The sequence below is a fragment of the Tyto alba genome, unplaced genomic scaffold, assembly GCF_018691265.1.
Source record: "Tyto alba isolate M040663 unplaced genomic scaffold, T.alba_DEE_v4.0 Super-Scaffold_38, whole genome shotgun sequence".
NCBI classification, from domain to species: Eukaryota; Metazoa; Chordata; class Aves; order Strigiformes; family Tytonidae; genus Tyto; species Tyto alba.
In genome coordinates, this window is record NW_024881313.1 from 40,877,614 (window position 1) to 41,002,284 (window position 124,671).

General features: G+C 48.1%; 2 protein-coding genes across 3 annotated transcripts in view; both read right to left on the bottom strand.

Annotated features, from left to right (window-relative positions):
* CSPG5 (chondroitin sulfate proteoglycan 5) overlaps positions 1-7,311 on the bottom strand; it is an 8,044-nt gene extending 733 nt beyond the window's left edge. The window contains 6 exon segments of the mRNA XM_042802165.1: positions 1,648-1,720; positions 3,209-3,397; positions 5,734-5,921; positions 5,923-6,234; positions 6,236-6,727; positions 6,729-7,311. Coding sequence (XP_042658099.1) covers positions 1,648-1,720; positions 3,209-3,397; positions 5,734-5,921; positions 5,923-6,234; positions 6,236-6,727; positions 6,729-7,196 — 1,722 coding nt within the window. The 5' untranslated portion in view covers positions 7,197-7,311.
* A 10,542-nt stretch (positions 7,312-17,853) lies between these two features.
* On the bottom strand, positions 17,854-113,066 carry SMARCC1 (SWI/SNF related, matrix associated, actin dependent regulator of chromatin subfamily c member 1). 2 transcript variants are annotated; one of them, XM_042801677.1, is made up of 28 exons: positions 112,859-113,066; positions 105,126-105,245; positions 98,818-98,903; positions 95,103-95,184; positions 93,843-93,935; positions 90,214-90,283; positions 87,862-87,931; positions 86,084-86,159; positions 84,037-84,162; positions 83,217-83,335; positions 81,787-81,911; positions 80,923-80,982; positions 80,215-80,252; positions 77,535-77,656; positions 74,101-74,172; positions 68,895-69,008; positions 68,084-68,237; positions 67,662-67,775; positions 65,138-65,197; positions 58,731-58,989; positions 57,909-58,070; positions 48,356-48,411; positions 46,503-46,617; positions 45,461-45,612; positions 40,019-40,153; positions 35,964-36,222; positions 21,452-21,628; positions 17,854-19,849 (listed from the first exon to the last, which is right to left on the bottom strand). In XM_042801677.1, the coding sequence occupies exons 1-28, from the start codon at positions 113,060-113,062 to the stop codon at positions 19,764-19,766; spliced, it is 3,306 nt and encodes a 1,101-aa protein (XP_042657611.1). In that variant the 5' UTR covers positions 113,063-113,066; the 3' UTR covers positions 17,854-19,763. The 2 variants fall into 2 exon arrangements, with proteins under 2 accessions (XP_042657611.1, XP_042657610.1); XM_042801676.1 differs by having other exon boundaries at positions 45,461-45,615.
* Between the last annotated feature and the right edge of the window lie 11,605 nt (positions 113,067-124,671).

Here is a 124,671-nt window from a genome sequence, read left to right on the forward strand (position 1 = left end):
CTTCACGGCGTGGGGGGGGCTGAGAGGGTCTGACCCCCCTGCAGTGACCTGGGGGCCGTTCCCCACCACGGCTTCCCTACCTCGGGGTGCCTCCAGCACCCAAAACCGCTCACCAGCAGCGCCCGAGAGCCGGCCACGGGACCCATCCCACCCCCCTCCCTCCTCCAGCTGTGCCCCCCCCCCCCCCCCCAATTTCTCTTCCCGTTTCCAGCCCGCCTCATCAGCCCCACGCCAATTAGCAACTCCCTTGCGCTTGGCAGGAGGCCCGAGGGTTGGATTTATTGCGGTTCGTTAGCGTACAGCCGGCCCCGGGGATGCCTCTTCCCCACGTCCCGTCCCCCCCACGGCTACCGGGAGCATCTTCCCCCACGGCTGGGCTGCACCCCAAATTTGTCCCGCGCCCACGGGGAGAGTGGGGGTGTCCCCCCCCCCCCCCCCCAAGCCCCGGCACCGGGGCCAAGCTCTGGCTGCGTTGGGTAACGTCTGCGCCCGGATGGTCCCAGCGTCGCTGTCGGTGCTGGCCGGGCAGGATGAGCCCTGGCATGGGGGGGGGGGTTGGGGGGGGGGGGCTGCGGGGCACCCCCTGGATCCGTGGCGGGGACGGCAGCCGGCGAGCGGCGGAGGGACGGGGAAAGCCCAAGGGCCGGTGTCACAGCCGCGCTCGTGCAAGGACGGGAAAAACCTCCATCTCCTGGGCTCGTGCCACCAGCTCCCCGGCAAACCCCGCGGGATGGGCACCGAGCCGAGGGGCTGCACCGCGTGTCCCCAAAAACCCCTTCCCCAGGGCGGGGGGGGGGGGGGTGTGGGGTGTGGACCCCACTGTCCCCCTCCGCATCCTCGGCGCGCTGCGTCCCGGGCACCACGTGCCGGTGTAGGACCGAGTTCGCCGCATCCCGGAGGGGACGAGGGATGGCTCAGACCCCTCCCGGCGAGACCAAATTCATCCCCAGGTTCGTCCGTCCTCTCCGTCACCGGGAGCCTCCTGCCAGGGCGGCCGGGCCGAGCGGCAGCAAACGCTGCGGCTGCTACCGGCGGTCGAAAAACGGGGCAAAAAAAACCCATTTCTGGGCCGAGGGCAAAGGCTAGAGGGCCCCACGCTGCTCGTCCGCCGGCTCGCGCTCGGCAAAGCCCTTCGCTTCTCTCTGTTTCGGTTGCAAAAGACACGAGGTTGGAAGAGCAGGCCCCGTGGGGCGGGGGGGATGCGGGCGGCAGCATCCCGGGGGGGGTGGGGGGGGTGGGATTTCATCCTCCAGCATCACCCGGGGGTCCTGCCCCAGCGATGCCGCAGCTGGGGAACATCGTCTGCCAGCACCACGTCGTGCCCCTCCCTGAAAATTCCGGCACCCACACGCGGAGCCAAAGCCATCGGGCAACTCTGGATGGTGCCACGCGGGCAGAAAGGGACGGGGCGGGGGGGGGGGTGGCACTGACCCCTCCCTGCCTGACCTGGGTTTGGGTAGTCGGGGCAGGATACGGCACCCGACAGCGAGGGGCCGGAGCGGTGGCCGTGGAGGGATGGGGACCACGGGAAGGGGGGGACAGACGAGGTGTTAGAGGACAGAGGGACAAGGGTGGGACAGCAAGCGGGGGGGGGGGGTGAGGTGTGTGTGTGTGTAGGGGGGGGACGGTGCAGAAAAACCTCCTTACGTTTGGGTGGGAGCCCTCGGCGATGGTGGAGAGGGAGAAGTTGTCGTTGTGCAGCTCGGACGGGGTGCGGTATCTGCCGGGGGGAGAAGAGAGCGCGGCGGTGAGAATGGGGGGAGGCTGCCGTGCACCCCCCCCACAGCGTGTCGGGGTGAGCCCGATGTTGGGGGGGGGTGTGTGTGTGTAAATGCTCCCAGCGCTGGGGGTCTGGAGGTTAAGTAGCACCAGGGATGGAGGTTTGGGGCTAAATGCCCCCAGATCTGGCATTTTTGGGGGGGGGGGGGGGGTAACTGCCCCCAGCTCTGGGGTTTGGGGCTATGTGTCCCCAGGGATGGAGGTTTGGGGCTAAATGCCCCCAGATCTGGCATTTTGGGGGGGATAAATGCCCCCAGCTCTGGGGTTTGGGGCTATGTGCCCCCAGGGATGGAGGTTTGGGGCTAAATGCACCCAGATCTGGCATTTTTTTGGGGGGGGGGGGGGTAACTGCCCCCAGCTCTGGGGTTTGGGGCTATGTGTCCCCAGGGATGGAGGTTTGGGGCTAAATGCCCCCAGATCTAGCATTTTGGGGGGGATAAATGCCCCCAGCTCTGGGGTTTGGGGCTATGTGCCCCCAGGGATGGAGGTTTGGGGCTAAATGCCCCCAGATCTGGCATTTTTTGGGGGGGGGGAGGGGTAACTGCCCCCAGCTCTGGGGTTTGGGGCTATGTGCCCCCAGGGATGGAGGTTTGGGGCTAAATGCACCCAGATCTGGCATTTTTTTGGGGGGGGGGGGTAACTGCCCCCAGCTCTGGGGTTTGGGGCTATGTGTCCCCAGGGATGGAGGTTTGGGGCTAAATGCCCCCAGATCTGGCATTTTGGGGGGGCTAAATACCCCCAGCTCTGGGGTTCGGGGCTACGTGTCCCCGGGGATGGAGGTTTGGGGCTAAATGCCCCCCGATCAGGTAAGGTGCAGGCAGGGGGGCGGCGGGGGCAGCCCAGGGCAGGCAGGAGCCGCGGGCTCCCAGCGCCCGAGAGGGAGACCCGTGGGCTGGCACTGAGCTCTGCTGCTAATTACACTTGGCACTGCTAAACACTAATTAAGAGCTCGTTAGGGACCGGGGCTGGGAGGGCTTTCTCCTCCCCTGCTCCAAGGAGGTGGGCAGCAATTGCTGGGGTGGGGTTGACCCCAACTTTCGCCTGTGTTGCGCCCCCCCCCCCAAGCCCTGTCCCCAGGGACACAGTGGGGACAGACAATCTCCGGTGGCCCCTGGGCAACGTGGCGAGCGCAGTCACTGGCCCCAGCTCCCAGTGCAGCAGATTAACGGGTGCCAGTCGGGAGCAGCTTTAAAGGATTAACCGCGGAGCAGGAGCCACAAGCCACGTCCCTGGAGTTGGGGGGTGGGTGGCACCCACCCCCAGGAGCTTTCCCACCCACCGTCACCTTGTCCCCATCAGCGCAGGAGGGTCCTGGTGCCGCTGCACGGGGACGGGACCACATCCACCGCAGGGAGCCGAGACCACCGGCCGGCCTGGAGCGGTTTGGGGACATTTTGAGGGGTGCCAGCCCCGTCCCGCTGCCACTCACTTGGTCTTGCGCAGTTTGCTGTTCTCCGTCTTGAGCAGGTAGAGCTTCTTGGCGAAGAAGACGGTGAGCATGAAGAGCAGCAGCACCACGAGGGCGGCCGAGCCCACGGCCACGCACATCACCTGGAAGTCGGTGACGATGGCCTCGCAGCGCGTGCCCTTGTGCCACGTGTAGTCCTGCGTGTTGCACCTGCAAGGGGAGGCGGTTAGGGGGACGCCCCCACCCCCCCGCCCCAAAAACACGTCCCCGTCCCACAGAGCATCCTCGGGGGACACCGCCATCCGTGATCAGGGAGATTACAGGGGATGAGATTAAAGAGTCCCCCGGGGCCACCCTGGGAGGGGTGACACCCCACCCCACCCCCCACTCAAACGCTGCAGCCACATGAGCTGGGTGACAGCGGGGGGGGACGCTGGGAGTGGGGTTGGGGTCCCCCCGGGCGATGCTCACCCCCCCTGCACCCCACACTCCTGGCTCCTGGCCCCAGCGGTGATGGGGAGCGGGGTAGGGGTTGGGGGACACACACACACACCCCCACCCACCCGTGTCCCCCCCCCCCCTTCCCCGTGCGGGAGGGCACGACGACGTGTGCTGAGCCGTACGGCACAGCCGGGCTCAGCCCTCCCCAGGCACAATCTGCCGGGGCCGATTAGCGCGGAGGCCCCGGAGCCTCGGCTCGGCGGCCCTGACCTAATTCCTGGGCAGCCGCTGCTCAGGGGGGGCAGGGAAAGCCCCTCTGTGCCCCGGCGGGGTGGGGCTGGGGGGGCAAAGGCACCTGGCTGGGGTGCACAGGGGGTGGGGAGACTGGGAATGGGGTGAACAGCGGATGGGGAGACTGGGAATGGGGTGAACAGGGGATGGAGGGACTGGGGATGAGGTGCAAGAGGATAGAGGGACTGGGAATGGGGTGCAGGATGGAGGGACTGGGATCCAAGAGGATAGAGGGACTGGGAACGGGGTGCACAGGGGATGGAGGGACTGGGAATGGGGTGCAGGAGGATGGGGAGACTGGGAATGGGGTGCACAGGGGATGGAGGGACTGGGAATGGGGTGCAGGAGGATGGGGAGACTGGGAATGGGGTGCACAGGGGATGGAGGGACTGGGAACGGGGTGCACAGGGGATGGAGAGCCCAGAGATGTGGTGCATGGAGATGGAGAGCCTGGGAGTGGGGTACAGGAGGCTGAAGAGCCCAGAAAGGGGGTGCATGAGGACGGCAAAGCCCAGAGATGGGGTGCATGGAGATGGAGAGCCCAGGGATGGGGTGCACAAAGGGTGGAGAGCCTGGAAATGGGGTGCGGGAGGATGGACAGCACAGGAATGGGGTGTGTGGAGATGGAGATCCCAGGATGGGGTGCACAAGAGATGGAGAACCTGGGAGTGGGGTGCAGGGGAGATGGAGGGCCCGGGAACAGGGTGCACGAGGAAGACAAGCCCAGAGATGGGGTGCATGGAGATGGAGAACCCAGGGTTGGGGTGTATGGAAATAGAGAGCCCACGGGTGGGGTGCACAGGGATGGATAGGCTGGGAATGGGGTGCACGAGGAGGGTGAGAGCCTGGGAGTGGGGTGAAGGAGGATGGAGAGCCCAGGATGGAGTGCGTGGGGATGAAGAGCCTGGGAATGGGGTGCAGGGGTGATGGAGAGCCTGGGAACGGGGTGCAGGAGTGATGGGGGGCAGGAGGATGGAGAGCCTGGGAACGGGGTGTAGGGGGATGGAGAGCCTGGGAATGGGGTGCAGGGGTGATGGAGAGCCTGGGAATGGGGTGCAGGAGTGATGGGGGGCAGGAGGATGGAGAGCTTGGGAACGGGGTGTAGGGGGATGGAGAGCCTGGGAATGGGGTGCAGGGATGATGGAGAGCCTGGGAACGGGGTGCAGGGGGATGGAGAGCCTGGGAATGGGGTGCAGGAGTGATGGGGGGCAGGAGGATGGAGAGCCTGGGAACGGGGTGCAGGGGGATAGAGAGCCTGGGAATGGGGTGCAGGGGTGATGGAGAGATGAGGGATGGGGTGCAAGAGGGATGGAGAGCCTGGGAATGGGGTGCAGGAGGATGGAGAGCTTGGGAATGGGGTGCAGGGGTGATGGAGAGCCTGGGAATGGGGTGCAGGGGTGATGGGGGGCAGGAGGATGGAGAGCCTGGGAACGGGGTGCAGGGGGATAGAGAGCCTGGGAATGGGGTGCAGGGGTGATGGAGAGATGAGGGATGGGGTGCAAGAGGGATGGAGAGCCTGGGAATGGGGTGCAGGAGGATGGAGAGCCTGGGAACGGGGTGCAGGGGGATGGAGAGCCTGGGAATGGGGTGCAGGGGTGATGGAGAGATGAGGGATGGGGTGCAAGAGGGATGGAGAGCCTGGGAATGGGGTGCAGGGGTGATGGAGAGCCTGGGAACGGGGTGCAGGGGTGATGGAGAGCCCAGGGATGGGGTGCAGGAGGGATGGTGAGCCTGGGAACGGGGAACAGGGGGATGGAGAGCCCCCCCACCCCCCCCCCCATCTCCCCACAGGACCCGGGGTCCCCGTCCCTTACCGGCAGAAGGCCCCGTGGCTCTCCACCAGGTAGCACTGGCCGCCGTTGTGGCAGTAGCTGGGGACGAGGTCGCAGACGGAGCGGCAGGAGCTGTTGTGCCGCACGTAACCGCTCCGGCACTCGGTGCCGTTTTCCGGGGGGCCCCGCTCCCCCGGCCGCGGCCGCGCCGTGGGGCTGCCCCCCGCCACGCCGGAGGGCTGCGCCAGGGCCGTGTCGCGGCGGCCGGTGGGTCGGGGGTCCCGTGGCACTGGCTGGGCACCGGGCACGGCCGAAAGCGGGTGGCCGGTAGCTGTTCTCGTCCTCCAGCCCATCTTCCTCCTCTTCCTCCTCCTCCTCCTCCTCCTCCTCCTCCTCCAGCTCGTCCTCCTCGTCGCCGTCGGCGTAGAAGGAGGTGGTGGGGTAGAAATCGGCTTCGTCGAAAGGCGTGAAGTCGTCGTAGAGCTCGTGGAGGGCCCACGGCGTGGCCGCCCCCTCCGGCTCCCGCCGCCGCGCCGAGCCGGCCGCCCCCCCGGCCACCCCCGGGGAACCCCCCCAGTCCCTCTCCCCCCTCAAACAGGTCGTAATAGTCAACATCGATGATCTCCGAGGCCGTCCGGTCGGCCGGCGGCTCGGCCGGGCCCGAGGCAGCGGTGACGGGCTCCTCCGCCTCCAGCCAGGTCAGATCCGTCCGGCCGTGAGCCCCCTGCGCCGGGGCCGGGCTGGATGCGGCCACCCAGAGCTCCGGGGGGCGCCCCGAGTCCCCCCCGGCGCCGGGCACGGGGCTGGGGTCACCCGGCACGGGGGTCCGCGGCGCGGCCGAGCCCCCGGCCGCCAGCAGCAGGTCAGCTTCGGCCGAGGGGGTGGCGAGCTGCCGGCCCGGGGGGCTCGCCGGGGCGGCCGTGAGCCCCCCCAAAACCCCCGGCTTGGCCAGGGAGGTTTGCGTGGGCCGCTCGCCGCTCCCCGGCTCCTCGGGGCTACCGAGTGCCACCGCCCCCCCCTCCCCGGGCCAGGTCACCGCTGCCTGGCCGCGTCCCCCCCCCCGCCGAGGCGGTTTTGGGGGGCAGAGCGCTGGCGTCGCCCTCCCCGGTGCACCCCGTGCACCCCTCCGCCAGCGCCGCCGGGTCCGTGGTGCCAGCCGTGACCCCCCCGGGGGGCTCTAACTGGGGTCCCGCCGGGGGCTGGCCGCCCCCCGCCGCCCCCCCGGGGCTGGTGCTGTTGCTGGGCCCCCCCGGGGGGTCTCTGCTCGCCGGGTCCCACCGCGGGGGGCTGCTCTCCAGGGAGCCCTCCCAGCCTCTCCCCTCGGCCTCGCTGGCGTTTTGGGGGGGCCACTCGGATGCTGGAGGGGGACAAGGAGAGAAAGACGTGTCAGAGGTGCCCCCCCACACCCCAGGGAGGCTGCGGTGGCTTGGGGGGGGGGGGGGGGGGGCGGTCCCGGTGGGTCCCCGCCTGCTCGACCTCACATCCACAGCACCATGATGAGCCATTGCGGGGGGGCGGGGGGGCTGCACCCCGAGTCTTTTACAGCCTCTCCCGGGGACCCAGCTCTCTGGGTCCCCCCCGCACCCACGTCAGAGCCCATCATCACCCCCCCCAACCACAACACAGCCCCCCCCACGCCAAACTGCCCCCAACCCAGGGCCCCCAGTTGCCCTGCAAGGGCAACTGGCCTCTCCTGCCCCTGCAAAGGGACCCACCCTCCCCCAAAGGGATCCAGCCCCTCCTGCAAGGGGATCCACCCTCCCCCAAGGGGATCCACACACACACACCCCCAACAAGGGGATCCAGCCCTCCTGCGGTTCCTGCAACTGCACCCCAACCACATAATGGGATCCAGCCCTCCCCACAACGGGATCCAGCTGCCTGCAAGGGGATCCAGCCCCTGCAACAGGATCCAGCCCCCCCGCCATGGAATCCAGCCCCCTTACGAAGGGATCCAGCCCCCCTCTGGTTCCTGCATATCCATCCCATATACACAAGAGGATGCAGCCCTCCCCACAACGGGATCCACCCTCCTGTGAGGGGATCCAGCCCTACTCGGGCTCCTGCAAGTGCACTTGATAATCACACAACTGGATCCAGTCTCTGCAAACGGATCCAGCCCCTGCAACAGAATCCAGCCCCCTACAAGGGTATCCGGCCCCCTTAGAAAGGGATCCAGCCCCCCCCTGCAATGGAATCCAGCCCCCTTACAAGGGGATCCAGCCCTCTCTGGTTCCTGCAAGCGCAGCCCATAATCACAAGGGGATCCAGCCCCTGGCAAGTGGATCCAGCCCTCCTCTGGCTCCTGTAGATGCTCCCCATACACACAACGGGATCCAGCACCGCACCCTAAGGGATCCAGCCCCCCCCCGGCAAGGGGACCCAGCCCCCCCGGCAAGGGGATCCAGCCCCCCCGGCAAGGGGACCCAGCCCTCCTCATGCTACTGCAGATGCACCCCATACCTAAAGGGGATCCAGCCCCTCTGCAACAGGAACAACACACCCCCCCCCGCCCCTGCAAAGGCATCCAGCCCCCGGCGAGGGGATCCAGCCCCCGGCGAGGGGATCCAGCCCCCGGCGAAGGGATCCAGCCCCCCAGTGAGGGGATCCAGCCCCCGGCGAAGGGATCCACCCCCCGGCGAGGGGATCCAGCCCCCCAGTGAGGGGATCCAGCCCCCGGCGAGGGGATCCAGCCCCCGGCGAAGGGATCCAGCCCCCGGTGAGGGGATCCAGCCCCCGGCGAAGGGATCCAGCCCCCGGCGAGGGGATCCAGCCCCCCAGTGAGGGGATCCAGCCCCCGGCGAGGGGATCCAGCCCTCCTCTGGCTCCTGCCGCTGCATCCCATACGCAAAAGGGGATCCAGCACACCCCCCCACCCCCCCACCCCCAAAAAGCATCCAGCCCCCGGCAAGAGGATCCAGCCCCCCCCCCCCCCCCCGCAAGAAGACGCAGCCCCCCGCAACGGGATCCCCCCCCCATATCCCCGGTGCCTGCAGAGGAATGCAGCCCCCCCCCCCCCGCGGCGGGGATCCGCCCCCCCCCCCCCCCCTCCTACAGGTGATGCCCCCCCCGCCGTGTCCGTGTGTCCGTCCGTCCCCGGTACGTACCGAGGGCCCCGAGCGCCAGCAGCAGGGCCAGGGCCGGGGCGGAGCGGGGCCGGGCGGCCGCGGGGGCCATGGCGGCATGGAGGGACCCGCGGCTCCGCCACCGGGGCCGGCAGCGGCAGCGGCTCCGCCCGCGCCCCGCGTACCCCCGCACCGCCCCGCCGGGGGGGGCCGGGGGGGGCGGGGGGGGGGGGCCGGGCCGGGGGCGGGCGGCACCCACCGGCTCCGCCCGCGGGGATGGGGAGGCCGCGGGCGGCACCGGGGCGCGGGGTGGGGACCCCCCCCCCCCCGCCGACAACGGCATCATCGGGGGGGGGACACACACACCCGCCCCCCAAACAGCACCGGGATGCGGCGGCGGGACCCCGCCAGACACCGGCAGCATCGGGACAACTCCCCCCCCCCCCCCCAAACAGCATCAGGACGTGGCGGCGGGACCCCCCCCCCCCAGTACATCGGCATCACTGGGGGGAGACCTTCCCCCCCCCCCCAAACAGCATCAGGACGTGGCGGCGGGACCCCCCCCCCCAATACATCGGCATCACTGGGGGGAGACCTTCCCCCCCCCAAAACAGCACTGGGGTGCGGCGGCGGGACCCCGCCAGACACCGGCAGCATCGGGACAACCCCCCCCCCCCCCCCCAAACAGCATCAGGACGTGGCGGCGGGACCCCCCCCAATACATCGGCATCACTGGGGGGAGACCTTCCCCCCCCCAAAACAGCACTGGGGTGCGGCGGCGGGACCCCGCCAGACACCGGCAGCATCGGGACAACCCCCCCCCCCCCCCAAACAGCATCAGGACGTGGCGGCGGGACCCCCCCCCCCAGTACATCGGCATCACTGGGGGGAGACCTCCCCCCCCCCCCCAAAACGGCACTGGGGTGCGGCGGCGGGACCACCTCCCCCTCTGATAGCGGCATCATCGGGGGGACACCACCCCCCCAAAACAGAACCGGGACGTGGAGACGGGACCCCCCCAGACACCGGCATCATGGGGGGGGGACACTGCCCCCCAGAAACAGCACCGGGAAGTGGAGATGGGGGACCCCCCCCCCCCATACACCGGCATCCCCGGGGACACACCCCTCCGCCCCCCCCCGCAAAACAGCACCAGGACGTGGCGACGGGACCCCCCCCCCACACACACCGGCATCATCAGAGGACACACACCCCCCACCCCCCCAGACAGCACGGGGGGACCCAGCCCAGCTCCCCCCCACACCCCCAAAATGCTACTGCATGGGGGGGGGGGGGGGGGCGCAACCCCGCACCGGGACCCTCCTCCCCCACCCCCAGCACTGGGATCCTTCACTGACCCCCCCAAACTGCTCCGGCACAGGGATTATCCTCACACCAGGATCACCCTGCACCCCCCACCCCTCATGGACCCCCCCCACCCCCAAAATCTGCTGCTGCATGGGGGGAGCACCCCTGCACTGCGCCACCCCCCCCCCCCAGCACCCTCATTGACTCCCCCCCCAAAACGGCTTCTGCAATCAGCACCAGGACCCCCCCCAGCATCATCAGCTGGTGGGGGGGGGGCCCCCCACCCTGAACCCCTGAGCCCCCACTCATGCCCAGCCCTTGGGGGGGGGGCGCTGGGAGCACCCCCCTGGCAGTGAAGGGGGGGCAGAACACCAAAATCCCGGGGTGAAGCCACCGCGCCGGGGCCCCCGTGGGGCCGGGGCACTGGGCAGGGCCCCCCCCCGCGAACACCCCAGGGCCAGTCAGCCCCCCCCCCGAGTGGGCACCGCGGCGCTGGCTCCCAGCACCAAACTGGCCCGGGTGTCGCTGGCTGCCACCACGGTCACCATCACCCGTGACCAGTTCGGGTGGGCGCCAGGAACTGGGATCTGTCTGACAGAGTGGGGGTGCGGGCGGGGGGGGTGAGAAGGGGGGGTGAGAAGTGGGGGTGTGGGCAGGGGGGGTGTGGGCAGGGGGTGAGGCCGAGCTGACGCGGCGGCTGGACGGAGCAGGGAAAAACAGGGAGAGGAAACGTGACCGGCCTTGAACGGGCGGCAGGGCGAGGGCAGAGGGACGGCGGGCAGGAACGAGCGGGAACGGGTGGGAACGGGCGGGAACGGGCAGGAATGGGCAGAAATGGGCATAAACGGGCATAAACGGGCAGGAACGAACGGGCAGGAACGGGCAAAAATGGGCAGGAACGGGCAGGAACGGGCAGAAATGGGCAGAAACGGGCAGGAACGGGCGGGAACAGGCGGGAACGGGCAGGAACAGGCAAAAATGGGCAGGAATGGGCAGGAATGGGCGGGAATGGGCGGGAACGGGTAGAAACGGGCAGAAATGGGCAGAAACGGGCAGGAACAGGCAGAAACGGGCAGAAAAGGGCAGGAACGGGCAGAAACAGGTGGGAATGGCCAGAAACGGGCAGAAATGGGCAGGAACGGGCAGAAAAGGGCAGGAATGGGCAGAAAAGGGCAGGAATGGGCAGAAACGGGTGGGAACGGGCGGGAGTAGGAAGGAGGGAGCAGGACCAGGCAGGAGGGGACAGGAACGGGCAGCAGCCCCACGGCATTCTGAGCACACAGGCACCCACCGGGGACCCAGGCGTGCGCGGGGCCGTGGGTGGGCAGAGAGAGACCCCCCCACCCCCCCCCTCCCCGGGAATCCCCCAGGGACCCCCCTGGCCTCAGGCCGGGGGTCCCCTCTGCCCCCCAGCAGCCGCCCTGCCTGGCCGGGGTCCCCGCGGGAACAAGCCCGGCTCTGTCCCCGCTCAAAGCGGGATTGAAGGGGCTGCACCTGCTTAATATTCCCCGCGCTTCCGCCCCCGGCTGCGTTTCCAAGGGGACCCGGGCGAGGGGCCCCCGGCGTGGCTGGGGGGGGACCCACGGCCGAGATGAGGGTCGGGAAGAGGCATGGGGACCCCCCCCGCGGGGCTCAGGGCTGGGGGACCCTCAGCCGGGTCCCCGCCATCGCGGGAAGATGGGCGGGATGCTGGGGATGGTGCTGGGGAAGGTGCACGGGGAGATGGAGTCCTGCCAGGGCAGCAGCACCCATCCTGCACCCCCAGCCCCTCCCCAGCACCCCCAGACAGGGCAGCAGCACCCATCCTGCACCCCCAGCCCCTCCCCAGCACCCCTACACAGGGCAGCAGCACCCATCCTGCACCCACAGCCCCTCCCCAGCACCCCTACACAGGGCAGCAGCACCCATCCTGCACCCACAGCCCCTCCCCAGCGCCCCTAGACAGGGCAGCAGCACCCATCCTGCACCCACAGCCCCTCCGGACAGGGCAGCAGCACCCATCCTGCACCCACAGCCCTGCCCCAGCACCCCTACACAGGGCAGCAGCACCCATCCTGCACCCACAGCCCCTCCCCAGCACCCCCAGACAGGGCAGCAGCACCCATCCTGCACCCCCAGCCCCTCCCCAGCACCCCTACACAGGGCAGCAGCACCCATCCTGCACCCACAGCCCCTCCCCAGCACCCCTACACAGGGCAGCAGCACCCATCCTGCACCCACAGCCCCTCCCCAGCGCCCCTAGACAGGGCAGCAGCACCCATCCTGCACCCACAGCCCCTCCGGACAGGGCAGCAGCACCCATCCTGCACCCACAGCCCTGCCCCAGCACCCCTACACAGGGCAGCAGCACCCATCCTGCACCCACAGCCCCTCCGGACAGGGCAGCAGCACCCATCCTGCACCCACAGCCCCTCCCCAGCATCCCTACACAGGGCAGCAGCACCCATCCTGCACCCACAGCCCCTCTGAACAGGGCAGCAGCACCCATCCTGCACCCCCAGCCCCTCCCCAGCACCGGGGCAGGGTGCTGGGTGCTGGCAGGCAGCAGCAATGGCTCAGCGCGTTTTGCTCCACCACGGCGCGTAAATCGAGGACCCGCCAAGGCGGCCGAGCCCAGCCCGGGTGTCGGAGCCATTTGGGAGTCTGCTCCCACCGCGACTCCTACAAACCTGCCTCGGGTTTGTCTTCGTTGTGGAGGCAGAAACAGCAGCAGAGGGTTTGGGTGGGGAGGCGGCAGGACGGACAGACAGACAGACAGACGGACAGATGGACAGAAGCGGCGACGGCTCTCGGGTCTCGCAGAAGGAATCGAGCGGCAGCTCCCTCGGGCAGAACCGGCTGCTGCCGCCGGGAAACTATTTTCCTGAGGGATTTACTCAAAATATTGAAGGCAAATTAAAAGAGTATGAAATGCAGCCACATTGGCAATCGGGGTGAGCTCCGTCCGTCTGTCTGGTCACACGCAGCTGGGGAGGGATCTCACCCCGAATCCCTTCTCCGCCCGGTTCAGTGCCGGGAGCTGAGCTCGCCCCTGGGTCCCGCTCTGCCCTGGGGTCCCCCAAAACCCACGGGAGCGGCTTTGCTCATCCCCCCCCCCTCCTCTGCCCCCACGCTGCTTCGCGCTCCTGCCGGTGCCCGGGTTTGGCTGCGGGTGCCGTGGGGAGCACGCGGCTCAGCCCCACACCCCGGCTCATCCCGGCTGTGGGGCAGCCCCACACCGGCACCTTCCTCCCTCCCCGAGAGCGGCCGGGGGTCACTCCGCTCTGGCACCCGCCGGGGTGCAGGGGGGAGGTTGGGCAGTGTCCTCCCGGGGACAGACGGACAGGCTGGAGGGAGGCACGCCGGGCTCCTGCCCATTATCTGAGCGCAGGGGGGATCGCTCCGGGCTGCACCCAGACCCCCAGGACAAGGGTGGGAGGGGTGGAGGGTGCAGGATGGGCCGGGGCTGGTATTTCTCCACCAGCTTTTGTTTCCCCCCATTGTCTCTCCCTGAGCTGCCTGCCTGCCATCATCCTCCCTCCTCACCCAGGCACCAGAGATGCTCAAACCACCTCCTTTTCCAATTGTTTTTTTTTGTTTTTTTTTTTTTTTTTTTTCCTGAATTTAACAAGCATTGGAAAAGTGTAAAGAAAACACAACTTCAGAAAATGCTGAATTAAGCAGACAGGGTTGAGGTCGGTATTTTCTGCCTTGGCTTGGTCACCACCCGCCTTGGACACGTGAGCTCATCCCTCTCTCAAGGCATCGACAGCGAGTCCGAGCCCAGGGTTAAGCTCAGCCCAGCCAGGCAGGGTTTTAGGGTGACGGGGGCCGGTGGCACGTGGGGCGCAGCTCCGAGGTGACGAGCCCTGATGGGACACGGGCAGCTGGAGGAAGCCGGCGCCTGCTTGAGCTGCAAGACTTAAAAACCCAACCTCCAGCCTCCTCCGTGCTCCCCCGGGCCCCTCTCCCCTGCTGCCTCTCCGCCTCCAAAACCCACAAAAACATCCAAACCCCTTCTGCAGGGAGTAAATTCACCCACCACGTATCAGTCGCGCACCAAACCGCTCCTGACACCGAGCTGATCTGAAAATTGCCCTAATTCAAAGTCCTTGAAACGGGAGCTAAGTTTAGGATTGCGTGAGCAGCTCGGGGAAGGATGCTGCCAGCAGCGGGTAAAGACACACGGAGCCGCCACCTCTGCGCGCCCCGCGGTGCTGGAGCCCTCCAGGTCCTCTCTACCTCTGGCCAGAGGGATAAGCAAGCTGGTATCTTCCCCAAAACCCCTCCCCAGCCCACCCGGGGAGTCGGTGCTTCTGGCACCAGGGTTCGGTGTCGCGGAGGCAGAGCCGGGCTCGGGGAAGAGGCGAGAGACCCCGGCTGGTGCTCAAACCGCAGCGGCTGTTTTCGAGCCACGCTCCCCTACGGCTGCAGAGGGAAAAGGCGGGAGAGGTTTCGTACTCACACGCTACAGCTCCGAGCTGCAAAGACCAAGGCAAAAAAAACCTGAGTAAAATGGGCCCGAGCTGCTCTGGGGAGAAGCCAGCAGAGAGCCGCGTCCCCAGGACTGAGCAGCGTCCCCAGGGCTGAGCACAGCACCTGCCAGTTGGGTTCAACACTGCTGCAGTCTGCAAGGAACGGCAAATAAAACTGTCACAGACCGGGGTAAGTCAGCTGGGAGCACTAACACCTTCCCCACGTCTCCTTCCAAGCTCCAGAAACAGGTTTAATACTTGCAGTTTTGCAGAGAGGGCACTGAACGCCCTTCAGAACCGCTCCTTATCTTCAAGGTTTTGCTGCTATTGCAGCTGGAAACCAGGATGAACCGAAGCAGCTATTTCACAGTTAAGGACAAGGAGCAAAGGCACCGCTTCACCCCACGGAAAATGAAGGAAAAAAGCTCGGGAGGGCAGAAGAGCTGAACCCCGGCGGTGGTCACGGGGTGGTGAACACACACCTTATCCCTCTCGCGACAGGTCACGGGTATTTCGTGATTTTCAAGACTCGTTTCACCTGGAAGAGGTGAAAGTCACAGCAAGCAGCTCCGCGCGGAGCATCCTCCGAGGGCAGAGCCCGGTCTCCCCTTCAGCGGTCCCCGGCGCTGGGAGGGAACGTGGGATTTCCCTGGAAGGGATCCCGCAGGGATCCGGGGGCTCTTCCAACAGCCCACGGGCAAGAGCGCAGCGAGGAGACGTCCCTGGGGGGTCCCCAGGGGGATTTGGGCTGAACCCGCGTTGGGGAAGGTGCCGGTCAAGGTTTGGTTGGGCAGATCGCCCGCTGCTCCCGCACGCCCGGCCCCGGGCACCGCTGGGCCAGCTCAGCAACGGGTGGGCAACCCCGGCCCTGGTGACCACCAGCAGCATCGTGTTTCTAGCCCAGCACCAGAAACCCGGGAGCATGCTAGAAACGCTGCCGGTTTCGCCGGACAGCGGGTTGGTTTTAATCACGCTTCAACTCGGAACGCCAGGAAACGAGGAATTTGGGGGGGAAGGGGGGGTGTGGAAAAAAAAAAAGAAAAATTTCCAATCCTCAGCCCTAGGTTTCCCGTTGAAGCCTCCAGGAGACACCCCACTGCCCGAGAGCTCCCGAGAAGGGTCCCGGCCCCGTGACCCCCGGCAGCGGCGGGAGGGTTCGATGAAAAGGGCAATTCCCAGGGGGGCAGGACCCGGGGCCGGGCGGGAGACGGCGCAGACAAAGGGCGAGTCTGTTCCTGGAGAGCCCGGCACAGCCAGCCCTGCGCTCGGCACCCCGACCCCGCCGCACATCGCTCCCTGCCGGGATTTTGGCGGGGGGGGGATTCATCCATGGGATGGGTGCCGGGGCCTGGCGACACCCACCGGGGTTTATCCCCAGTGGCCTGGTTGCTGTAAAACCTGTGGAGCCTGAGAAGGAGTTTTAAAATCCTTCACTTTAAAGTTTCACGTGAGAAAGGCACGGGAATTGAAATAACGGTGTCAGAGGACAACGTGCGCTCGCGTACTTGGACGCCCCAAAGTCTTGAGGTGTCCTTATGTGCATTTTTGGCTTGGAGTCAGCCAGGGGAAGGAATTAAAAAAAAAAAAAAAAAAAAAAAATCAGCTTTTTAGGAACCACATGGTGGAGCTGGTATTGCCAGACAAGACACAGCCGCAATGGGGAATTTTAGGATATTATTAGGAAGTGGAGACAAGTGCAGGCAGGGGGTGTGAACGTCTGTTCCCGTTCCTGGTCCGCTGCCCCAACGCTTCTCCTGCCAGCAAAGCAACAGCGCTAAGAAAAGAATCCTGCACACCAGATCTGCTCGCCCCGGCAGTATCAGATTATTCAGATGAAGATGCAAACCCCTCCCAGCAGTGTGTTTTAGGAGGGAGAACAGATTTTTTTTTCTGGATGGGGCAGAAGGGCTCAGCCCCGAGCAGGTCAGCTTCCATTTACCCCAATGACATCTCGGGCTCCATGACCCCACTGCCCTTGCGGAGTCGACACTGAGCCAGTTTAGAAGAGCTGCAGTTTAGAGCCCTGGCCTAAACCTGCCCTTAAGCTTAGCGCATTTGTATCACAAAGCTGCAAACAGGAATGAATTTGCTCCCGCTAGCCCCACGGCCCAGCGGCCCCAGACACCCCCGGCCTTCGGTACCGGCCCCCACCCCATCACTAGGCCCAGCTGTGGGGTCAAAAGCGGGGTCCCAGAGAGCATCTAAACCCCCACTCCACTTCTAATTACGGCCAAGACGACAGCCTCGCCCCAGCCATCTTCTGTGACTGCAAAGCTTTAAAGACCCATAAATGAGACAAAAAAAAAAAAAAGTTTCAAAAATCGACATATGATCTACCTTGTTCTCTGCGTTCCTTGGGAAGACGAGGGGAGGAGGAAGGACAATCGCTGGCCGTGCTGGAGGATGAGGAGGGTGCAAGAGCAAGGGACGAGCCTCCCCGAAGGCATCTGGAGCGCGAAGGCACGAGGAGCTCCCGGCCCCAAGCAGGAGCGGCACGAGGGAACCGGCCAAGGCAGCACCCGGCCCAGAGCCCGGCCCTGGGGGCCTCCCACGCCAGCCCAGGAATCCCCAAACCGGGGAGGGAGCTTTTTTTGGGGGGGGGGGGGTGTGTGTCCTGGCCCTGGGGGCTCATCTCCAGCCCTGGGCTTCTCCTCCCTCCTCCAGCTGCAGGGCCTGGGGCTGCGGGCACTACACCCCCCGGCGCACAAGCGCCAGGAGGACGCTTCCCCAGGGGCAAAGGCTCTTGGTGAAGTAGCCGGAGCAGTTAGAACATAATCCCGACCGAATTCCTGGTTTCGGTTTAATCAAAAAGGCAAATTATCCTGGCAGCCTCCGGAGCCCTGCAGGAGAGGACAAAAGATCAGAGCAGGCGGCTGAATTAAACGATTAGCAGCCAAGCCGGTACGGGGATAGAGGAACGGTGGGACCCTGCGAGGTCAGCTTTGTGCCCTCTTTGAAAATCCGGCCCTTCAGAGCACTTCTTCCAAGGGCGTGATTCAACTGGGAACAGGAGCCCGAGCTAGCGCCGCGAGACGGCGGGAAAGCAGGACTCGGACAGAAATAACCCCCTCGGGCCTCGAATGCTGTTTCACTTTGTCCACAACCGTTCGGCTTTCCGGGTCTGACACGGCGTCCGGCGAAGCGGCGGATCGGGCCTGCGCTTACCTGCGCCGCTCCGGTGCCTCCCACCCGGCTGGGTAACGGGCTCAGCCTTTGCATTCACCCCACCGTAATTAAGAAGCAGCCCTAAAATAGACCCGTATCACATTAACAATTCTCGGCTCATCCACAGCACACAGGGAGGGAAAGGAGACTCCAGACAAACTGGCACAAGCTTTGTACAAAAAAAACGCATTTTTTTTGTTTTATTTCACAAAATTGGGTGGCTGTGTTGCAGGAATAAAACCGGCCCTATACATAGGATCAGATGAAAAAGTCAGCACGTGTATTATTTATACAGAAACACAACAGTGTCAAGAATTCAGGTACTCTGCAGGATTATCACTAGTACAGTAAAAAATAGTCTCCATCTGGATCCTTTATATTTGAAGTTGATCACGCTAAAAACAACCTGAGGTTATTCTAAACTGGACTATGGTCTGAACCAGAAAATCCCATGCTCGCCCCAAAGACCCTGGAGGGAAAAGGGAACAGTGGGGATGAATTTCCTTTGCGGGAGGTGGCAGGCAGGCAGGCACTGGGGGTTCTGAGAGCCCGACGGCCGCGAGCGCCGTCCCTGCGCACGGGAGGGAACGCGGCCGCAGCCCGAGCGCGCGGCGGAGGCGCGGGCAGCCCAAAGTGGTTACTCCACACTCATGTACTCCCAGGACCCGGGGAGTTCGACCGTGAACATCAACGAGTCAATCACCTGAGTGCTCTTCAAAGCAAAAAAAAAAATTTTTTTTTTTTCTTTTTTTAAAGTGGTACAAACTCTTCCGGAGGTTTCAGATTATTTGGGAGATCTCCCTCTGGTCAAGCCTCAGAGCCCCGCCTCGCGCTCGGTCGCTGAGAGCCACCCTTTGAAGAAGCAAAACCATCTTCAGACCCTCGGCGAGGAGCCAGGGAAAGGGCAGAGCACCCCAACCACAGTCGCCAAAGGATTTTTTTTTGCAGCCCCCCCCCGAGGAGCGGGCCAGCGGTTCTGGCAGCGCCGAGGTCTGGCTCCGCGAGCGGGAGGGGATGGGTGAGCTGTCCCGGGGACGCGCAGCACGGCCGCTGACCCTGCCCACCCCGGCTGGCCGCAGGAGGTAGTTCTGGCATTGGCATCCCAGCCATCCCAACCCAATCCCATAGCTAACACTTCTTCGCTATCTACTTTTTTTTTTTTTTTTTTTTTTTTTTTTTTTTTAACTCTCTCTTCTCCTCATTTGAAAAAGTAAAAAGGATATGCTCCAAAAAGAGGGACTAAAAATCATGGTTTTATTCCTCAGTTGGCTACTGTACCAAACTACTCGGAGGGAAGGCTCAACTACCACCTTCAAAGGCAAAAGGAAGTTAAAAACTGGAGCAAGAAAACTCCTACCATTGAGTGGTTTTATTCCAATTGATTCACTCCTGGCTTCATTCGCACTGGATCAGTATTTTCTTTAATAAGTTAGCGAGGCAGCCCCGGGACTATCTGTGTGGGATGAATACAGCTGGCACTCCTGCACCTTCTGTGCTACAGCGCGCCCTTATTTTCCTTCTCTGCTCAAAACACTGGTTTGGCATCCGACCGTGATGCTTTGCCCTGCCTGGAGAACCCAAAACATTAAATCACGGGTGGAGTGGGCATGTGCTACATCCCAAAGCTCAGCTAATGCCTCCACTTCAAAAGCTTGGGTGTTTTTTTGTTTGTTTGTTTTTCTTTTTTTTTTTTTCTTTTTTTTTTTTTTTTTTTACACTCTCTTCAGGAGAACCCAAAGCTCAAAACACCAAGATGAACGAAACCAGAGTCGAGCGCGCTCTGAAAGGCAAGCAGGCCAAAGCGCGAAGGACTTCCCACCAGCAACACGGAGGCACCACTGGCATCTCTGACCTAAAGCTTTCCCCGAGGAATGCCAAGTACTGCCAGGTCACGAGTGGTGGGGAGAGGAGGGGGGGGAAAAAATACCCCACGCTGTGTATATGTGTATGGATATGCACGCACACACAACCGGGGCGGAGCGACGGGAGGTGGAAACCTCCCAAGGGAACAGAAGGTAACTGAGGAATTCATTTTTGGTCACCACGGTGTTGCTGTAGAAGTTCCTTCTTCCTTGGCTGCTTAGGGAGCGGCTGGGGCCGGGGGGGCTCCTGCCGGAGGGGGGGTCACCCCTTCTGCTGGCGGAGGCGGCTGTGCGGGAGGGGGATCTGCAAAAAAAAAAAAAAAAAAAACCAAAAAAACCGGTGGAGAAACAGTGAGCAGGACACCAGGAAGGGCTGAACGCGGAGAAGGAAGGCAAGGCTCAGATGTCCAGACGCCCACGGGACCGGCCCGCAGAGGCGGCCGCGGGTTCCCCCTCTCAGGCTTCAGGTGAAGCTCCGCTGCACGTGTTGCCCTGCTCTCCCCCCACTACGCGCTGTGCGGACTCTGTCAGAGAGGGGAAAACTCCCCTGTTCTTCACAGCAGCTGGCAAAGTTCACGTCGAGCAACTTTCAGAGCAGGAATTAGCATTTCTCATCTCCCAGCTCTGGGCTCCGGCCTTTAGATTATGGCTCTTTTCTACTTAAAATAGCTGGAACAATGGACTTTACATAAACAGAGCCTGCACTTCAGCTCTGAACAGTGTATGTAGGTTAAAGTAGAGGAATCCACAGATGCAGCAAGTAGGAGGAAAGAAATGAAGGATACAAAAGGCCAGCTTTCAGGCACCGAGAGATGTTAATGGAACACGACTGACTTGTTTAGTAGGGGAGGGGAAAAAAAAAAAAAGAAATTAAGAGAAGGGAAGAGAGCAAGCAGGAATATAGCCTGACATAAGATATTCCCAGAGGTAGAGACTCAGAAAAAGGGAAGGAAAACTAAGGGAAGCTAGAGCACCAGACGAATAAAGAGCAAATGTCTGAACTAAAATAGCATCAGAATGGAGTAGTTCATGCTCACGCTGGTTAACACCGATGAGTCAGTACTCCCCAGCAACTCCCTTCAGCTGAAGCCAAAATGGGATGGCTTTTCCCAATTATTTTTTCCAGAGAGATCCTACAAACAATCACAATTCCTGCCTCGCTGGTGCTAGCTGCGCCAAATAACATTTCTGGGGTTACGGCTGCAGCGCTGAAGCAGACCAGCAGCTTGTCCCAGGCTGCAAGTTACACTGAGGAATTTACTGAGGAATTCACGCCAGAGCAGCCTGCACCAGCCCGGCCAGCTTTTCTTTTGCTTTCTGGGTTTGGCCACAGTCTCACGCTCGTTCAAGTAACACCCACACAGGGGCTACTGATTTCAGCCAGTTTTATATATTTTTTTTTTTTTTTGGCTGGCATAAATCAACTTCATTTTCAGAGGTATAGGTATTTATGCCATGTAAGGAACATTCCTGATATACCTTTTGCTTCTGCCTAATTAGGACTTCCTCTTTTTAATTTCACAGTGCTAATTTTTCTGTAAGGTACTGAAATGGATTGTATTCTGACCCCCACTATTTAAAGATTTAGCTGTAAGTTAATTCCTGAACCTCTACTGCGCATTCTTCCAGGCTACGTCAGGAGAGGTTTTTGATGATGACCCCAGAGACTCAGTGTCATGGTGAATAAAATAAGGGATGTTATAAATAAAATAAAGGAGAATGGAGGATGTTTGGATGCCTAGGGGGGAGACAAGCACTTAAAGCTTCGCGCACACCTCTGGCACTAGCCTTTGACTGCCAGCACGCACAGATCCTATTTTTCCTGCAGCAGATAAAGGGGTTTCCACTACAAGCCCTTTATCACACCAGGTTTATTTGGAGCGTTTTCTGCTGGAGATCCACTTACACATGCCATTTGGAGCTGCCAGAGGAACGCGAGGTCCAATGAGATTTCCTGACATGGGCGACATGCCGGGCGGGGGGGCACCGCTGCCGGCTGGGTGGATGTTGGCTGACACACTTGGCATCATCCGGCCCGGCAAGGGCTGTCCCGGTATCATCGACCCGGGCCCCGGCATCTGACCTGCGAGAGATTGGGAGACTCGTGTGAAACAAGGAAGGCATCAGAAGGACAAAACCAGAGTCTAGTTGTTTTCCAAGCAGTGAGAAAAAAAACAAAACAAGTCTTGTGTATGCACGAGAGCCAACTCCAAACATGCTCCAAGCACCGAAGGAAATGCCTTTTTACCCCCCCAGCCAACACAGTCCCTTCAGGAAGAGCCACGGGGGCACTTGTCATCTCTCAAAAACATCAGCCCAAGAAGGTCACACTCACAGTCAAACAGCGAACCCCGACCGAAAAGGCATTTGACAGCCATCTAAACGAAGGCGCAGGAAACAAACTGCACTAGAATAATGAGGCAACCAAGTAAGAGCACTTGATGAAGGAGAACAGCCACACAGCCTGATGGATTAATTTAACGGGAGAACTGGAATCACACAGTTAAAAATTGCACTGTACGGACGCTTCTACTATTAAGCCCCCTATTCTGACGTGAGGGAGGGTTCCAGTAAGGCTTCCTTACCTATCAGCTCTGTAAGAGGCCTTTATTTTTCAGCTATATAAAGGAACTGCTGGACTCGCCCAGCTTCAGACACCTACAACTTGCTGACCGATGCTTTAAAATCTCATTTGAAGAGATTATTTTGCATAATCCAGTTACATTTACTTTTACACACTTACATAAAGGTACAGCATTTTAGTTAGAAAAGCAGCTATTAGGCATGGATTGCAAAGGCTTCCTTCCCATGGGCTCATTCCGCCCCAAACCCCAGGCAATTATGTGAAACAAAGTGTGATGACAGAACCCTCGAACCAAAAAAAGGCTCTGAACATACTTAAAAAGCATCACAGCCACACCGGCGGTTAAAGCCAAGAAAGGGGGAGCTCTGGATTTGGGACCGAGTCAATACCTCGGCACAAACACTATTTATTAACTCTTACTTGTGCTCACCTTCGCAACAAGAGCTTTGAGCAGTGTTTTATTGGTCTCTGTTACTTCTGTTTTCCAGGATGCCAGGAAATTGCGCTGGCTCACCAGCTGCTGCCTGAAACGGGCAGGTTCCAGCTCTTCACGAGCATCCTCAGGCAGAGGTGGGACCACACGGGCCCACCAGCAAGTCAGCACAGCCTGGACGGGAGACGGCGCAGCAAACGGTGGGCTGGCCTGCGCCTGGATGCTTGGGAATTTATGACCCAAAAGAATAATGATCTGCACTTTAAAATAACCCTGGTGACCAGAAGCAAACCCTGCTCTTTGAGAGCGGTGGCTGCTCAGTGCCTGAGGGCTGCGTCTCACCCTCTCGCAGCGGTGAAGTCCACCAGCCACCTCAAATCCTTCCCCTCCAGCGCCCTTCTGCAGGAAGCTTGAGGGGCTCGCTGGAGAGCACTCCCCCCGGCTGAGCAATCGTGAAAAAAGAGGAAACACAAGTCCAGGGGGTTCCTCCACCTCCCCGAAGTTTGGTGCCTTCGCTAACCACACACGTCCGCCCTGCTCAGCCACGTCCCCCCAGAAGATGCTCGTCTTTGGTATCTCAAGCACTTGGCAGCTCATCTAGCTCTCACTGCTGGTCTCTGCCTGTAGTTCCAGGGGACTTTAAGCCAATAACCTGCTCTTTGAGAAAGACAGGCTGTCCTTGCCGAAAGGCAAGGCAGGACGACGGTATGAGGGAGGACTTGCTTCCGAAACTGGAGCCACTAGCAGTGCCAGCACAAAAGACTCCAACCCACCACGGCCCACTGGCTTCCTACAGCCCTGGAGATCTGTGGCTGAGGTGCTGAACCGCCTGAAATTCACGGCGACTCTGAAGCATCAAACCATGAAACCGTAACACAGGAGCTCCTGGTCACGCAAGCAAGAGGTCCACGTGCCAGCCTGCCGCCGCTCCACCACGGGAGCAAGACTAGCACACCTGCAAGCAGCTGATACGAAGCTCCACAGAAACCATCAGATTCCTCAAATGTTTACAAAGGAAAGAAGAACTCTGAAAATTTAGCCCTGGCCGCACTCCGTCGCTGATCAGCAGCCTGCAGCGCCTGTCGTGGCATTTCCATCGCTGTGTATTAAAGAGCAGCAGCCAACCAGAAAAGCTGTGTACGGTTGAGCCTTTAATCCCTTCTTTTGTCCCCACTGCTAACGCAGTATTTTCTGCTTTGGTGATGGTGAATAGGTGGTTTTGAAGAAGCCCTGTGGAATCCTTACGCCTCCGCTCAACGGCCTAAAGAAAAGGTGGAACGGTTCCTAAAACTGCGTGGCAAGCCTTTGTGGGTAACTCGAGGTGACCGAGTCCTGTAAGACAAGAGCTCCGGTGACCGGTTTCCCTCTCGCAGACGAGGTGCTCCTCAGTGGGCCTTCCCCTCACGAGTGGGAGGACCGAAGTGTTATCTCTGTCACAGAATAACTTGGGTTGGAAGGGATGTCAGGAGGTCTCTGGTCCAGGCTCCTCTCAAAGCAGGGTCAGCTCTGAGGTCACACTGGGCTGCTCAAGGCTTTGTCAAGACTTGCCTGCTCTCCACAAGCGCCAGGAACGGAGACTGCACCACCTCCCTGTACAACCTGTGTCAGTCCTTGACCTCTTTTTGACTGGAAATCGAAACCTCTCATGTTCCAGCCCGTGTCTCTCACTTTCTCTTACAGAAAAGCCCGTCTCTGTCTTCTTGATGACCTCCTCCAGGTACAGTTGCTGGCAGGTCCCTCCAAAGCCGTCTCTCCGGGCTCAACAGGCGCAGTGCTCCCCATGGGGAAAGTGCTCAGGCCCTTGGACCACCTTGGGCAGCCCTCTGCTGAACTCACTCCGGTTTAACTGGTGCCTTTCTTGTACTGGGGGGCTCCAATCCTCCAGATCTGGTCTAACAACTGCCGAGCAGTGGACAACCACATCCCTCAACCTGCTGCCCGTGGCTCCCGTTCGTACAGCCTGGGACGCTGCCGGTCTCCACCGACTCACGCTGGGCTCGCTGCCCACCAGGACCCCCGGGGGGCCGTTTCTGCAGAGCTGCTGCTCAGGGTTAGCCCCCCCCCCAGGTACAGGATTTTGCATTTGCCCTTGCTGAATTTCACAAGGCTTCTGCCAGCCCGTCCCTCCAGCCCGCCTCAGCCCTCCTGAACGGCAGCCCTGCCCTCCAGCGTATCGACCGACAATGCGCAGGTAACAGAAGGTTTAAGCAGACGTGGCACGAATGTCCTGCTGCTGGCATCCGTGCACCTGCTCTGGTGCAGCTCACTCCGAGATGAGGAGCGGGCAGGGAGGGCATGGCAGGCAACATGAGAACACTGTCACCGAAAGCAACAGCCCGGCGCGGGCTGAGGCTTAAAGACACCGTAAGCGATTATCTCGAGAAGTGGGTCGGGAGCCACAGGATCGGCGCTGTTGAGAGACAAAACGCTGCTAGGTGTGCAAACTGCAGGCTCTCTGTGTGCTAGGTGTGCAAACTGGAGGCTCTCTGTGTGCTAGGTGTGCACAGAGCCCATCTGCAGGCTCTCTGTGTGCTAGGTGTGCAAAGAGCCCATCTGCAGGCTCTCTGTGTGCTAGGTGTGCACAGAGCCCATCTGCAGGCTCTCTGTGTGCTAGGTGTGTAAACTGCAGGCTCTCTGTGTGCTAGGTGTGCAAACTGCAGGCTCTCTGTGTGCTAGGTGTGCAAACTGCAGGCTGTGTGCTAGGTGTGCAAACTGCAGGCTCTCTGTGTGCTAGGTGTGCAAACTGCAGGCTCTCTGTGTGCTAGGTGTGCACAGAGCCCATCTGCAGGCTCTCTGTGTGCTAGGTGTGCACAGAGCCCATCTGCAGGCTCTCTGTAATCGGTCCTGTGCTAGTGCTGAGCTTCCAGGAAACTGCAGAAAACCAGCTGGGGGGTATTCACGATCTCAGCCCAAACAGATCAGCCGGCTGGAATATGCAGCTGCACAAGGGCAGCTGGTCAAGCTCCAGGAATTAGGATTCGCCCTGATTTGCAGGAGACAGATGTGGGAACTTCTCAGGTGCCCAATGGTACGTGATGACCCGTGGCAGTAGCGTCACAGCAGCTTGAATTCCAGTTGCTGGAAGCTCTGGGTGAAATACTAAACAAACAAACATGAAAAAAAAAAAAAAAAAAAAAATCCTGTATCGCCAGCAATCTCACGTCGACACAGAAGAACAGGGGATTTATCTGGCCACTTCCCCAACTGATACCCTGTTCTCTTCACTCACGAAGTGTGCTGACAACTTCAACTCAAAGTAGTTAGTTTCCAGGAAAAATTTAATATTCTTCTGCTCCATTTACCTGTGCAAGAAGTCCTCCAAGAGCAGCTTGCACCTTCAGCCTCTGCTTTTGCAAATACAGTGTATTCCTGAGAGCCCAGACCACTGCAGGTTGGTTTTCTTTCGTAGGCAAAGGGGGAATCTGAGCCTCTGCCGTACTGTACTGGCAGGCTGCATATTCCTGCTTCGTCTGAAGTATTCCAGTGCACTCAAAATCATATTTAATAGAGAAGCGGACTCGGTGTAGTGACTCAGGCTTACAACTAATGCCCATCAGAGTACTCGAGAGAAAGTCTGTACGGGGGAAGGGATGATGGCTTACTACACGGCTAAGATCATAAGAGGTATGGGAAAAGCAAACAGGAAGCCTTCATTGCCTTGAAAACAGAATTAAAGGTGGCCCCTGCAATTCTTACGCTGCAGGTTTAAAAACCTGCTTTCACAGGACTCAGTTTCACCGTGGAACTCGCGAATGCAGATTTGCAGAGGGTGAGGGTCAACTGGTGGCTGTGAACACACCAGCTGTCGTGGTTTGGGCCTGGTTGGCAGCCAACCACCATGCAGCCGCTCTCTCCCCCTTCTCTTCGGGCAATGAGAAGGGACAGAGAGCCAGGCTTGGGGTTCAAGATAGGACTGGGATGGGGAAAAATCCCCCTTTATGGTCATGAGCAAAAGGCAGACTCGTTAGGGGAAGAAAAAAAGAACATACATTTATTACAGACACTAACAACACATAACAGAGTAGGACAGTGAGAAGCATTGCCACATCTTGAGAACACCTTCCCCCCACCCCTCCCTTCTTCCCGGGCTCAGCTCTGCTCCCGATATCTCTACCTCCTCCCCCAGTGGCGCAGGGGCAGGGAATGGGGGGTGCAGGCAGCGCTGCCACTTCCTTCATCTTTGGTGGGGGGAGCTTCTGGAACTTGTTCCTCCTGCTCCATCGTGGTCCCCCTCTCACAGGAGACAGTCCTCCACAAACTCTGACATGAGTTCCTCCCATGGGCCACAGCATTTCCTTACACTGCTCTGGTGTGGGTCACCGCCTCTCTCCGACTGGATTCCCTCCCATGGCTGCAGCCCTTCCCGAGCTGCTCCGGCGTGGGACACCCCCGCATGCTGCAATCCTCCCAGCGCTGAATTACAGCAGCGGGGCTGCCTTTTCCCATGAGATCCCGGCCTTCTTCGGGCACAGCACCTTGATCATCCCAGCGGAAACCACAGGCCATAAATCAGTGTCTGCTCCACCGTAGATCTCCATGGGTGGCGGGGGGGGGCCGCCCTGCCGTCTCCCCACAGGATACAGGGGGGTCTCTGCTCCGGCACACCTCCCCCCTCCTTTCTTCCTCCGTTCCCCCACTGACCTTGGTGTTCACGCAGCTGCAGCAACTCCTCCTCACAAGTCCCACTGCCCGTCACCACGTCCCTTCTTAAATACGTTATCGCAGAGGTGCAGCTGATGGGCTCAATTTCCCAAACAGAAGTGGAGCTGACGTGGAGCTGGGGGAGCTTCGAGAAGCTTCTCACAGGGGGCCGCCCCGATAGCCCCCTCCCCTGCCACCAAAAACACTCCAGCACTCACTCAACCCAGGACACCAGTTCAAAGCAGCCCCTCAGCACTGAGCACCAAAATGCTCGAGGAGTGTGACTGTGGAAGGATCGAGCTGCATTTACCCCAGTTCTTATCGTATTCACAAAGCACCTGCTATCTGCCAGATCAAAGACAACGACGCGAACCTCCGGGCTGACCCAGTACATACACACACTCGACACCTAACTCATGAAAAGTCAAGTTTGCTGGAAAACAGAGCAACGGAGCTGGCACACCGAGCTCCACCACCGGAAACTGTGTCCGGATCTCGACTGGCTCACCCACGTGAGAGGTGCACTGCTTCCTCCCACACCCCCATCCTCCCACTCCTCCCACGCTTTGACTCCAGTGTTGTGCTCTGAAAGGGTATCGCACAAGAAGAGCAGCCACTCGGTACATCAGGATAGCGTTATTATGCTCTTAAGAAATCTGGCTTGAGTAGGTATTTTAATTTTTAACCTATATTTTCAACACCCTCCCCCCCCCCCCCTCCCAAAAAAAGAAACAATTGCAGCTAGAAGCATGCAGAAGCAAAGGCAGGCTAGCAGCAGCAGATACAGGGCAACTCAAAGTGCTGGGGGCAGAACGGTGGCAGGGGCTGAACCTTGCCAAAACAAGAAACTGGAGATAAACCGCAGCCCCGAGACACAGAAGGCTTCGTAGCAAAAGGAGAAGATATTCAGAGTTATGAGGGATGTTATTCCCTGGCAATATTAAGGTTGATCAGGGAATAAAAATGTAAAAACTGGAACACCGCCGCTGTGTTTGAGAGGATCAGGAAAGCTGGGAACTGAGAAATTCCCTGCCTGGGAGCTGCGGCTTGACAGGAGCCTCAACCTCTCCAAGAGTAATTTGGCCATCTTCCTTCGAGCACCACATGCCTGCATGATTCTCTTTGCACTAATGAAGTGATTAATATTAAAAAACCTCTTCTGAGACACCTGAAGCTGGATCAGACTTACTACACACTGAGTGGCTTCACATGAGGTCTCAAGCGCTAACACTGGGCAAGTATTCCTTCCGTGAGAGAAAGGCTGTCAAACCTGTTGTAGTCGCGCAAAGGACTATGTTTTATATTCAAACCAACCACGGTCAAGCTAAAATCACCACCGAACAGAAACCAAATCAACTTAATTTTTTGTTTCTTCATAAACTCAAAGCGTGTCATGACGCCAGCTCCCACAATGGTGCTTGTTGGGGAACACCCTCCTACCTGGACCAAGGAGATTGCAGAGATTTTTTTCTCTTAAATCTTGGGAGATTTAAAAATAAACATCACCGCAGTTTTTCTGAAGGCACCCATAAGCCGAGAAGCTCCTCTGTGTTTGAGCACAGGGTTGGTTGCCCATTTTTTGCCTTCCTGACATGATATGCAACAATTTTATCTTAAAATTAGCTTAGGGTACTGGCATAGGAACAATCCTATCACATACCAGAACTTCAAAACGCTGAAGATGAGCAGTAATCAAGCAATACTCAACCAAACTGGGATTAAGCAAGGGGAAATTACTACTACCACTACTGCAAAAATAAAGTCCTATTTCTATAAAGGTTGTAGTTTTTTCATTTTACAAGCGATACCGCTTCAAGACAGCGGCTCAAGCATAAAATGTGGAAGTGTGACCTACATAAGGGGCAGAGCTTAAAACCAGCAGACGCAGGAAGAGATAAAGCCAAAAGGTTCAATAAAATGAGATTTAGCAGACTAAAAAAAAAAAAAAAAAAATCCTCTACACATTAGAGATTGTAGACATTTCCTAATGCATGCTCTGAAGCACTCCACTATTAGCAAAGTGCCAACTGCAGATTCACATTACAGTGAAAGGGATGAGGAACAGTTTTTAAAGGATCTCCAAGGTATTTATCTCTATTAAATAAGCCTCTACCTCTATTAAATCAGCTACTTGAGGGGCACTGGAGTGGCAAACCGTTTTAGCATTTTTGTTTCTCTGCAGCAGCTGACGGGGCATGACGCGCAGAGCTTGGAGCCCACTCAAATCCTCCTGCGCTCCTCTCCCCGTTTACCGCTCGGAGAGAAAATCTGCCAGCAACGTGAAGGGAGCTTCTGCTCCGGCAGCCAGGGCTCTGGAGGGGAGCAAGGCAGGCTGTGCTCTGACACCCCTCTGACCCCCGCAGGGGACGCGCCTCCCCGAAATCTCGCTCCCCTGCCAGTGAAGGGGCTGCGCCGCAGCCCTGGGAGGGGAACAAGCAGAGCACGGCTCCCGGGAGCGCCTGCCAGCCTCGCCGCAGGGCGGCTCCGGACGCGCTCCTGCCCACTGGGAACGGTTTTCAGAAGGCCCAGAAATCTGTATTTCTGACCAACCTCCCCGACACGTCCGTTCCTTCGGCGCGTCCTCCCCCCGCACGCACTGCGGCAGACAATCCCCTGGCCAAGAACGGTGAATCATTAACCACACTAACTCATTCAGCATCGCGTCTCGGGGGGGGGGGGGAGAGGTGGAATTTCCACTTCACTTTCCACTTCACTTGCCTATTGTGCCTCCGTCCCTCCCCTCCGGCGTGATTCACCCGGCGCTGGAGGCATCGGGGCACCGTGCCCCGACACCCGCGACGCCCCACCGCTGTTTGCCTACAGCAAAGCGCGTGTACGGTGGAAGACGCTTCGCCGAGAAGCCGCTCGGTGTGCCGCACCTGCAAGGACAGCCCTTCTGGCAAGGCAGCACCCGTAACCTTCAAATATTAATGCACCTTCAGTAATACGTTCTCGTGAGGAGCTCGGAGCTGCTCAAACCCACTGGAGAAGCTCTGCAGACGTCAAGACGACAGCAGAGCGCGAGCCACTGAAATATCACCCCGCGCCCGCAGCGGAACCACCGTCCTGTGGCCGACTCGTACTTAATGCCTCTCGCCTGGGCAGGTTTTCACACGGTCAGGACGCACCAGAGGGCACCCAGCGTGGCTCTCCTGCCTCTGCGCTCCCAACCGTGCGCGCATGACGGCTCCGGGGGGGGAATACTGCCAACCCGCTCACCACCCGCACGACTTGGCTCTCCTTGTATCTGAGCGCTCCCTGCATGCCTCCTGCCAGCGAGCTCATGACGTACGAGGGATGAAAAGAAAGCACTGGCAGTTCTTAGAAAATATTTACCAAAAGGAAGTGGACTCAAAATCTTTGTATCTGTACTAAAAAAATCCCGGAACTGCCATCAGTCCAGTAGGAAAGGAAAGAGCATCCAGTAGCTCAATTTAAAACCACAAGTTTTAAATAATGAAATGCACACTTGAAAAACCACAAGCCCCAAATTACTTACAAAACATTCTTTTGAATACTTCAGCCGTTGACAGAAGAAGATGCAAAATACATTGGGGAGAAAAAGGTTGCTGGAGTTGCTCATCCAACTGTAGGAGAAAGTATATCCTTACCTCCTTACCCCATTTCTGGTTTGGGTCAGCAGTTATTTACTAGCTGAAGATCCCCCCTGAAGGGAAGAGTTAATTAATGACAGCTATTAATACTTATCTCTCTACCTCCAAGAATTTCAAGAAGTTTCTCGTATTACACACCGCAAGTATCACTAGTACGAGGCACTTCTCATCTCACAGATAACCAGAACAGTGCACAGAGAGAAATCAATAATGTGCTTCAAATTATACAACCAGCAGCAAAGGCTGGTAACACAGGAAGAAACTGGGAATTTTGTTTTCTGTTATAATTACAAGGTACAGCTTTTCACAGTGAAATTGGAATCCCATTTTATTTTTCTGTTTTAAAAGCCTTCACGCCAGGGGAAAGGAGAGAACAAAATAAGCTCAGTCAAAATTAAGTTAAAAAGAAAAAAACGTGGGAAAGGAACCAGGAATGGGACTTGTCTGAAATCGGTGCCCGCGCCCAAGAACAGCAACATCCCCTGGTACCACATCGGGGCGAGGAGCCAGGCACCGACGGACGCGCCGACGGCAGCCAAACCCGGCTCGCGCTGGGGCAGCGGGCGTCGAGCTAAACCACGTGGCACAACAAACGGGTAACAGGGTCTTACTTCAAATTTTTAAGCTCAAAGCTTTAACCACCAAGCCATGCTGCTTGCTGTGACTAGCGAAAAGACAGCTAACCCCGGCCCAGAAAGAAAAGCCCTGGGAGAAGCGGCAAAAGCTGCCGAGAAGCCGCTCTGGCTGGGTGGTGAACACTGTCTGCTGTAAAATTTCGGCTTTACGTGGAATTCCCCAGCAGCCCTCCTCTCTGGAGGAGCTCTCCTGGCCCCTCTTGGTTTCTCTTTCACCAAACCTGCCTGTGAGCACCGGCCTTGGGCCTGATTTCAGCTCTTCAGCACATCCCAAGGAATTCTACGGCCCAGCAGAACCCGACGGGCCCACGGTGATGAAAAGCAGCTCGCTGCAAAGACCGGCCCGCGACTGGAGATGTTCACCAGCTGCTTCCAGAGAAACAGCATTTTTCTGGATAAAGCTTCACTGTTAACATTTAGTTAAGAGATCTGGCTTAGCTGCTTCTGCCTCTGAATCCAGAAAAGCTGTAAGCAGGATTATTATTTTTTTTTTTATTCTATTTATAAATGCCTTTTCAGATCCTTTCATCACTTTGTTTCCTATCATCTCTTCAGCTTTCGTCAATCACTTGAAAGACACCCGACTTAGCGTTTTGTTCACGGTCTACTGAACCAACAGTTACACTTTCAGTCACTATTAAGGTCAGAAATCTGTTTGAAAACATCAGTGAGCACCAAGGTAAAGTCTGGAGTTAAAACCACGCAGCTGAACAGGAAATTGTGCAGGGTATTTCCATCTCCAGCTTCCCCTCGAGGCTGTTTGGAAGGTTGCCCACTGGTGCTTCTCAGTTACTGCTAAGCTGTTTCGGGCTTTTTCCCCTAACGCAAACTGAATGGGTCAGCTCTTCCTGCAGAGCTGTTAGAGCAGCAGGCAGCGACTCGCCTAAGTCTCCAATAACATCTTTATACCCGAATGAAGAAACACACCGCGGCATTCATCACCGAGGTGTCTTGAAACCGGCCACCTTAGGGAGAGCAAGTTGTTATTGGAGAGAAGCTGAGAACTCGGGGAAGGAAACTGCTATTTCTTCTTACCAAAGCACGCCAAGCTCCGCTCTGGGAAGCGCTACAACAGCTCTGAGGCCAGAGGTTCACCTACAGGACGAAGAGCAGCCAAATGAGCTTCCAGATTTCTTCTGCAAGTGTATCTCAGCCCCTCTCTAGCAGGGTGAAATTCATCTGCCCACAGGCTCCAAATTTTGGGCTCTCCACCCGGACTGCAGGAGACTCACGGGCAGACACGCAGAGAGGGAACTTAAGAGTTTGTGGTCATTAAGGTGAAGACCACCAGTTTATTTCAAAGGATCCCAAATCAACAACTAGGCAGCAAAAATTGCTACTGATCTACGTATGTACAGGTCTGTCATGAAAGCACTGGACTATTAAGACTCCAAGACTCACAAGTCCAATTAATACACCACAATTGCCCTAAAAATGTGAAAGTAAGGAAAATATGTAGGATACAACAGAAGTTTTAGAGTATTTACCACAGATTCAACACAACCGACGTGATAAGGGATTATTTTTTAACATCTATAATACATGGTGCATGTGTACACCAAATGCAACTGCTGACCACTTCAGCCTGTCAGTAAGATTTCTGGCGACTGCTGCATACAACAGAGCATTTCCAGCAGAGATTCGCCCTGCGACAATGCACTGATTTGTTGAGGAAAGTCAAACTCTGGGCATCTTAAACTACCTAAACAGAAAATGAGGTCAACTTGTGAGTCACTGTCTCTGGGGACTGAGGGATTCCTAAATTACTATTTACACATACATACACACCCCCAGGACTGGCTCAGAGTTGAAGTGCTGAACTCACTCAAGGAAACTGAACTTTTCCATTTTCTCTCCTTGCCCTCAAGTTACACAAAAGCCCACTGCGAAGCCAAAGAGCTTTGGCGCTTATGGACTTCCCAAGAATTTCTAACAAACTTCCACGGAAGAGCCTGAGGAAGAGCCACTATTTCTCCTTCTAAGCAAGATCAGTTGGGATATGGTAGAAGCAGCAGAGGGGTTTGCCTTCAAACTCTCAAAGGGCCTCTGAATTCTCACCTTCCCCAAAACATCAAACCAGCAAACTGCCAGACCAGGTAAAAGGAAGATCCCAGTCCTGGATCTGCATGGCATGAGAGAGCAGCAGATGCCTCGCTGCTGCGGGAGCCAGAACCGCCGTGCCTCATCCATCAGCTTCCTGCCCTCTAACAGGAGGGGAGGGGGGTGGAGAAGTCAATCTATTGACTAACTTTAATCAAATTTGAAGAGAGACGTACTGACTAATTAACACAGTACCACACTCCCTACAAATCACACTGAAAGGGTTCACTGGGGATATGGAGGGCCTGGATGATTATGATGGGGCTGAAGTAATAAGGTATTACGTGAACCAAGGATGTGAATATATTAGAAATCAAGTTTTATTAGTCCCCTAGTGAATACAACAATACATTTAATCTTGTTACATTTTCAGTCTCAATAGCAGCTTGTAAGTAAGAGCTAGTCTAATGATATGCAATGATTCCCCTCTTTCATCTGTTTTCAATTTGCCATTTTTCCATTTCACAGAATGCCTCTCCAGTCTACTGCTAAGTGAGTAGTCCTGAGTTGTCAATACAGCATATAATAGACAAATTGAGCTACAATATTATTTGAAAATAAAGAGCAGACCATATATCATCACACTCTCAATTTAATTTCAGCAAAAAACCCCGAAAACAGCACCCAAAACACTATCAGCATTAACTTTTTGTGCACAAGTGCCTAACGAACCCAGGAACTCACGGACTCGGACGTCCTAAAAAGACAGTTGGCTTAAGCACCTAGAATACAAAACAACTGACTCTTACCTTCCCCTCCAATGAGTGTTACTCTGCATCTGTTGATTAAGTTTTATGACTGTGGAGATTGATGTGGTTGGATTAGATGCGTCACACTCCCGTGGTGTTCTGTGAATCCCGCTAGTTTACCATGCACTTCTCTTTTCCAAACCATACACTTAACGTAGGTCTTTTCCCAAGATGGAAAACTCAAGCTCCTGCAGGCTTTTTGTTGCCAGGTCCTATTTTTGATCATGATACCCCACACCTTTCAGCTTCTTCAGCAGCAGCCTATGCAAAATCTCGCGAAATATTTTCAGCTAATAACCGATGAGGTGTTTTTAGAACAGTTTTTGGTCAAGCAGCTGAAAATGGACAAAAGCTGCTCTCCTTGGCTGCAGTCTAGTCAGACAATTAGGTTACTACACGCCAAGTGGTGCTATTCTATTTCAAATTATCATTTCAACAACATTTAGCAAGTGTAGTGAAGTCTTCAATTCCAATTCCCATAAGCATCTTCACAGCACAAGTACAACATTTGGTAGTCCCAATCCCTTTTAACAGTAAAATGGTTTAAAGGTGAGACTGCAAATACTGTTAGCAACTTGGTTACTTAACAGTAGGGCTGTTAGTTTTGCCATTAAGCAAAAATAGGTGTTCTGAATTAATGGCAGTAATAGTTTCTTAGTTTCTTATGCCCAGTGGACGTTCCTCCTCCCGGAGTGAAGCAGAGTCACATCACCGCTTCATCTCTCCATCCTTTGGTACAAGGAGTATCTCCACCCTTGCAGATATCCAAACCTCCAGAGGACAAGTAACCTGACCCAGCTGGCCTTGCCCCGACGGGTTTCAAGCAACCTTTCTAACCAACACAGCTCTGCAACTCTCCCCTGGCACCAAGTGCAAGTGAAGGGCAGGAACCAGAAAGCAGAGCCCCGAGTAGGGCGCAGGAGCCCATCACAGCCGGGTGTCCTGCCAAAGGAAACTGCTTAAGGAGCTTCCTGCCTCTGCTCCTCGTCCCCGTCCATTCCCTTATGTTTTTTTTAATACAGTGAGGCATGTCACAAACTGGAGAATTTGAGGGAATGACTGTTTTTGAAGGAGTAGAGATCACTGGGCATAAAAAAAAAAGTCTACAAACAAGCTAAAACCAGGCAAAAATGGTATTTAGTGGCAGCTCCATTTTTCACTTTAGAGCTTGGCACGACTGTCTGCAAGGAGGGAGACTCCACAGCCTTGCTGGGCAACCTCCTCCAGGGTTTGGTGACCCTCACAGGAGGAGGGAAAAAAAAAAAATAATTATTTTTTGCGTCCAGATGGAATTTCCCATGTTTTAATTGGTGCCCACTGCCTCTTGCCTTGTCACTAGGTGCTACTGGGAAGAGTCTGGAGCTCTCCTTCACTCCCCCCTTTTGGGTATCCATACACATTGGTAAGACACTGCCCTCCCCAAACTGCATCCGCACAGCTGGTACAGAGGCAAATGCTGTAAAACGAAGCTGCAGTACAAGCAAAGCTCATCTTTCTAACAAATGGTTTCTGCTTTATAAGCAGCACCATTATAAACCCGTACTTAACACAGGTACCTCCGTTACACCCTGTGCAATTTCACCTGGCAGTAACTCTTCCTCTGATTTTAATCTGTTCTGAGTGGGGGTTAACGTACGGGGCTTCTCTCCTTCCAGCTCTTACCTGGCTGTGGTGGGTGAGGTGGTGGCATCTGGTGGTGCATCATAGGGTACGGCGGAGGCTGCTGATGAGGCAGTAAGCCTGGATGTGCTGGTGCCCCAAGGGGGTTCATCCCAGGCCCACTGGAGTGCTGGTGTGACTGCTGGGGGTTTTGACTGTGCTGCTGCTCCATTTGCTGACGAGCCCTTAATTCCGCGTATTTCAGCTGTTCCATGTGAAAATTCTGGCGTTCTGTCAGCAACTGTTGTCTCTGCTGCTCTAACTACGTCAAAAATAGGGGGGGAAAAAGCAAAGTGACATTAAGAACTATACATTTAAATGATGTTTCTGCAAATCAAACACCTACCCTATCGATACGCAACTGTCTGATTTGCAGCAGGTTTCAGGAAAGGGTCCAGGCCATTTTCCAGCTGGAACAGACGGACTCACCTTGTTTTGTCCTAAAGAATCTCTCGGTAATACAACACAACACTCAGTGAGTACTGTGCAGAGCATTCAGACTTAACACGATTCTAGAAGAAACTGTATGTTTTTCTCTCAATCTTCTGCATGTTGGAATGAGGGGGAACAGGAAACCAAAGAGATTTTCTAGGGCAAGACTAAAGCAAGATATGTGTGCAATAGTACGAGCTCAGTGGTTACAGGCAGGATCCTACTCTGTACCTTTATTTAAGTGTAGGACTTGGACATCATGACAGCCAGACAGCAATAATCTGCACTGTTAAGAAGAATATTATGTAAAAAACCTCATGTAATTTAGGCCAATTAACATAAGACAGGCTCCTTTGTTTAACTACGAAGCCACGTAGAGAGTAAGCAAGCCCAAAACCAAAAGAGAAAAAGCTAAAGAAAATGGTTCTTACTCTTGGGCATTTATATGATTGACTGCTGTCCTAGTTAAGGAAGCATATGTTGCCTGACTTCTTTAAGAAATAACAACACACGTCTACATCTACTACTTCTAAGCCATCGGACACATGGATTTGTGTGACTAGTTTACAAATATTTAATGAGTGTTTTAAGATACACTCCATAATTCATCCGAAAAGCAGGTTGCCAAGGAGACTTCCACCTAGCAGAAGTTCTCCAAAACTCCCAAAGCTCCATCAATACTTGGTGTTAGCAGTTTGACTGCTGACAAAGCGTGGATGAAAATAGACTACCACAGAGCACACATTCACCAGCAGAACCAGATGGGGACAGAGCCTCATGAATAATACATGCTCCTTGTTGGGGGCTGGTTTTCTGCATGTCGGGACGACAATGTGATTATTCACGCTGCCGTGACTCCTTTCTCCTTGACCAATCCGATAGGTTAGCGGGAAGAACTTGATAAAATGAAGAGGCACGTACACCAATGGTGTAATTGTGCATGTGTGGAAACACATTCAGTAGGTGGCAGGCAGTTCAAGAGAAGAATTACGGCAAGTGATCCGGGACAAAGGCTCGGGCAAGATGTACGGCTACACCATACTTTAGATATTCCTTTTATACTCTTTTGTACTCCTGCTTTGCTCTCTTCATGGTACCCTATCCTGCTACAGTTTAAAAAAAAAAAAAAAGGTAAGTCCTTACAAGTATCCCCAAACAGCATCCAGTGCCTGAAAATACAACTCGTACTTAGGGAAGCCAGCAAAAACTTTCCTTCTACACACTCTCTCCCCTCAGGAGGAGGAAAAGGCAGTTAGAGCAAAAAGGCACATAAATACAAGTTATAACACGAGCTGGTCTTAAAACTGGTGCAGAACCCAAAACACCTGGTTCTCTACTAGGTTCTTACATCTGCTGTGGTGATTTCAGAGGCAGAGTTGCAGCCACAGCCTGCAGCTGTGCCCCTAGATTAGCATTAAGACAACTGGTAGTAACCCATTTTCTGGTGGGCGATCTATCAGTTACTTGCATTTGCTCTCCAACTCTCAACACTCAGTTACACCTGCAGCAGGTGTCAGGCCCCTCAACAAAGATCAGCATGCATCAGTTTGCCAAACAATCTTCCTACAAAACCCAATTTATGAAACCAGCCGAATTTTTAGGCACACAGTCATGAATCCTACGCTCTTGGCGATCTTCAAATTTGCAAGAGCGTGTTTCTGCACTGCTGCAAAGTGATTCACAATTGGAAGGGACCACTACAAGCACTTCGTGTATACCCATACAATAACCATCCCTGTGCTACAATTTCACCTTCCACAAGTAACCCCTCCCTAAACAGAAACAGCAAAGAAAGCATTCACGTGCTACTGTAAATTCTGGGTCAACAAGGCTCCTACCGATAGGGTCCCTGGTTGCACACAAGCCGAGTTGGCAGCACCAAAATGACTTTAGCTTAAACCCTGAAGTAAATGTGTTTTGCCTAAAATCTCACACCCTCCAGTCTGCAGCACAGATTTCTTTCAGCACTTAGACTCGCCTCACATTTACTAGAAGAAAAAGCCAGTGCAGCAGATAAGGAAATATGAATAGTGTGCAACGACACCAAGGAATTTTTTTTTGCTTTAATTATTCCACTAAATATCCACAATGACAGCTGAAACGACCAAATTTAACTACCAGGAAGCCAAGAGAAAAATTTGTATGCACATTTTAAAAAAGGAAAATGTCATATGCTTCTCAAAATGGAAAAAAGCCCCTGTCACTAATAGAATATAACCCCCAAAGAAAGAAACCTACAGAGAAGCTTTTCAAAATAGTTAGGTCCATTTCTTGAGCTGCCAATCAGTGTCAGAGGCAAACACCACAGCGAAATGGTTGAGGATGCTGAGCAATCGAGAAATTCTTGCTGACATTCTGCTAGAACGAAAGACCACAGTTTGTCAAACTCTATCAATGTGATTAATGCCAAAGTGAGGATGTAAATTCCATTAAATTCACATGGTAGGGCAAATGTGAAAACCCCTAGAATTATGAGCCAATATTTTCAACGCAGCTAAGGTAATGGCTTATTGACAAAAACGAGCAAGCTACGCAACAGAAAAATAAGAAAAATTGACTGCTCTCTGATAAAAATGAAGTTTTGGGTCATCTTTACAATAGCTGGAGAGCAACCGCTTCTTAAAGTATGCTGCACTCTATGTGAAGGAACAGTTAGTAACTGCTGTGTCATCCAGGCACCGACAGGCAGAGACAGCACCTGATCTGAGGGATACACAAGCCTCCAGTGAGGTGCTTACAATATAAACACAGCCCGGCCCGGGATGCACAGCAGTACCTGTTCCCTTACTGTCACGACCTTCTTCGGCTGGCCAGACCTCAGTCAGGACCTGTGTCCTGGCCCACAGCCTCCCCACACCGAGGACAGAAGACAACAACCTTCTTCCTTAGCTCGCTCCGCTCCTTCTCCTCATCATCAGTCGCACTTCGTCGTTAGATCTCTCCATTCAGCTTTGTTCTATTCTGATAATTTTCTGGTCCCTACGAGCGACCGCCTTCTCCCCTCTCCAGACATCCCTGCTTCCCTCCCTTCCCTTGAGCCTGCTCTTGCCCTCTCCAGTCGAGGCAAACCCATCATCATCATCATCACAAAACGAGAAGCTGTTACTCCTGAGCACGCACCCTTCTGACACCGCATCTCACGCTGAGGACTCGCCCCTCCCGAGAACGCTGGCCAAACAAAACCCGGACTGCACGCTTCAAACCCAACCTCCCGTCTGCACTGGGTCAGGAAGGCAAGGCAGAGCTGGTTCCCCGTCCCCTAGGGACCCAAGGCTTCCACCCATTTCACTCTCTTTACAGCGAAAAGCCATTTGTATGGCAGGTACCAGCCATGTGCTAAGGTCTACATAAAGGCTCAGGACCAGCTCCACGTCCACGCTCAGGTGACTGGAGTAAGGATTAGGAAGCAAATCCAGGATACCGCCAGTTTGCTGCTTATGGTAAAGAGAAGATGCCAGGTAAAGGAGAAGAGGGTTCCAGTGCTACTGTAGTTGGTAGCTCTGAATTCTAGCTGAAGAAGAAAGGCCTGCAGAAAGGTGACAAACAGCTAAAAAGCTGCTAGCTCTCCAGCCATTAGCGTACACAGATCTTGGCAGTGAGTGATTTACTCCAGAATCCCTACTTACTGCCTCTTTCTCTCTGTCCATAATGGTTTCCAACTCCTCAAAATGGCGGAGTTTTATTTCCAGCTTCTTCATCTGTGTTTCCACCAGAAGGGCGACCAGGGACTTGATCTTTCTTTCTTCCACTGCTGCTAGGTGCTGAGGATAAAACACAAGTTTTTTGTGTTAACACACATTTCACAAAATAAAGTGCTTTAAGGGAACAAAAAAAAAAAAAAAAAAAATCCAACTAGGTCTGCATCTAGCTTTAGCCATCCTATTCCACTTCTGGACAGAAAACAGGGCCTTAGATTGTCAATCTTACGCTTGGAACCAGAAGCCCTTGAGAGATTATTAAGCTTTTAATCAAATAAATAGGTGTCAAGTTTTAATACGAGAGGTATTGTGCATGCTCAGCACTCGTAAGCGATCCAGCTTTGCCTCGAAGCCTTCCGAGCGCCGTGCAACAGAGAGCACTTTTCAGTGGGAATGCAAATGAGGGAGCGGGGGAACGTTGTACTGAGTCAGCTGTAGGTCATCCAAAAAGCTTTCACCAAAACACACACAGGAGGCTTTTACCTGGAACGACCCACAAAAACAGTGAGATGAATCTTGCGTGCCTTTGCCATTAAAATATTTTTTGCTCAAGTCAATGAGAAGCTATTTTATCTAGCTAAGCATATCCCCATTACATGCAGCACCACACCACTAAACGATAAGCTTTCTCAGCGCAGCAGTTCCTCCTCGGGCTAGGGAGAGCTTGCAGAGAAATCTCTACACAGATATTAGGAGAAGCTGTTAAAAAAAAAAAAAAAAAATCTCCAGTTTCTTTTTATAACCAGGTTGCACAGTATTCCTGTTGCTGAAGAAAGCTGAAGGCAAAGCTGTATTTAAACTGCAAAAGCAAACTGCAAAAAAAGGCAAATAGATTCTTCACACAGCTTTAGCTTTCCCCCATTTACATATACACACTTACAGATAAATGATACAGGAGATATATATGTGTGTATGTATGTGATGTATGTGACAGCCCATAAAAGTGTTTCACATTCTCCAAGTGTGAAAGGCATGTTAATGATGCTTTCTGCTAGCTTTTGTTAAAAGCCTGCTGTTCAAAATGAAAATACACTCAAAACACCCCTCAAGTGTACTGCTTGGGAGTTTCTGTATTAATAATCAAAGGATGTTTCCCAAGCACAGTGTCCGCGCAAAGACTGACACATCCAAGGGTGGAGGGGGAAGGAGGGTTGGCTTTTGAGAAGGAAAAGGTGAGGGAGGGCCAAGGAAGGAGAAAAGAAAAACCTGGATCTCATCCAGCTCAAGCTGCACACAGACTCATATTTAGCAAGCTGTACCCCAAACCTTGGCTCAGAACTGGGAGGAATACTGAGCTGGAGAAAAGCAGCATTACAAAACTCCCTGGTAATCCTATCTATAAACAAAATTTCTCAAAAATGTATGGTATTTTTTCCATCACAAATACGTTGTGTCATTTGACAGCATTCACCTCTGGTAACCCACCAGCAATGAAGGAAGTCTTCAGTAACTCTGAACATACATTCCAGACTCTCACTAAATTTAGTTTTAAATCAGGTAGTTTGAGAAAACCAGAGCGATCCCCCAAGCTCCTCTAACAGCATGCCACTGTGAAATTCGAGTAGGCTGTTCAGTTACATACTGACCAGTGCTGCACACGTTTGAAATGAAGTAACTGAATGGCTGCCAGAACTAGAAAATTTAATGTCAATTAATAGCGTATAGTAACAAACTCAACTGTATGAGAAGTCAGAGTGACAGAAGCACCTTTGTTGATACACGCAGCCTTCTGACAGTCATTTCGCCCTGCTTGATGCATGCAATTTTAATAATGAAACCAGCTTAACATAAAATCAGCAAGGCACATGATTAGGTAAAAGACACGTCTCAAAATACACATTAGAAAGGCAATTGTTGTTTAAGTATTTCCTAGAGAGCCAAAGTGACGGCTCCTTAGCCTGGCATTGCTGAGTACTTTTATGTGGACAAAGAACAAGTCATTACTAACTCTGCAGCTGACAAAATAGTAGGACAAAATTAATAGTGATTTAATCACCCAATAAATACATTGCTGAATCCACCTTAAGCCACAAACAAGCAAAAAAGAAGATGGTATGTAACATTATCCCGGGACGCAGCAATTCCGGACAACCTGAGCATCACTAAGCCAGCCTGGCCTCTGGCTGGGAGCAGATCCAGAACTGAGCTTTGCTTCAGTATTTAAACACGGGAGTCCTAAACACAAGCACAGCCACGGTGCCTCTGCACCCAGGCTAATGCTCACTGCCACAATGCCGACTCTAGGTTAATTGCTCAGAAATTTTATTTTATAGGAACTTGGGAGGAACCACAAGGCTCGCTACTGACCTAGCACCACAGACACTGCAGGCAGTTTCACAGAACCTAGCCCACACCCTGATCTCCTTAAACCCAGTTTTAGTCGTGAAATTAGCTAATCACAGCAAGAACACGAGTGGGACGGCTGGTACAGACAACTGTAAAACCAGACCACAAGAGGCCTCTGGGAAAGAGAGAGCATCCCAGCACCACCTCACTGAACACCGCGCTGAAGTCTTCTCACCCACACGCAGGAGGTCAGCTCCGACTGCAGCAGGCAGAGAAAATTCCTCCTTCTTCCTTTCCTCTTCCTGTTTTGTGAAAGGAAACGAGATGCTTCACCTCGTTTGTTTTGTGAGACCGAGAGGGGATAAGACTGTCTTTCATGAATGAAACAAGAAATAAAGGTGGCAGATAACACAGAACTATCTAAATTAACGCACACAAGGGGCAAAACTAAGTCCTGTCGTGCATATATTCAATCATGAGATGAAAAAGGTCCTCCAGTGAGTTTCTAGAGCAGCAGCAAAAAGGCACCAATTAAAGACATAATTTGGTTTGCCTATAAACAGAAGATGGGATGGAGCTGCCTGCAAAAAGAAGAAACGTGATTTTAGCAACAGGGTCCCTTCTATTCCTGAATTTTATGTTTCTAAATACCTGCAACGTGAAAAAGGTGGTTGATAACCGAAGGCTTTTTATTTTTAATACAGCAGGGCAAAGGGGAGTGCTGCAATGGCACAGTGGTTAGGGGCTGAAGCACATCAGCCTAGGAATAAAGCTTAACAGCGGAGTTTACCACCCGTGGAAAAAGTTCTAAACAATTATAGGAGGTTTTGCATCACTGGCCGTTTTGATAGCTAGAAGAGATGTATTCAATCACAGCTACCTCAAAGCAGGAATTCGGGGAAGTCATGAGATGAGTGTTATGTGAAAGGTCCAACTGTGACCAGGACAGTCCTTTTTGGCAGTGTAGGGGATGGATCGAGAGCTACAGCAGAAGCTCAGCAGCTCAGTCACAACTGGACAAAAGCTAAGAGCAACCTGCAGGAAAGAGAATGTTTTCTATCAGGTGCTACTTATGCATAGAAAGGAAAAAATACCTTATGTTGATTTAGGGCTCTGAAAAGAAAATGAGGAAAAGGAACTTTAATTCTAATCCTGTTTGTACAGAAGCCATAACCTGTAAGAACACATTTAAAATTGTTGCTCTATTCTATATGTAGCAATACAGAGTCTCACCCCTAAATGCACACATTCACTGGGTACTATTTCTCAGCTAGCACATCTTACAGAGGAAGTCACTTATTCCAAAAGAAAAAAAAAAAAACCCCAACCAACCAACCAAAACACTTCAGGCACCTGCCTTTCACCCCTGTTTCTCCTTAGAAGCCAACTGCAATATTCCTCTGATATAAAATCATAAGAAAAACAACTCTGTAACAGCTCTTTGCGTGACCAGGTCTTGGGTTTATTATGAAGAACTGAATTACTCTCTCAGACAAGATACAGCTCACTGAAAGCCTTAATATTGTCTGGGTTTTTAAGTGCAAGTGGAAAGAGAAATCCCTGTTGAACCTGAATTCTACTCTGAAGTGTGAACATCCTAATTACAATATATTATTTTCTGTAATATAGAGCTAAAATTCTCCTAGAATATTATTACCACCATAATGAAAACTGCCATTAGCCAAGTCCCTCCTCCCTCTAGCACTCGTTATCACCAAAGGAAGAGAAGTAGGAGATCATCTTTATTTGGAGCAAGTAGCCTTCCATAAAATGGAGATTAAATTTCATGTCTCCTGATATATACACGCAGAGTTTTTTTGGTTGAAAATATCTGTAAGTCTGATGAACTGAAAGTAAGGTACTCTCAGTGAGAGAGCTTGGTGTTTGGAGCACCATCGGTTCAGATGCACCGGGGAGCCAGCTTGGACTCTGCACTCCTCCAAAATAATGAACCTGAAGGCACCTGCGAAGTGGGGTTCCACACAGCCAGGGTGCCTCCCTCTGACACTAAACCATGCTGAATTCAAGTAACTTGTGATTTGAGAACCTGGCTTAAAGGGTAATAACTAAAAATATCCTCAATCTCATGGGCTCATACAGGAGGGACTGTATCATCACGACACCACCTATCATCACGCTGTCCTCAATACGTGTGATGCAGCTGGGAAAAAACAGGGGAAAGTTCAAGTTGTAAGAGTCAAAGATCAGACTGAAAAAGTCAGTAAGACACACGCAACACCTCATTATATCCACCATTATGTCCTGGAAACACATCAGGCAATAAACACCATCCATGTTTTGCTTTTGGTATCTATAAAGTAGGTGACGTGGAACATGGCACTGATTACAAAAGTGATTAAAAAACCCAAACTACAACTTGAATCCAAAAAAACATGAAAGAGAAAACAGATTTTGGAAAAGATATTATGAAGGAAGCGAAGGCGGTCTGGTTCCTGCAAACAGAAAATTAAAGACAACATACAATTAGTAATTATAGGGTAAAGAAATGCTATTAGCTAGGACTCAAACTACAGCTCATTAAGAGACCACAGGCAAGTAGAAGTTTAATGGTAGAGAGAATGTGCTTTTAACAGACACATGGTATCTCTTAAAAAAAAAAAATCATTAAATTGTCTATAAAAAAATGTAATGCTGGAATTGCACATCACGTTACTTTTACAAAGAGTCCAAGCACAGAAGCCTTGTGTGAAGTCCACAGACCAGCCGGCGGCAGAGCAAAAAAGGCAACATAAGGGTTCTGTCACCCAGACCTATGCCCTCAGCACTACAGCCAGACCTACTGAGCAGAGAAGAGTCTTTCCAAAAAAAGGACAAACACATTTTAGGACTATTTCTTAGGGATGTTCATCGACTTCACGATCATAAAAGCAGCTGCCTAAATTAAAACTGTAGGTTATTTCACTGAGGAGTTCAAGCAGAAGAAATTAAAGAAGGCACTCGTGCTCCTTCAAGGTATTGGAGATCAGAACATGAAATGGCACAGATCTGGAACAAAGGACCATTTTAAGAAGAGTTCTAATGTGAACTGGAAACCAAGCCAATGGGTATTTGTATCAAACAAACCTTTGCTTTGGTGGCAGCTGAGGCAAGGGCAGCAGCTGCAGCTGTAGCTACGTTTCCTTCCGAGATTTCATGTTCCACTTTCTTCTTCCCAGCCTCGTTTTCTTTGTCTTTGCTTGCATCAACGTTCTCCTTGTTCTCTTCTGCCTCCTTTTCTTCTGAAAGAGATTTCCCACCAAGCCCGTTACGTGCATTCTCCCCTGGTTAACAGTATCGCGTCAGGACAGGAATTGCACGAGGCACACCGCTATTAGTCAAACAAATTAATTCATCCCCACGCTGTCACATTCCTGTGTGATAGTACTGCTACTCATCCAAATGCTGACAGGGGAACTATTCCAGTCTAAGAGGATCCGATCCAACAAACAGAGCAACTTTACATGCTTTTAGCTTCCATCCTGTCAATTCTCTTCTGCCATCGGCACACTCGCATCAGAACAATTTCAGCTGCATTTCCAAATCAACTCCATCGTTACATCAAATCCAAATGCTTCTTTGCTCTACCTGGTGCTAAGATAGTGAATGTCAGTTCTAGGAAAAAACAATATATCCATGTGGTACAAGGGACACGTGTTAAAAATAAATAAGAATAATGTCTTATGTAGACAAAACCAAACAGCGCTCCTCCGACTGTCAAAATAAAGGCTCTGCACCACTCCACAGGGAAACTGAGCTAACATATTAACTTCTAAGGGTAAAAGTGAGCAGTCCCATTTCTTTGCATCAAAAATGATCAAATGGTGTGCAATAGAGGCAAAAGAAAATAATTTATATGACCTACGCGCACTTTGCTACTGCAGTGTCTTCACCCAGTCACTACGCAGTGGAAGCAAGCTCAGCTGAGGTCTAAAATGAGTTCAAGAAAGAATTTAGTGCCCGAGCTTTGCACTGAAATTAAACTAGAATATTTACTACTGAACCATGAAGCAGCCTGATGTGCAAGAGAAAATATTTCTGCCACAGTTGAGTTTATAGTCTGTTCCAGCCCCTTCAGAGGAAGGCTATTAAAGCTACCACAGCTTGAAGAACAGCTGGGAACCATTACCTGGCTTGGTGTCTGCAGTCGCTTCGCTATCTTGCTCTTTTTCTGGATTTCTCTCATTTTCTCCTTCTTGTACTTTATTGCCCTCCTCAATTTCACTCTCTGTTTTGTTTTCAACCTAAATGAGATGAAAGATTGTTTGAAGGATGAGAGCTATAGAAGACATTCACTTCTAACTTGCTTTATAGCTTTCCAATTCATTTACTATCATAAAGGAAGAGATTAAATTTTCAATGTTGACTGCTACTTAAGCCTATTTTGACAGTTGTGACTGAAATCTGAATTATCAAAGTAACTGCTACACTGGACAAAGTCCGTCAGATTCAGTAACCCAGGCCAACCTGGGCTCATCTGAAAGTACAAGAACTCCAGAACTAAGGTGACAGACAAGAACATGTTCTTCCCCCTGTGCTGTGCCCATTTATTCCAGTGTCTGCTATGTTAATATTTATTCAGCATTCACCTATCCACACAGCTCCAAATTCTGCAGAACTCACGCTCACAAGAGCTGCCTGTGGCAAGAAATGCTACAACTGAATTTTGTACTACAGGAAGGTGGTTCTGTCCAGGAACGGGTGGAAGGAAGCAAGCAGCAGCTTCGTGCTTAACACTGGAAGCATCATTTTCCCCTTGGAAATACTCCAAACTGACCTGAATGTTTCACATTTACTCCGCTCAACAGAAAAAGGCATCTTTTCAAGCTCTGACCAAGTCTTCTATTCACTTACATCTTCTCTAAGCGTATCTGACTACCAGGAAGGCAGCAAAAGAACTATCTGAAAATAGGCTGAAAAGTAACATCAAACCCAAGCTAACGGCCTCTGAGGGTAGGCTTATCTCATCTGTTAGATGAAGGGGGCAACACAGAAATACTGCCTGTTGCTGCAGGCTCCATAAGCACCTCCTACCATTTATTTAGCAGGGCGAGCTTCTAATTCCAGGATAATAGTTTATTTCCAGTTCAGGTCTGAAACCCTTACAGCCAGTGCCCTTACTGTAGGCTGGAAAGAGGCACGGTGTGTGTAGACAGGGGGTTTTGGGGAAGCCCCAAACAACTGCATTCTTCTAGGCACTATCAACAGGTCAAAGGAATTAACTTCTAAGTATCTGATATCTTTATGGGCAGGATGCATCACGGCCGACATCATCACGAGTACCCGATGCACACATCCATAACCAAGAGTCAGCCCAGACCTCTCGCAGCGAGGAGTTTTGCCGACCAGCTCGGCTACAGGCACCTTAGGTCTCACCCCCCCCACCCACTAAGCTGCAGGCAGAGCGGGCAGGACACGCAACCGCGCTGCCGGGCTGCGGCGCAGATGGGACCACAGCCGCCTCGTTCGGGCTCCCTGCTCAGAAACGGCTGCCAAATGCTGCAAGTGACCCCAGCCCACCCACTTCCCGGAAAGCCCCGGCCTCTCTCATCTTGTCAGAACTGAAAGCTGTGTTCAACTTGGGGAAGGCCATCTATCACAAACCACATTTTTCTAGGGCAAGACTTCAGTGACGCTTGCTTGAGACCGCTACGAGTCATGAACCGTAACATACCAACGTCCCTCTGCAGCTGAAGTCTCTAATTCATTGGATATCGCCCACTTCACGTTTCCTCCCAGTCCAACCTTTTCCCTCAGGACTAGGAAACACCACACCGGCGTCTCATTGCCATTTGCCCAGCAAAAGAAATGTCTCTGTAAGGTCTGAGACTAAATCACTCACAAAAAATGGTTCCCTGTGGACACGCGCTGATCAGCACACTACCGTCTACCTTTCCTATCAGGAATTTTAGAACGCAGCAATTCAGGTTTGCTAAGTGCCAGAAGTACCTTTTCAGAACCAGTGCACTGAGCCAAGCTTACCTTCTCAGCCTGCTGCCCCTCTGTCTCTGTTTCCATCTTTTCTTCTTCAACTCCATCTGAGGAAAACAAGCAAGTCAAGTATTTGGAATTGCCATAACATCGATTTATCGTAGTCAGTTTATTTCAGGGTTAACTGAAATTTTCTGTTCTCCACTAGCAGTGGTTTAAAGGACGCCACTACGCTAAACTCCTGGAAGACTAGAAGCTTGTTACACTAATTTTAGTTTAAAAATGGAGTTTACTTGCAAATTTAAATTTAACTGGTTTCTTCTCAGCTCAACAAGCAGGGCAAAGCATTAAATTATCTATGCTCTGCTGAAACCCCCAGTTTACCCATGTAGACAGAAACCACCAGATCTATCAATTTTAGCTACATGAAGGACAGTTTGATGCACAGTTCTGCAGTATTCAAGTCGTACAGTAATTCCCCTTTGGAACTCACAGTATTACAAAATGTTTTTCTCGATACAGCCAATTTGATGCTGTAGATGGTTGTCAGTTACGCGATTAACCTCAATTACGGCGCTGCCAGACTTGTAATTCCTCCTTAGCACAAGATCCCCTGAGCTGCTTTTGATGAAAGGTCTATCCAGAAGCATTGCCATGCGCTGCAGGTCAACTGAAGATTTAAATTCCATTTTGCAGGTGCTGCAAATACCAGAATTCTCCAAAGCAGACTTCAAAATAATTATTCAACACCAGAGTAACATTAAGCACTAGCAAATTTCTTCAAGCACTAACGCTGTTCTTAAACACCGAGGATCCCTTGTTATTTCTGGCCCCAAATCACTGGAGTTGAAGGCAGTGAGCAGTTACCCCCTGCACAGCAAATCCTCCTTTCGCACCCTTCGTACCTGCTGCTCCGCATAAACATGATGACCGAGGGGCTCTCCAGTCCTGTACAGCTCTTTGTGCAGTTCCTCCAAACACATTTCTCCCCAGAGCACTCTGCAATTGTACCCAAGCCCTCAGAAATACACTCAAAGCAAGTTATTTGTGTCTGCACTGCACAATGAAGCTTAACTCAAAGAAACTGGCCCACAGGGTGCAGCCCTGTGGCAGATGTTCCTGGACAGCGCTCTCACTCCGACCTTGGTGGTTCATGCTCTTGCTTCTTCCTCAGCTGTAACGATACCAACACTTGTGGGTTTGTGCTGAAGAGTGAATCAGTGAAATGATCCCAGTTCAACCCTAACACCTTCTTTGCGTTCTCACTGAAAAAAATCCAGCTCCTCCTCTAGAGTCCGGCTGCAGCTGCCTCGTTAGGGGCTAAACAAGCTATGAGTCACATCTGAACACAAGAGCTGGCTGTTGGTTAGATATAAAGCAAGAAAAACATAAAAATTACCAGCTGAAAGCTCTGAGTTTCCTCTGCATCCAAAATAGAGCCATCCAAACAAACGAGAAACAGAGCTGAGGCGGGATGAACACACCCCCTGGCCATGTGGTCACAGGACAGCCTGCTCAACTCCCAGCTTTTCACAAAAGCATCCTTTCCAAGATGAGCTGAAAACCCAGAGCTGAGCTGCACCTTCGGTGCTAATGCCGAAGAAGATAAGAGCACTGGGTGAGCTCTCCCTTCTCCCCAGCGGCTTCAGGCATTGCTGACAGACGACGTAAGGGGAGCAGAGCTCTCCATAAAACCACCAGCTGGGTTCCCTGGGCAATAACGATTTCCTGGACTTCTCCAGGAGGTGGAGCCTCAGCCTTACACCACGGCCCGAATCTTCAGAGGAATCGCACCAGAGCCCCTGCCAAGACTGGCTCCAAGCCAGGAAGGACTTCCTCACGGCACAAGAGACGCGTGTGCCAAGCGCGAGCTGAGGAGGAGACCTCTACAGAGAGCAGAGGCAGCTCACCTACACTGCAGCCTCCGGTTCGGAATTCCTCATCCAAAATCTCCGTCTTCCTGAGAAGCTAACAGCGCATATAGAACAGGAACTGCCTGGGCACCTGGTGGGTTCTCTCACCACCGTGGAGGCATGGGTCGGGACAGCACCTTCACGTTTGGAACCCAGAACAGGTCTGCCAGGCATGAAAAAACCCTTCCTGGCAATACACAACGACATGCTTCCTGCAATTGCTCATTTTGTTTGGGTTTTTTTTTTTGGCTGACTAGACTGAGCTCTTCAAGCTTGTAACCTCTTATTTACTGTCTGTTTGGCATTCAAATAGCAATTACAGAGAACATCTGAAGAGTTCTGCCAAAACAGAGCCAGGCACCCTTGTGTTACCGATTGCTTTTCGAGTAGCAGCTGACCAGTTGTTATCCCACCTACCTTCAGCATCTACAACAGACCACCAGATAACAGCCTAACTGGTATACAAGCAAGACCAAAAACAGGAAGGAAAAGGAAATAAAAATAATAATAAAAATCACTGGTACCATGTATCTCAAGAGTAGGGAGTGTTTTAACAGCAGTTAGTATATTCTTGTGCTTAGGACACATCTCTTGCTGCTAGCTGCTGGTTCATTAAGTTACTCCTTTAGAAAGCATTTATTTAAAGTGTTCCCACTAATGATAGCAGGCCTCTGAGATGAGGATGTAACAACAAGCATATTGATGGAGAATACCATGAAGGTGCCTGAATAATGTTCTACTGCTGCCTCCTGTTATTTTGTATATGGATTTTTTTAGAAGTCCAAGAAATCCCAATTTACTTGCAGCACCCAGTTGTTCTGCAAGAACGGACAGGAGGGAAGTGTCGGTGCAATCTCATATTCCTTGCCTAGGATCTTAGTACAGGGGCATTAAAGAAGGAGCCTATTTAGATTTTGGACACCAACACATGCTGCCATACCAACATAAAACTGCTGGTGAAAAGCCCTGATCCATCCCTAAGCTTCTGAAAACTTTAGCAGGTGTTGGGCGTTCATTTTCTGTAATCCTCATTTTCCTAGTAATTCCTGTGTGCTACACTGAAGAAAAAATAGGTGTACAAAGTTTTGCCTTAATAGCAACAGTTATATAGAGAAGTTTTTTCAAAAGTCCCTTCTCTATATAAGAAAAACTTACTGAAATGTCTGATTGAAAGATAATGGTTTTCCTCTTGGCTTATTTTAAGATGATAAATCTACTTATCTGAAATATCTGCCACCATAATTCAATTTATGGAGACTGAGGACATACCTCCACAGAAGTTTTATCTCAGAGTTGGGATTTAGTGACCTAATGATGTCACAGGGAAAATCTAGATTAGATTTTGCCAGACAGCTATTCCAAGCCTGGAAGCACAGTTCCAAACCAAGCTTAAAACGTCATCCCTCCTAGTAAATGAAAGAGAAAGATTCACAAAGCAAGCTTCATTCTCTCCTTCAGCAAAAAAAGGAGAGACAAAGTGCAGAACATTCCAAGTGTGCTTGGCTTGGTAGAGTGGAAGATCATGAGTTCAAACTAGGAAAATATTGCACAGGAATACGTAAGTTTTCATTCTGGGGCAGCTCTGCCCAAACAGCAAGAAATTAAAGATTCCTAGTATTGAGATACAGTATAATTGAAAGAAAAAAGCCTATAATTTTGTATAAACAGCCCAAAACTTAACCACAGCGAGAAGTGGAGCAATTCTGAAGTTCTGCTTCCTACAAAACTCCAAGTCTGTGTGCAACAAGTCAGAAAAGCTCTAGTCTGTGGACAATTTTAAGTCAAAATAGGGAGGCTTCTGTCTCTTAAGAGCTCATAACTTGGTAATTTTTCCTACTCTTCTGGAAGACAAGAACCTGGAGCTCAGGCTCTCCAGCCTAGAACGAGGTGAGCAGAAGAGACTCGAGTCTCAGCATCCCAGACCAGCAGCAAGCATCTTGACCATCAGGCTACTACCTCGTCTAAAGGAGCTCCCACAGAAACCTCCAGCTTCACATTTTTATTCCGAGAGAGAGAGAGAGAGAAAAAAAAATTCCCTAGAATATTCTTGTCACATAATTGCACAAGATTTTCTCAGGAACGCAAACTTCACAGGTGACAGTACTCCTTGCTAGATTCTGAACCACATTTGAGAGAAAGCTGTAAGGCAATAATCACCTAAGCTGCTCCTAAGAATGCCGTAAAATAAAGTCCTGCAAGTCCTGTCTTCCTCTACCCAAAAAGTCGGTTTGTTCTTGTGCCTTTTAGGTAAAAAACTGACCTCCCTTTCCAGTTTAAACTCGATTTTGAATGTGGGTTTTATTTTCTGATTACACCGCGTTTCAAGGTTTCCCATCTTCAGATAAAAGTTTTTGAGAAAAGCGGCATCCAGCAACGGGTGAGTCACCGCGCCACGCGCAGACACGAGCACGGGACGAGTTTGTGCAGGTTTACAATGTGCTACACATCAAGCACTGTCACAGAATCTAAGCGCTTGCTGTTAATTCCCTGCAAGTATTGGGAAAAGCTTTACTAAATATTCCTTTTTTATTTTATATAATCAGAGAATAGTTTGGGTTGGAAGGGACCTTGAAGATCATCCAGTCCCAACCCCCCTGCCCGGGGCAGGGCCCCCTTCCCCCAGCCCAGGGGGCTCCCAGCCCCGTCCAACCTGGCCTTGAACCCTTCCAGGGAGGGGGCACCCACAGCTGCTCTGGGTGAATTTGTGGACCAATTAAGAGTTGTTAAGTGACTATTAATTCCAAGGCAAAAAGGACATCTCAGAAAGACAAACTCCTTCACACTCAGCCTTTAGAGAAAATTTTCTCCAAGAAAAAAAAGGACACAGAGCATCTCACAGCAAAGAAAACTGCCCGTGGACTCTCCCTTGTGTCACAGTACATTTGACAGACACTTTCCAAAATAAAGTGTTCTTTACTATTAAACAGGGACACATTCAGCTCCAAAAAGAGTCAGAAGGTAAGTATGTGTGACAGGAAGATTATTGCAAACACCCTGATTTAACTTTGGTGTTCTAGTCCTGGCTATAATAATAGATGTTCTTTTAAAATCAGGATGACAACTTTAGGCAGGTCGTAGTCAATGGTTTTTGAAAACTGTTTGGTCACATTAGGTACTAAGCCCTTATTTGCAGTGACAGCACTATGCCTCTGCAGTTCCCGCTGGCATGAGCCATTCTGCACTCATGTACATCCAGGGGACCATGCTGAAATACTACATGTATAAGGAAAAAGAAAATTAAAGCTATCAGTTATTAGTTTGGGGGTTAAATAAGTTTACCTGGGTTGAAGGAAGATTTTGCTTGTAAATTGAAGGCTGCTGAAAATACCTCAAAACAGTTGAGTCCTGTAAAAATTAATCTCTAAGCCAAATATGAAAGGATCAGAAAAAACCTCAAACATTTCTGACCACCTGCATGAGAAAATCAGAAATGACTCCTGCCTTTCAGTTAGATACAGACACACCCGTGCTGCTTCTCCTGTATGATCTAATGGGAGTAACAAAAATACATAAGCGATAATGCAAACAGGAGCCGATTATTTGGAGATACACATCCCTATTACAGAAGGGGAAGACTTTAATGAGAAAGACCCTGTAATCCACATGGCCCCAACGATGCTCTTCAGCAGGTTTGCTATTATCCCTCGCAGGCTGTGGGGAATCAAATTAATGATATTTCTTAAATCAGCAAGAGGCAGGTAGTTGTGAGACACCACAAGGCACCTTTCAAGAGGGAGAAACCACTTGCAGACCAGGGAACATTTCCTCTCCAGGCCCCTCTTCAAACCTGAAGCAAATATTTTCTGTCTCTATGGAAGCTTGTTACGTTTTGTGTGTTATCTCCAAGAACACGGAGCCTTGTTTTCTAATGCATGAAGAACTTCTAGCCGACTTCTGACGAAGCCCGATAACTTTACAGAGAAGTTAAACTGACTTCAAGGAAAACTGTAAAACATTTCCCCGGTAAGCATTTACTGCATTACCAGCAAACAGACACTTGCAGCCTAAGCAGATACGCAACCTCCACTGTCATCAGAAGAACAATAAGCAAAACCCCACACAGAAATGAACTGAATCACTAGCTCGAGTTTCAGCTCAGCAAATAGTTTAAGGATGCCCCCAAGTCATCCCAGTCTCCCTTGTTTTCACTACAACCTGTCCAAAGTCAGGCTTGAATATTAATATTTAATCGAGAGACAACATACTATAGCCATAGAAAAAGCCTGGATCTGAATATGATAATTATGCTATTATCTAAACCATAATTTACATTTTCCACGGGAAGTCATAACTCCACGGCCACCAGAGCTTCCTCTGCTTCTGCTTCCTGCAGCCGGTAGGCGTACAGCACGATAACCAAGGGGGCTTCCAGGGAGCAGGGGGGAGAGTTCACGGAGAGCTGCTGTGGCTGTCGTGCGAGCTGCACGGCTCCATCGCAAGAGGATTGATGGGCTCAACCCTCCAGCGGCGCAGGACGAGCTCCCAGGCACCTGGACACACGCAAAGTGGATGAAGGTGCTCGGAGACCGCTCATTTCAGCAACGCTTGGCATTATTTCAGAGTAAAAGCACACCCTGGAGAGACCACAAGAGAAATCTTCCTGCCGAAAATGAAGCAAACCAGCTTCACCCGTGTATGTATACTTGAGTGTAGTTTTCCAGTATGCGTAGCTGAGAATGACACAAAATCATCCATAACATGTTAAATTTAATCTTCCAGTTAAGTCAGTTGCAGTTGTAGCACAGCCAGTAAATCAAACCACCATTCCCTCAGTGTTTACTGTCGCGGATGAACCACAACTCGAAGCACCCATGCACCTGTGTCAGCAGAAACACTTCCAGTGAAATATTTGTTAGAATGCGACCAAAAACGCACAAGCAACTACCTCCACCACAGGCACTTCAGGGACTGCCTCGAGCCTCATTCAGTGCACGTGTATGCAATCAATGTAGTTAATCACCTTTGGAAAGCCATTAAGAAAGTGCCCATACTCAGGGAAGACTTCATTGCAATGACTAAGTCCCACAGGCATGCTGAGTATTTCCCTTCTCTGGAGCTTAATCATTGGCCTGAAGAGCTAGGATCCCTCCTCTGCTCTCCTCAGTTCAGGTTTACTACAGAAGATCCAGAGCACCTTCATCCATCGGTGGGGCACTATCTTGGGAAGCAGAAGACAGCACCCCCCCCCTGTGCTTACCCCAGCACCTGAACCACCCGAGTCTCCTCTTAACGCTGCTCAAGCCTTACGCTATCAATTCAAAAGGAACCATCATCAGCTTTTAGAAAAACTAACCAAGAAAGACTTATGAGGAGATTCTTGGATAAGCTCTTGCAATCTGTTCCAGTCATATTTTTCCCTTCCACATTCCCCATTACCTGTAATTCACCAGTAATAAAAGATTTAAAATTATTATGGACCTGTAATATAATTTTATTTCTAAAATATAACCATCAATGAACTTTAATTATAGCGTGGAACCCTAAGTAGATACTTTTAGTTCTCCATAGTGACATTTAAATGTAAAAGTTTGGGTCTAGCAATGCAAAAACACAGCTCCATTTCAGCAGCTGCACACCCCAACACGACCCTTCAACGTATGAAACACACCTCTGCGAGTGCAAGCTCGGGGTTCCCCCAGGCCCTCCCGTGCAAAGCTGTTCTGGAGGTGGAAGGCACCGCGGCTTGCTGAGTGACCCAGTTTGCTCTTGCTGAGCAGCTCCCCCAGGGAGACCCATCTGCTGTTGCCCTCATTTATTCCATTAGTCACGGCCCAGTACAAATCGCATTAACTGTAACAGGGCAGTATTACTTATAGAACTCACCACACAGCTCATTCAGAAATAACCGCGTTATGGTCATCTGCTCTCCAACTCCCCATATTAAGTGACAAGCACTTCAGAATCCCTATTTGCAACTCGTGTGCAAATTCTCCTAGAAAAGGGGCTAACCTACAGACTAGCAGTGGTAAACTTCCACGGTCGCGCTGCGGGATTAAGAATTAAGACTCCAAGTAGCATACATGTTACAGAGGGCCTTAACCTGCTACAGCGAGGCCTGTACTTGGAGGATATGGAAAAGGGAAACAAAGCCCCAGGAAGAAAAATTTAACTTAAGGCAAGCTGATTTTAAAATAACTACCAAATTAAACTTAGTCCCAGACAGAGTGACACCTAGATTTGTTTTATAGTAGACCCGCAAAGAAACCCCAAAGCCTTGCCCTTTCAACAGAGCTTCGGTGCCTGCTGCCAGTTTTGCAGGACAGAGCGGTGCAAATCGGGGAGCAGCAGGCATTCCAGGTGCCAGTGTTCCCTCCCAGCATATATCCACCCCACAGCACCGAGCTGCCTCCCATCGGGCGTCTCCCACTGAGTGAACTCAAAAACGGGACGGAAGGCTTGAGTGGTCTCTTAACTTCTTTTCTATTTGAAAAATACCTTCATGAGTTAAGCCGTACTTTTACGTCGAATTCAGAAGTGCAGTTTTACAATGGACATTAAGTACCATAACTAGCAGACCTGCATCTTCACCTGTATGACTAGCAGCTGATAACTGAACGGCACTGAAACACGCAGGTCCCTTACGATCCCATCACACAATCTGGCTCTAGACAGGGTGACAGCAGGTCAACTATGAGATGCACAAGCACAGCCCAGAGCAAACTTTCCAGTCAATCTAGACTACATTCTGGTCCTTTTTACCCAAAGCTATATATACATGCCTTGAAACATCTAGTCACTAAATTCACTAAAATGATTTGTGGTAAACTGAACAAAACAGCCGCCAACAATACTGGAGAGAAAAATAAAGATCGACTGACAAGATGGTAGATCTGTACCCAACTGAAGAGATGAAAGTCTTTGAGAAAATCAGTAGGTACGTAGCAAACTGTGTGTGCCTATTCATTTTACTTCTGAAGGAACCAAAAGAGTTAAACAGAAAGGGGTTACACAAAGTGGTTTCACTTTATAGGGAGCTGCCACAAGATATGCTTTTACTCTCCATAGTAATGACTAAACAATTTGCACCCATCAAGGTTTCAGGTAAGAGAACACCAGAATACCTGCTGAGTACTACAGAAAATAGCTCAGCTGAAATCGAGCTCTGAAACAAGTGCTTGTTACGATGGCAGTGTAATGTACAACCACCAGAGCCAAGAGCTGCGGCGTTATCACGTACCAGTCCACCATTTAATCAAAAGTTCCTCTCCTGTTACCGCCCGGGTTAGTGATGTACCCAGATGACAAGACTTATATTAAAACCAGTTACCCAAAGGTGTGATATCGCGTTACAGATTCAGCTGTGGCATGAAGAGCCAATAAAATTCAGTTTGCTCTATTGTAACTATAATGCTAGAAAGGCAGGATCCTCTGACTACTCTAATATCCGCAGAATTAGCGTGAAACGCTTTGTTCTGGTATTTTAGCTCACTCAACTCTGTGCATCCCAAACAATGGCATTTCCACGTAGTGAGAGTAGGAAAGCGAATTCTTAAAACTAAAGCTAGTCCTAAATTCATTAGTGTCAAGACTTAATAATCCTGCAGCGAGTGGAAGCGGAATGACCTATCATCCTCTCCTTACCATGATTTCCATCTCCTATTGGAGGTGAACTTAGGGGTTCATGTGAGTTGGAAGAAAATGTCTAAGGAACCTCATTTGCAGAAATTTCTGCATTTTGATGGACAGCCTACCGATTTTCTCCGGCTCATCTGGACCTGTTCCCGCAATGCAGCTGCTCTCTAGTCCGTACGTCGGATCCACCTTCCCAGAGGCTCTTGCTGCTTCCTGAACTTTCTTTACATGAGCCTCAACAAGCTCCAGCGGTACCTCCTCTCTGACTCGAGAAAACTCCTCTGTCAAAAATCACAAAGAAAGTGTTATATTGCAAGGGGTGTTTGGCAAATTAAGTGTGAGGATTTTCTCCGGTCAATGTGCAGGTAAATCTCGTGACAAAGTGAACGCTGAAGTGTAAGTTCCTTCTTTTCGCATTAGGTAGTAAATTTTCTCGCTCAAATGTGGTAGGAAAGGGTCTCTTCTCAATTACATAAAACCACCTTTTACTTGGAAAAATAAGGAAAAAAGTGAAAGGAACTAGTTCATCCAGCTTCTTAGAGGATGCGGACATCGGTGGCAGGTAACTTCACACAAGTAAACCAGGAAAACTAAGTTTAGCATTGTGCACTTATCCACAGCAACACCAGTGACAGCGGCCACAACGGCGCCAACTACCAGGCGGTGCTTGCAAGCACTGTCGGCGGCCAGAGAGCTCAAAAGGGGAACACAAGCCATCTTCAGACATTCGGGGGCCTGTAAGAGCTACTCTGACTCCCCTGGACGGGGCCAGCTTCAGAAACAGAACACAAACCCGGCTAGCAGTAGACCTGCTTTCTACATACATGTAGATCTGTTTTTACAACTTACTACTCGTCCTCACGGAACTCTAGAAACAGAGGATTTTAGAGCAGACTAACAAAGGTCAAAGTTGTAGAGACCAGGCTGGGGCGAGCTCGTACCTAAGGCGGCCTTTGCCGCGGCTGATGCCACCCGGGGATCCACCACCGACGCCAGGAAGGCCACGGTACTCATCACGGGGTTGCCAGACTGGCTGAAGGGTACGGGCTGGTAAGCCAGCGGGCCCAGCGACGCGTCCGAGTTCTCCAGATAGGGGTCCTCGATCGGGAGCCTCAGAAAATGGAGGATGCACTCGTCCTGGGTCCGGCTCCCAACGTGCTCTGAGACTTTGTTCCAGTCGTCTTTGTACATCTCCAGAGCCTGCAGAAGACAAAAATCATTGTATATACGTTGACTACTCCGGGGGAGAAAACCCGGCGTTAGGCAAAAAGATGTTCAATACTAGTTATTCTGCTGACGGAACAATAAATTGGGATCAGGCAACTATTTAAAATAGTGTTTCTTCTGGTAGCAAAATTATTCCACAGAAAAAATACGAACGTCTCATTGGGACATCAGTTAAATTTAAGCTGCAGGGATCATCACTCGAGTTTCATGCTGTTACTATATCAAAAAGAATCATCAGAAGATTTGGGATTTGCTAGTAATATTTGCATAGTGTTTCCTCATTTTGCTTTCACAAGAAAAGCTATAGAGAAATACGTTTGCTTATCCTACCAAGTCTCATCAATTCTTTTAATTCCCATAACTACTCTCCCTGAGGGCACTCTTGTGTTCTCTCATTTGCGACCCAACACACTACGCTCTTTGGGGCTGGAACGGGATTCAGTTCACACATATACACTGGATGTGATGGTGAAGCCCAGTTTTTAGATCCAACAGAGGTTATGAAAATGAAAGAGCATCTGTTCTGGGTTGAGTGAGTGGTGGAGTGTTTTGGTGGCAGGGGAGGGGGCTATCGGGGTGGCCCCCTGTGAGAAGCTTCTCAAAGCTCCCCCAGCTCCAAGTCGGCCCCACTTCTGCAGCAGAGCCGAGCCCATCAGCTCCACCTCTGCGATAACGTATTCAAGAAGGGACGTGGTGAGGGGGAGTGGGACTGGTGAGGAGGAGTTGCCGCAGCTGCGTGAACACCAAGGTCAGTGGAGGAACGGAGGAAGAAAGGAGGGGGGAGGTGTGCCGGAGCAGAGACCCCCCTGTATCCTGTGGGGAGACGGCAGGGCGGCCCCCCCTGCCACCCATGGAGATCTACGGTGGAGCAGACATTGATTTATGGCCTGTGGCTCCTGCTCAGTATAATCAAGGTGCTGTGCCCAAAGAAGGCCGGGGTCTCATGGGAAAAGGCAGCCCCGCTGCTGTAATTCAGCGCTGGGAGGATTGCAGCATGCGGGGGAGTCCCACGCCGGAGCAGCTCGGGAAGGGCTGCAGCCGTGGGAGGGAATCCAGTCGGAGGAAGTTAGTGACCCATGACGGAGCAGTGTGGGGAACGCTGCGGCCCGTGGGAGGGATTCATGTCGGAGAAAGTTTGTGGAGGACTGTCTCCTGTGAGAGGGGGACCACGATGGAGCAGGGGGGAACAAGTTCCAGAAACTCCCCTCACCGAACATGAAGGGAAGTGGCAGCACTGCCTGCACCCCCCATTCCCTGCCCCTGCGCCCCTGGGGGAGGAGGTAGAGATATGGGGAGCAGAGCTGAGCCCGGGAAGAAGGGAGGGGTGGGGGGAAGGTGTTCTCAAGATGTGGCAATGCTTCTCACTGTCCTGCTCTGTTATGTGTTGTTAGTGTCTGTAATAAATCTATGTTCTTTTTTTCTTCCCCTAACGAGTCTGCCTTTTGCTCATGACCATAAAGGGGGATTTTTCCCCATCCCAGTCCTATCTTGAACCCCAAGCCTGGCTCTCTGTCCCTTCTCATTGCCGGAGGGGAAGGGAGAGAGAGCTGCTGCATTGTGGTTGGCTGCCAACCAGGCCTAAACCACAACACCATCAAACCAATATAGCAGGGGAAAAGAGGAAAATATATTCCATATGATAAAGCTAGATGAGATTGGTTCTCTAGCAACTGTTCACCAGTCTGATTTTTGTTGTGCATTCGGGTTAACAGAGCATTATTATGTAGATAAGTCACCTGATGAAGTCAGAACTTCCAGATTAAATCAAAGGTTCTGTAATGCAGAATTTCAGTCACTTTTAAAGTTACTTGGGAAAAGCCTTAACAAAACAATTTAATAACAATGAGCTATTGAAGTCCCTGCACTACTTTTTGAAAAACTAACAAATTAGTACTGTAAAAGCCTGAAGTGGCAGCCTAATAGACTATTATCCCTTAACAACCTTTTTTTTTTTTTTTCCTGAAAACTGTTTTAGTTATTTAAGCGTTTGGATAGCATAAAATAAGTGTTGAAGTCTCCCGAACCATTAACTTTTATATTACTGAGATGATTCATGGTCCAGTCACCTACAAGAAGTAAAAAGCCACTTGAGATCTAGGCAAAATATGTTAAAACTTAAAATGGGATCTGCAGCTCACAGGCATAACAGAAGTCTTCTGAAAATATTTAATAGCAGAGGCCTGAGCAAGGGCAGTAAAGACCTTTCTGCTTGAGTTGCAGATCCCATTTTCATTTTGAAGTTTAACACACTGAGCCAAGAAGTCAAGCTGGTTTTTCCCTTAGACCGTGCCCCCCCTACGACAAGCCCAGGTAACTAGCTCGTGCACTGCTTCAGAGCGGGCGGGCAGGAGTTTCAGCAGTAACCGGGGCAAGGGGAGGAACAGAGTTTGAAGCAGGTATTAGCAGAGCGCTTGGAGGATCCCGACGAGATGTCCTGACTGGCTCGCTGGCCATCGGGCAGGCTGCCTTGGACTTTAAGGCACCTGTTTGCAGGTACAATGTATTTTAGAATAAGACACAGAAATCCTCCTCCTCCTTAACTAACTACTCATGACAACTGTGTTTCCCCAAGTAAGCAGTATGTCCATTTAAACACGGATGTTTAGAACAAAATTAAATTAATGGCTTTTCAATACCTGAAATCTTTCCTACGAGGCTGAGAACTATCAGAAACCTCAACCTTCAGGGTAGCTTGCAAGACTGACTTAACCTTCCACACGCACAACTTTTCATAGCATAAAGGCAGAATTCAGTGCTGGACTGTAGCTGGCAGACATGGTGACGAGGATACATCCAACATATCTGAGTAGTACAACACAAAGTTCATGAGCTGGATGTTTCTGCAGAGTTGCTAGTGAGAAGTAGAGGACAAACTGAGTCATCAGCCTCCTGTGTTAAGAGTTCCCTGATCTGGGAAGGGGTATTCCCACAAAAGAAATTACTATGTATGAAGGTTGTGCATTCAGAAGACATTTGCCTGCATGACTATACATAAATCTGTCTTTTTCACAGACACAAAAATATTTTTTTAAAAAATCCAGGAGTTTCCGAACATACCGTTTTCTTCACAGCAGTTCTGGAGAAAAAGTGCTGCAGTGTTTTTGCAGCTGAAACATAAGCTATGAGAATTCTTCACAGAGAAAAGTAGTCTATCTGAACAGGACCTCTGGGCATATCATGGATGTTGCAGGTCAGGTTGAGGAAAAATGTAAACCGAGTAGCATTTTCCAAGATGTGAAGTAGACTAAAAGCACAGAAGAGTTAAATCCAAAAGTGTTAGAGATCTGGCAGGCACTGAACAAATTAGAGAAAAAAGACCAAGTTGCCTGGAGCAGGTGGAGCTTTTTAGCCCCCCGATCCGAAAGCAACTTAAGCTTTATGTTTCTCTCTCTCATAGCTAGGTCTCGCTGCTTAAATTGGGTGGGGAGGAGGGAAACCCCCCAGTATATCTTCAGAAGGCTGCTGGTTCCCTGCCCCTTCCCTTCAAACACGGGGTGTAAGATTGGCTGGGCAAGGACCAGGCGAGGGGAACGCTGTGCTCCAGCAAGAGCTTAGCGGGGTGGCAGGACCACCACAGGAGCTGCTGAAGACCACGAGCCAGACAACATGACGGGCTCTGAAAGCTCCATGGAAAGAATAATTTGGCTGGGGAATGAGCCAAGGACAAACGACACTGGACAGCGTGGTCCGTACCGCAGGACTCCACGCGCCCCAACTGCTTCTGAACTCTTCTCCTGACCTCTGCCTGGTCTTGCCCAAGCGTTTAAAGAAATGAGAAACCGCTTAGTTCACTGGGTCGTCTTCGTGGGGAAATATTTATTCAACGTTCAACCTTCATTTCACTTCCCCACATTTCATCTCCGTGCTGTATGTGTCACTGTCTATCCATTTTTAATCACACTGGCATATTAGATCAGCTCTGCTTTTCATGGCCACGCAGGGTATTTTTGCTCATTCTCCTTCATTGCTTGTTATTTTCTGCTAGACGAACTAGCTCTCACAATAGTTGTCCTTACTATAAATAGCTGAAAATGCACTTAACTATGCAAGAATAGGGCTCCGTGGAGATATGGAGCAGCAGTGTGGCAGGGAAGATGATTCTGGGAGGGAAACAGTATTTCCTCCCCCCAGTTCATTCGGTCAACAGGCAGAAGGACAATAATTATTTTACATAAGATTTATTATTTGGAACCTCACCGCATATATATTTGCCCAAAGCTACCCTGAGGATTTAATTGGACTAAGCTGGCTTGTTATAGCTGAATTACTTATGCTGGAACTGATACACTCTTTACTGATTTATTCATAGGTTAAATCCATGAAGAATGAAGAACAAAAACATTATTAATTTAAACTCACATTAAATAAAATTGTAATCTCAAGACTTAGGGTTTTTTTTTTGTTTTGTTTTGTTTTAAATAAAGAAGAATATATCATCTGGATTATTTCATTAGGCTACTACTTGCTATGTATGACCATAAGCTACAAACATACAAAAGAATGAATTTTAAATAATACTAGTAAGCAAAGAAGCCAGCATATCAAGATATTAGTCTTGCTTCTCCATACAAGAGTGCCATGAAAAACATCTTAGCTCTTTTCACCCTATAAGCAAAATTTTTCCACATGTCAATAGAAAAGTATTGGCTAAGCCATGTGTATCAACCTAACATTAAAAAAAAAAAACCCAAAACCCCAAACCCAATTATTTATTTTGGCTGTTTGATGAACACACTTGCGTGCCTGTGAAGGCTGAACCAAAGTGTGCTGCTGATTAGGCACTTTGGGCAGCTCAGAAAAGCGACCACACACTGCAGTTGAGTATTGGTCAGCACCCACTGTCCATGCTTTTCCTTGTGAAATTAGCTTCTCAGCAGGTTTACTGACACATGTAAAGACAAAAAAGCTGGAACAATCACACAATGGCACTCTGATTTCAGCTTTCTCCAAGTAAAAACAAACACAGCCCCCCCTCCCAACCTGGAATTCTTCTACCAGAACCCTGAATTACATAGAAGGAAAAAAATGAACCACCCAACCTCTACATGAAGAAAATGTTCCTGCAAAAGAAAGCTAGGTAGATGATAATTTCTTTATAGAAAGTGGCAGCACATTAATTATTTCAGGCCACTGAGACTATTCTTCTGGTGAAGTGCTGTGAAAAACAGCGCTGCCCTGATGGGAGTGTGAAAGGCTGGAACACACTTCTGCGGTGCACCTCCCGGGATGGTTTTCACCCCTGACTGGAACGCCGAGAGACCTGGTCATTACCAAGTGGTTCAAGAGCATCAGGGTCAGCAATGTGGGGACAAAGACTGGATTCTAGTGTGCTAACAGTTTTTTGACCTCATTTTTACAGTACCAATGTGATTTGAGTCATCTCATATATATTTCTTGTAGACTTCCAGGAAAAGCTTAAAGAATACATCAAGTGCAGCTATGTGGCAAAAGGAATGAGTAGATATAGGGGATTAAAGAGCTGCCAAATAAAGAGCTTCCCTTCTTAGTGGCGGGAGACAGGACACACTCATCTGTTTAACTATTGCAACTTCAGTTTCCCTTAACATGCTGTGCCATAGCCAGGAACCTTTAATTTTATCAGAATTTCAAAATATTCATCTTAGTGGCAGGTAAACCATTACTTGAAGGGCATTTACTTCATACTGTTAGTAACTTCTGCTAATGAAATAACCTCGCTGCGCTGCAAGATCTGCTCTTGAGTTTGTGCAAACGTTCTTAAACACTGAATTTCTGGTTTGCAGACACAAGTCGGATCGAACTGAACCCTACAGTATGTGAAGCCCCTCTAGCACATCCATGTTATTGCCATCTCTTTTTAGCACTAATGTTCTCATAGCCATGATGGTCAAAATAAAGAGATGTGGTCTGAAGAGAGAGCTGTGACCTTTAACCAGTTCAGAAGCCATAACCTCCAGTTACATCAGCTGGGTCTCAAGAGATTGCTTCCCACTGTAAACTCACCTTTGCTATCCCAGTTTCTGTAAAAACATGTGGTTGTCATCTAACTCCACTTCAAAAAAATTAATGTTTATGTAGATTTTTAAAGCACATAATATCCTGCATGTTTTGGTTTCCTAGCCCCCACCCTCGATGAACTTACCTCTAACAGCAGCAATGTCTCTTGTTCTGTCCATTCCCTTCCAGCACTCGCGCCTTTACTCTACAAAAGACAGCAAAAACAGAGCGAAATAAATACAGGTTTCTTTGTATGGAACTTTTGAAAAGAAAACATTGAGAAGGAAAGGGGAAGAATCCGTTATTTAATCCACTCAAACATGTACCTTCCACAAACTTTCTACTACAGCTAACCAAGCCCTGGTTATCTCGCCCAGCGGTTCTGTTCACATGATTTGCTCACGTGGCGAAGGCACGCAGGCCACTACCTTCCTGCGGTTTCTGCAGAAGCTGAGGGTTCCAGACCTCACCTTCCCAACACGTCCAGGAGAACCTGCAACTCCTCTTTGACTCCAAGCAGAAGCAAAGCGATTTGGCACCCTTTTCTCGTGGCTCCCAGCTACCTTTGCTTGCACATACAGCAAAAAGAAAAGAGGATTTTCCTGCAGGATAAAAGCCTGTAGCAGTGCTGCTGGCATTCTGGTCAGCTTGACTTCGGCCAGTGAAGTTAAGCCAAGAACAGAACAGTTTCCACCCAGCATTCTGCAGTTCACACCCAAGGGCGGCAGCAGCCAACAGACACAACGGAGTATCTGACCCCCCCTCCAGCTGCCACGCAGCCCGAGGAGGCTGCTGTCCCCTCAGGAGATGTATTATTCCCTTCAGGCACACCTGGGATTCCCTCAGCTTAAAGGCTACCTTTCTCAACACAAAAAGGTTTATGTCAATGCAATTTCAGCCCCCATCAAACCCTCTGCTTCCAAGGCAGAAAGGCTGGACTGCGTAAGGTGCATGCTGGTCAAAAATAAACAAAAAACAAACCAAAACAACAACAACAAAAAAAAAAAAACAAAACAAAACAAAACAAACCAAAACAGAAACAAAAACCAAAACAGAAACAAAAACCAAAACAGAAACAAAAACCGAAACAGAAACAAAAACCGAAACAGAAACAAAAACCGAAACAGAAACAAAAACCAAAACCCCAATCTATCTAAAAGCTCATCAGTAACTCAGTAAAAAATAATCCATCTTTACAAGTGAGAAGAGCTATCCGAGAAGACAGAGGAATTACAGCAAGATAATCTGCATATGCAGCAATCACTTCCTCCAAGGGTTGCTGCTCCAACACCTGCACCTCATGGTTAACTCCTGAGATTTCCTAGAAGTTACATAATGCTTGGTGAAAGCTTCCCCATCCGTGATTGCAGACACCCTAATCCATTACATGTCAAATAAAGACAAAAACAGAGCGTCACCTGATTATGGAAGAACGTTATCTAGACTGGATGTCTGTGCAAGACCAAAACAACAGGAAAAGCGTATTTAGGATAAGTAAATCTATCCCATCTCAAGATGCATTTGAAACAGATCGTTAACCCAAACAGAACATTTATCAAAGTGAGTCATCCAGCAGCTGGTCAGTTCTCAACCAGGCTGGTATGAACAGCCAAAAAGCAACTGCCACACATACAGCAAAAAGGGAAATCAACCTCTGCAAACAAATCTGCTGGAGGTCATTGGTATAGATGCTTATAAACAAAAGCAGAGTCCAGAACCAGTAAAATATTTATGAATTTCGTGAATATTTATACCTCCCTAAACTACATGGGAAAGTCAATCCATGAGATGTGATATGGAATCAGGCTTTATAAAAGAATGCTGATCTCTACAACTACTGATTTTTAGGGTTTTTGGTTTGGTTTGTTTTTTTTTTTGTTTTTTTTTTTTTAGTTATCTCTTAGGTGGTAAGTAGTGTATAAACAGTATGAATAATAGTGTATAAATAGTTATCTCTTCAGTTTAACCCGTGATCTCCCGGGACAAGGCAGGCTGTACCTGCAGAAACCCACTGCACGGGGTCAGCCCGACGGCAGCCCACGAGGCGCCCCGCAGCAGAGCGCGGTGGACCTCCCCGGGGGAGGCTGTGCTGACCCAGTGACGTGGTGTCCCTGCAGCACCGCCAGCGCTGCCTGTACACACACACGTACTGGGGCAGCAGGACACGGGCAGGAGGTTTATGGTGGCAGCACAAAACTTTGACTACCCAGTACAATGTGTGGCCACGACTGTCGAAACATCCCCCGCAGTAGTTTCGTGACACCTTTTGTAATCGACCGACTTTCTAGTTCTCTCGGTCTGGAAAACCCTGCTCAGACTTGGAAAACAGGATAGTTAAAAAACCTGCTGAAAGATCCCAGTCTCTCTACTGAATTATCGGACAGTCTGTTGTTTCTGAACCATTCGGGTAAAATATGCAATAACATAACAAGAGTTCGGTGTCTGAAGAGTGACAGTACTGACTAACTTGGGATAGGTGCGTGTCTTTATTTCTACAAAATTAGATATCCAACACAGCCATGTATCCTAGTGTCCTACACTGAGATGGAAGAAACGTAAATCGGGAATGTAGGAGTAACATAAGTCACCTCAGTGTCACCTTGTGGAGGACACTTGAGGATGAAAGCTTAATAGAAGGCACAGGGGGGAAAAAATCCCAACATACTTGCCTTTGCTAAAGTCTTTTTTGAGTAGATGTCTGTGCGAAGTCCAAAGTTCTGCAGATCAGTAGGCTTCTCTTTGTTTTTCTCAGGAAAACTCAACATCTGCTGAGCAGCTGGAACCTGTGAACAAACATTACAAGAGAAAGGTGAGAGGGACAGGAATTGAAAGTTACTCAAGGTTTTCAGACCAACGTTAAACAGAACAGAAACTGAACAAAGAAGTTGAACGTAAGTCTACGGAGGTGACTTCACGTGGTATCACCGGCACTCAACGTTAGCAGATTTGTTTTAGAGATTCCAACTACCCAAAACTCTCAACCTAGAAGGGAACATTTCATCAGATTGTTCGCGAGTTATTTGACTGAGATGTTGAGTGACACTGGCTAGAGCCAGAGCAAACACAAATTAGTGCAAGCTGTGGGGCTCACCTGCGGAGTGCGGATATGGAGAGGCATAAGTCCGGAGGGAGTATCGGCCAGCACGTTGAAGTGAGGGGTTGGGGGAGGGCCCATGGCCATGGGACGGCTTTCTGGATCCACTTGGTAGTTAATGAGACCCCACTGCTCCAGAAAAGCATGTACTCTATGAAACAACATGACAAATTAAAATCTGAAGACCTAAAACCCTGATTATGCTTGGCACGGAAGAAAGCAGACAGCAAAGGCTACACTTCTGGATCAAACACAGATCCAGAATCTTCTGTAGTCCTTCACTAATCACAAACAGTGATAGAGATCACAGAGCACGAGCTTGGTGCAGACTTGACTGCACTTCAGCATGTTGCATAAAACAAAGCATGACATTTTTGGTTACAGATAACAGGAAATTACTTAATTAAGGACAAAAGCAAAGCAAAGCTAGGCCCGGAGGCTTGGAACCATTTGCAGACAACGTACGGACTGAGAGGGCTGCACAACCACAAAACTAACATAACTGAGATGCAAAAGTGGAATTTCTGGAAGAACTCCACGTACGTACTAAACAGAGAAACTGAAAGAATCACAAGTTAAGATCCAAACTCAGCAGGCATGGTTCAGCAAACAGATAGGGTATTACAAATAAAGAACAGTGTAAAATAGCCTGGCTACCAAAAAAAGTGGGGAAACTGCCTGCTCATCAACAGCATGACGGGCACTGCCCACACCTGTGCTGTCGTGCTGGAGCACTGCCAGTCCTAATGCAGCTTCTGTTTCTTTCTGTTAAAGTGAAGGCAGTGGCTGAAAGATCCATGGCTTTTACCTCATAACAGCGCACACATCTCCAGTCAGATTCCTTCTGCAGGCCGTGCTGGTCAAGTACTCTTGAGGGTTTAAGCGATAGGTGTCAATCATGAAGTTGCGGTAAGCCAGGTATCTGAAAGGCAATCGACAGGTAGTTCAGGTACACTCATGTCCTACAAAGTTCCGAGTGTGTTTTAGGATTCACCTTCTCCAAACACCTGTATTATTGACAAGCGAACAGCAGCAGACGAAATTTATGAGTCAGTATCAAAAGTAATAGGTAAGTAGATTTTCATAATATAGATGCTTACTATGACCCATCTCTTCCAGATTGTTTCACGCTGGATTTTATTTGCATTTGCATTAGCAGCACATCAAAGCACGCTTAAATTACAAAGTGTGGAAATAGCTGCGGGCAAGTAAAACTTTGAAATTAAGCAACTCAAATGGCTGCTTCAACTACTTGGAAGACTGCAAGCAAAAGCTGCAGTAATAATAACTCTGCAAGTGTCAGAAGGTAAAAGACAGGACAACTTGAAACATCTGCTCTTCCAGCACTAATACAGAGAGAAAAGCAAGCAGCTGCTCTCGTGCCTTTGCTGCAGCTCTAGTGCAAACATGTGAGATGGGCAAAGATGGGGGGTGGGTAGATGGCTGAATCTTCGCAGTTTCTACAACACAGGCATTGCATCCTTGGTGGAGACAGGCCAAAATTAGACCCTTGCCCCGCTCCAACTCACTCTGTGATTGATTACAGCTGTAGCTTGGTCACTAACCAAGTACTCACTCAGACTACTAGCTGCAGAAAAAATTACTAGGCTCTGGTATTCATGTGGAAACAGGCTAAATAATGCCTGTCAATCCCCTCTGTGAACCCGGAATAAAAACAACTGCGCAGAAAAATACAAGCAGCACGCTGGATGGAACACTACTGTTTCCACATGTGGACTTTTTAATGCAAAGAAAGATCAGTGAGGAAAGGTTAGAGAACAGCAAAATGGGAAAAACAAGATCTTTGAAAAGCAGAGGGCAAGAGCTCAGAAGCCTGCATAGCACTCCCCACTCTCTGAGCTGGGAACAGCTAAAGCAGAAGTGACCCCCCTGAGATTCCCCTCTTTGGTGCACAACAGTCCAAGTAAGCAGGTTTCGGGGTGCAGCCCGTTTCCTGCACTGTAGACACTGCTTCACAGGCTTTTTCAGTATTTTCAGTAAGTTTCTGGAATGTACTGATGCTTCCTAACACAAGTTGTTCAGAATGAAATAAACTACCGTAAAATTGCTGCTACCCCCATTCTTTAGAAGGAACAAAACCAATCTGTCAAACACAAGTGAGTATTCTATGCAAAGATGTGTTCGAAACAGCGTATTATAAGCAGATTTCTGTCTCTGGAGGATTCAGGATGGAGATGTCTCATATGCAGTGTGCAAAAGTAGCTGGTAACCAAACAATATAAATCATACAGAGATGGAACAGCAATGCCTTCCACAGGCAAGACAAGCAGACAGATGCTGTTAGTACACATTCCTGCCAAAATCCCATGTCCTCATTCTGACCAAATTATGTATGAAACTTGCTGGAAAAAAGTTATGGGTCTAGGTGTTGGGCTCCTCCACGCCTAATGGTCGGTAGGGAAGTGAAAAAGGGAGCTTCTTCCAAAGAGGAACATGCAGGAGCATTTCTGAATGCTCCTGGAGAGAACTGGGTTACCACCTGCTCAAGAATAGGTACTTTAAAGCAGTCTTGGCTGCAGAAATTAGTTAAGGTCACATTACTAGGTGAAGAGAGAAGCCTAAGACAGAAACATCCCTAAAGTTTATCCTGAAGTGAGTCTGTTTTCAACAGTGACATGACCCATCAGCTAAAACTTGTCAGCAGCAAGAAAGACAAGTCAGTTAGTGTTTAGTTAAAATCCCTTTTAAGACAGAAACTACGCCGCAGGCATTATTGTCACATGAATGAACCTCTGTAAGCTTGTGAAACACGGTATTTTGTTTGGCCTGAAAACTAAGCTGGAGGCAAGACATTTCCATTCAGAAGGATGTTTCTATTTTATTTAAAAACGCCAAGCCAAGACCATATGCTACTCCCACAATCCCTAAATGGCAACAAAAATACATCTCTAAGCTAACATCATGATCGGGAGGAGTCCCTAATTTGTTTCACCCATGGGCAATAGCCAGCTCACGGACATCAGGACACCTGGTGTTTCGATGCCATCTGAAGAGGGAAGCATGGGGTTACATGTGATGACCACACCAATGGCAAATATGAAAGATAAGCATTCCTTCACAACTCAACCCATTTGCAGCCTTAGACACCAAGTCCTAGAAAACCCAAACCAAAAATATGCTGAACAGTTAAACTGACGTAGCAGAGTCAGCGTCAAATACCTTTTGGATCACTATGATGCAGCTAGAGTTCCTCTGCAACTCAGCCATACAGAGAAGTTGCAAGTAAACATTACAGACTAAAAATCATTCAGGGTGCCAGGGACCTCAGGAGGTCTCTGAGCCAATCTCCTACTCCAGCGATGGTCAGCACTGAATTTTGACCAGGTTGCTTAGGGCTTTGTCCAGCAAGGCCTGAAAGGCTCCACGGAAGAACATTCCCTACTTGTCCGGGCCCTATCCCAGTGCTTTGCCTTCTTCAGAGATAAAAATTTCTCTTCTATCAAGACAGAACTTGCTGTGTTTCCGTCTGACTTGTTTTCCTCCTGCCACACACCTCAATAACAAGCCTGGCTCCATCTTCTCAGTAACCTCCTTGTGCACTGGGCAACTACTGTAAGGTCTCCTGATCCATCTCTTCTCCACACTGAAAATGCTGTTTCTAAGTGCTATCTCAGTATTAGATCAGAAGCCTCACAAAGTAACAGTCATGCTTGAGAAGAACCCTCTCTCTGAAGTCTGCCTTGTCTACCTGCCGAAAGAACAGTGCAGGATATTACCACTATCATTTGCACCAAGAAGAAAATGAAGAAAAAAAAGTTAGTTTGAAGAAACGTTGCTGAAGAAGGGAAAATGCACAGCTTTGCTGATGTTAAGACAATGTACTGAGAAGACACCTCAAATGCTTTAGTACTTAGTAGCTGATTCAAAAGAACTGGTTTAAAATCCCCCTAAAGCTGCTCTACAACTAGACCAAAACTGGATACCAAGATAAAGTGAACGCAACTGGCTTAGTTCCACTGTCCAAGTCAACAAGCATACAGTGGTGTGCAATTTACAAATTTTTTATGTGAACTCTCAGGTTTCAGGATTATCATTTTAATAGGAACAAACACATTGTTCAAAAACCTGCTGTTGACCATCTTCCTTTACTTGATCACCTTTCAAGATTGTAAAGTTTTCAAAATTTCAAGGTGTGAACCTCACAAAGTTCAACAAGGCCGAGGGCAAGGTGCTGCCCGTGGGTCGGGGCAATCCCCAGCACAAACCCAGGCTGGGCCCTCGAGGGGTGGCTGGAGAGCAGCCCCAAGGAGAGGGACTGGGGGGGCTGGTGGGGGGAAAACTGCCCGTGAGGCAGCCCCGTGCGCTCGCAGCCCAGAACCCACCCGTGCCCTGGGCTGCAGCCAGAGCAGGGGGGGCAGCAGGGCCAGGGAGGGGATTGTCCCCCTCTGCTCCGCTCTGGGGAGCCCCCCCTGCAGTGCCGGGGCCAGCTCGGGGGCCCCCAACAGCAGAAGGACCCGGAGCTGCTCGAGCGGGGCCAGAGGAGGCCACGGAGATGCTGGGGGGGCTGGAGCAGCTCCCCTGGGGGGCCGGGCTGAGAGAGTTGGGGGGGTTCAGCCTGGAGAAGAGAAGGCTCCGGGGGGACCTTCGAGCGGCCTCCCAGGGCTTAAAGGGGGGACAGGAGAGGTGGGGGGGGACTCTTTGTCAGAGGATGGGGGGATAGGATGAGAGGTGATGGTTTTAAGCTGAAAGAGGGCAGATTTAGGTGAGATCTAAGGCAGAAATTGTTCCCTGTGCGGGGGGGGGTGAGGCGCTGGCCCAGGGTGCCCAGAGCAGCTGTGGGTGCCCCCTCCCTGGAAGGGTTCAAGGCCAGGTTGGACGGGGCTGGGAGCCCCCTGGGCTGGGGGAAGGGGGCCCTGCCCGGGGCAGGGGGGGGCACTGGAGGGGCTTTGAGGGCCCTTCCCACCCAAACTATCCTTGGATTCTTATTGCTCTGAATAACTAAATTTATTGTTTTAACAGAAAATTCTCTGAGAACGGGAAGTGTACTTTTACTAATGCACATAAGCCTTATAGCAGAGCCTCAAGATAAGCATCTGATGCAAAATCAGCAGCTTACCTTGTTACACTGCTAAGTCAGATCAGAAGTTAATCATTTAATGTATGAAAAAAACCTGCAATACCTAAAGACAATAATCAGCTTTTCTCTTTTTTGTTTTAAACAGCTTCAGGGATTAATGAAGAACACAAGTTCTGCAGCAGACACCAGATCCCACAAGGAGATGAAATAAGTACAAACGGGATCGGAATTCAACAGAGGGAACTCACCAAGATTTAATAGGCATGTCTAGAACTAAAGTATCACTAGAGGGTTGGGAACAGCTATACAGGAAAAAATATTTTTCTTCTTGCAGTGGACAACTGCAGCTCTCTGATTTAAATCAGACTACCTAGTATTTGAAAACACAGTTGCATCTCAAGCCTGTGAAGATCCATTTTCTGACCCTCACCTGCACTTTCAGAATTGCCCATCAGTGACTCAGGGAACCATGAAATCACCACAGGTAACTGTGCAAAGCCCATTCCACAGTCCGACACAGCATTCTGCAGCAAACTCTGTCAGTGCTTACACACAAAACTGCTGAGTCTCAAAAATACAGCATGGCACGAGGAGAGAGAGAAAAATAAGGAGGACTGTGAAGTTTCTACAGGGTCATGAAATTTTTCAGCTGTCTTTGGAAGATGATTGTGTCTTGTACCACACAAAAAAGTTCAATAATTTGTTCCAGTATTACTCAGGAGAAACTAGTTTTATTTCTCCTGGATAACCACTATTAACTATTACTTTATTATTTAAGCTTTTACCTCTAATACAATAATGCATACACGTTATCAAGCTACAAGAAGTGGTTGTACAGATGCTCTTCCCTTCTTCCACGCCCCTACAAACAACATCACCGTAACACAGGCACAGCTGAAGCGACCACAGGATTCACAGAACTGGAAGCTCCTTTAACCTGCCACACTCTTTAAGCCTATATTCACGTTTTACTTACATTTCTGGCGTCTTGGACTTGTTTTTTCCATTGAAGAACTCAGGAAGAGCACGACGTTCAATCACATGAATACTGGAACAAAAATACAAGATTCAGATGCCAAATACTAAATAATCTTGGATTACTCTGCACACCTTCAAAGGACTACTTTGAAGGAGAATGTTTATAGCAAGCACTACTTTTTTTTTTTTTTTTTTTTTTTTTTGCTTAGAAGCCCTGGTATTCTAGCATAACTCTTTGGAAATTTGCTTCTTTCATCAAATAAGCATCACAAAATTCAGTCACTGATCAAAGCAAAACCACACACCCAACACTGCCCTAACCAAACTCGGGAAGGTGCTGCTCAGAACCGTCCCGAGTTCTGCGTTCTGACAGAAGCACCTTTATTCTCCAACGCAGTTACTGTGAACACTCAGCAAAGTACCAATACCTCAAAGAAACCAAGATTTTATGGTATATACTTAGAAGATGGGAGTGCAAGGAATTGCTTAGAGCCCAACTCCAGAGTTGGAGCTACAGTAATTACTAGTGCGCACAAGTCAGGGAGGAGACTGGCTTCGAGAACGTTGCTAATATCCCCCAGTCAGTCGAGGAAAAAAAAAATCCAAAGCATGGATATTTGGAGCAACTAAACACTGTCTTTAAAGTAATTATTCCCCTCTGCACTCTGAAGAAGAAATATGGTGCAAAAACTGACCACATATGGGAGAGCAGAACTAACAACATCTGAGATGCTATGCATTAGATAAAATAAACTAAGGTAAAGATCACAGAAAATTCAGCTTTAGTTATTTGACCAATACATTTTTTTATCTTTCCATAGCTGTTCCAGGTCAAATATTTAAGTTTAAATGTTCTTTTAGTAGAATCTTCCATTCTGCACGTACTGCCAGCCCGACAACATAAATAGCAGTGCAGAAACTTATGAAATCACGTTCTAAATAAAGGATTGGAGGAAGTGATATGATTTATTTTAACATAAATAAGGAAATTTGTTCCTGAAACGTTTTAATTGCAGGGTAATTGCACCTGTGGAGTTCTACCAGCAACAAATGAACACAATCATTTTGTGTTATCCACGACACAATGTGATATATGAGGGTTTTCACTGCAAATCAAAATTATAATGCAAGTAAACAGCCAGAGTATATGGAACTTGATTAATCGACTCATTTTTTCTTTTCTAAGATCTTAATATGCAAATTCTTTGAGCTACCTAAGATTTAACCCACCTATTACTGAGAAAATAGCTTCAAGATTAAAAAAACCTCCATTTTATAAAAAAGTGCCAGAAATGCAGCACTTGAGTAACTTAAAGACAGAATCTTGTAGAATGGCACATACTTTATGGAAGTTAAAATCTGGAGAACTACAATGATCCTTTAAGAACTTTTACTTTTAAAGGAAACCGTATGTTTCTCCTGTATGTTCAGCTTTTAACCTACCGCGCAATTATCCTTTTATGCTGATACCAATTACTCTTGTCATTTGCAGGAACTCTAACTTGAAAATGAGGATTAACCAATAAACTGTTCCGATTTTAGTAACAGACAAATTATCTAGTTCTTGCAATGAAGTTGTCCAAAGCGTAAGAGATTACACTGAAATTGAACTGAGCATTAAATAAAATTTATCTTTTTACTAGAAAATTAATTTCAGCAAGGGCAATTCTACAGCAGCAGTTTATAAGACGTTTTGAGAGCAGGAGATCAGAATTATTCTTCAGCTTGCTTTAAATTAGTTGCTACTGGACACAGAGACAGAAAAATGTCTGTCTCACAGCTGTGCTGCTATTTCAGCCCTAAATCCAAATCAGCTTAACGTGCCATTTCTGGAGCACTAGAATCCAAAATGAAAGCCTCTTTTCACATCAACCTGCTACCTTGTGGATGCCCACTGTTCCTGTCAGAGATGCTTTAAGTTTGCCTTTCCCAAGGTCAGAGCAAGTACACCTGATGCAGTGATAAGTTTATGCTGTTTCCTCAGAAACACCACATTAGTCTTTGAGCTGTGAGATTTCAGCAATCAGGAACACCATTAAAACTACTGCTGCTGCTACAAACGCACCAATCAAGAATTTTTAATCAAACATTGTACAAATGCTTTTTGGGCATGACTGGTAATAATGCTGTCAGAGTGATGTCATGACAAAATGTCATTGTCATGATTTTCTCAGTGGGGAAATATTATTCTACCTTCACTTTACAGAGGAGGAATTGAAGCGCAGAGACTACAGATATGCCTACCTCGGCTTAAAGCAAAGCTCCATTAGCTTGAGCTACACTAAGTTGCCCTTCCTGATCCACACAGACCCACAGCTCTTTATCCCTTTATGAAGTGCATCCGTGGAGCGTTTCACTCCGCGTGCGTAACACACCACCACCTCGAGCTTTTCCGCTCACAAAGCAACTGGAGCACCTATAAATTCAGACTATGTGAGTGATCCTTGGCTTTTCTGCTTCCAGGATCATTTCAGAGTGGGAGAGCAATGGGACTGAGAAAACAGATGGTTCCATCTATGGGGATTTAGGTCAACTCAAGCCACTAGCACAGACACAGGCTACACGACTGACTCACGGTAACAAAGTCTGCCAGAGCTGGAACTGAACTAACCCTTACACTAATAGTTCACATCCCCTCTTAATCCACTACCATAAAACGTTATCCAGTTTGGAAAATTGCACGTGGATCCTAACACTCAAGTGTCACAGCACATCTTTTTGGATTCCAGCCTAAACAATGTCTCAACTCCTAGAGCCAACACCAAACGCACACTCAAATGACAGCCCTTCCAGACAACTGACTATTCCTTATTCCATTTCCAAAGCAGATTTTATTTAAAAGAAATATTACCTAAGAGTTTAGCTTGTAGAGGGACTTTAATTCCCCACCACCTGCTCCTCCTCCCACACCACAAAAGTTTGAGTGTAAAGAGAACATTAGGGTTACTAGAGAGTTACGTGGTCACAGCACACCACAAACCTCTGACTCCAAGGAGGATTCCAAAATGAAACAAGTACCCTCCCTGTACAATCAGTGACTTATCCTCAAAGTCAAGATCTGAAGCAAAATAAAAAAGCCGCCAGCTTTCGAAAGTAAATACAAACACAGAAAGATCATACAAGGACTAGAGAAGCAGGGAAGAAAAAGGAATTCTTTTCCCATGGGGGAGGGGGAGGAAAATAAAAATCAGTGTAAAGCAAAAGATTCTGAGAAGGCAGACTGAAGATCTATACTGTTTGAAATTCTCTTTCTCGTTCCCAATGCCTGAAAACTGCCAGAAGTCAGCTCAGAAGAATTTTTTAAATGGAAAACATGTAGCCATACATGGAAACTAGACCTACACAAAAGTAGTTTCTTTCAGGTCTCAGCTTGAGTTATAAGAAAACCACCAAAACTCTAAGTCTTACCCCAGTTCCCAATTACTTTCTTACCAGTTGTAGTCAAACCAAGATGCATAGCTTGGAATAATGATGTGGTTGGTTTGTTCTGTGACATTATCTTCACCTGGATCAATTGACCGACTTTGATCACCTTTGTTAGGATCTTCATCTTCCTGTATCACAAGGGAATATGACGGTTAGGAGCTTGCAAAAGACGTACCTACCAACTCTCAGCCAGCACAGTTAGCCCAAAGCAAGCGCCCTCCAACCCCGTCCAGAATAAACTTCTCCTGACACAATCTCTGGTGAGTGGGGAAGATCTCAGGGAGCAAAGAAAGTGTGGTCATAAAAATATTAAAGCAAGCATAAGGCCAGGAAGAAGTTTTTAGAGCCAGCTCTCAAATCTCATAGTTGGCAGTACAGCCAGATGATACTGTGTGTTCTGTTTGTGAAATTAAGCGTGCTCTAACTATGGGAGAAAACACTGCATTTCAACTCTGCAGTATCCTGCAACCACGTGCAATGAATAGAGCACAAATCTAGAGTCCGTTGTAAGCTGCCAGCCTAGCTCTCGCTGCCACCTCCAGTTACTGACATGGCACCAGTTTTTAATATTGTCTAAGATGGGGTGTATTTTTTGCTACTCTTCCCCCACTAACCTTCTCACTCCTCAGAAAAGCATTAAAAGAAATCAGATTCGTTACTTCTACTTTCACTGGGAGACACGTGTCAGCAGCACTAGTTTCATGCCTGCAAAACTGTGTTTCATTACACTGAATTCTTGCTTGGATAAACTCACTTTGATCAGTCTTGAAGTTGGTATTGGACATTTCTCCCCTGTGAAGAAGTGATACTAAGTTCAGTTTGTAACTCTGCGTGTCCCTGCGTTCGTGTCCCCTCAGAGGGGGAACAGACCCAAGAGTTTGCTCGTACAGGGTGGGAAGACACCAGTGAGCAAGATTTTACAAGACTCCCAAGCAGAGGCCAAGTCTTTGCTGCTTTCTGTTGCTTCACAAGGAGAAGCCTCCAGTGAATACTAGCTGTTCTCCAACTTGAGTTCCAGCACACGTTTGCTTCCTGCTCCAAAAGGACAAAGAAGGGCACAGAGATGGTATAAAAACGGGGTCAGGACATGAGATGAACTGTACAAAAACCCCTCCGGTGCTATTTGAAGAGCCTGTAGGCAACTCAACATTAAATGCTTTTCTTTACCTAAATTACTAATCCAGGTATTTTTAACAACCTGTTCTGTTCCTCTGAAATCTAACAAAGTCCCTAAAGCGAGATCTTAAGAGTCATTGGTACCAATGATGTATCTTTTTCTGGGACTAAATTCCCCCAATGACAACAAGGTATCATTCTAAATATGCTTAGTGATTTGACAATAGCTATTCAGAAAAGAAGTCCTTCCTCTCATCACCCCCTCCACTTCCAACACCCTTCTCCTCTCAAAATACACTCTGTAAACAGAGAGGCAGACCACAGCCCCCCAAAACACGGTTCAGCAAAGGACATAAAAAGCAAAACCCTTCCAGTCTAACATGGAACAAATACTAAGGTTGCTGCACGCGTCCCACAGCTCTGGGTCATGCAAAACCCAGGGATGGAGAAGTTGCACCGGAAAGAAAAGAGCATTTCCCATACTTGAAAAGCCTGCTGTCACGTCCCTTCCGAGTTGGGTTCCCTAACTGGGAAAACAGTGCTTGCCCAAGATCGTATTTTGATGATCTCTGTTCCTATCTGTATCTAAATATTTAAATCCAGCAGTGCCTAAAAACTAAAAGAAAGGCCGCTGACTAGCTAGTCAGTGGTCTGCATACCTAGAGTTACCATCCTTCCCCATTTTAAAGCATGACAAAGGATTTTTGAGCACTTCTGAAAACACATGAATAAATTGGATGTATAAACTGAAGTAAGGTAGAACTAGAAATACAAAGTATGGAAAGTCAGATTTTCTTCTAACTAAGGAGACATCCAAGCAACTGTGCAGGACTCCAACTGTATGATCCTAACACAGATGTGATCTTCTCTTACCTGCACCATCAGGCAGGCATCACATACTAGGCAGGCTGTTAAAAACGGTGCCTGGCATACCAACAATGCAATTCAATATAGAAACTACCCTAGCAACTCTATTAAAATGATCAGGAAGCCTACTCGAGGTTTAGATTTGGTCCTGAAACCTAAAGAAAAAGCATAACCTTCGAAAAACCTTGCATCTGAAAAATGCTGTTTTGAAAACACTTTGCATCTGTTTCCTCATTCTCACTTTCAGTGTATTAAATTTAAAAAAACAAGATAACCACACAGTATTTGTAGAATCTTTATAGCAGCAAAACAACATCCCTACCAGTAACTAATCTTATGTATCACTTGAAAAACATTACAGGCTAAGTTACTGAAGATAAGATTAAGATCTTGATAGGACAAGGGGTAATGGTTTGAAACTGAACGGGAGTTGATTTAGACTAGATGCAAGGAAGATATTTTTTATGATGAGGTTGGTGAGGCGCTGGCCCAGGGTGCCCAGAGCAGCTGTGGGTGCCCCCTCCCTGGAAGGGTTCAAGGCCAGGTTGGACGGGGCTGGGAGCCCCCTGGGCTGGGGGAAGGGGGCCCTGCCCGGGGCAGGGCGGGGCACTGGGGGGGCTTTGAGGGCCCTCCCAGCCCAAACCAGCCTGTGATTTTATGATCTCAGTTTCTACCAAACTTCGTAAGAAACAGCTGCTGTTACCTTTCCTCCAGTTGCCACTGTCTCCTCATCCTGTTCATCTGAAAGGTAAAAGCATTGATAATTATACTAATAAAAAGCATCTGATTGCTCATAAATAAGCTTTCCTAGCAATGTAATTGCTTAATTGGAAGAGTATTTCATGTATTTTGGAAGGGAAGTGAGGAAGAAGCCCAAGTGGACCACACATGATCAAGGCAATCTTGTCCTCATGCAGGCACTCAACTATCACAGACAAGGGAACAGATAAGAACACAGAGGAATGATAATTAGAATTTTTCCACACTTCGGAATCCATACCTAATTACCACCTCTCCCAGTGCCCTAGCTGTAGCCTTGTGTAACAGGATACAGGACACTAGTTTATCTCACTCCTATGAAAGGCTTAGCAAAGCTCAGGGAACCCGTGATTCACCTTGACTCCCATGCAGAAAAGAAAAATTCTGCCAGGGAAGAGCTTACATGCCACAAAAAAAAAAATTAAGTAAAAACCAGAGATGCCTATGAGGGAACAGCCTTGCAAGTGAAAAAGAGACAATATGTCAACTCAAAATACAAATGAAAACTGAATTAATTCAATAAAAAAGTAGAAGGACAGATTCCTTTAAAAATTGGCAGATTTGAAAATATTTACTCTGTTGGCCTGCAAGCAAGACTTTATTATAAAATTTAGGGGCCGGGGTGCTGGCGAGTGTTGTGCGTTTGTTTTACCGAGGTCTGCTACTGTTCCTCCTTTCACAGGTGTGTTTTCACTGTCTTTCTTTGGGTTCACTACAAAAATAAGCAAGATTGAAACCCTGATGAGTAACCAGCAGACAAGATACAATTATCAAAGTCTAGCATGCTTTTGCTATCTTATCAATAAATCGTTTTGTTGGTCGTGTCCTTGCAGTTCAGAAGAGTTCATCTATGCAGCCCGAGTACAACAGACCATTTGTTTGATTTCTCTGGAATTTCACATCTGAACACAAAGCAGCGTCTATTCATGCAGTTAGTGGACCAAGTACTTTATCCACCTGTACAACATGTAACAATTCTTACACAGAGGTTCACACCAGACAAAAACCAAATGGTGTGACACCCAAAATAGTTTGGTGTCAAGGACTTGATGGAAGGAATTATTTTTCTGACTTATCTTTACTTAACAGGTACTGCACAGATCAACACTTTTCTGAACAGGATTAAGAACTGAATGCATTTGGCACTTTGCTAGAATTTCCACTCAGTTAACATGCTTATCTTGGGGACTTGGCACACGATTATTTTGCTCCAGAAAACTACATCCCCCAAAACATGAACTCTGTATAATGCATGAGAGCAACCCTAAAGTAGATGAAACTAAACATTTAAATGGATTTTCGTAGAAGTATTTCAAAAAGCCAAAAGAAGATGAATCTGCTCCCCTTCTCAGCTGTTACATTCAAATCCCTGACTAGGTAAATTTAGACGAGCGCAGATCACCTGGCCCCATGGCCACAAAGTACTGCAAAGATTTGACAAAATACATGAGTATTTTTCAGTGCAGTTTAAGCAATTGTTATAACATTCAAAGAATGCAGTGTATGCATATTTTACCATTTTTGGGAAGTACCACTTCTTCTATATTAGGTACTGGTGTGGGATCCTCCATGTCCTTTGTAAGATCTTCTTGCTCGTCTTCTTCTTTCTGCCCTCTCCTTTTCCCATATAAGGCTGCTTGTCTAAAACAGATCACACACAAATTCTCTGCCAGCTGCAACTGTCAGATGTTCTCATCTTGACGTTATTCTTCAGATATCAGGATTCAAGGACTAGGTTAAAACACTTATGAAAACATGAATGCTGTAGGAAGTGGTGCTGGTGGTTAATGAAAAATATCCTCTCTGTATTACTGAGACAAAGTAAGCTCAGTAAAAAAAAAAAAAAACAAACCGAAAAACAACCAAAAAAACCCCCAAACAATAAAAAACCCCAAACCAAACCAATCAACCAAAAAAACCAAACCCCAAACTGTTTCAAGACTGAGGACCATCGCCGTATATAAATCTTGACTCCAACCCCAAACTGTCTCCAGCCTGTTGGCAGCACTTGCACACCAGGGAGATTCAAGGCAGCAAATTCACTTAGATGTGTCCTTTCTGAAGGTACAACAAGGGCATCTGCTGCACAGACCAGAGGAGACAACGGAGCATTTCAAGACACGCTGCCTTGCGTAAGGAGAAAGGCTGGACTGTATGATCCTCACTGTGCACCGAGGAAGCCGTTGAAACAAAGGCAGAATCATCCACACCTCTCCTTACAGAATCTAACTCAGGCTTTACATGTGCAACGAAAAAGTAATTCAGATTATCACCCTAATTGTTTCTCACCTCAGATGATACATTTCCCGTTTTGTTTTAGAGCCCAACAGGTCTATTAAACAAGACCTGACTTTTTTTTGTTAAAAAGTGCTCCCCTCCATATCCACACATAAACCCCCAGAAATCAGCTTTTACTTGGATCTAACATTGGCCTTTTTTTTTTTTGTTGAAGCAATCAAACTAGAATTGGAAAAAATCCTCACCTGTAGGCCACAAGTGCTACTCTGTTAAAGCTGCGTTTGAGAACTGGACTTTAAAATATATGGCCACGTAGATAATAAACCTCTTCAGTTAAATGCAGTAATTCATGGGGCTTTACTTCAGGAAGTGTACACTACATGATTGCACTAACAGAACTAGTCTGAGTTACTTCAGAAGCAGCTGAGTAACTTCTCATTTGGTAAGTTCTACTCTTGAGGCAGCAATGTACCCTCTCGGACACAGACAGCGTGACAACTTGCACTAGATTCTCCTCCACCTGCAGGCAATACATTTCTACGGAGGAGTAAAGAAATTACATATACTGCACAAGCAAAATCACTCAAGTCTATTGTAGAAATAATTATTCTACTGTAATCTAAGGTGAGACAAGTGAAAAGTGACAGATCTCCCCATAAGGATTTCTTCAAGAAAATTTGCCTCAAATTCCAGGGCTTAGATACTTACCCTTTTTTCCCTGTCTTTTTTCTCGACTCCACAGGAGTGGGGGGTGGAGAAGGAGAATGCTTTCTCTTCCTTGTACTTGCTGCTGCCTTCCTGTCTCTCCTCTCTGGACTACGTACAGGCTGTTAGAGGAGTGAAGTAGTTAGCTCATAGCAAATACTGCAGTTATTGAAATGCTGTAGGCTACACTCTTCCTTAATACACCCTACAACAGAGAAGCTAAAAGCAATAATATCACAAGAAGCACCACATTCAGCTCCAGAATACTTCCACTTGTCAACATGAAAACCCCTGAATTTTCGACAGCCATCCCCCAGATGCTGCAATAGTTGTGTACTTAAGAACTGTGCTCTTAAAACAGAGCAAAAGGCAAATACTAATTTGTGACTTGTTCAATACACTCTCATCCATCAGGAGAGATTTCCTATCGAGTAGCCTGGCCCCTAGGTTAAATGAAGGTGTTTTCAGAGTCCTAACTAACTTCCTGCACTGGGAAGGATACAAAAATTAGTTACAACAAGTACAGAGAATTCAGAAATCAAGTATTAACCGATGCTGTTTAACACACCCCTGGCTTCATTTATGAGAAAGCACAGAGTGGGTCCTATCCCATCCTCAGGAAGGGGGAAAAAAAATAAAAATCAGAGTGCACACTTACACATCTGGATAAAGGAAGTATGTCAAAAGGAAGTTAAACTAGGCTGTGTTATCATCACAGGCACCTCAAACTGTTCAACCAGCTTAACTTTAGCAACCTCGAGTCCCAGAAATTCGACTTATTAATATATCAACAGGTCACTAATTAAGCAGAAAAACCACCTACCTCTTCATTTTTCATGGAGATTCTCTGTCGAAAACTCACTGATTTCCTGTTCTCATCTACCTCATAATCCTCTTCATTCATCCACTCATTGAAAATATCTGTGTCCAAAATCCACTTGGCATGAACCTAAAGAACATATCAACATGCTAATGCTTTTTGAAAAAAGTATTTCCATGACAGAACTCAGAGGATGAAGGAAATACCTGCAGCTTTCTTATCAGGGTCTGAATGTCCAAATATCTCATAATGGTTTTACACATAACAGATGACAGTTTCATGAGGCAATACAATCGAGGATGAACATGACTAAGTCTACTGAATGTCATGTCTGCTCCTCTGTCATTTTTAACCCTCTGAAGTGTGAGGTCAGTTCTCACAGATGGGACATTGGCTCTGTATTAAGAGAATACTGTGAATGCTGAAAATTACCATCAGAATATTCTAAATATGCAGATCAGCTTAGCAGATGTTCCACAAGAGACAAAAAAACTAAGAAGAGTTGGCCATATCTTGGAAAGAAAAGATTGACCATCTTGACTTTAAATATCCAAATAAAGTTCTAGTTTACATAGCTGAAAATAAATTCTTGAGCTTTAGAATCACAGAATCTATGATTCATACAATCTATTATATCTTACTATTTATAGTAAGATTTATACACAAAAAACGTGTTCCAGTTATTTACAGGTAACTACTTGGAGTAAGTAGTGTTTGAACAGTCATCAAGTTATTTTCTGACCTGAGCTGCTCTTCAACTCTGCTGTTCAGATCAACAGCACACACACAGAACATCCCATGTTATGTATATTAGATTAAGTCCAGTAAAAAGAACAATAAAGTAGTAATTACTACTGTTTGATTGCAACTGCTCTACAGCCTTCTCCTGCAATGAACTAAATCAGAAAAGCAAATTGTTCCTCTACAAAGAAAACTATGTAGAGAACCCAAATAAGGCTGCTGGTGTTGGTTTGAGTGCTCACACATCCAACCGATGGAGAAACGCTGACTTTTTGCATCATTATGCAATCAGTTAAGAGCAGAGTTCCCATTAAATGAAACCCTTCCGTAAAGGAAGCTGAGACACGGCCCTCCGGGATTCCCTAACCAGCTACTGGATTTCTCATTCACTCCCACCTTGGCTCTACCTCAAGGGACAGCTGCATTCACACACAACGATCCATCAGCAATGCCGAGGATTTTAGTAGAATCAAGAAACTTTATCTGTGCCCTGTACTAAGAGCATAGAGGAGCCGGTACCTACAGCGGTCCTCAGCCAAGACAAAGGACCTCAAGAGCTTCCGTGGCAGTGGGAAACCAGGGGACGGGGCAGCCCACGGCCACGCGTGATCTGGCAGCCAGACCACAGCTCTATCTTGATCCCAATACCTGAACCTGCTGGAAGTCACGCTGCCATTACAATAACTCCAAGAACAAACAAGATTTCAATTGTACCACAGACTTCACAAATTCCGCTTTGTTCTCCTAAAGCAGTTTCTTAATCACCATATTATCGTCTAACTCCCAGTATCTTTTGCCATTTCTTTGATTTTGTGTGCAGAAAGTTAATCTTTTTCTAAAATAGTTTTAAGTCCTGTAACGCATATGTGGTAATCTCAGGTTTCTACCCTGAGAGTTCTTTCCTCTAACATTGTTCTTCCAAAAACATAATGAAGATATGGTACTTTCCCTGCTACCTCTCCTTCACCATTCTATAATGGCATTATGCCTTCTAATGAGTTATCAGGTTTCATCCCTGAGATTGCTGCACTTCAGCAGTAAGGGAAGGACTTGCCTTTAACAGAAAACACCTCAAGCCAGGCCAAAATAAACATTGGCACTATCAGAGATGCATAAGCCTGTCCTTTTTATTTTTCAAATAAACGTCTTGGGCATTTTCATTACGGCCCTGGAAATATCCCTCTGCTTTTCCACATTTATGGAAATGCAGCCACTGTTACTCAGCAGCACGTTAAAATGTCTATGGAGCAGCACCTGAGCAGGAGCTACACCAACACAGAACCTCCCGGAAACTGTTTAAGAGACTTACCTTCCATGGCTTTTCAGGAATTGGAGGATCCTCAATTTCAGCATCTATTTCATTGGCATGAACCCAAGTGTCATAGCTAATGAGAGAGACAAGAGAAAACAAAATTGGTCCCTTGGGCTGTTCATCCAGAAAGATCACCAGCAGGGATACGTGTTCAGCAATTTGGGTGTGCAAATCACAGTGCTGGGCCAGAACGGCCAAGTCCTTGCCACTCAGCGAAAAGGTCAAGGAATAGTCCCTGGTTTCTGCTACAGGAACAGGACGCACGGAAAAGGGAGGGGCTCAAGGTATCTAATACACATTTTTAACTTTCTGACTTTAAAAGCCATCTCAGTGAAGTCAGCTCCAGCTTAAAATTGCAAATCTATTCTCCAGATTCAGGGGTATAAACGCAGTTTCTGAGTCACCTGTTCAAACCCTGGCATTAAGCCAATTAACTTGTTTCTGTTCTTATCAGTTTAAAGCAAGAGATACGGGATTTCTAGGAGCAGCATGCATCCTCTCCTTCAATCCCTACTGCTGCAGAAACCATCTATTATTTACAGTCACTTTTCCACGTGCCATTCCCTCAAAAGCCTATTTATAAATATGAAGAAACCACATTCAATAACAGCAAAAGCCAAAACAGTTTGTAACCAACACCAGGCACATACTGAGCAACAGGCGTAAGTCATATACAAGAAAAGATGTGTATATAGCATTCCTCATGTTTATACTGATATTTATAAATACATATACAGAGGCGACACAAACTTGGCTACTAATACGATATAAATATAAAAAGATTTAAAGGTTCTTCATCTGTATGAAGAAATCTAAGCATGATTGTTGCTTGCTCTCTTCCACTGAAATATGCATATGGTTCCTGAGAATTCTGCGCACGTACAGCAGAGCCCATTTTTTTAGATTCTTAGGTTTTTACTTAAACAGAAGCCAATGCTGGGTCATCAATCTTTTGAGGTTTCCATAACCTGGACTCAGAAATCAGTTATTGCAAACACATTTAAGTTACTAACAGTACACACGCTGTCTTTTAACATCTTTTAACAAAAGACAGCTTTCTCCTATGTGCTTTCAGCAGTCACTCGCACTTGACTGAAGGCAACCCGTGGAGTGAAATCTCTTGTTGTCAAAGGAAGTTCAACTAGGTGATTACAAGTTCTCCCTTTTGGCTTTCAAGTCTTACTGACTTTATGGAAAGGCTCCTTCTGCCCTCTGAAAGTCTGGTTCAGTTTGCACCCTTACTAGTGGGGCTCTGCAGAAAAACAGACTCTCCTTTTCTAACCTCACCCACCCGCCAGCATCACCGATGGGTATGCATACTTCCACATCTTAAACCACTGACTACGTGTTTGCAGGCTTTGGACATCGAGGTAAATGGCAGCAATACTAAATTACTGCGTGGCTATACTCCATAACAGAACCACTGCTCGTCTCCACGTGAACAGCAGTGTAGAATCACTCAGAATTAAACCAACAGGAATGCAGTACTTTTTTGGGGGTTAAATTTTTAGACAAGCCAGCGTGAGGCGGGTCTGAGCCTGTCGTATGCTGCACAACACACAAAGACCTGTAGCTGTAGCCCACACAGCCCCCCCCCAGGTTCACTACTGACAGCCACGGAGCACTGCTACTCGGGGAGGTAAGACTCAGCAAGATGAACGAGCAGCTCCTTTGAGAACATAAATTCTCCTACTTGCAAGTTTTAATCAAGACTTTTCCTTCAACAAACTTAAGTAAGATTTTTGCGTCTGCTTCCTTCCCCCACCTTTCTTTACCTGTCTGGAAAAAAGCCCCAGTGTACCAGCACCTGCTTGTCTTTTTTCATCACAGGTCTCAACCATTCATCTGCAAAGGGGAAAGAAATCTAGCGTCAGATTCAGGTTGTTAAAGCGCATTAAACACTGTTTTGGTTTTCCACAGCCATAGTAAAGTTATTGCAATCATCTCTGACAGAAGTCTACTGAGGTGCTACCACATTGGCCTGGCCTGCCACAGTAATACACTCGCCTGCCTTGTCTGTGTTAAAGCATTCATGTGCTCTGTCTGTACACGACACAGATGTTACGCTAGTAAAGTCCTTTTAATGCTAAGAATTACTACATTTCCTTTCCAGGCCACGTACAGTCATACCCTAACACGCTCCAGATTAAGAGCCCAAGAGGCCTGAAACAGTCAGAGGCATTTCTAGCTGACGGGTGGAAGCACGGTCCTCTGCCAGCTCGTCTCACCCCGTCCCATCTCCCAACCTCCTTGGCCAGCTGGGCCAGGAACTCAGAATGGGACAGAGCAAATTCGCCAAGAGGACGTTCAGTAAAGACAGCAGAAATAACATGGAGAGAGAGAGACACGTCCTAATCTGTCACTTTTTAAAAAAATCTTTGTATAAACAAAAAGACTAAACTTCTCCCAAAATGCTTTCTTGTCAAGTGGTAAATATTTCCCCTGTGTCTTTCTGTATCCTTGTTAGACAGCTGAATCCCCTCATTACCTTCTATTGATTTACATTTATTTCACAAGACCCTCTCTTCTCAGTACTAAATTCTATTCTCAATAGGTGTTGAAAAAACCCAAGCGTTTTGAAGGAACTTTTTAAAGGAAGAACGTGAGGGGCATGGAGTGGTGGTGAAACAGGTTTTAATAAAAAAATTTCCAAGAGTTTAACAGAACTGGGATTTCAACCTCCTTCTTTCGCAGCAGTGCTAATAAGGACTTCGAGTTACAACAGGCTATCAGAGCAACTTTGCTGATTTTGCAATAAGGCACATGCTCAGTCTGACTGGTGCTTTAAAGGTTTTGTTTTTTTTTTCTTTTAAACTGCACATCTGACACCATGTGGTAACCTACCCCTTGCAACCCAAATATTGAGAATATGGCCCAGAGCAGGATTAAAGGAGAAACCCCGAGGCTTTGAACCTGTATGAAGTTACGCTGCTTGAATTCATGGCTGCTTTCTCATCTTGGTATAATCAGGGGTTACGCGAGCTCTCGCGCATCCACATGTTCACTGGCTACAAGGCAGATGGGACCTGCTATGCTCAGCCCTTTTATGAGAACCTGAAGTGGTTAAAGATAAACACAAACCTGTGGCTGGGCATGAAACTACCAGAGGTCGGGAGCACAGACAAGCCCCCGAGGACACACACCCCGCGATCGATCGCTCCTACCGAGGGGCAAGCACTTCCATCTAGTGGCCACCAACTGCCAGGGCAGATCAGGAAAAGCTGAGCTGTGTCAGTGAAGCTCAGCCTCGACAGCAGCCATCCGCTAGACAGTTAAATCGATTTTAAGATGAAAAACTTAAGAGCAGTTTTTCGTTATTTGCTGAAAGATGCAGCTGCTAAACTGCTTCTGTGGAACCTATGTACTGTGTTTATAATGCAGTCTGCCTCTATGTGAAGCCAACAATCTCCATTTATCCGGTCCCCGTGTTCTGGTGTCCACCTTGCCAAACCACATGCAACGATGTGGATCGGCATTCCCAACCCATCACCTGGAAAGACGAGAACACAGCAGACAGTGTTTCGAGTCTCATTTACTTTAGCATCTCTCTACCTTTCACACATGTAGTTGATTCCTATATAATGTTTCACTCAACATTCTGACCTATACTCACACACTGGAGGACGCTACAGAAGGAACAAAAGGGGGGGGGGGGGGGGCGGGGGAAAGAAAAAAAAAAAAAAAAAAAAAAAGAAACTTTAGTTTTAAGCCCCCTACTTGCACTGTCCTTTCTTTTCATTTTTAAACTAAGTTGATTTCTTCAAGTTCTTCCAGACCCTTAGCTTTGCTGCCCTTCAGCCTGCAAGTTAATTAGGACAAAAAAAAATATGTCTATTTGCATTCATCAATAAATGATACCTCGTTTTCCAATGCAATTACTGAAGAGTACTCAGTGCTACACACCTTAATCTGAAAATGTTGCACCAAATAAAAATGTGAATGCAACACCCAGTAGTTAGAAGCAGGACACACTGATTTTATTTGGACTTGTTAAACCTAGAAATACTTTCCCAGTGGCTCCAAGGAGCAGGCTGGGAACATTCTGTTTCTGTGTGAAAGCTCCCGTAAGCGCTCATGGAATTTAGTTACAAGACTATTTCCACTTAAAAATTTGAAAGCAACTTTACCATCATCCATTGAGGTAGGACTTGGATAAACATGGTGGGTAGCCTTTGATTTCTCTTCAGTTACTGTTCCCTGTGAGAAAGGTGGAAGAAAAGAAGGAACTGCATGAGAAATCTTCAACCCATTACCCCAAGCTTTTCAGCTGCGTTTTTTTACCCACATCCCATGCAACCTAGAAATACTCAAGGCTAACTTCAATGCAACCACAAATACCACATCTAAGAAATGCCAGAAAAAGACAATTATTTTAAGACTGCTACAAACTACTGTCATCTCTTGCTTTTTTCAACTCAAATCCTTTCTTCTCCTAGCTCCTTCTGCCCCAATTCTCACTGTAAATTGTTCAACTACCAGTTCATACAAATCTACTGATGAATATTCTGAAAGAAAGCATCTGTAACTTTTTTCCACTAAGTACATATTTTAGTCCGAAACAATTTCTAAATATGACAATTTCCATAAGATAGAAGTCTATGAGAAACTTAACTAGAAATGGCTGCCTTGAATAGAACATCCTTAGTATTCAGGAAAGGCTGTTTGTCAAGAGACAGAATAAACACCCTTTCAAAAAAGCCTCCTAAATCATAGAACAAAGGGAATAAATCAGAAATACATTAGCATGATACCGCTGTTTGTCAAATACTGAAACACGGAAGTACTTTTTCTTCTTGCTGGTGTAGGACAGCATTTTCTTGACATATGAGAAGCAACAGATGTACTTCTCATGCTTATGTAAATGCCACAAACGGTGGTACATTAAATAATTTCTCTGCATAGGGGTACAGGTCATAATTATATTCCTGCTGGAGCTACATCAACCCGCAAGAACATTCTACTACATAATTCGGTATCTGTTAAATAAATACCTAACATCGCTTAGCGTGGCCAGTCCACTAGACTGGTTTGGGCTGGGAGGGCCCTTAAAGCCCCCCCAGTGCCCCCCCCTGCCCCGGGCAGGGCCCCCTTCCCCCAGCCCAGGGGGCTCCCAGCCCCGTCCAACCTGGCCTTGAACCCTTCCAGGGAGGGGGCACCCACAGCTGCTCTGGGCACCCTGGGCCAGCGCCTCACCACCCTCACAAAGAATAATTTCTTCCTTATATCTAAACCAAATCTCCCCTCTTTCAACTTAAAACCACAATCCCTCAACCTATCCCCCCACTCCCTGACCCAGAGTCCCTCCCCCCCTCTCCTGTCCCCCCTTTAAGCCCTGGGAGGCCGCTCGAAGGGCTCCCCGGAGCCTTCTCTTCTCCAGGCTGAACCCCCCCAACTCTCTCAGCCCGGCCCCCCAGGGGAGCTGCTCCAGCCCCCCCAGCATCTCCGTGGCCTCCTCTGCACCAGAAAACCCTGTCCCTGCCTCACATGGAGAACCATAAGGATTCTCCCACATGCTGCAGAGACGCCTCCAGTCTCCATATACGAAGAGTCATTTCCAAGGACAGCAGAAATTCACAGTCTGCAGACTCCTCTGCAGAGGAGTTATGTTTCAGAAAAGTCTGTATGAAAATGTTATTCAAAATTTACATTCCATAAATACTCGACAGATTTATTTGAAGGACTTAAAACCACAATATTGTTCCTTAAGAGCAACAATATGGACTCAACTGATTTAAAAGACAGCATCAAAAAAAGAGAATTAGAAGAGCATGGAGATGCATCGCATTACGGCGGCAGTATCTGGAGACTACCCTGATTATCAAGGGCTAAAAGGCAAGAGTTCCTACACCAACAAGAGTTCACAGAACGGGGTAAAGGGAGAGGAGGTGCTCTGAGGAACAGCAAAAAAAGAAAGATGGAAAGTAAGAAGAATTAAGTGTTCAAAGGGAAAGGGAAGAGCCCTGACATGAATGAAGAACCTGCAAAGTGTTCAAGGAATAATGGAAATTCTCCCTTCATTCCCCATGAGCTAAAGAAACTTCTCTAGATAGCTTTGTGAATCACATCAGTAAGTTTCATCTACTTCCTATGGAGCTTTAAAAAATGAATACACAATAGATGAACAGGAAATCTCTCCTAGATGCTATCTGGACTGAAAACAAAAGGATGGAAACAAAACCTTACATTAAAATAGCTTTCTGAAAGATCTAAGGAGATTATAAGGCTTATTCCCTGCCTCTGCTAAAACTGAATGTAACTGGAAGCTAAAGGCATAACAAGATGGAAGAGGTCTCTACCAACAAAATGCTTTTCCTGAAGTGGATAGATATAAATGCTAAATCTCACTCATTACCTGCTTTCAAGTTCCTAAATTATTACTCTGGCTCTTCTCAGAGGAATCCTCAACATTTATAAAGAAAATCAGAAAAAGCGTGACTACCAGAAACAGTGACAGCACCTTCACCAGCAGAGAACAAACATCTTACTGACACCACTTTTTATAAGCCCAGAGAGCACAGTAGCACTGTGCTGGGGCAGCAGACGTGCAGCTCCTCTGCACGGGCTGTGGTCAGGGCAGCGAGGGCTCGGAAACGCCAGAGAGCGGGGAGCTACAGGTCCTGGGGGTGGGGTAAAGGGAGGATGACACCACAGTTGGGGAAAAAAAGAAAAAAAAAAAGGTAAAAATAATCAAGGCAGTGAGCAAGCACAGGGAGCAACACAAATACAAGCTGAGAATTCAGAGGTAAGGCAAAGGAAGAAAGCCCAAAAAGCAGAATTAGGGACAACTTCTGTTTTCAGTTCTTCACATTGCTTTACAGATAAAGCTGCTTGCTTTCAAAGTCCCTTAAATCATTCATGGATATAGCATGCTTTGAGTTCACTCCAGAATTCCTCTATGAAAGGGAAGTGGAATCATTAATTTAAGCAATAGCAAGCATCCTGAAACTGCTGAATAATTAAGAGTAACTTGTGAAAGATTACACAACTGAAGTTGAGACCATGGCTCATAATGACAACACAGGAAATACATTTAATCTGGAAGAGCAACAGTTTATTTTGGCTACAGCTGCAAATTATCATAACACAAAAGGCTATCCGACCATCTAGAGTTCACATTCCAGGACATTTCTCTCAAGACAAGTGAAAAGACTGTTTACACTTCGAAGAGATGAAGCTATTAATCTTGTTCAATCCATCATTTACTATATTAAATTACAATGACAACACATCGATTCTCTTGGCAATACGCTACCTGTAACAAGGAAGGACCTTGTTCCTTGTGTTCTATTCAGCACAATCAAGAAAAGAGCAAGTAAAATAAAGCAAAAAAAGGTAGCGATCATTTTAAGATTAAAAAGCTCCCTTAGGCTGTCCCCGCTACCTAGAACAGCTGTGTTACTCACTACCTCCTTTGGTCTCAGACTTGCACGACCAGCAAGCTTCTGCTTTACATAAGCAGGTACTCAACATTCAATCAGCTTGGGCCTGCAGCCAACTCACCGAGACACCATCGCAACTTTTCCCCTCCACAGCAATTTCAGGTTTACTTTTAGAGCACAGTTATGATTCAACCTCCGTGTGAAGGTAACTACTAATGGCACGGTACAAACGGTGAACTTCTGGTCTTAGGTGACTCACTGCTGCCTTGTGCTGTCAGACACAATCCAGATGTAACTGATACGTTGAAGTCGGGCAAATACGTTTTATCTCCCAACTGACAAAACACTTGTTTTAAAGTATGCTATTTAACAGTTACCTGGTGACGCTTGACAATATCCTTCAATTTATTAGCCAACTTCAGTTCTATATCTGGAATGAGGTAGATGGTCGGTCTGCTCAGACAGTTGTTCTAGTGGAGAGAATAAGAATTAAATAAGAAATCAGTAGGCCACCTGTGACATAAATCAAAAAAGTCCTACGAAGATCATCAGTGCTTGAAAAAGCTCAAGAGGAACACGTATCAGCTTGCGATACAGCACGCTAACTCTAGCTCCAGAAACCCCCAGGGCAGCACCATTTCCTTTTCACACCTTCCCCGTCCAAGGTCCAAGCCTTATCCTGGGTTTCTTTCTGACCTCTACAGATCCATCACTGGCTCTGTCAGAAACCTTGTCACTGATGAAGGGAACGGCACCCAATGTAGCCCTTCCCACAACAACATCTTTAACGGAAACTGTGTCTTCGATTTCAACGATTTTTTGATAGGCTCTGGAAGACTTTGCTTGAATTTAAGTCCCCTGCATGTCAACTTCCAAAGCTGAATCGGTCCCGTTGCACCGACACGCAGAATCATGCATTTCTATGGTATTTTCAGTATACATTAATTTCATTTTGGATTTTAACATGTATGTTATTATGTACTGAAACCACCACACAATGGCAAGAGGTTTTTATAATGAGAGTATTGTCTCTCTTTGCTGTCCCTCCTATTCCCAGTCTTACAAACACCTGAAAGTTACATCTTGACTATATTATACACTGAGCTTGGTTTTCGAGTTTGAAAAAAAATTACTATTCTCTTATTCACACACAGCAGTTAAAAAAATTATCTTCAAATTAGGTTCCATACAGCTGTTATCTGCTGTCTTCTGGTAGTAACTTGTTTGACAAATCAAGTGAGAGAGTCTAAATGTATCCTAACCTGAAAAAAAGTCAAACTTATATCAAGGTGAAAGTCTCAAGAAAATCAGCAACCAAATGGTCGGTGCAGAACTGGTTACTCAATCCTGAGGGTGCTTCTTTCACAGAAAGACAGAGACACTCGGGACACCTTCTCCTACCTTACAAGCAGGTTTTTCTCACCCTATGCGTATCCACAGAGTATCAGCGAAAGCATTCTGAAGTTTTCAAGTGGTAACATGGAATTGTGACTAAAATGAATGGGAGAGGGATGGAAGAGTATAATGTTCCTACAGAAGTCCCGGATGAAACTCTTCAGTACTGAGGTACACAAAAAGCCAGTGAATCCCTTCCCTGAGCGTGTGAACACACACAGGTTTGTATGTAAGTGTCTTGCCTGCACTAGTGTTTTCTCAATGTTCATGAACATCTCCACATTTCGATCCATTCGGGATGGATTCTGCAGGTCAAACCTCCGCCTGTTAAGGAAAATGATTTAAAAATATTAAATTCAATTCTCCTCCATTCAGCAGTCAAGAATCTTTCACGTTCCACATAAACAGTGTATCATGGTAGCTACATAAGAACACTTAAAGCACAATCACAAATATTTTTGCTTCACTTGGCAGCCCTCACAAGCAAGAAAAATCACAATGAATGTCCAAATCAACAAAATGCAACTGATTTGTGAAATGTTTAGGAAAAATGAAGGTCGACATTATCCAACAGAACCCTGTAGCAGGGTTGTGCATTCCAGTACAGTCACAAAGGATAATTAAACAGAAACATAATTAAATGCTTATGATGGATTTCAACAACTAGATGAGAAAAGTAATGAACAAGCTCTCACGTTTCTCTTACTTCTAGTTGCACCCATCCACCAGTCCCAGATTCTAATCCAGGAAAAACACAGCAATTTGTTGGCCTGAGATTGTCTAAACTATCTATTTGAGAACAAGGCACCCCACACACAGCACACAGGTAGCTAATAATCCATGCAAGCATTTTACGATCGCCTTTATTGGACTCTGGTATTTTAAAGTTTGCTACTTCGTTGACACAGTAATCAAAATTCTTGAAATAACAACGCAGACTTAAGCGTCTATCAGAAAAGGGGGGGGGGGTGAAAACAAAAAAATCTGAGACTTTCTACTGGGAAGAAGCACAGGAGCCCCCCAGGGGCACTCTGCCGTCTCCCCCTGAACCCTGCACAGATTCGGAAGTCACGGCTGAATCAACTCAAATGAAGAACTGGAATGTGCCCCCCCCCACGGGAGCCGGGAGGGGGGGTCGGCGCCGGCCCCATCCCACAGCCCCTGACCCCCAGGCGGCGCGGGCAGCGCTGCCGGGGCCCCCGACACCGCTCCGCCCCCGAAGCACCGGGAGCTGTTCGGGTAGGTCAGGCTGCCCACCCCCGGGTGTAAACCGCTGCCCCCAGCGCTTGCCCACCCCCCGGGGTTTGGAAAAAGCTGTTGCCACAGCCTGCAAACACTCCGGAGTGCTGAGCTGGTGCTCAGCGGTGGCAGTTATCAGTGTGAAAAATAAAAACGTGCCCTGTGCACTCACGACAGGGACAAAGCCACGCACGTCATTACCATGCAGTGACTGATACGCTTTAATTTAACACCCCTGGCTTAAAACACAAGAATTTATTCCCTTGCCCATATCTAATGACAGTTTCTTTTAAACACATGCTTGTTTCCAGTAACACATCAAATCAATTTTTAAAGTTTATAAATATACAATGAAGGTAAACCAAAGCAAGATTGATTTTTTTTTTTTTTTTTTTTTAAGTCACAAAGCCCATTACCACTCAAGGATGGCATCGCATCAATATTACACTACTGAATTAAACAAAGGCACTTCAGCTGAGATCACCATGTTTTGCTTCACTGGAGCTCCTCTCGCATTTTCAGCTTGCTCACGCAGGAGGGACTGCGCAAACACCCTGTAGTGTTGGGCAGCACTACGAGAGCTCGTTATTAGTGAAGGGCGGCTTCTCTCCTAAAGCAGTATTATGGACTCTTCCCTTCACACCAAGAACACGGCAAACAAGTTAAAAATAATACCCAGGCATATTCGTTGGAATAGTCTTTCAATTTTAGAAGAAATTTATGACCTCTTTAAATAGCCTTGTGCATGCTGCAAGGTGACGCTGACTTCCAGAAGGGCCAGTCATTAATAAGTCTGTCAGTTCACCGCACAACACAGTTGAATAAAGTATTTTACACCTATAATACACAGGGTTTTAAGAGCCAAGATCAAGCCACTTCTCCAGTATTCAGCCACTGACAGCTTGACAGTCTATATTCAAAACACACGCTTCTCAAACATAAGTTTCAAGGAAGATAAATGCCAAATAAACATAAACTAACCTAGACACCTAAAAAAGTCTCCGTATTTACGAAACAAAGACGCTTAAGGCATTGAGGTTTAACTAAAGTTTTTACATTTGGTTGCCTAAAATCTGTATTACATATTTGCTTAGTGCTATATATGTCCCCAAATTCCTGCATGCTTTTGAAACCCACGCTTTAAGAGAAGCATGTCAATATATTGAAAAATAGCACTTTTTTTAGTTGCCCATTTAGATAAAATAGTAGTACTGCTTCTTCCTATCCTTCATTTCACTGATACCCTCTGACAGGTTTTAGCAAACAACTACTTGAATTGCAGTGATAGACAAGGTATGTCCAGCTGCACTGGATAAGTGCATTTTTCAGACATACCTATTATGACGAGGAAAGGTACTTCTCCTATAAGACAGATCATTCACAAACAGGTTAAGCAAGAGCGACAATGCATACCATTAAAAAAAAAAAAATCATATTTCAGGCAAAACACCACATATTATTTGGTTGAGTCAGTGAAGGATACATTCCAAGCTCTAAGTCTGATCCTCAGAGTTAAATTCAAGTATTACTTCCCCCTACACCCCACATGCACAAACACAAGACACTACCCACACTAGTTTTGAGGAATCAGCAAGAGAGCGAGAAGAGAGGAGGCAATCACGTATCTGAGTTTTGCTGCCAAATTTCAGTGACTGAAAAATAAATTTGTTTGGAAAATATTTCAATGTTTAAATATTCACAAAGCAGGAGCCATTTGAGTCCTTTATCTTGAGGCAAAGAGGTAGCAAGACACTCCTGAAAGATGCCACACAGAACACTACAAACGTGTATTGTGTCTTAGGTGTGGGCAATATTTGAGAAGGAAAAATCCTGACAGCAGCTTACTCATACCAGCTTGTGGTATGTCTGCCTCAGGTATCCATTTAGCTGATAACTAACCATGCTAAACCAACTTTATGTTTCTGCCTTTTAATTTGCTCTTGTGGGTAACAGAAACACCACCAATTCCAGGAATGCTGTTACAGGTCTGCACAACATCAGATCAGAAACTATTTCAATTCACGCACAAGAACAATCTCTGCTTGCTTTCATCTATCAACTTCTCATCCTGTCCTGATTTCAGTTGGGAGAGAGAGATTTTTTTCCAATGTTTTCAAATATGGTAATTCATGCTACTGCTGTCTTGCAAAGACAATTATAACTTAAAAATACAAAGGTCAAAACACTACCAGGATGTCATATGAATAGTTCAAATACTAGTGTCAATACCAACGTGGGCAGTGTTTCTAATTACTTACACCCCCCATTTATGGAGGCTGATAAGCAATGGACAACTGAGCATTTGTTATTATCTATGGAATGGTTCGTATTTTCCCAATTACAACTAATCCCTACACTCAACACAGTAACAAAGATTTACATCTTCTAGCTGGAAACAGCGATTCTAAGATACGGGTTAATCTGCCCAGTCAAACGGCCAGTAAATGGCAAAAAAAAGTCCTCGAGATTGTAATTAACTCCCAACCTACAGGCTCAAGACCTTAAACCTGGACAACTTATCTTTAAATTTAGAAGTGCGAGGGTGTGTCTTAAAAAAGCTACCATCAGCCAAACAGGACAAAAATTTCCTCTTCCCATCTCCAACTCCCTTGCCTACCCAATTCTCCAGAAAGTATATTAAACTTTAAGTAGTTTGCATAGGCATTTCATGTGCTTAATTTCATGCAAAAGGTGTATAAATCAAAAATAAAAACTTACCAGCCCTGTTCATTCTTGTATTTGTAAGCAGCACCAAGAATGTGACATAATGTACCTCCAGCTTTGAAATCCATGAAGCATTTTGCCTAGAACACAAAAGAAAAGTGAAAACACAGTGACATTGAATTTATGTAATTATTTTAAACTAATACATACTCGCTAGCTGAGTTTTAGACATCTAACTTATCAAATGCATAGCTTAATTTGCAGATGAATCACTTCTGGAGTTCTATGCTCTCCTTTAAGGATGTTTCCGGAAAATTAAATGCATTTGATTTAAATCAAATTATTTGTGCTTGCAAGCAGAACCTGATACATCCTAAGGCTCCAAGTCCTTTCTTAGGTGAGTAGCTTGCAAAAAATTCCTTGTATAGCTGTGAAACAGAAATTCAAAACTACTCTTTGAACATCCATTTCACAGCAAACTAAACCCAAAATCGTAGCTGTCGGTTAAGAAGCTCTTCATTTGTATTAACTAGATCAAAACAAATAATTAGAAATGAACATCTAAAGCCCAGGCTCCATATTCACTGTGGCTCCTGAAGCTTTCCATGTCCTTCCTCCACCACAACAAAAAGTAGTTTGTCAAGATCTAGAAAGGTCATTGTGCAGATCTGCCCTAAAATACTAAATCCAACTCGTTTCTTCACTACCAATTCTAGCAGAGTACAGCTGAGTCACATACTCGTAAGCAGGTACTCTGAATTCAAGAACCAAAACTCAGCCAGGAGCACGAGAAGACTGACAAGCTCCCCGGAGTCCCGAGTCCCATCAAGTCCTTTCTCTAAAAGGTTACTGAAAAAGCAGGGCTGTAGTTCCAACTTATCTTTGCTGTTTTACTGGTATCTCTGGTCAGGATGTCTGTGTGCGTTTGGAAAAAGCAAAGTGCTGTCAAAGTCACTTTAGAAATGGAAGACAACTGGAGAGCTGAGCTGAAGGCAGGACCAGAGAAGGGCAACGCTGGAGCCTACGCCAAGCGTGACTCGGAGCGTACTGACACATGGGGTGTCGGAGGTTCGCAGTACAGGGCTTGGGACAGGAAGAACACGCACCAGCAGGGATCAACTAACCACTGGGAAAGAAAGCAACATAGGACACGAGAATAGAACAAGTCAAAAAAACTCCGTTTCCGTCCATCAGGCCTTCTCGTTAGACTGTTTTCCAACGCGACTGATAAATCAATTTGACTGAACCACCGGAAAGTGAGTTTTAGAATTTTTAAGACGTAAAAATTATTTTACAAACACGCACTCAAGTAAGACTACCCTGGGACACTTGTTTCTATCGACTGCAGCACCGAACTGCTTTTGGCAGGTTTTACGTAGGATCGGTAGGACTTTCGAAAGGCTTAGCTGGGCAGAGAGGTCTACGTCCCACACGGCTTCGGCCAGTCCCTAAAGCAAGCTGTTCTAACAATAAACAAGCGGCAATTTGAGGCAGATCCATCGACCTAGCTAAGCTTCCACACCAGAAACGTACATTCTGCCTGGCGGTGGGTATCCCCAGCTCTCGGGAGGAGGGGGGCGAACAGAAAGGCGGGGGGCCCACGCCCCCCAGCCCTGGCAGAAGCGCGCAGCGGCCGCGCCGAGGGCCGCTCGGGGCTCGACCCCTTCTGACGTTGCTCTGTTCAGAGGAAAGATCCCCAGCGATTTACTGGAACAGACAACGAACCCTGTCTTGCCACACGCATGCTAAACATAGAGACCCAGATCCGCCTATTTTGTGTTTCTCAGTAAAAAAACCTGTCCCGGTCCCCAAAGGGCAGCTGTGTGATGGCTGGGCTCTGATTGCCAGCAGGTTCCTGCTGCCTTCTGCTGGAACGAGAGAAGGCCCAAAGCTGGAGACACCGCACAGACAACAGCCTTCCTAGCAGTTGTTCTACATTAGGAAGGTTTCTGATCTAGCTCCTATCTTACTTTTTAGATCGGAACAGGTCGTTTTCATTACAGCCCGTTATATTACACCACAGGAATGTTTGCTAACACAAGGGGAACACCAAATTACGGACAGCCTTAGCACTGCTGACGAGCATTTTAAGTTCATTCTGCAGCCAGGCAGCTAAAATGGTAGCACGGGATCTAAACAAAACATTGCCTTCCTCGGCTCCAGAGCTGCTGATGGGAAGCAAAGCAGTTCTGTGAGGTATCAAATACGCCAGTGTCCAAGAACAACATAAAAAAGATCCTTCATAAGCATTCAACAAGAACAGAACTGCTCCTGGTCTACCATCTGTTTAGAGCCCCACTGTGCACAGAAAACAATAAAGGGAGCTCAAAGCTGCCATACAGGTACTTGCCAGTTTACGAGCCGCGTGCTTTTCAGCACTGTTCTCAGCAAACTGAAGTCCTCCATAGATGGAGCAGTCTCTGATCAGAAGCTTGAACTAAACCAAAATGTTCTAACACGCTGAATGATTTTATTGCCGTAAGACTTGGCTCCAAGAATGTAAGTGTTGGTTTACAAACACGCAAGCAAACGCTAGCTAGAAAGAAAAATAAAACTCAACATGAAGCCAGAAGACCCGTCGTAAAGAGCATTTTTGCAGCACTGGTATGGAAGTTGCTGTTACTTATCTTCAGCTGCCCTACTCACATATGGGCACGCAGAACAGACCGTTCCTTCTTGGCTGACATGCCGGCCGTATCACACAACTGAATGAAATCACTTTCCCTCATCTGCGCTTTGGGAAACCCTCGGTCCCGCTGTTGTACCCAACACCCCCTACCTCAAGCTGCTGCTGCAGCTTCACCTTCACCAAGCTGCCCGCGTTAAATTACCGGCGTGGCTGGGGAAGGCCGTCCTGCAGCCCGGCACGGGGCTCGGCGACCCCGGACCGGCACCAGCGATCGCACCCACTCTGCCAACTTCGGGTTTTCCTACCGCACACGGGAAGTCCAGCCACTATTTTACCATGAAGAACAGTACACCAATCTCTTTCACAGACATAAGCCACATTTCTGAGGTATCGGCAGAATCGAGCATGACCCTCTCATTAAACTGTGATTGCTGCTACCAGCATAAAAGCAAATTGCTTTTAACAATTTGACAAAACCTGCTCCACGCAAGAGACGCAGCGGTCAATAAACCAGATTCCCTGCAACATTTTTACCCCAAACCCACCATAACAAGGCAATTAAGATCAACTGGCCTTACAATTTGTCATCTTAAGAATTAATATCTCAATACAGCTTTCATTTGAAACATGCAAAGCTGCCTTTTAGAGAATTAACTGGCTTTTTCTCTTTTGAGCATCAGTAAGGTTAGACCATATGCATTTAAATGCAATAATATGAAGACATGCACAGAAGTCAAGCTGCAACAGTCCTTTATTTACTCTAGATCTATTCACAGGCCTTTCCTGTACAACATTCTTGCCAAGAACAGCAGCTTAAACACAGAATTCTCAACACTCTCTCAAATGCAAGGTCCGTTTCACCCACTCGAAGCACCAAGTAAAACGTTTGCGCTTTATTTCAACAGATGCAGTCTGCAGCAATTCAGGTGCAGTCCGGGTCAGAGAGGTTTACCTCGAATACTGATGGGAGAGACCAGCTCTCCCTTTGTCACCGACCGCTGCAGCATCGCGGAGCAGACGCTTCAGGGAACCACCGTGAGGTACGCGGGCTAGTTCCTGGGAAATTCACGTACAGGCGCTGACGTGAACTGGGGGAACAACCTCGGATTGACACGTTCTCACCAGCAAGTGCTCCTGCTGAGCCACCTCCCTACGTTTTGAACAAGTGCAGTTCTCAAGAACAGCACTCGATCTCAAATGAACTGCAGCGATACGGGAAACAGCGCGGTGTGTCTTACTGGAGAACAGCACCGTGCAGGGACCGGACTACCAACAGCTGCCTGTAGCGATGGAGTTGTGAGCAGCAGTCACAAACCGAGGACACTTCTGCAGTCACCTGCAGGTACGTGGCACTCAACATTTTGATGGCTTGGGGGTACGTGAGAATACAAAGGAAGGTTAGCCAGGAACATTCTAAATACATTCGAGTGACTTGCAGCTGGGGTGTCGAAAGTCACATACATCATACTAATTGTTGTTTAGCTTTGTGTGCTTGACTGCGTTTAGATAACACAGGCCTGTGACAGACGCCGAGGCACCTCACTGAACATCCTTGAGATTCCGGCCCTGCTGTGGGAAAGATCAAAGCACGCTGGAAAACTGTGCCTGCAAAAACCCCCTGCTATATACAGGCAAAAGTAGCAGGTCTGAGAGCTTTTCTTTCTTCTTTTCCTAGCTAGCAAGGACTGAGCTTCGCGGATCCCCTGGGTCGCAAGGTAATGAGAATAAATTTACTCTTTGCATTTCATCTGTGGTTTTGTGCTTGTTCCTGTCTCCTGCCTGTGTCGGCTCACAGAGGGCTGTTTCTTTTACACAAGCATGACCACCTCCTCTTCAACTTCAGATCCTCACCAGGAACACGGTAATACTGAAGAGACACCAAAATAACTACAGACTTTTAATCTCTTTTAGCTTCGTTCAGTTCCTTTCCAGTGGAAGTCTGCAACAGCTTTTCAATATATAGTTTTGGAGATCAGCAACGTCACTGAAGACATCCCTTAGCCCCAAGTCTCTTCCCAAGTCAGACACAGTCCTGTAGAATCAAAGCATTCTGCACATCTTCAAAGTGCTACGGTAGAATAACCAAGCCTCCTTCGCAGCCTGAACCCCTATCTGAAATTTCATGTCTAAACAAGTGAACATTAATCTTATCTTAAGAGTACACATTGTATTTTCTCATAAAAACAATATAAAGGAAGATGTACTGATGGGTTGTCTTCTGTCGGAAGTAATTGAGAGCAGAGAGATCCAACTGCTGTAAACTTAAGTGGAGCAACTTTGATCAGATTAGACCTTCAAAACAGCAAGAAGAGTTAAACACAGGAACATCGTATTTACAACGCCACCAAAATCTTTATTTTTAAAATAAGACAAATTAAGACTTGAGAACACTCTAATGGTTATCAACTTGTTGAATACGGGTACAGTTTTATGGCCTACACTGCCATATCAAAATAAAGCACCGCAAGGTTCACCTCTGTCCCTGAAGCTTTTCACTATCACTGAAGTATCAGGTGATTGGAATGGAAGATATGGTGAGCTACATCTTCGTGGCATCTTGTGGTGCTTCTATGTGCATTCCTAAACACCAAGAGATGCACCCAGTAAACCTGAATCCTCGCTTTCTGAAGAAAACACACATGAATTCACACTCCTCACAAAAGAAGTTACATAAGCAAAACATTTGGGGAGAAAAACTCACCATAAAATAATAAAAATATACTATTCTGTAAGTGGTGGATGGAAGAACATAGGAATACTTCCAGCAGTTTTCAGAACAACTTCAGTTTATGATATTGTAATCAGTGACAACTATTTCCAACTCAGTATGTGTATCTAAAGAGAACCCTAGACTGTATGACCTCTGGTTCCCCGGTGGCATTCTGTGGCAACGATAAGCAAAAACCTTCCTGCTGACGCCCCCAACGCTCACACATGCATTCATGACAGTTGTCTTGGCCCACAACCTACCCTCAATCAGCCATCTGGGTGCTAGACACCACGCTGCAGTCCTTGCCCTTCACAACTGAAATCCCGTTGGTACTTTGTCCTTACCATTTGCTGCATCCCTCTTCCCTCTATCAGTTGTTTAGACTTCACACTCACTTGGACAAGATTATTTTGGTGGCAGGCACGGTTCTAAGCGCAATGGGACTGATCTCTGAACACAATCACTAGGGCACTGCTGCTGAAGATGTGCCAAGTTTGAACTTTAAATAAGGAACACTTAAAATGTTGATATTGTTTCTGTACACCAATATCCTGAGTGACTGGAAAACTATCCCAGACTAATTGGGTAACTGTGCTGCTAAAGAACATGGAAAAGTCATTTTTCAGCATTGACAGCATTACAAGTTTTAAGTTTAATCAACAGATATGCCCAACGAAAACTTGTTTGTTTTCAAAGTGCACGTTAATCAGTCAGTTTAGGATGCCCCAGTCCAAACAGATGTGATTCAAAGATTACGAGCTTACCCAGAATTTTAGTAAAAATTAAAACTTTCCCACAGTATTTAGGAAATCATTTCAAACGTATAGAAAATAAGCTGTATTACATTGAAAACGTGCTTTCAAGGAGGAGCGTGCTATTTCAACACTTCCAGAGGATGCGTCAACAAAAGGCTCAGCCTGAGCACTGAGCTCCCAATCACCTGGAAGCACGCCAGCGGCACAGACACCGGAGGAAGAACAAAATGCCCTGTTGTGAAAGCAGTGGGTTAACTCCAATACTCACAGGAAGCTTTGTGAAGGCAGGATTGGTGACATGTTTTCCAAAGGCATCTTCCTGGAATTGCAGCAGCTGCACCACCAGCCCAGCCAGCGTTTTATTGGTAGGAGCATCTGCTTGAACATACTGAAAGACAAATAACACAGGCTTACTTGGGATAGAGGGTAATAAAACATGCAGACTGGTTTATTAATTCCCCGGAACACTTTAGCAGTTGTAGAGCACGGTTTCAGATTTAAGGATCACTGTGTTGCTGGGGGAGGTGTGGGGGTGTGCGTACACAGGAGGAGCATCAAGCACAAAACATTTTTCAAGCTTTAGTCTTAAAAACATACTGCGGATCTGTGAATCATTATCAGTTCATCACGGCCAGCGGTGCTTTACAGAATAACTACTTCAATCTGATTTGCAGTTCCTAATAAAGGAGCAGACTAATTCTGGCCCGCACGTACACAAAGCTTTCTACAGCAACTTTACGAGCTCCTTCTGTGATCAACTATACACACAGATCCTAAAAGCATCCATTTGGTACTATATAGCGTGCCAGGTACAAACAGAAAAACTGATCCAGACAACTACGTGGGCAATGCTTTGCGACAATCTAAAGATTTCCCAAGGTTACACTCCTAATGAAATGCATATATGTAAAAGGAGAAATCACTGCACAGAATGTTAAAAAGAAGTCCCATGGCTTTTGAGATTACTCCTAATAGTACAATATTCACTTACTGGATATAATCTCGTCACCATGCCAGAAGACTTCTGAGAGTAGAACAAACATTACTTGTTCATGTAGAATATGGAGTAATATCAGCTACCCTAGTCATTTCCCTGGATAACCCGCCACCACAAGGCCCCTGCTCTTCCCCCAAACCAGATTCTTCTAAAACCCCTTAAAAGAATTTTGGGAGCCAGAACCCTCAAAAGTTTAAAGCAGTGGTGTTAAATAGCAGTCAAATCTAACTAAGCTTTCCAAAGCACCATCTACGTAGCAAAAGGTACTACAAAGACCTTGACTTTGCCATGACAAATTTACAGTATCTGACTTCCTCGAGAGGCAAGTTCCTTCAGCACTTTGTTAAGAGGCAGACAGACATAACTGAGAAGTTAAACCTTTGCAACTTGAAGGACACAAATACCTGTGAGATTCCCCAGGTGTCCTGCCCTGTATATAAAACCTGATCTAGAAATATGACACTGTAAAGAACAGAAGGCTACATTTCTAAAGCTGTATTTTTCTTAGCCCTCCTCCCTTCCTCCAGGAAAAGCAATTGGGACAATTTTATCCAATTGATAACTCCTATCAACTCACATAGCTCTGTGGCAGGTGATGAAGCAGCAATCAAGTCAGTCTTTATTGCTGTCGGAATCCAGTTGAAGATAAAGACTTTTGCTCTTAGGCTTTTTAAAAACCTCTAGACCCTCATGCTGCTCTCAGCTAGCAAGTACTTTCTTTGTAATTTTTGGACTGGAAGCTCTGGGTGCTGCAGATGAATTGACCAGAGCAGTTTAAGCATCTTTTGTTGGAATTACTGATCTTAAACAGGATGTCAAAACAGAGCATGTGGCTGACTCAGATGCCCCAGTTAATCCAGCATCTTTACTGAAAAACCCATCCCAGCCTCTGCATGAGCTTACCAGGTGCTGCAGCTCAGCGGGACGCCTGCCCTTCTCTTGCCTTTGGTACAAGGGGTAAAATTCTCCAGTGGGGAGGCACAGAATAATACTTAAACCTCCGTTCCTAAATTTGCCAGAACCCTTTTTATCAGTGTTCTAAGGGTTGCTAAACCAAGATGGATGATTACCCAAATGCAGACAGCGCTGCGTACTTTTAGAGCTGTTAATAGAAGATTGATCTTGTGTTGTTTTTTTGAATAGTTTAAAAATAAGTGACTCTCACACCGAGGATGTGCACAGATGTAGTGTATCACAGCTAACAGCCCTAAAGCTCCCATCATTTTGCCTGTTCAACTTTTGCAGGACCACCACCTTACGCGACTCTGAATAAAACTGAGCTTTTAGTTCAGCTATGCCGATTATAATGCAATCAAACAAATGTAAAATAAAAGGTGCAAGTACAACAGGTATCTGCTAAACTGCAGATTTAGGATTTGCACCAATGTGAAAACAAAAGCACAGCAGATCAAGTGCCAGACTTCATATTAAATAATCCCATTTCTGCTACCAAGACAGCTTTGGTCTTGAACACATCTGCGTGCTGTACATGTCAAACATATTCAAAAAGCAAAGACTCTGGTTCCAACTTAAGCCCAGCTATTTAAGACTGTCTACCCACCTAGCTGTAGCACCTCCTCTAAATACAAATCTGGAGTGACAGATACAAATCTTTTCCCAATAGAACAGTACATTGTAGTAGCACACCTTTAGTTTTGCACGGGAGGTGTACTTGAGGAAGATAAAAAAATGTGGAAGTAGCTTTTGCGTATCTTCTCAGAAGCCATGCAGGCTTCATCAAACTGGCAACAGAGAATAGACAAAAAACCTTCATAGCCATCATAACTCATTTAATGGGGAAAAAACTCTGTATTGCTACGTTTGGGGGTTTTGTACAGGTTACAAGTATTGCAGCTTTTTGCACCAAGTTTAACATGGTATTTTAAATTAACAAAGCACCAAAAATACATAAAATGCAACAAGACAAAGTATTAATGGCTCCTACTAACAGTGAAATAGAAGTATAAGGCAATGCTGTACTTATGGCCAACATTTAAAACAAAAAAAACCCCAATCACAAAACTTGGAATTTCACTAATCCACCTCTCAACCCATACAGACACTTAAGCTCACAGATTCTCTAGGGCACCTAGAACAAAACTGCCTTCAGCATAACCCTCCAGCTGGGGTTCCCTCAACTTCCAGTCTAAGGATCCCAGAAACCGTGGGAAGATAATTCATGAAAAAGATAACCAGAGAAGGAACATATTCTTCACACAAGCAAGCCAACAAAAACAGAAAATTAAAATCAATGTGGAAATAGTCCAAGTTCAGGGTTTTCTAGTAGGGTTTCTTTGTCACTCGTAAATGAGAGTCACCACGACCACGCTGCCTGCCGTAAACCCATGATGTCCTGGAGCACCCAGCACCGCAACCTCAGTCAAAAAACTGAATCCAGAAGAGGACGAATTCTTATATTGACTTACTCTTTTTTTTTTTTTTTTTTCCCCCCAAATGATTTCCTTCAGAAAAAAAGCCCCACACATTTACATGAGAATATACCTTGGAAACTGTGTTCTTAGACACGTGAAATTTTTCAGGCACTTATTCCTTTACTTGTAGATCCCACTTTTACCTCCTGCAGAAGGCTGGAAGCTATCAGAAAGGAAGGTAACATTAGGAACCCCTGATTCCATTCTACATTGCCACTATCTTGCAAATTTTTTTTTAACAAGAAACTCATTACTTTGCCTGAGGTTCTCCCTAAACAATAAGGGAAAAAAAAACTCAAAAAGGAAACACAAAAGACTCCCCTCGATTACTTATGTACACTAACCAGCAATACAAGTGGATCTTTAAAGCCGTAAAATCAGTGAGATGATTTCCTGATCGATGTGCAGTGGGTTTGAGGGGACCACGGAGGACTCAAGTCACAACGTATCTGCAAGTTTTCCACCGGTCGCCGCAGCAGACTGAAGCAGAAGAGGATTCTGCACTGAGTAGTTTTTTAAACAGCGAATCCCAGAAGACACAAATGACGCCCTCTTTGTAGACACACAGCTTCGGCATAAGAGGATTTTGTTCAAGTGATGAAATACCAAAGCATCATCAACACAGCAAAGATTTTTCTAACTTTTCCATGTCAATTAGAAACACAAAAACAACCACATATCCTTAAGCAGAAAATATGTATGGTCAGAAGTCTTTTGGTGTAACTCAAATTATTCAATAACAGAGAGAAGCCACTAGCAGCGGAAAGCACTTCTCTTCACAGCAAGATTTGCCATCGTAGCTGCACTGCAAAGCCTTTGTCACAGGCAGAAGGGACAGATTCATCTACCCGGTTTTGATGTGGTTACTGACCTCAAATAACCACATTACAGCTCTGCATTGTAGCCCTGATGCACAAAATCCTTTCCTTCCCCCCAAACAAAGAACATTTCAGCTCAGACGACTAAATAACAGCAAAAGGAAAACCAACATTAAAATACTTTGATTCAGGTTAAAACCCTTGTTCCTCTTTTAAAGGCGAGAACACAAGAGGGCTGCAAACACAGAGAAAATCCTCCCTCAGATTAAATCCAAGTCACTCACTGAAGAAACACTTGATAAAGGTTAGCACTGACGTGACAAGTCAGAGCCAGCCGAAAGACAACTACAAATCCTCTAAATTCAGCTCCTGGCTGGCGGTGAACAAGCAGGTGGTCTCCAAACAGACATCTTTGGGCATAACAACTGCCATTTCCTAACAGCTGCCAAGAAGCGGCTCGTCCCTCCTCGCTGTCGGGCTGGAGATTATTAATAGAAGGGCATAAAGGGATCCCCACACTGCTGCCCGGCGTTACTGCCCTGCAGGAAAACAGACGCGCTCCACCGGCATCAGTCCAACACCTTACAATGGCACCGCATGCCAGGAGCGCACAAAAACTTCTTATTCTACACTTGATCCTAGTCCCAAAAACCTCCACAAACCACCCAGGCTTCCAGGCGACTCTACCTCCTCACACTCTGCACAGTGGAGCACCTACCCGGCCAGCCCACGCTGTCTTCTCCTCTAACTCACCTTTACGACGACGCTCCACTTGTTCTTTAAAAAACAGAACGCCCTCCTCCTTGCCCCCTCCCATCCCGTCCCGTGTGTGTGTCCCTGTCCCTTACAAAAATTTAGTTTTCCTAGTCTGTCTCAGAGGGGCAGGGCACGGCTTCCAGAGCCACTGAGTAGCTGAAGCTCCTACAGGCCAGTATATTGAACTGGACACGACGAACACACTGGGAACAGACCTTGGCGACTGCAGCTGTAAGGCCAAGGTTAGTTTCTGCATCCTTCAGAATATATACGAAGAGAAAAAAAACTCCCAACAATATTGGGGAAATATTTTAAATACGTGAAAGAACTCTGCTTTGCACCATTTGAACATGAGCAATTTGTTGCTTAATGTCAAAGGAACTACCTAAGCAATGCACAGTATTAGAGATCACTGAGCGCTAATATAGTAAAAAGTGCATCGCCCCGTTTAGTTCTGAACTATAAATTTCTACTTATTGTGGCCACCTTGACATCACCAGAGTGAGTCTACCCAAATGCTGGGAAAGCCCGTCAGATCCCCCAGGCCACGAAAACCACGGCACGAGCCCATTCCCAGCTCACGGGGAAGAAAGGCTCAACCATCCATCCTGCGGTCGGAGGCCCGGGGAGGAGCGGGGGAACCTCCTGCAACTCCCAGTGCAGAGAAACAGCGCAAAATGACATCCATACCTCAGATACACAGAGACAGGGAGCAGGAGGAAGTCTGGAATAAGTAATTTTGTTTTCTGTCATTATGTTTATTGCACTAACAGCGTTCTTTCCACCTTCACAGGCATCCTCTACCCACCCACCCGAGCCTTCCCAGCGCACAGTCTTTCTGCACGTGCAGGGAAGGGCTTTCCTCCCTGCCAGCACTTTGGTTGAGATGGGCCCAGAAAGTTTCTGTCAGGAAAACAGAAAACATCCTTTCAGAGCCACGCAGGGTTACAAAACCCACATCTCATCAGAAGATTGCTGACAGAGATTGGCTGCGCTGCCCCTGTCAGTGGGGGTCTTCCATACTATTTAAACCTCTTACTTTTTTAGTCATACTCTAGACACGTGGAGAACTCTTAGATATTTGAAGACTTGCCTAATTTAGCGACAAGAATTAGAAGATTTACAGCTGCAATTCTCTAAGTCTCTCCTTGACCATCCTGATTTCTGGATATTTGATCAAGCTTGCTGCTGCTCTCGGGACTGCAGTCCCCAACGTCCCCAGTGCTGGACACAACATCTCCTACAGCCGAGGCTTCCCCGCTGCCGACATGTACACGTCTATTTTTAAGAGTACAAACTAGACAGAAGCCAACTATAATCACCACGTACTCTTCTGAAAGAACTCATGCACCTACAGCAAGATGAAAATAGATGCAAGATGAACTAGAGTCCATTTACTGCACAACAAAAAGGAATTAACGCTTCCATTTAGAGTACTGATACATCTTCAAACGCTAGTAGTATGTTTCCTTGTTTCCCAAAACAAAAATAATTTTCCATTTTTTTTTAAAGTATTTCACACAGCAGTATTTTGAAATTCACTTGCCCAGTAAGAACAACGTCTAAGCCCAATTCTAATTACCTTCCAGAGTTCAAGAAATAAATAAAACCACATAATCTCTGTAACCAGTAATACCATGTAAACTAACTATAATAAAGGAGTTTTTCTCTGGCATACAAAATGAAAGCCCCTGTTCCTGAACTACAGATAAGAGTTCCTGCTAGGCCAGTAAGGTGAGAACCAGCTTGTCTAGATAGTTTTGATTCACAACAGCAAGGGACAATAACCGTTAATGCTTTTAATAAGGTGACTTGCTCTTCTGCAAAACAGCAGGTGCCAGTTCAAAGCTATTTCAAGAGTTTATTGTGTTCTTGCGGGTATTCTGTTATGAAAATGAAATGAAAGAATGCTCCTCCTGGTAACAGCAGAGAAGCACAACCAAAACAAAGTCAAACTGAAGATACATTTTTATGTTACAATTTCCTTATCGGCACAAAGAGCTTCAAACGACGACCTCCGCCCCACTGCGCCGATTTGACTCGACTCCACGGGCTGCGCTCACACAAGCTATGTGGAAGGACCGGTCCAACCCCCCTCTGAACTGCGCTGGTTTGTAACCCAGATGGGTTTACAGACCCGTTTCTGAGCACTGCCAGATAAATAATCCCATCAGCAGCACCCGCAGAGCAACGGGCTAAGGGTCCCGTGGGTTACCGACACCAGACCTGCCGAAGAACGGAGGGACGGACGCCAGGATTTGCAGGATATAATACTACTATAAATATATATATATATAAGCTACTATAATATAGAGAGTAAGGCACCTTTAGGTTGTGCAGCATCGCTCTGCCCCAGCTAATGCTCTTCCCTAGGACTGTTAAAAGCTGTCTAGGCAGATTACCTGTCTTCTGGAAGGTTCACCTCAAGTAATTTTTCAAGGCTTAGATATCGAAAGAAAGTTATGAAATCATCATAAAGGAATAACGCTGGAAAAGAAAGCAAAGAAACAGAGAGCACAGCAAACTATGTGGCAGAGGGAGTACAATACACGGCGAGCAATGCCTCCACCAAAAAGTGGAGTTGCCCCAAGTACAAGCGACACACACGGAGCTTGCAACGCGCAGCAGATTCAGCGAAACGGTCGCGAACGGCACAAACGGCTTTTTCTTTTTGTTTTGGTTTTTTTCTTCCCTCCTTTTTTTTTTTTTTAAACACACCGACACTTCAGGGGTGCGGTTGAAGCATAACCCGTCCAAAATCTTGGCAAGCCGAGGCGGGACTTGCCCGCACAAGAAAGTTCCTCGCCTCGGTAGGAAGGGGGGACGCGGGGCGCGGGCCGGGCTCCCCCGGGGGCGAACCCCGCGCTCGGCCCCGGCGAGCCCGCGGCTGCCAAAGGCCAGCGGCGGTGCCAGGCCTCCCCCCCCCCGCCCCGTTCCCGCGGGAAAGGCCCGTTAAACCGCCGCCCCCCCCCCCCCCCACCCCACCGCCGGGCCGCACCTTCTTGTAGTGCTTCCCCAGCCAGACGCGGACCGAGTCGAGCTGGGACACCGTCTCCGGGCTCTCCCAAAACTTCCCCGTGGGGCCGCCGTCTTTCCGCCTCGCCACCGACAGGGCGGCCAAAGCGGGGCCGCCGCTCACCGCCACGGCCGCCGCCGCGGCGCCGGGCCCTGAGCCTCCTCCCGCCGCCAGCGCCGCCGCCATTGTCCCCCTCGCCGAGCGCCGCCGCCGCGGCCCTGCGCCTCCCCCCCCGCGCCTCACACCGCGCATGCGTCGAGCGGCGGATGCCCCGCCCCCTCGGGCATGCTCGGCGACCCGCCCCCTCCCCGCCGCCGCTCCCGGTTCGCTGCCGCCGGTCCCGGTGCAGCCCCTCCCCGCCTTTTCCCACCCCTCCCCCCCCTCCCTCCCCCCCGTTCCCGGTGGCGCGGGGGCTCCGCGCGCTCCCGCCCGCTCAGCGCCTGCGCCCTGCCGCCCCTCCCCCACGCAGCCCCGCCGCCATCTTTCGCGCAAGCGCGGGGCGGCCTCTTTTTTTTTTTTTTTTGGCCGCGCGCCCGCCTTCTGCGCATGCGCCGAGTCGTCTCGCTCTTCCCCCCCCCACCCCGCGCGCACAGCCCGGGCTCGGCGCATGCGCGGTGCCGCCCGCCCTACGCCTGCCGTTAGCGCAGCCTCAGCCGCTGCGGGGGGGGGGGGCGGGGGGCGTCCACCCAAACTGCCCTCAGTGCCCCTCAAAACCGCCGCGATGGCCCCGGGCAGCAGCTGAGGGTGCACCCCCAAAACTGCCATCAGTGCCCCATCAAACTGCCACGATGGCCCCAGACGCTGGCTGGGGGTGCACCCCCCCCAAACTGCTGTCAGTGCCCCAGGCAGCATCGGGGGAGGATTGAGCTCCAGGACCCCCGAACTGCCATCAGTGTCCCCCAAAACTGCCATAATGGCCCTGGACACCTTGAGGCTGCTCAGGTGTGCTGAGAGATTTCTGAGCCCTTTTTCCCGCACACCCCAGCCCAGGGCCGCGGCACCCCCAGAACCCAGCCCCCCTCAGGGTGCCTTTTCACAGCCCTCCACCTCCCTGCTGCCCCAGCAGGGCTGTGATTAATTTGGGTGGATTTTTAGCATTGTTTTACTGGCTCCTCTAGTGCAGCTCGGGGCACCTCTGCTCGCTCCTCAGGTGCTGGTGCCCAGGAGCAGGGTGGAGGAGGTGGGTTAGTCTGGGTTGCTTAACTTTTTTTTTTTCAGTCTGACAGAGGGTGTATGCCTGTGGACAAGAGTTGGTTATGGAGGCTGGAAAGCCAAATTTTTTCTGTTCAAAGCATTGTGGAACTCCACTTGCACTCAGTGGTAACAATTTAAATGTGTGGTACCACCCTGTTGGCATTAAATTTCCACTTATATAGGAAATAGCTTTTTCTTCCCTGCTGTGGAAAGAGGTACAGTGGAGATCTTTGTACCTGTTTGCATTTGCTCCTCCATCTTAAAGCAGGGAAGCATCAGGACCTTAACAGGGCAGCTGAGCCTCAGCTAGAGCTGCAAGGATGTATCACTACACTTTGGGGTTTTTTTTCCCTTCTGTACTTCTGAAGGCAGTTGAGCCCTTCTGTCGAACAGACACTCCTTGCATTCCTAAACAGAAACTAAATGGGCAAACACCTCACAGGCTTCAGGCTGTTTGCACTCTCAGTCCAGTGAAACTGTCCTGAAGGAGTATGGCCGAACATTGCTGCTATGGTGACTAAAGCTTTACACAGAAGAGATGACAACTAATAAGTAACATTTTGGGGAAAAAAAAAAAAGTGGGAGACAGGGAAATGGAGGCTGAGCTTTCAGTGTTTGAAGTATGTCATCTTTCCACTACGCATTAAGTACCGAAAATGACAAGATCACTCATGTGAAAAGAAGGTGGAGAAGTAGCTTAGTTGTAATTCACTATTGCACCTCAGCCAGAAAGGGCAGCACTTCCACAAGTCTCATGACCATGTATTTATGTGGAACAAAATCAAAAAAAATATACCAGAATTGGGAGGAATTCTAGGCGGTTTATGGGGAAACCCATCAGCCTGAGGCCCTTGAATGGCAGCTTGCTGTGGGACAGGTTCCCACCATGGCCTGCAGGAACTTGTGTTCCTGCAGCTCCGGGTGCACGAGTGGCAGCACAGGAGCAGAAAAACTTTGGGAGCAGAAATTTTCCAAGTTGTACCCCTCGCATCTCACAAGCCTGGTGAGGGGACGTAAAAAAGGGAGACGGTGAGGAATTGAAGAGAGGAGGAGGTCAGACCTCAGTGAACACTCACACACCAATGTTTTGTAAAAGCTCCCTGAAGACAGTAAAATGAATGCAGGCTCCGATTTTCCTGATTGTAGGGACTAAGGAAAATGTCATTCAGTTACATCAAAGATGACAATCTCTGTCTGTCTCCCTCGTAACCAGTTTTCTGCTGTTAGGGCCAACTGCCTTAGGTAGCACGGAATCTGAGCGACCTGGACCCTGAAAGGGAAAAATATGAAATCAAAGATTTAATCTGGTGGGAACTCCAATACATTCAATGTGCCATGCGAGAACTGTGAGCTTCCAAGGACAAGGGCCAACTCTGGCCCTACGCCTAGCCGACTCACAAATAAAATACACAGGCTGGGGCAGTGCTCCTAATGGCTTCAAAAACCAAGTGGTTTAAAATATAACGAACAAATCTGCACCCAGTCTTCACTGTCGGGTACGTGCAGGAGTTTTATTTATCTTTTCATAATCACATCTAGTCCAGTAGGGTAAGTCATTATGAAGCAATTCTCCCCAAATTTCCTTTTAAAAACAGTTAGCTTTGATGGAGTCTCAATGTTTTATTTGTAAATCCAACTATTCAAAATACAAAAATTCAAACAATTACATGCAAAAAAAAATCTGTACATGATTACAAAATACAGCAAATGTTACTAAAAGAAATCAAGTACATTTCCATTGAGTACTCCAGAAAAGAACAGTTAAAGTTGGAGGCTTCTCCAATTTCCCTATCTTTCAAACCAAACTAAAGCAACAGCAAAGTCCTTGGTCCACACAACCAGTAACAGAAACCTGCACCCAGGCAGGTGTGGTTGTGCTCCACTTCACTCTGCAGCTTTTCGGTTTCTTTTTGAACTCACCACAACTTTACTCCACCCGTAGAGGTTTTGGCAGGGGCTAGATGGATTCCTCCCTGCTGCCAGGCTGCCGTTACCTGTGTGCAGGCAGCACACCAGCGCTGGGGGAAGCAGAACGCTGCCTGACTCCTCAGCACAGGGTATCACCCAGTCGTGCAGTTTACTTTACAGAATATCACCAGGCAATGCTTGGGCACCTTACTGCTGCTTTATCACACGTTATCAAACACAGAGCCAAAAAGCTCTTACACCAAAATCACAATGGCCATATAAAAATATCGCTGGCCCTACTACAGGCTGCAAGTGTTCCCCCTGCCCCTGAACACTCCAACCCAGAAATAAATACTTGCAAGAAAGGACACTTCCAGAGATACAGAAAATTATAAAAATAACCAAACATCTAGAAATCTAACCTTCAGTGACCATTTTGAAAGGCAAAGTGAATATATTCCATACTAAACTGGTAATGCAAACTTCCCCCCCACACACCACCCCCAGAATATAAAAGAAACATTCTTTCCTCAAGTTAATTATTTTAAGTGTGAAGTTTTAGTGGAACACCTGTTAAACAGATTCACGTTCTTACCATCAGCAGCATTGGTTTTGATACGTTCTGGTGGGACATTACAAGGCTGATCAGGTTTGAAGCTCATTTCCCCCCCAAACCAGCTCAGGGCCCTGCTCACCTTGAAAGAGCGGGCAGCTGGAGGCCCCTTTTACAGAACGCACCTTTTTGTCATCCGCATGGCTTTTCAGTGACTTATTGCCAAGATCCCTGAGACAATGTCTTCACTCCAAGGAGAGAAGGCAATTGAGAAAAAATAAAAAAAGTGAGAGCACTGTACCACATCAATTTTGTTACAGCAAGGATACTGCAGGACAACTGCATGTTATGAAACAGACCTGCAGTTTCTGCAAAGAACTGATACAAAACTTCAATTATGCCGGGCAAGGGGAACCTGATTTTCACGTACTTACAAAATTAATTTTCCAAAGCTGCATTTTAGAGTACAGACCATGCAGCTTTCTCCTCCTTCCTTCCTCACCAGGTCTTTGGTTCATATCAAATTCACAACAGGAGTTCCTCAGACCTCTCTGGCATTTGGAAATCGATCCTGGAGTGAGCAAGCACCCTCCTGAAACCTGCTTCTAGCCACGAGAGGACCCGATAGCCACCACGGAGGCGCTTTTGTAAAGAATGAGACCAAACAATGCTGTTTTCTTTCTACTGTTGGAATTCCTTTTACTCAGATCTATGTATTGCCCAGCACTGCTCTACCTGTAGCAGCACCTAACCTTGTGACAAGGCAGCTGAGCCTTGTTTTGTGGAACTGGCCAGAAATTTGTCTTTCTAAAAAGCGCTATACCTCAGAGATCTGGCACCATAACTCCGTGAGGTGCCTCAACTCCTCATCTGGAAAATCTCCTTATCCGCTGCTGAAACGAGGTCTGACACGCAGCAGTGCCACAGAGTGCCCCAGCCCAGCAGCCAGCCTTCTGACCCCACGGCACGTGCAGCCAACACCTCAAACACACCACAGGCCGGGTTCATCGTTGTTGACAAGCTTTCTTGGGTCGCAGTGCTGGACCACGAACTCCTCTTTGTGTTTATTGCCGTCTGTTTGCAGGTGTGTATCTGAAAATTGTGTCCTCGTGAAGGTGGGTATGACAGTGCCCACAGAGGAAGGCCTGATGCCCTCTGCTTATTGCCAGGGACCCAGGGCTGAACGTCAGCCTGGCCACAGCTGTCTGCGGCTGGGTGCTGGAGGAGACCCTGGTATGCAGAATCTGAAAGTGGAAATGCCTAAGGCCCCCAAGGTTGTATGTTCTGTGGAGCGAAAAGGAGAGAAGGAAGAAGTTGCTGAAATTAAAAGCCTAGAATCAAGTACTCCAAGAACTCAAGTGCTACAATAGCACCTCCTCCCTGCCCACACCAATCTGCTGACAGACCAGCAGATTGTTTAGAAAGCTAGCTCTGAGTTTGCCAGGGTGCCAAGGCAAAGCCAAGTTTTATGAGCAATGAACACTGGGCACTATTCACAAGGCTTCCAAAGCACACGCTGTGCACTTGAGCCCAAACCAAGGGGCAGATGCGGTATGAGACGTAAGACTCTGCTTGTGAGGCTTTGTAACACCATCCGCAAGGATGAAAAGTTGTTCAATCCTTCTGGCAGTTTCAGTATTTAATCTTTAACAAAGTTAACCCCTTCTGCCATGAGGTAGGCAACTGCCTGTAACTATTCGCTGTCATGTAGGTGACTCAGTCCCACCTACTAGAAGTAGTCTCATTTTCTGGGTCAATATTGTCTTAGAATGATACAAACTATGACAAACAAGAATAATTTATCCCACTCTGAATCCTTCAGCCAGCCAAAGACTCAGCTGACACACAAGCTGAACTATCTGTTGATCAGTGTGAAGCTCCTGGAGCTTTCAGAAAGCTTACTTCATACACCAGTAAAACTGTTTCAGAAAACACAGCTGGCATTTGTTACAGCGTACCCTCACCTGTATTGCTGCATCCAGAGTTTTCAGGGATGATCTGGTATCTTTACTGTAAGGCAGCACCATTCTGGCCCTACCCTGGACAGGGAGGGATTGCAAACTGTTGCAAGTCTCAGACCTCTGCAGGCCAGTAGAAGAGTGCACAGAGATCATTAAGGTAATTCGAACCAGTAACTGGAGCTGCTGGCCAAGGCTGCCCATCCCATCGGCCGTCTGCTTTGTTGGAGGACCTAAAGCAAAGTAGTGTTTGGAGCACAGTCAGGTATGTATAAAAAGAAACTCAAATAAAAAGAAGATCACTGTGCAGTGAAAAATATCAGCTTTATCCCCTCCGTACAATGAGATGAGATCATATTGCCCAATTAGTGCTTTAGTTAAAGAGCCTTTTTGCTCCTATCATCTCTTCAAAGAGCATCTCATGGCTTCCTGGGCAATCACCATCCGTTTCACTCACCCTGAGCATGAAGAGAACAATTAAGCATTAAGAGAGAGTAAAACCTTCTGAAAAGAAGTAAGACAAAACTGAAAACCACACCAGCTACTAGAGACAAAACTGCTATAGCTGAAGCTACCTGGAGGTACTCCAACATTCCTCCCGGGTGTGACTACACCATTTTGGCCTTTTTCCAGACGTACGGATTACTAACAATATGACCTGTCAGTCCTCCCCACTCCACTGCTCGGCTTGTGAAAGCATCAGACAATTTCAGCTGATAGAGGCAGGGATCTCAAAAATATGAAACTCTCAAAATACAATGAAAACAGAGACATCTACTATTGCCCCACTGAAGGGAAGACAGAGGAGAATTCAACTTTTACCCATGCAAACACAACACGTGTACCTCTGGACACAGAACAGATTGTTCTTTGTCTAGGCAATGGGTAAAAAGGTAAGGAGGTACACCAAATGTGCTGAAAACCACCTCTGTAGCAATGAATTCTGTCAAATTTAAGTCAGCCAGAGAAAAAAATGCTTGGAAGAAGTATCAAGTACTACAGTTAACACAAAGCTCTCAACACAGGAGCCTGAGCTTAGTATGAAGCCAATTTTTAACAGGGCTGTGACATGCTGCGTTACTGTTCTGCTGATTAGGCCCTATTTTAATCAGTTTTGCTTCTATTATGCAACAAGCTAACTATACGAGCAAAATGATTTCTTCATTCAGAAGGAATTTCTTGAATCGGGACCTCTGTACAATTTAAAATTAAGAACCAATAAAGCCACCTCCTCCTGTGCCTGCTAGCAAGAACAGTACCTGCTTCCTCACTTGTGGGAAGGAGCTGCTGCCCAGGAATCCCAGTGGGCTCATCCAAGATCTTCATATTTGGAGCAATGACTGGAGTACACCTCACCAGCAGTATCCTCCAACTAGGAAGAGGAGTATTGTCTGAATACTTTGAGCATGAAATCTTGCCTGCAGGCCAAGGCTACTGTTCTAAAAATCCAGGTAAGCAATACCCAACCCATTCAAACTGTCTGGGAACCGGCACACAAATTTCATATCACTGCCCATTTTTCATCCTTTTATTACGTACTGAATCGGGAACTTGTTCTTCAGCCCGAATTGCCAGCAGACAGATGTAGGCTGTTGTGTGCCCCACACAAATAGCTGCCGGGGGCATGAAATCACACATGACAAAAGGGGTTGGTCTGCCTGGAGTTCGCAGTGGTGACCCACAGCCAACACGCTGCCACAAGCCGCAGCTCCGCTGGAATTTCACTGGCTTCAGAGGCAACTGCACCGGGCAGAACCACACAGCATTTCACACAAGGACCTTGATTACCGGGCTGGATTTAATAACTGGTAAAGACTGACTCCAGAGCTACTAACGTGCCATTTGCATGTTCTCAGAATGGCTACAGACATCTGAGACAAAACCGTTTTCTCACTTCAGAGTCTGCTTGATTGAAAGGCTCCAGTTCCTTGAGCTCTACTATCCTCCAGCTGCAAGGAGCAACACAAGCTAGAGATCACTTCCAGGAAAAACACGTTTGGTACTAACATTTAAATCCAGGCAATACTAATACCTTTTTATTTGTATTTCTTTTTTTTAATAAATACTTTTTTTATCTATAAGGAATAATTTCCTTCTGTCATTTCATTAAGAGGAACTGCTCTTACTCTGCCCAACTGAAGCTATTTCCTCCTGTCACCCACGGCAGAGAGAATCTGTAAAGCCTGGTCTGTAGATACCTTGGTACTGCAGTCTCTTTGTTCTGAGGCTTCTCCACTCAAGAGGCAGCTGCTACTGACTTTGGGATCACAGTTGTCCATGTCATAGGAGTATTCAGCTTTTCTCCTTTTGGAGGACTCCTGAAACACAGAATGAAGGGAAAACCCCATGCAGAAAATTAATGTTGACACAAAAGCCTAACTGAATGCAACTTCTCTGTAACTGCAGCGGGTTCTTTCCTCTGTCACTGGTGTTCAGAGATATTTTGGTCATGTCCTACAATCGCTACGGTTCAGTTTATTACTGTATGAAACAGGATAACACTTACCTACCTCAGTGAGCAGGATTTCACTTACAACTTTGTGTATGCTTGGGTCATCCGTGTAGCAAAAAAATTATTTAAACAGGCAAAGGTGGCAGCTATGATGATGACTCAAGAAGTAAAAACCTGTCATTTCATTAAACTAAGGGAGCTGTACTTAATTTGCCTTTTGAAATAAGAGCTGAGAAGGAAAACATAAAACCAGTAAAACCATGTAAGACCACCACCTTCCTGAGGCTGAGGATACTGCTGCTGAGACGACAAAGTGAAACATCACAGCATTGGGGCTGGAAGACACGAATATTTCCAAACAGAGGAACAAGGCTCTGGAAAAATGTCCTAGGAACACTGGAATGAAGAGACCCCCTCAATCATTCTGAGAGGCATAAAGAGGTCCATATACTGTGGTTCCCTGCAGAGCTGGAGATTAGACCTGCAATTCAGAACTTAGAAGCCAAAGTCTCAAAGATGCCACAGTTCTTCTGTTCCTTTCTCAAACATCCTTTTGTTTCTAGGTAAAAAGGCCAACCACAAACTGAAGTTGTCAGTGGCCACAAAGTTAGCTATGGTCTATTACTGATGTAATATTTATTATTTAGAAACCTTAACAGACACAGGACTGCTCGGAAGCATCCTTAAAAAAAAAAAATCTTATTAGGAAGCAGAGACTGTACCTGAAAGAGCAGCTTACAAAAGAAGCAGGTAACTCAGAGTTGGTCTGTTAAATCTGTGCATCAGGGAGAAGAGCACTTGCAAAGAAAGCACTAACAACACAGGAGCCATAAAACAGAAAATAAGGAGCTGATGCAAGTGAAATAGGTGTAACGGGCTTCATGGAGGGGCTCACCACCCCCTTCTACAAGTCACAGAATCATTTAGTCCAGTGAAGATCCACAAGTATGGTGTAGATCTCCATGAGATGGACCTGAAGCACAGAACAGTCAAAACCAGAAAAAGCTCCTTAGAATCACAGGATCATTTAGCCTGACAAAGACCCTTAAGATCATCAAGTCCAACCATTACCCCAGCACTGCCAAGGCCACCACTCAACCACGTCCCTCAGCACCGCATCCGCGCGGCTTTTAAATCCCCCCCAGGGATGGTGACTCCACCGCTGCCCTGGGCAGCCTGTGCCAGTGCTTGACAGCCCTTTCCGGGAAGGAATTCCCCCTCCTATCCGATCTAAACCTCCCCTGGCACAACCTGAGGCCGTTCCATCCCGTCCTGTCCCTTGTTGCTTGGGAGAAGAGACCGACCCCCACCTCTCCCCAGGCTCCTTCCAGGGAGCTGTAGCGAGCGATCGGGTCTCCCCTCAGCCTCCTCCTCTCCAGGCTGAGCCCCCCCCCCATTCCCTCAGCCGCTCCTCACAGCACTCGTGCTCCAGACCCTTCCCCAGCTCCGTTGCCCTTCTCTGGGCGCGCTCCAGCCCCTCAAGGTCCTTCCTGGGGTGAGGGGCCCAACACTGAGCCCAGTATTGGAGGTGCGGCCTCCCCAGTGCCGCGGACAATCGCTGGCCACGCTATTGCTGACACAAGCCAGGGTGCTGTTGGCCACACCACTGGCTCATACTCAGACGGCTGTCAACCAACAACCCCAGGCCCTTTTCCAGCCACTTTTCCCTACAGTCTGTTCTGTCAATTAGACCTCACAGTTACCTACAAGCAGAAAGAGAAAGGGAATAGTGATAAGTATAGCAGGTCTGAGACCCTATCCTTCAGTGTGGTCTTTGCTCAACATAACTGGAGAACCAGGAGTTAATGCTTTTCTATAAGTGGTGGTTGCAGGACAAATTTTTCAATCCTCTCTTACTTGTAGAAAACCAAGAAAATGTTAAGGATCATCTCCCTGCTGATGTTCCTGCTTCATATGGGGAAGTGCATAGCAATTAAACCTCTACTATTAATCTGTAGCCAAATAAAGCTGTAACATTGTGTGTATATAACTATTTGCTTACCAAAAAAAAAGGAATTGGTAAGAGTATTGTCAGTACTAAATTTGAAACCAACCACCCTGGCTGGGGAAGCAGTGCAGCAAGCACCTAGCCAGTCGAGCATGGCCTGAGGAAATATGAAGCAAAAAGGTGTAACTCTCTGTAACTCTCTAACACCAACATCCAAACTGTATTTCCCAGCAGTCCATCAGCAGCAATGACCCACGTGAATTCCCAGTGGGTCCACAGCCCCACAGCAGTGCTCATTAAGAGAGGTGTCCCCTAGGTCCTCTCTAATTAGATTAATTTGCCACAGCTTTTGTTTCAACTCACCAATGCAGAGCTGCCAGTGAAAGGGATCATGCTGGCAGAAGGGGCTGGAGGGGTCTCTGGGTACAAGGAACTGTATTTATGTGCCAGAGGACAGGAAACAGGGAAGCTGTGACTGGATGTTCCTTCAAGCTGCCATCTCCCTTCAATCAATGACCATGTTAATGAAATATGAACAGACCAAGGTAAAGTCAGGCTGACATAAAACTGGATGTTGATAGCCTGTAAGGTCACCAAACCCACCCTGGGGAACAGAGCAGAACAAACACCAGCATTAGAGAACAAACCTAAACCAGAAGCCTCAAGTGACACGTCGGTGCTCTGCAGCACTGGAAATGCTAGCCCAAAAATGTTACTTTTGGTAGGTGTTAGCAAAATAAAGTGGAAGGTGAAGCAGAGGTTACAGCCATCAGGAACTGCACTTCTCAGTCCAAAATACAGCCACCTAAAAAAAGCTTCCTTCGCTGTCCAACTGGTCAAGCTAGTGCTATTTCTAACCATCGCTCCAATGACAAACCTCACTGATTTTAAGACAGATGTGCTCTTCTCCCTGAAGTCCTATATAACCTCAGCTTGATAGGGGTTTTTCTACATCAGTTAACTTTATTTCTCCCATTTGTGACTGGCTTATTCTGTGCTCAATACCACAAACGGAGCAATCTTCCAAATTTATTGTGCCAAATTACTCCACTATTCAAACCCTTTCTAAAGTTCTAGCTCTGTGACACTCTTGGAGTTAAAAATATATGAAAACCATCCGGCATTACTGCATAACCCATTAGAACGTACTCTTCACTGTAGGTGTCTACATACCATCACCCTCCCCCTCCCATACATACTCTCCATAAATAACAAGTTTTTATGTAGTCTTGTGGCTAAATATTTGAAAAAAGGATGGAGGTATAGAAAGATAAATCAGTTAAAGTCAAACAGCTGCTGACCAGTTGATATAACCTATACTGGTGTGTTACTCAAGCATCCTCTAGTAGGTTCCTCACATTTATTCAATACCAACCACCTGCTTGCTCTACCCTCACTACATCCCAAGCAGATTACTGGAAAGATGATATCTCCAGAACAATTCTCTCCAAAAACAATGTCCATCCCTATTCAAAGCTAAGTAACCTCAGCTCAGACTGACTAAGCATCATAAAATCAAGTTGTAGCTCAGATCATTACAGCCAAACACACAACCTGGGGCTGCTGATATACTTTCTGCATGGAAGTTGTGGCTTGGGGGTTTTTTGATTGTTTTTGTTGTTGTTTGCTTGTGTGGTTTTTTTTTTCTTTTTCTTTTCTTTAAATACTATCTAGTTTGTTCACGATAGCTTGTATCAGCAGTCACAGAACATCAGTATTCCAGATACTGTGTGCCATCGGAATGTCAAGAATATAACCAGCTTGCACACGATGTTACTTTCA

Coding starts and splice junctions, on each gene's coding strand:
- SMARCC1 (XM_042801676.1), bottom strand. CDS start 113,062: ATGGCGGCGGCGCTGGCGGCGGGAGGAGGCTCAGGGCCCGGCGCCGCG. Junction 83,336..84,036: donor TCTCCATGAAAAATGAAGAG/GTAGGTGGTTTT, acceptor CTCCTCTAACAG/CCTGTACGTAGTCCAGAGAG. Junction 36,223..40,018: donor TGGACAGAGAGAAAGAGGCA/GTAAGTAGGGAT, acceptor TTTTTGACGTAG/TTAGAGCAGCAGAGACAACA.